Genomic DNA, 144,179 nt, shown 5'->3' on the forward strand with positions numbered 1-144,179 from the left:
AGTAACTGCTTGTAAAGTTTCTGGATGTATACATGAAGTACATCACCACCTGAAGGCAGACGGCGATTAGCTAAACGTGTACACTAAACTCTCCGAACTAAACACAGAAATGATGATATAGAAAGATACCCCTAAGAAGCCACAGAGGAGATAAGATGAAACAAAAACAACCAGTCTACCAAGAAAGATACACAAATAGTCAGCCAGCATTTGCAAAGGTGCTCAATGTTATTAGTTATCATGGAAATACCTAACAAACAAACCTCCAGTGAGGTACAGCTTGATACCCAACAGAATGGCTGCCGGCGAAAAGACAGATACTAACAGATGTTGAGACAATGTTGAGAAGTAAGAATAATCAGACATTGCTGGAGGGAACATACAAATCAGGCGGCCACTTTGCAATAACTTGGCTACTATCCATATGATCCAGCAATTCCATCTTAGGTTCATTATCAGGAGAAAATTTAATGTGGCTACATGATATCTTACACATCAGTGTTATAGTAGCATCATTTGAAGTTACCAGAAAGTATAAGCCAACCCAAGAGTCTGCCAACTAATGAATGGGTAAATAAATATGGTGTGTGGTAGAATTTTTGTCTTAAAAAGGAATGAGGGAGGTGTTGATGCATGTTATAACATAAGTGAGACTTGAAAAATCTTCGGCTAAGTGACAGAAGCCATTCACCAAAGACTGTGCTATAGGATTCCACTTATACGAAATGTCTAGAATAGGGAAATTTACAGAAACAGAAAATAAATTAGTATGTGCTTAGGTAAAGTTGTGTGTGGGGGAGGGTGGGGGTTGAGAATGGGTGACCCGGGGGCAACAGTTGAAGAATATAGGTTCTTTAGGAAGTAATAAAAATGCTTTATGATTGATGACGTTAACTCCACAATTTTATACACCTTAAAATGAAGTGAGCATTTTGTGTAGGTGAAGTTCATAGCATTTGAACTATGAACAAAAACTGCTGTAAAAAAAAAAAAAAGAAGTCCGTCCAAATGTAAGCAGGGAAAGGAGAAAAAGAAGAGAAATGCAAACTCAATCTACACTTCACAGCACCAGTCATCACATTACATGTAACGCATCTGTGCTTCAGTCTGAAGATATAAATTGAGATATGGGATGACCAACAACAACAGAAAAAGAAGCTTTTCTTAGTCTGTTTCCTGCTGCTATAACAGAATACTCGAGACTTAGTAAGTGATTATGGACAAAAATATATTCAGCGTATGGTTCTGAAGGCTGGGAAGTCCGGGAATGCAGCACTGGCAGCTGATAGGGACCTGGCCAGCATTACCTCATGGTAATGCAATGGCACAGGGAAGAAGCTAAAAGGACCAGAAAACATCAGAGGAGAGAGGAAAAGGAAGGGCCGTATTAAAACAACAGCATGACACATTCTCTCCATGACAAATTCACTTTAAATAAAATAAAAGGCATAAAACGCATTAGAAGTGAAATGAGAGACAAGGATTGTAGGCGGATTTTTCCTGTCCTGACTGCCTACTCCCAAATAACCGGCAGCAGCTTCCCAAATAGCTGACTCAGAGACTTACTATAAATCATAAATGATCGGTCAATAGCTCAGGCTTGTTACTAGCTAACTCTTACATTTAAATTAACCCATATTTCTTATCTATGCTCCACCACATGGCTTGGTACCTTTTCTCACTACAGCATGTCCATCTTGCTTCTCCCTGGGTCTCCTTGCGACTCCTTTGACTTCGCCCTTCCTCATCCCAGCATTCTCAGTTTATCCTGTTCAGATATTGGCCAGTCAGCTTGTTTATTAAACCAATCATAGCGACACACATTCACACAGTGTACAGAAGGATTATTCCACAGCAAAGGATGTCTCTAATATTACTTTTTATTATTTTTATTTTATTTTATGTTTTATTGAGCTATACATTTTCCTCACTCTCCTTCGTGCCTCCCCCTAACCCCATGCTCCGAATTTACTCAGGAGATCTTGTCTTTTTCCCATTCCTAGGCAGATCCATGTATGTGTGTCTCTCTTAGGGTCCTCTTTGTTACCTAGTTTCTCTGGGGTTTTGGCCTGTAGGCTATTTGTCCTTTGCTTTCTGTCTAATATCCACTTATAGGTGAGTACATATTATATTTGTCTTTCTGGGCCTGGGTTACCTTGCTCAGGATGGTGTTCTCTAGTTCTGTCCATTTGCTAGTAAATTTCAAGATGTCATTGTTTTTTTTTCCCACTGAATAGTACTCCATTGTGTAAATGTATCACATTTTCTTTATACATTCTTCAGTTGAGGGGCATCTAGGTTGTTTCTAGATACTGGCTATTACAAATAATGCTGCTATAAACATAACTGAGCAAATATCCTTGTGGTATGAGTGTGTATCCTTTGGGTACAAGCCCAAGAGTGGTATTGCTGGGTCTTGAATGGATTAATTCCCAACTTTCTGGGAAACTATCATACTGATTTCCAGAGTGACTGCATAAGTTTTCACTCCTACCAGCAATGGAGGAGTGTTCCCCTTTCTTCATATCATTTCCAGTATAAGCTGACACAGGAGCTTCTTGGCCACTCTGACAAGTGTAAGATGATATCTTGGAGTTATTTGATTTGCAATTCTCTGATGACTAAGGATGTTGAACATCTCCTTGAGTGTCTTTTGGCCATTTGAGATTCCTCTGTTGAGAGTTCTCTGTTTAGATCTGTATCCCATTTTTATTGGATTATTTGGCCTTTTGATGTCTAGTTTTTCTGAGTTCTTTGGGTTTTTTTTTTTTTTTGGACATCAGTCCTGTCAGATGTGTGGTTGGTAAAGATCTTTTCCCATTCTCTAGGCTGATGTTTTGTCTTGTTGACTGTGTCTTTTGCTTTACAGAAGCTTCTTAGTTTCATGTGGTCCCATTTGTTAATTGTTGATTTCAGTGTCTATGTTACTGGTATTACATTTAGGAAGTGGACTCCTGTGCCAATGTGTTCAAAGCTATTTCCTACTTTCTCTTCTATGAGGTTCAGTGTGGTTAGTTTTATGTTGAGGTCTCTGATCCATTTGAACTTGAGTTTTGTGCATGGTGATAGATATGGATCTATTTACATTATTGCATTACATATTGACCTCTAGTTATGCCAGCACCATTTGTTGAAGATGCTTTCTTTTTTTCATTTTAAAGTTTTAGCTTATGTGTAAAAAATCAGGTGTTCATGGGTGTGGGGATTTGTATCAGGGTCTTTGATTATATTCCATTGATATACTTGTCTGTTTTTATGTCAATACCAAGCTGTTTTCATTACTGTGGCTCTATATTAGAGTTTGAAGTCAGGTATGGTGATTCCTCCAGAAGTTCCTTTATTGTACAGGACTGTTTTGGCTATGCTTGTTTTTTTGGCTTTTCATGTGAAGTTGAGTATTGTACTTTCGAGGTCTGTGAAGAATTTTTCTGGGATTTTGATGGGTATTGCATTGAATCTGTAGATTGTTTTTGGCAAGACTGTCATTTTTACTATGTTAATCCTACCTATCCAAGAGCTTGGGAGATCTTTCCATTTTCTGAAGTCTTCTTCAATTTCTTTCAAAGATTTAAAATCCTTGTCATACAGGTCTTACACTTGTTTGGTTAGAGTTACCCCAAGGTATTTTATGTTATTTGTGGCTGTTGTAAATGGTGATGTTTCCCTGATGTCTTTCTCAATCTATTCATCATCTGTATACAGGAAACTAACATTACTTTTAAAAATATGGAGTGGATATATTATTATCAGACAGTGTAAATGCCAGAGAGGAAAATACTACTAAGGACAAACAAGGTAATTTCAGAATGATAAAAAAATGTAAGTTTCATCGAGAGGCTAGAACAATCTTAAGTACCAATAGGCTGAATACCAGAGCTCACAACCACACAAAGAAAAACCTCACAAAATTCCATGAGAGAAATAAAGATGGTCTTGATTATACCAGATGTTTTAATTCAACCCCTTGTCCTATAAAAACTAATGGCAGTTGAAGGTTCTCTAATCCAGTCGCATGTGAGGAAAATGGGACTTGGCAAAGTCAACTGACTTGTCCAAGGTATCAGAGCTAATTAATACCAGAGCTTAGCTGTCAGTCTGTGCTACTTGATTTCCTCCGGTGTGGCGACCCCTCATAAAGCTCTGCTGAGAGTTTTGCGATCATAAGTAGGAGTCCCAGTAAGTAAGTGCTGGTGTTTTCAGGAGACTATCCCTTCCAGAGCTTTCCACAAAGAAAGGGCTAAGCACTGCTGGAGGTGCTGGGGATACAACTGTGACATTCAGTGTCCTCCCTCCAGGCATTTATGCTTTAGTGAAGAGAAGACAATATATGATGTATAAGAGGCAAACGCTATTAAGAGAAATAAGGTGAAGGGAATGAGAGAGTCACCATGTGTAGAGATTGTGACCTGCTATAGTTTGGATCTGAATCCCTCTCCCCCATGCCACCTACACCCCACACTCACCACATACTCATACACAAGACTCTGTGTTAAAAGTTTAGTTGCTTGCTTATGGCATAAGTGAGAGGTGGAATTATTAGAACCATTAGAAGGAAACCTGGAGAGAAGAAGTTAGGTGGTTGTGGGGGTGCCCAATGTGACAGTATTTTGTTTATGACCTAACACATAAAGCTTGCCTGAAGATCAGAGTGCAAAGCTAGCCACACTAGTCAGAGAGGCCAGGTAGCAGTGTTACATGCCTTTAATCCCAGCACTCAGGGAACAGAGGCAGACAGATCTCTGTTAATTCAAGGCTACCCTGAGCTACACAAAAGTCTAAAAGAGAAACAGAGCTCACACAAAGGTGATCTCAGCACTTGGGATTCTACGCCTTTAATCCCAGCATTAGAGATGAATATAAGGCGGGAGGAGACAAGGAGCTCAGTGCAGTCTGAGGTTTGGTGGAGACAGATGCAGTCTGGAGATACAGTCCTAGACCAGGCTCGCTCCTTCAGTTCAGACTGAATTGGTAGAGGTGAGAACTCTCTAGTGGCTGGCCATTTTGATTCTCTGATCTTCAGATTTAAACCCAATATCTGTCTCTGAGTTTTTATTATTAAGAACAATTAGAATTAGTGCTACATCCTGCCCCTTCCTTTGTCTTTCTGTGTGCCCTAAGGTAAACAGAACTCACTATGAAGTGCTGTCATGTCACAGGCTCAAAAGCAGCAGACCAAAACAGCCAGGAATTGAAATCTTTGAAACCATGATCCCAAATAAACCTTGTACTTGTAGTTGACTGTCTCAGGCATTTCTATTACGGTAACGGGATTTGACTCTTGCAAGGGACGCCCACCAGAGAGCACACATAGACACACTAAAAGCTGAAATGGAAGTCTACCACTGGCCAGCAGCTGCATGAGGAACCTTCCCAAATAACACTGCCCCGTCCTCACAATTCTTGTCTCTAATGCCCCCAAGCCCCATCCTCAGTTATCAAAGACCGTTAGCAAGAAGCCAAACTACCGAAGTCAGAGAGCAGCATTCGCACAGTCAGGGACTTTCCTGGATCTTGGAACTATGGACCAGGTCTTTGACAGCTTGGGTCTTCTTTCGTGCTTTGGCAGGTGTTTGAACTCACATGCTGTGTTTTTTTGTTTGTTTGTTTGTTTTATGAGACAGGGTTTCTCTGTATTGTTTTGGAGGCTGTCGGTTCAGCCTGGCCTCGAACTCACAGAGATCCGCCTGCCTCTGTGTCCCGAGTGCTGGGATTAAAGGCGTGCGCCACCACCGCCCGGCCACATGCTGTGTTTTAAGGTCAGGATGCTGTCAGTTGTGCTAAGGTCTGGGGGCCTGCTAATGATGGCACACGCTTCATGATATTTCCCTAAGAGGTAGTAGTCATATGAAATGTTCAGGTAACAGCAAATAAATGCTGTCTGGATGTCTTCCTTTTGGAGACTCTCTGTGCACTCGAGTAAGTGAAAGGCCATGGGAAGTTGTGCAGCCATACATTGAATAATGCCCATGGTGCCTAGTTATCATTCTATTGCTGTGATAAACACCATGACCTTTGGGTTGGAGAGTTGGCTTACACATCCAGATCTCACTGGCTCATTGAAGGAAGTCAGGGCAGGAGCCATGGAGGAATGCTGCTCAATGGCTTGCTCTCTGTGGCTTTCTCAGCCTGCTTTCTTATACAGTCTTAGACAACTTGCCCAGGGTTGTCACTACCCACACTGGGCTGTACCCTCCCTCATCAATCATTAATGAAGAAAATGCCATGTACTTTCCTACAGGACAGTCTCATGGAGGTAATTCTTTATTGAGGTTCCCTCTTCCCAGAAGACATTAGTATATGTCAGTTGACAAAAACTGACCAACACAGGCTCTGTGCAACTTTCTTTGTGCTTTATTTGTGGATTAAATTCTTTCTGAATCTTTAACTTATTCTTCAAAAAGATCATGGTTCCCCCTCAGAATCGCTTTGTATGTGAGGTGATTAAGTCTATCAGATGTGATAGATGGAAGGGTCAGTCCTGGGCCTTAATAAGTGATTCCAAGACAGCAATGACTGACTGCCTTCCAAGGCTCCAGTGTTCTTGTGAAGGAAGAGAGGACTGTTCTGGGCTTTCAGACCCCTAATGTCCTATATTTTGTTGAGTGAGAGTGTTAGCTTTGGCTCATTCCACCATTCAGGCTCAAGGAAGCATTAGAGTCCTGATCTTCTAGTTTGGCATCTGAAGCTTTAGCAAACAATCCCCCACACACATACATACTTAGATCCCACTGTTTTTCTCATGGAATTCACCCAGGAAAGGGCCTGGGGGGCATGTTTAATCTGGTTGCCGTATACTGATTGCAAATTTCTTGAGTGTGAACTTTGTAGAAAACAACATCATGTTGCAATTTCAAAAGGCTGCATGTGCCAGGATGGGATTGTGACAATTGTCCTGGGGGTTCTTATGTTCTGCCAGGATTGAGAATCATGCTGTTGAGACTGTCTTCCTCCTGTAACTTTCCTTGTATACCTTCATGGCTCAGGATTTTATTGAGTTCCATCTGTATATGGTAATGCATTCCTGCATGTGAGATTGCAGACAGCAGGTTTTGTTGTAAATAGAGGCTATTCAAACAAAATAACCCAACAGAGAAAACAATAGGATACAATTCAGGCTAATACTGCTGTTTGCCTAGAGTCTGAGTCTGAGGTCAGCATTTTCTCCCGGGAGACATTAACAGATGTGAGAGCATATTATGGTCACAGAGACCTCAACTGAGAGCTTCTCCTGGAAGCTCTAGAGTAGCAGGCAGAGAAATTAAAAGGGAGGGACTTCCCACAGAGAAACTTAATGGTGTTTAATGCCATCTCTGGAACCTTCTAAACCCCCCTTTCTCTTAGACATCAGGCTACACTCTAGGGGTGCTCTGTAAGACTTAGGGGAGCCAGTCACTCATTCTTAAGGGAGGTGAAGTTGTGGGGTAAGGGATATTTGGGAGGACACGGCTACAAAAGGATGTTGACGGTGATGTTGAAGGAAAAAGAAGGGAGAAACAGAAAATAGCATCACGAGATTGACCAGGTGCTAGTGTTGACAGTGGTGACCAGGCTGTGGCTTCTGCCAGGTGAATTTGAGGTAGGAGGTAGGCCAGAGGAGGTCACCTGCTGTGTCTATGTACATACCAGCCTTCCTCTCTATTCCCCAGGTCTAGGACAGGCCACTTTTTTTTTCTTCTGATCCATGGCTGAGCCTCCCCTTCCCACCCCAGCAGCATAGGTCCTAAAGCATTGCTTCAGTTGATCATAAGGTATGAACAGTTGTCTTGCTTCCTTTTCGGTTTCTAGGTTGTTCTGTGGTGAGAGAGATTCTTCATTAGGCATGCAGAAATCAAATAACAGACTCCACCAAGAAGAACATTTTGTAAAAGCATTCAAGAAACAGAATAAACTGTTCTATGGAAAGTGCAGAAATCCGAAACTAACTGAAATTTCAACTTTTAGGGGAAGCAAACAGAACAAATGGAAGCTTAATTTCCTAAGGGTTGTGGCAGGAACCCTAACACTTTTAAAGATTAATAGACCTTATATTCTATAATAATGGTAATTCTGAAGGGGGACACAGGCCTCTGATGGTAAATGCTCTCCATTGGGGTATGCAAATGAAGTTCTTTTTCTGTTAGGGCTTTACCACAATGATCACCAACCAAATGCCCCGTAAGTAATAAAAGACCAATCGGAAGTCATTTAGAATGTCAGGGGAGTGATAAAGGAGTTCGATTATCAGCCATGGACTGGAACAGTCTATAAGTCAACAGACTGAGCTTTAATGGGGCTCCTGAGTTCTCTGGAAGCTATGGGTGGTTGTTCTGGTTTCTAGTTGGTAGCAGCCTCAATTTGAGAGTCTGGTATTAAGCTACTTTTAAAAACTGAAATGGATGCAATTCTGTACCCTTATCTATGATAGGCCTGAACTAGACATAGGACCACAGTGATGAGCAATGCAGGCAGGGCCTTACTCTCTTGGCTCTTCTTGTGCACATGGGAGTAAGGCCCGCAGGAAGGAATGGAACTTGCTACTGCCAGCTGAGAGCACCTGTGAAGTTCCTGAAAGGCCTGTTGCTATGGATATGGGATGCTAGGAGAAGCCTAACAAAGACTCAAACTTGTCTACTCAGAGGCATCTGGATTCTGAACCTTGTCTTCTTGGCCCAGGTGTTTAGAGGACCTCTTCTTGTTCTCACCAATGCCAATAGCTCACAGACCAGTTCTGGAATATTGAAGAGTTTCAGGACCTCTGACCACAGTTGACCCTGGTCACTGATGGTGGACCAGCTGGGGCTAGCTAGAACCCTCAGTGCCACCGTAGCTCTGCTGTGATAACTTTCCTGTCTGAAAAATTTGGCATTATCTGTCCAGACTGTGCCCTAGAATATACCACAGTCATCCTCCAACAGGCACGTCGCTGCCCCTATCAATGGCCCCTGCTAATGGAACCCAGGAGGAAGGACAACCCAGGAGTAGGGCTGGATACCCTGTGTTTACTCACTGCTGATTGGGGAGACCGCATTTGCAGGGGCAGAGAGAGGTCTTTAAGCCACATTACTACCTTGACTCTTTAAGCAATGTAACTTTCTGAATACCATAGACCTAAATCTGTTGGTGTAGCCTTGTACTAGAGGGGGAAGTTTGCATTTATTCTGTAGGTAGTTTCATATATCAGTCAGGAAGTTTGCAGAGGTTAAGAATATCCTATGATGGATTGATTGTGATGAATCTTTTCTCTCCCTCCTTTCTCTCTCCCTCTCTCTTGCAAAGTAATCTAAAGCCAGGCATGGTGACTATGGTGGTATGCATGGGATGTTTCTAAATCCTGGCATTTGAATACTTGACCTTAGTTAGTAGCTGTTTGGGAAGGCTTAGGAGGAATGGCCTTAGTGGAGGAAATGTGTTCTGGGGGCGAGCTTTGAGGTTTCAAAGAAACCTGCCATTTTGAATTCTCTTGCTCTGCTTCATGTTTGTGATTCAGGGTGGGATCTCCCAGCTCTCAACTTCCAGATCCAGTTGTCATGGCAGCCTGCCGACCCACTTCTTTCCTATGATGGTGACTGATTCTTATCCCTCTGGAGCCATAAGCCCCAAATAAACCCTTTCTTATATAAATTGCCTTGATCATGGTGTTTTATCACAGCAATAGAGACTCTGAGGCAGTGTGGCATGTGACTGTAATCCCAGCACCTCAAGTGCTGTGACAGGAGTATTTCTGAGCATTTAAAGCCAGCCTGAACTAAATAGCAAGGGACAGGCCAGACAGGGTTACATGGCAGAAAATGAAAAGCTCAAATAAACACACAAAAAGGAAACATAATTTAATAGGTTTAGAATCTAATAGGTCAAGATCCTCTTCTCTCCAGTGAGTGGTGGCATTTAAGTAATTTAAGTACTATAAGTACTGGCCCATTGTCAAAGTCTCAGGGACCAACAGCAAATATTTGGAGTTGTGAAGCTGGAACCAGGCTAGGAAAAAGATTGTAGAGCCATGGGCCACTTTCCGCTGAACCAGAGACGAGGCATTTTGTTCCAATGGTGGGGAAATATTTTGTGAGTAGGGACACAAATTAAACAGTACTGAAAATTAAATCTCTTCTATCATTTATAGGAAGTGATTTTTTTTGCTTATACATAAAATAAAGTTTATATATGTATCTTCTTTATTCCACTCCAGTGTTTATGAAACAGTTTTTGTCTTTTTTTAGACATGTATACCAAGCATCATATATAATTACTTTTGGCACTTTCTTTATTATTAAGAAAATGATGCTGTTTTTTAGAAAAGCAGAGTGTTTGGACTGTCTTTCTCTTTCACTATGCATGCATCTGATGGGGAGGAGCAGCTTCTCTATTCTATTAGCATATGTGATCACCTGGTGAGTAGGATGGCACATCTGCAAATAAGCCAGGAGACTCTAAGTAGGGATTACTTTCACAGTCAGTTTTTTTTTTTTTTTTTGAGGCAGGGTTTCTCTGTGTAGCCCAGGCTTTCCTGGAACTGTCTCTGTAGACCAGGCTGGCCTAGAACTCACAGAGATCTGTCTGCCTCTGCCTTCCAAGTGCTGGGATTAGAGGCGTGCACCACCAACGCCTGATTGTTTTCACAATCTTTTCAATTTAGTGGCTCAGTATGGAAATGTATTGGATAATTTTGCCTTAAAACCTCCATTTCTTTAATGTCAAAGCCAGATAAAGACATTATAAAAGAGAAAACTACAAATCAATTATCACCCAAGAGCACAGATACAAAAATCCTCACTGGAATATTAATAAACATGATATAGCAATGGATAGAAAGAATTGTATATGACAACCTTGTGGGACTTCTCCCAGGTATACAAAGTAGTTCAACATTTGAAAATCAATGAATGTCCTTTGTCACATAAACAAGCTAAAGTAGAAAAAAAAATCACACAATTATATCAATAAGTAGAGTTAAAAATATTAGTAAAAATTCAATATCTTTTCATGATATAAGCTTATTAAACTAGGAACACAGGGGAGCTTCTTCAAATTGTCAAAGACTTCTACATAAAGTCTACAGGTAATATCACACTTAATGTTAAGAAGCCAGAAGTTTCCTGCTAAGATAAGAAGCAAGGCAAAGAAAATCCTTGCCACATCATGCTGGGTATCCAGCCAGCCAATGCAGCATGACAAGGAAAAGAGATAAAGGCTATATATAAACTGTGAAGAAAGAAGACTTTTTTGTTGTTGTTCATAGGAAGCATGAGTACATATGCTAATCTAAGATACATATGCTAATCTAAGATAATTGACACATACTATACTACAGCTTATACACAATTATAATAGGGTTTCCAGGTAAAAGGCTAATGCACAAAACTCAGCTGTGTTCCTTTGAGTCACCAATGCATACATGGAAATTAAAATAGAAACTATACTGTTTATATTAGTATCCTCAAAAATGAAATATTTAGGTAGAGATCTAACAAAACATGTGTAAGAATCCCTATGAGACAATGCATAAAATACTGATAAAAATACAGAAGACCTGGGCTGTAAGGTGGCTCAGGAGGTTAAGGCACTTTCCTTCAAGCCTGACACCTGTGTTTGATCCTTGGGACCCACAGGGTGGAAAGAGAGAACTGACTCCCACAAGTTGTCCTCTGACCGCCACACAGGTGCCATGGCATGCTCACTACCCCACCCCCACCCTAAGAAAACAAATGCTTAACAAATGAATTAAAAGAACTAAGCAAATGGAAAGAATCCCATGTTCACTGAGAGGCAGACTTAACACCGTCAAGTTCTTTCAAATCTGACCTACAAATTCGACACAATCACAGTCAAAATGCCAGCATATTGTCTTTAGATGGTAAAAACAAACAATGCAAAATCCCAAGAAACCACCCCCCCAAACCAGAACAGGACAACAACCAAAACAGATTCTACACAGTTGCCAACTTAAACCCGAGGAGAAAATCACGAATTTAATTGACACTAACTGAATTTGAGACTTGGTAAAATGCCAAAGTAATCAAGGCAGTGTAGACAGAATGTAGGGTACCTGCCTACCACTTGCTTGTATGAGGCAAAGGTTCAATTCCCAGCACCAACAAATGTACCTACCAATAATATCTCAGAGAACCCAGGCATAGACTCACATAAATACAGTCAACATATTTTTTTTTTTTTACTCTAGGTCTTGTTATGTATTTTAAGTCACAATCCTCCAACCTTCGTCTCACCACAAAATTCAAAATATATCAGAGACATGGATATAAAACTATAGAATCTCTATAATATAATACTGAAGGAAACACCTAAAGGATTTAGGGACTGATGGTGACATTTTAGGTACAATTTCTGAAGGAAACAATAAGCTGGACTTGTTTAAGATTAAAAACCCTCCAAAAAGCACTTACAAGAGAATGAGAAGACAAGACACAGACTGGAAAAATCTATTTGCAAAAGGCATGTCTGATAAAGGACTATTATGTAAAATGCACAAAGAGCTCCTACAACTTGACAAAGGGAAATGGAAAAGTTGATTAATTTTTTTAAGGGCCTGAGGAGCTTGTTCAGTCAGCAAAGAGCCTGCTGCACAAGCATGATGATCCTCGTTTCACCCCCAGCACCTACTAGAGAAGCTGTGACATGAGCTTGTAATCCCCAAGATGAAGAGGCGGGGGCAGGCCCATCCTGGGTACTTGCTGATCAGACGGCCTAGGTGAATCAACAAGCCTCTGGTCCTGGTGAGAAGTGATGTTAGAAAAAAAAAAAGCAGGGTGGATGGCTCTGAAGAATGACCTTGGGACTGACCCATGGCTTCCATATGTGCCAGACTTTTAAAAAAGCTTTCGAAGGTCAACCAAAGAAGAGATTCAATGGCAGCAATAAGACAAGCTACAGATTAAAATGACACTGAGATGCCCTGCATACTTACTAGAGCAGCCAAACTCCAGGTCCTTGATGCTGCCGTCAAACAACAGGCACTCTCACACACTGCTGGTGGAAATATAAAGCTGTATAGACATTCTGGAAAGCAGTTTGGTAGTTTTCATAAAACTGAAGATGTGCTTAACATGAGATTTAGCAATTACACCAGTTTTTTTTTTATTCTTTGTCCAGGGAATGTTCAGTCATCCTAAAAACTGTCTCATCCTTAGCCATCAGGAGTGGATTTTTGGAGGAAGGCAAGAGGGATCTGTGGATGACATGACCTGGAGGAGGAAGTACACATATATAGTCACTCCATATAGTCACAGTAAAGAAACTGGTAAGACAGCCAGTGGTGTCCATGGTTTATACAGAAGAGAGCATTCAGGACTTACAAGTGGGAGAGGTGCCGCCCACTCATCTGCTCTTGGACTCCAAGAGATCTGTGTTGGAAATCAGGCTGTTCTCACCTTGAGTCACCTACCTGACACTAATTCCACTGTTATCTGTGCTCCTCCCCCACATTGCAAGGAAGCACAGGGCATTCCCTGGAAACCCCAAGCAGCTGAGTTCAGTGTGTCTGCCATTCTCACCTCAGTTCTTCTTGAGAGGTGTTACAACAACAACAACAATAACAAAGCAACACATAACACCAGAGCTTGAGCCAAAACTCAGAGCAGAAGGCAAACAGGACATCTGAAACATCTGCTAGCTCTCCACTGAGTCTAGACACAAACATGGTCCATCATGGGCCCCAGCCAGGCTTTACGGCCTCCCCACAACCACACAACACCACCCATGGTAGAAACACCACCTAAAGATGGATTATCTTCCCTGCATTCTGGGTAGCTGGGATCAGAAGAATATGCTACTCGTGGTGACCCCAGGCTATTCCTCTGACCATAGTCAGGGGCCACTAGGAGTTTGGTCACCTTCCCCTGAGAAGAGTTGCATTTCAGCTTAGCTATGAAGGAGGAATAAAGACAGAAGCAGAATGGGGATGGGAAGCCTCAGGTGTTGAACAGTGAGGTCATGGTGAACACAAAAGCTGGTGGGAAGGCCAAGAAACCCCCTCTGTATCCTGTGCAGGGCAAAAAGATGTGGACAAAACTCAACGGAAGATGGTGTAAACACAATGTGGATTATACGCAGAAGCTGGTGTGAGAGAGCAGGAAGGTCATACTATGGCATATTCCTCACCCACACAGCTGCCAGTGCTAATCACAGTGGCGCTGGGAAGTGTACAAATAGCCAGGACTTAGCCCACTCAGGTCTGGCTGACAGGATGCCTAGCTGCTCTGTGGCCCTCAGAAGTATTGCCTCAAGGTACATGTTCAGCTGCAAGGAGCCTGACAGGAACAGAGGCTGCCTGGCCTGGGGCCTTCAGAGACTGAGCTGCCTCTGCTTCTCCCCCTGCCCTCACACCCTCTCTGCATTCTGTTCCATGTCTGTGTCCTGTAGAACACACAATACACACAGTGCTGAGCAAATTCATGGTTCTCATCTCAGAGTTGACACTTTATTCTGACAGATACAGTTGTCACCTAACCATCATCTGCAACTTCTTCTGAGCTCTTGAACCGCATCCTGTGGTCAAACTGAAAACAAACAAAAACATCCCCAAGGGAAACCAATGCCTGGAGAGAAGGGGATGGATGTTAATGGGTGTGAACAGGGCTGAACTGGGAGCTGTGCTACTCTCTTCTTGCTGGGAAACAAGCCCTGGACACAGACTGTATGTTGAGCCTGCTGTGAGGGGCCACTGTGATATGCACTGACCTCTCATAATCTATGGGTACCCTGGGTACTGCTGGGTAGCTTCTGTGTCCTTGAGTCTCTCCTAGGCTCCCCCTATGGGCACATCTGCTGTGCTTGTACTGGGCAAAGTTTCCAGACACCTGCCTTGCAGAGCTGGGCCTGGGAGGTGCATAGGCTGGGCTCCTGTGATTCTCCTCCATGTGGCTTCTCTTTGCAGGTGAGCTAGATGCTTACAGTACAGCAGCTAGGCTCCACAATATGGGGAGAGGTATGTGGTGAGGAGGACTCTGGGGCCTGGCTTCCTGGGACAATAGGCACAGTCTCCCCAGGTTGGGCTGTGGCAGAGCACTAGACACTCAGAGAAGTGGGGGCATATTTTTATTAAGATTTCCATTGCTGCGATGAAGCACCATGGTCAAAGAACAAGTTGGGGAGGAAAGGGTTTATTCAGTTTGCACTTCCACACTGCTGTTCATCACCAAAGGAAGCCAGGACAGAAACTCTAGCATGGCAGGATCATGGGGGCAGGAGCTGATTCAGAGGCCATGCAGGGATAATGTTTACTGGCTTGCTTCCCCATATCTTGCTCAGCCTGCTTTGTTATAGAACCCAGGACCACCACTGCAGGGATGGCACCACCCACAATGGGCTATGCCTTCCCCCACTGATTACTAATTGAGAAAATGCCTTGCAGCTGGATCTCTCATGGAGGCATTTCTTTAGCCGAGGCTCCTTCCTCTCTGATGATTCTAGCTTGTGTCAAGTTGATACACAAAACCAGCCAGTACAGGGTCCTTGCTGCTAGGTGGAGTTCATGCTGAATGTCCACATGCAGATTCCACAGCTGGGTGTGAAGGCCACAGGCGCTTCTGTTGGCACTGTCCAGGTATCTATCAGTGGTCATTCTCTGCCATCCTTTGCCATGACTTGCAGTGGAGCTGGCCTGATACAGAATGTTCCAGAGCCCTGATGATGCCTGGACTTTCATCAGTTCCAAACACAGGGAGCACTTTAGTACACAGGGACACATCTACTGTCCAGGTCACACAAATAGTCGGTGCTTTGACACACTGCTCTTCAGAACAACATCCGTCTTGGCCAATGCGTAAGGTTGGTGCCAAGGTCCCTGTTAGCACTCTGCTTGGACATTATTGATTTGGGAAGTGGGGATTGGCTTTGCTTTGAAAGAACTGGGAGTTTATGGGTTGAGACATCATTTTCTCATTACTTTTAAGTCTTACATTAAGCCTTGCTTCCCTGGGATGTCCTCTAGAGTAAGTTATTACTATTTTATATCCATGTCCCATTTTTTCTCATCTTTATTTTAACATATAGTACTCTCCTAATTTCTCATCTACATCCCTGATGCCGAAAGGCTCTGGGAATAGAAGAAATCAGAATCTGACTCATTACTGTCTCATGGTGCCTGCCCCATGGTATTAAACTGGAGACCAACAAGTGCTTTACCTCCTAACTTCTACTACTTCTCCCTAGTCACTCTTTATCGTCGCAACTCCTAACTAAAAAGTGAAAGGCCACTGACCTGGTCCTCTCTGACTAGGCCTTAAATGAGAACTGTGTTATAAGGGGCAAAGGGCACTACATGTGGCATTTGGCTGGACCCATACAACCTCTGCCATCTTCATGTTACTCAATAGTCAGCTAGAATTCTAATATCCTTGGAGAATCAAGAAAATTCATTTAAACTTTCGTTCCTTCTATAGTAAGCCCTTAACCAACTTTTCCACGTTAGTGTTGATTCTGGGAAGTCCAATATGTTGCTGGGTTATCTCACAAGCTGGTTTCCTGTTTCTTGGACCTCTCTGAGTAGTTTATACTACCCTTCTGCTAGCTGCTGACTTAACTTCTTGTCCCCTCTTACCCTTTACGACTGCCAGCCTTCTCTCAACTCTGGCTTACCTTGCCCTACCCCATTTTCATCTCTTCTTTTAAGTTAAATTGTTTTTTTGAAGGCTTGCCTAAGTTTATCGACATGTAGCTTAGCTACACTAAACTGTACACTTAAGACATACCATTTTGTTGCTTTTGACATATGCAACCAGTACATCTCAAGCAAAATTTTCAACCACCCACCTTGAAAGTGGGTGTCTTTTTTTAGCTTGCTCTTCTCCCTTCCATCCCCACACACTCATTGGTACACTGCACACAGACAATTTCTATTTTCTAGCCTATATATGAATCATGCAGCATGTTCATTTTTGCCTGGCTCCTTTCAGGCATGAACCGATTTTGAGTCTCTTTTCTGTTGTTGCTTCTGTTAAATAGTTTGCCTTTATTGCTCAACAACATTCCAGAAATGGTTTTTTGATTGCCACTGCTTGTTTTCTGTTGCTATAATAAAATACCTGGAGAGGGGCACTTATGAGAAAGAGGTCTATCTGGCACACAGTTTGGGAGTCATCAAGGAATAGTGCTGGCATGACTGTCCTCTCCTCAAGACCTCATGGCACATGGTGTCACAGGAGCAGGAGAAAGGTGTCACGAGAGACATGGAGCCACAGCAAGGGAACGAGCTAGAATGGATTTTATTGCAATAACCCTTTCCAACGACTGACTCAGGGTTCTTTAAACACCCCCTTACTTCCCTCAGCAGGTGGCACCTCAGTGACCTCCCAAGAAGTGATGACTAAAATTTAAAGTCCACCACCTTCTAATATCACTACTGTTGAGGGCTGAGCTCCCAACACTTGAACTACTGGGGGACAGACTCAGACCGGATCCGAACTGATGGACTTGAAGTTGTCAGTCTTTGACTCCAACAAACCTACAAGTATCCATGTAGAGGATTTGGGGCTTTGTGCTTTTTTTTCTCTTAGTAAATACCTGTCGGTGGAATGGCTACATTGTACGGCAAGCACACTTCTAACTTTCAAGGAACTGTCAAGCTGGTCTGCAGAGTGGCTATATCCACTTCGGCTCCCACTAGGAATAGGTGGACATTTCATTTGTTTTGTGTTTTCACCAGTTTGATCATCAGTCATCGGAGACTGCCACCTGGGGCTGTGTGCACTTACTTGTCCAGGTATACCCAGTGCACTGGTGTCTACCTACCTGCTGTCTTTATTGCTTTCTTCCTCTCTACCTTCTGATTTTTCTCTGGGCACTCTTGTCAAGTGAGATCAGCGTGCCCGAGAATAAAGCAGATGGAGAGAAGGTTGGTAGCAGATTGGAGCTAGCCAGGTCAGTCATGCCATCCGTGGTGAGAATGCAGGCCTGCTTGAGGCAAGAGAGGAATATAACTATTCCCCAGGGGCCAGGACACCCCCGCCCCCACTCCGCCTCTTTTGTTTAAGTCCCTCTGACTGGGGTGTCCTTCTGTTGTGGTAGTGAGGGTCCTAACATCCCCAGCATTTCACTTCTGATCGCCTTCTGCAGACTTTCAAGACATTCAAATCAGGAGCCTTGGCCAGATGGTTGGGTGAAGATCTATTCTTTCAGGGGTCACTAACAGTCCTGGGTCAAAGTATCCAACATATTGTATGGCATCACCTCATTACGGCCACCCTGCCGGGTTTGTTTGACCAAATACTCTGCTCCAGGTATCCGCTTGTAACACATCAGGCCCTTTAATCTTTAACTAAATTATCGTTTCACAATGTCATCCAAAAACCGTTTTGGAAAGCAGCCTGCACTTCCCAGTATCATTTCCTTCCGTTTTAGTGAGTAGATTTAATACTTAACAGAAACACGTCCTTTATTTTCTCAGAGAGCTAAATTTGCAAATGACAGCATATGCACAACCTTTGTGAACACACAGGAGACGAGCCCTCCTACAGTGACACGTGGTTTGCAGGCATTCCTGGATGAATGGGGTCTCTGAGTCCAGGAAAGGCCTGAAAGCTGCGAGAGAATTGAGGTAGATCCCCTTTGATCCCCTCTGAGACTTTCAGGAGCCCTGGACTTGCTGGGCAAGCAAGCCTACCTCACCTGAAAGACTCCCGCTTGCCCCAGGCGGCCTTAAACAGCTCCACCCAACAAAAATAGAGCTCGGCTGGAGCCTAGGTTCCAGAAAAGCAGACAGGCTCACAAGTTCCAGTGAGCCATCCTTACTGCGCAACCAGTCTCTAAGCCCCGCCCTCGACTCCACCCCTCCAAGCCTACCAATGTCCCGCCCCCTGGCGCTCGCGCCCCGCCCCTACGTGCCGCGGGGAGGCGGGAGGAGGAGTTGGCGCGGAGGAGGCGTGGCTGTGCCGGCGGAGGCGCGGGCGGGCGGGCAGCGCGACCCGACTCTAGCTGTGACACCCAAGGCGAGCACCAGCGGGAGCGCGGTGCTGGGCTCAGGACGCGCTCCGCGGAATCTCGTGCCCGAGTTGGGCGCCGAACTTTGCCTGGATCAACGCAGAAGCGACGCCGCAAGTCCTGGTGCAGCTTCGGGGGCGGTATTTCGCCTCCGCTCCTGCCGCTCCTGAGCAGCCTTGCCTGCTCCGGGAGAGCAGCACTGAGTTTCCCCAGCAGAAAGAGCCGGGACGCGCGCGGCGAGCCACAGGGAACCAGGGGCCGACCCCAGCAGAGCGACGGAGAGGTGGGACGGGGATCGGATGGCTGGGGTGGGTCCATGAGCCCGTGCTCAGTGTCTGTCCCCGCACACTCAGCTCTGAGTTCCCAAGTTACAGTGCCTTGCGCGCAATAGGGGCTTCTTGTCTGTCTGCAGGAGCTCCGGTGGGGGTGTCCGAAGTGAGGAGGTGGCCCCAGCGCTGCCAGAGCAGAGAGGGGATAGCCCTCTTCCCTTTTTGGACCCTGTGTGATAAATAATCCGAGCAAAACCCACAAGGGGCAGTCTCACTGCGTCTGCATTTTCAGAAGTTGACTGTCCCCCACCACATATGGATTTCCAATACTACAGGAGTGCTAAGGGTTGATTGATTAACTTCAGTCAACTTCCATGTCAATTTCTAGGTGGTCCAGCAAAATTTTGAACACTAGCCATGGAAGATTTGATGTTTCTCTGTAGCAACTTCCTCGACCCGTAAGTCCTGCAACCTTCCATCCTTTTGTGCTTATAAAGGCTCCTGGGCTTCTCTATCCAGAGTTGTTCTGCGTTGGCTGGCTGGCCATGGGGAGCACTCTGGGCTGCCATCGCTCCATCCCCAGAGACCCCTCAGACCTGTCACATAACCGTAAATTCAGTGCAGCCTGCAACTTCAGCAACATTCTGGTGAATCAGGAGCGGCTGAACATCAACACTGCCACTGAGGAGGAGCTGATGACCCTGCCTGGGGTGACACGGGCAGTGGCCAGAAGCATCGTGGAGTACCGGGAGTATATCGGCGGCTTCAAGAAGGTGGAAGATCTAGCACTGGTCAGCGGTGTTGGGGCCACCAAACTGGAACAGGTCAAGTTTGAGATCTGTGTGAGCAGCAAGGGTAACTCTGCCCAGCACTCCCCCAGTTCCCTGAGGCGGGACCTGCTGGCTGAGCAGCAGCCTCATCACCTGGCCACCTCTGTGCCTCTCACTCCACGGGTCAATATCAACACAGCCACCCTAGCTCAGCTCATGAGTGTCCGGGGCCTCACCGAGAAGATGGCTGTCAGCATCGTGGACTACCGCCGGGAGCACGGTCCTTTTCGCAGCGTTGAGGACCTGGTGAGGATGGATGGGATCAACGCAGCCTTCCTGGACAGAATAAGACACCAGGTGTTCGCAGAGCGGTCCAGGCCCCCATCTACCCACACTAACGGAGGCCTTACCTTCACTGCCAAGCCTCATCCCAGCCCCACCTCTCTGAGCCTGCAGAGCGAAGACTTGGACCTGCCACCAGGGGGGCCCACACAGATTATCTCCATGCGGCCCTCTGTGGAGGCCTTTGGAGGTATGCGGGATGGGCGGCCTGTGTTTAGGTTGGCCACTTGGAACTTGCAGGGCTGCTCTGTGGAGAAGGCCAACAACCCAGGGGTCCGAGAGGTGGTCTGCATGACTCTTCTGGAAAACAGGTGAGGACAGGAGCCACCAAGGGTTCTGGAAGTGAAGGTAGCTGGCACGGCCTCATCCGAGGCTACAGATGAGTGGATCCTTTGGGGGCAAAGGCGGGGAGAGAGCATTTAATCCATGCTTCTGAGGTCCTGGCTAGTATTCTCAACTAGAGCTGTTTGCTGTGCAGTGGGCGCCTCCTAAGCGGAGGCTGTGTGGGTCTGGGTTCTACTTTGGAAGGTCTTGGACTCACAGGGCTACTCAGAGTTTAAACTGAATCAGGGATTCAGCTTGGGAACTGAGGTGTAGTCTTGCACGTAAGAAGAAACTGAGTCTTTAAAAGTCATATTACTGGGAGGGAAAGTCACGTTTTCCCATCAAAACACACCTATTTGCATGCAGAGGATCATCATGTTTGCAAACACATATGCCGTATTTGCCAGGGTGCCGTGAACAAAGCGCTTAGCACTTCCCTTTCCTTGTTGAACCTGAACTTGGCTTTTGGCATACTCCTTCTCCTGTCCTGTAGCCAGAAAAGGGCAGTTCGGGCGTGGATACTGGGCAGATTGTTCCTTCCGAACTAAAGGAGAAAAAGCTGGCAGATCGGGCCAATGGGAGAGATTGCTTCTGGTAGTCACACAATCGCTGCCTGTTAGGAACATCTGCTAGCTCCCCACACAGCGGAACAATACATCACGGCAGGAACTCCTGCTACTGCTAAAATAATGTGCAGTGTGATACCATTAGCTCCTTTCTGGGTCAGAAGTCCTCAGGTCACGCTCTTCAGGGACCTGGGGTGTAGTGTCGGTGCTTCCTTGCTGCCTTCCTTTGGGGAGGTTGACGATCTGCTTGGCAAGGTGGTAGCTTGGTGTCTGGAAACGAGATGTGCACTCTTGGAGGGAAATCAGTGTATTGTGGCAGGTCATCCGGGCAAATTAGCTAGGAGAAAAGCAGGTCACCACATTTTCTTGGCACCATTCCGTGGCACAGTCTTGTCAGGAGAGAGAGGTCCTCAGGATCCCAGGAGACCGCTGAGTGCTCCTCTCCTGGCGTGTTGTCCGTCTGTCACCCCAACTCATTCATTCTGCAAACTCATCTTGTTCACAGCCCCACCAGGATGGGACTGATACTAGTGCTCTTTCACAGCTGCTTGGGGGTGTGTGTGTGGTGTGGGAGACAGTGCTTAATTCCCATCAGGGGCTTCATAAGGCCCAGTGTGAAGTAGAGAGAGGGGTGATCAGGATCTGAAGTCTCCGTAGGGACAGCAGCCTGGGCAGTCCCTGTCCACTTAGTGCGTCAGGGTTCTCTGGAATGTGACCCCTGAACCACTGCCTAGGAAGCGCTGGGTGCCAGGTACCTCGCCCCCCACCTCCAAGTGCTTCTGGTGCATTCTAGAGCCTGAGAAACATAGTGCTGTGTATTGGGCCATCTCTGTCCTTCTGAGTTTCTTTTTAAGGACCCTCCTCATGCGCTGGCATGTGTCTGTGCATTTCCGTTACTTTGCCCCGGCCTTTGACTCTGGTTGTCCCTGAAGTCTGGTCAGGATTTCAGGACCTTATCAGTTTCTAGGACCTGTGAATGTGGAGAGTGGAAGATGGAGGGGGGAACTGAACTCGGACTCAGGAGTCACTCAGAAGCTGGCCTGGCTCTGTTTCAAGCATGGAGCCAGGAGCTGCTTAGAGAGGGGTAGTAACAGTTCTTGTCCCGCATGGAGTCCTTGGGGTTTTTGTCCTGTTTTTTTTTTTTTTGTTGTTTGTTTGTTTGTTTGTTTGTTCTTAGAATACTGAAGACATTTAGCTGCTGACTTCAGGAAAGTTCACCCAAACCCAAGGTATTGAAGGGAGTACTTATAATAAGCAATGAGAAGGTGACCTCCACCCCCCATTGTGGAGGCTGCTTGAGTGTCCTATGAGTTAGTGACTCCCTTGGCTTGGTCACAGTGCAGTCAGTATTCTGAGGAATCATAGCACATAGTTAGTGTCCGGTAAAACCTAAGTAATAGGCTTAGAGCCTGATCCGTGCAAAGCTGGGGTGGGGGCATTTGTGGTTGTCCTAGGGCACCAGAAGCTGTCACAGAGTCCTTAAGGATAGGTGGCAGTGCCTGTTCTCCAAGAGCTGTGTGCTCATCCTGATTCACAGCAGTTTCTCAACATCCCAGGAACTCCCTTCGTTCATAACAGGAAGCATATTTAGTATGAGCAAAGAGTGGTGCAGGGAGTTCTCCAGGTGGCTCTTAATTTCATATATATGTGTAGTACAAGAGTGCCTGAGTTAGGGGGTGTCTTTGTATTTTCTGATGGCTTCTACATCCATTCGATCACCCCAGTAACTGTAGAAAGTAGAGAATATTTATTTGGTTTTGTTAGATCACCTCCGTCTTTGGGTTAGGAAACAGGAGACAGGAGTTAAAACACTTGTCTCAGAAACAGAGACATTTGTGACTAACTTGGGACAGGGACCAAGACCAGCTGACTTTATACCATGTCTTTGCAAGTGTGATGTTTGGTTAGGCATAGTGCCTGCATACAACATCTTGGTTGGGTACCCCACACTGTCAGCCACAGACGTTAAATCCATTATAAAGGCATTATAAAGCAAGCCTCGGGCATTTTTGCAGCAGGAATGGCTACCTCTTAGCTTCCGTTCTGAGCGTTTGCTCAAGTATGTGCATTTTCTTAGGGGAAAGGTACCTATCTGGGATTTGAGATCTTTACTGCCCTGATATTCTTCCAGTTCGACAGATGGACATGTTTATGCCACAAGAAACTGTGTTTTGCATGTGAACCCCAAGGTAGGACCTCTCAGGGCTTGATAATTATAGTCACTGGGAGCCTTCAGGGACACCATGCTGTGGCATGTGTCCATGCACTGACGGTTTCATCAGATTGGTTTACCAAACTTTGGTCTTAGGCAATGTTCTTCCTCCCTTGGTATTTATGGAGCAAGACTGAGACGGATGCTTCTGCTTAAATATCCTCGCAAAGTTTGGTGACAGTCAGGGTGAGGAATGATCCTTCAGTGTTTGTTTGTTTATTGCTGAGTAATCATTCTATCTTAAAGAGTTCCTCTGGTTTCTGAGACAAACGCAAGGAAGAGCTGACAGATAATCTCCAAAAGAAATAAGGAGGTTTAACATCCCAGTTGCCCATTTCCCTCCACATTCTATATCAGCAGAAAACTCTAGTGTTGAAGTAGTTAGATTTTTAATGGTTTCAATATTTTTTCTTGCCCAGTCTTCACAGGTAAAGCACAGGTAGATTATTGCCCCACAACATGTTCAGTGATGAAAACAAATCCCACCACCAACAGATTTTAGTCTGTCTGACTTGATTAGTGGGATCAGCATAGATAGAATTCGTCTCGACATTTGATTCATTCATTGAATATTGACTGTTCACTTGCTCTGTACATGTTTAAAGATGACTCAGGGATCAGCTTGGATCACCTCCATGGCAGAACTAAGTAAATGTCAGTCAGTTTGCATGGTTCAGTGTCAAAACAGTTTGGTAAACCCAGTTTGTCTGTTTTCTGCTAACTCACAAAGACTGATTTGGCACCTGATTGTATTTTTTCCATATGAATAATCGGCTCATGTTGGGGAATTAGAGAGTAGGTAGATTAACCAAATATAATATCTAGGGACAAAACTGCTCAGCAATCCTCTTAAAATAGACACTGTGGCATCTCTTTTGATAGCTGTAGAAACAGAGGCTCAGAGGGTTGAGGTACCATCCCAGTGGCTTTCAGAAATGTAGATGCCGGAGCCTGGATTTGAAGCTAGGCTTTTGTCTGATTTCAAAGCTGGGACTAGGTGTGTATTTTGCCAAATTCAGTATGTCCTTCCATGTCCTGTTTCTGGCTCTATCTTTCCTACAATTAGGTGTTTCCTCCCTATTGTGGGTCAGACATCAGGGGTTTGGGAGAAGGATAGCTTCACCCAAATCCCTGAAACTTTCTCAGCCTCAGGAGGCCTCCGTGCCTTTCCTGTTTTTGTTCCTCCAAAGGATAGGGTGGTAGCCAGATGTGTGGAGCAAATTCAGAGGACGTCAAGGCCTCTCTGCTTGGCCCTAAGTGTGAGTTTGAGGCCTTGGGCTCCACTCCAAAGTGGAGTTCCGGTTTGCAGAGCCAAGGAATTCTGGGTCATTTCCAGACAGATTGGTGGTCGGCACGAAGACTGTCGGATTTGTAAGAAGGTGGGGCGAGGAAGGGAGGTCTCAAGGTGCGGGCATCAATCACTCAGGGCTATGGCACAGAAAGGAAAGGGGTTATGTTTGTTTTTCAGATAGGTTGAGTTTCTTTGGGGTCTAATGTCAAGGTCCTGGTACTGTTGATTTTTCCAGGTGATTAAACATTCATTCAAGCATTTTTTTTCTTTTTGTTAAGCTTTCTCTGGGGACCAGGCTCTTGCAGGCAAAGCTGGTCTTTCCTGGAACTTCCCTTCTGGATAGGGAGAGGTGCATGTCAGCGCACAGGTACCTAACTGCAGTTAGGCGCAGAGGCCTAGGCTGTTGGAGACGAGGCAAAGGGAAGCTTATTTAGATAAGTGGGGGAGGGGGGAGAGGAGGGGACCTTGTCCAGATGCTGGAGGATGGCAGGGAGCCAGGCCTGGAAAATCTGGGGGTAGAAGAAGAGGCAGCCTCAGTCTGAATGGATTGAGTTCTGGGAGCTGTAAAGCACGAGCCTTTTGTTGCTTCAGGTGTAGTGACCGGGGAGATGAAGTAGGTGGAAATAAAGGACCTACTAGAGGTAAAACCTGAAGGGATTTGTCTGTGTCTGGGATGGTGTGAGGATTAGATGGTGACTGACAGTCTTGAAAGGAGATTGGAATCTGACGTGGACATCAAGGCCGTGTGCAACATGAGAGAGGAAGTAAGTATTGCCGGGAGGCCAGAGAGCACAGGGGACCAGTCTGCTTGGTTCCCCAGCGTTTGTGGAAACCTCAGCCTTAGTGGACAGTGAGTACCAATTGGGAACAAGCTCAGTGGGAGGGAGGTTAGCATTTGGCAGGTAAAGATGTGGCAACAATTGGGGCTACTAGTTAGCAGCCCCTTCATGCCCTCAAAGGGTTGAAGGGGCCAAGCTGGGCTGTCTACTCAGGCCTATGTATGTAATACTTACAAACACAGAAGGTTTCTACCAGAATAGCATACAATAATTAACATAAGGAGCAAATGCCTTTATTACAGTTCTTTGAACCTTTCGTGGTGGCACATGCCTTTAGTCCCCGCACTGGGGAGCAGAGGCAGGCAGATCTCTGTGAGTTCAATGACAGCCTGCTCTACAGAGTGAGTTCCAGGACAGCCAGGCCTACATAGAGAGACTCCCCACCCCCTTTGCAAACACAAAACAAACAATAACAAGCAACAACTACAAAGTGTCTTACACCTGGTGGCTAGGAGCCTATGGATGGTATCCTAAAATAAACGTCATGTAAAAGAAGTCTGCAGGCCTTCAAAGTCCCATAGAAAGAAACCCTGCTTTTTTGTTTGTTTGTTTGCTTTTCCTGGCTCTAGTTCTCTAACTAGCATTGGTTTGTACTTATTCCCAACCAGTCCTTGTTTCCTGAGGGTTCTATTTTGGTCCAGCCATTACCTGATTAAACTGTTAGGCTGGGCCTTTGATTGCCAGGCTGCTGTGAAGTTCTGAGACAGAGTGCTTCACCAGGGGAATGCTGCGCTGCTCGTCCATGTACCCTAAGTCCTGCTGTTCTCAGATCTATGCTGAGGGTCACATTGGTACTTTGTCTTTCTCAATGGAGAAAAGCATGGAGTCTACGAGGGTGGTTTAAGGTAGATTGTATTGCTCCAATAACTGGTTAAATGAAACCTCTCTTGAGGCTGTTTAAGTAAATTCAGTCTGACTTACATAAAAAAAACATTTAAAGAAATTGATGGTTATTTCTGTAAAACAACCAGTCTCACCACGATGCTTTCGTGCATGCGCACTGTGTGTGTTAGTGTTCACCACCCACCATCATTCCCTTGTCCCCCCACTTCTGTTTCCATGGCTCTTCCCAATCCCTTTCCACAAACTCACAAGTCTTTAAAAAACTAGCTAAGTTCCACATTTGAGAGGAAACATGACATGTTTGTCTTTGTGAGTTGGCTTGTTTCTTTTGACACAACGATTTCCAGTTCCATCTATTTTTCTGCAAATGGCACGATTTTGTTTTCTGTTATTTTAAGTAGAAGAAAAAGTAAAACAACTGTGGTCTGGAACAATGATTGACTTTCTTAACCTTGCTGTCGACTCCGTTTCCTCTCTTCCTTTCTTGGTAGGAGTCCTTGCAGCTGCAGATGTGGGTGTTATTTTGCCATTTGTTCTTGTTAACAAAGTGATCTCCAATCTTAAACCTTCACTTCTCATTTTAAACAGTAAAATACTCCATGCCTGACTCCCAGCCCGATGGGGCTGGGGCTTTGGTCTGCTTGGTAGCAGTACATATGCCAAGAACAAAATCAGGTAATTAACACTGGACTTTCTGAGGCTAAGACCTGAGCCCAGCCAGTGTCACCTGTGGCCATCAACTTTGTCCCTGTCTGATGGACATAAAAGGGGTTGCTAAGGGAAGCTGAGATCTCTGTTAGGGTCACATGACTGTTAATAGTGGACTGAATGATGGTCTCAGCAGTTAGTGTCTAAGTTTGGCAGTTAGAAAATGCCTGTAAGCTCAGTCCTCCTCATGCAGCCTGTGTCTGGACTAGCAGGTCGGCTACCCACTCTGTTCTGAGTTCTCTCAGTGTGTGGATACTTGGTAATGCTATCATGTGTGTGAGTGCATGCGTTTGCTCTGGCCTTGGCTTCTTCAAAGTGGAGCAAGGATATTTGCAAAGCAAACTGGGTGTAGGATATTGTGGGTTATTTCTTTAATGGCTTTTGAGTCATTTATAGTTATCTTGCTCACACCTTTTTTGACATCAGTTTCTTATATAATTTGCTTTTATAGAAGCCTTCCAAATATTCATCTTCATTTTCTTAGGAACAACTTCTCTTTCTGTTCACACTTCTTGTTCATGAGTTGATGTCACATTTTAGGAGGTGGTAGTAATGTGTACAACCGGCGTTAACAGTCTAGGGACAGATATAGTTGGCTCCTGGTAAGCACAGGATTCCTATAGAGGTGATGGGTCCAGTCAGGAATGTTCAGTGTGTGATGGCTCTCCCGAATCTGCATTGACAGAGAACAGGGACAGTCTGGTGGGTCTTTTGAGATGAAGTTGCTGAGAAAAACAAACAAACCACATCTGCTGTGTATGTAAAATTACAGATGAACTCAAAACACATTAGCCAGGCATGGTGGCACATTGCTCTCATCTCAGTGTTTGGGAAGCAGAGGCAAGAGAATTGTGAATTTGAGGTCAATGTGAGCTCCATGGGTCCTGTCTCAAACAAAGCAAAGCAAAACAAAACAAAACAAAACAAAACAAAATCCCAGTCAAACACTGGTACCTGTGCCCAAGTTATTTAGTTTAGAGTGTGACAGGGTATGGAGATTGCAGACTCCTGGTAGTAACTGAAGCTTTTTGCTCAGTATCATTTTCCCTTAAAGGCTGGCTCAAAAGTTGTGGCTAGTTCTAAACTCATAAATTGATTGTTCCACTGTACCAATTATCCATAAATGTATTATTTCAGCTTTCAGAAAGGGAAATAACAATGAACTTTTATTTATTTCTATTATTTGACTTAGAACTTGTATTGGTCAACAGATCTAAAAAAACATGTTCTCAACCTATGGGTCATGACCCCCTTTGGAGGGGGTCAAATGATCCTTTCACAGTGGTCACATATCAGATATTTTCATTATGATTCATAATAGTAGCAAAATTATAGTTATGAAGTAGCAATAGTATAATTTTATGGTTTGGGGTCAGCACAACACGAGGAACTGCATTAAAGGGTTAGGATTAGGAGGGTTGAGAACCACCATTTAAAAATTCACTGCTTAGTAAACCTCAATTACTCTGAGCTGGGATGGATTTTTAAGAAGGAAGGCTGGACTTGATGCCTTATAAAATATTTTTCCAAGTTTTAAAGTTCACACAGTCTTTTTAAATTGTTCTGAATTGAACTTTAAAGTTTAACCTTTTAAACTGTAGACTATGTGTGATCTCTCAGTGACCAAGGGGAGCATTTCAGTGTACATGAACCGAACATAGTCAAATAGCAGGTAATTACTTGTGATCTTGTATTATGGTGGTTTTTGTTTGTTTTGATTTTGTTTTTCGAGGCAGGGTTTCTCTGTGTAGCTTTGGAGGCTGTCCTGGAACTCATGCTGTAGACCAGGCTGGCCTTGAACTCACAGAGATCTGCCCACTTCTGCTTCCCAAGTGCTGGGATCAAAGACTTGCGCCACCATCACCTGACTTGTATTATGGTAATTTTGATGATTCCACATTTATAATAATAGCCATTGTTAGATATTGCTGGTTTTGTAGTAAAAGATTTTATCTTTCTAATTCTGGAATAAACTTAATTGAAGGGTATCTAAGATGATGGTTTGAATGTCTTCATATGTAACCACTTATCTAAGAAAAGCAAGACTCTTTTGATTACCCAAACAAATTAAGACTAGGAAATAACCTGGAGGATGAATGAGAGGCAAGACTGCAATGTTATCCATAATAGTTCCTGAAAATATGCTATCTACAGAAATATATATATATATATATATATATATATATATATATATATATGGTCTAGAAGTCTGAGTAGACATGGCTGACCTCAAATTCTGTCTACTTCTATCTTCTGAATGCTGGGTTTGAAAGTGTGTGCCACCACACCCGGATCAGATACAATATTTGAGTTCATCAAAACTATTGTGTTAGGCCAGGAGGGTAGAGCACTTAGTTCTAGCACTATGGAGTCATAAGCAGGATTGGGTCCAGGGATCTCGGGCTCTGTAGTGAGACCACATCTTATCTTAAGGCCTGCCTCTCTCCCACAATAAAAATAAAAAAGGAAGGAAAAGGAAGGAAAGGAGGAGGACTGAAGGATATCTGTATGATATTTTGACTGGTCAATTTTGTTGGTAAGCCTTATATACTTAGATGTATACATTTCTTCTAAATTGCAGAAGTCCCTTCTATTCTGCAGGTTTTCCATTAGGAAGAAAAGTAGTCTCCATTTTCTGCCAAGTACCTAGAATTCTGGGGAGGGGAAAACAATGTTTCTGTAGATAGGGTATGCACTAGTCAAGAGAGTTGCTCTGATAAAATACTGTGAAAACTAAATTCATTGTCTCAATGCTGGTGTCAAGAAACCACACCGGGTGATTTAGTTTTGTCTTTATTTTATGTTTTATCCATGGCTGGGACCCTGCCTTGTAGCTGGCCTTCATCTCTCTGTGTTTTCACATGGCGCTTCTACCTATCCAAACTGAAATTTCCTCTCCTTGTGAGGACACCAGCCATAGCTGATGATGGTTCCTTTTGCTTTCAATTCTTTACAGACTTTTAACTTCAAGTCATATTCCAAGGTCCTATGGGTTAGGACCTAACTTGTGAAGTTTAAGGGGACACCAGGGTATACGAAAATAATTTAGGAAGAACTGACCAATGTGTCCCTTCTTGCCCATTTGTGAGGGACACACATCTCTGAGCTTTTCTGGTGAAAAATTTCAAGGTATTTAATGTGCAGATTGAAGCTGGCATCCAGTTTCTGGGGTGACACTGTCCTCTAATACGAGGTCAGTTTTCTTTTTTTGAAATTTACTTTTCATTTTACATATCAACCACACTTCCCTCTCTCTCTCCCCCCCCCCACCCTTCCCATCCTTCCTACTCCTCATCCACTCCTCAGAGGGGTAAGACCTTCCTTGGCGAGTCAGCAAAGTCTGGCATACCAAGTTGAGGCAGGACCAAGCTCCTGGGTAGGTCCTGGTGCCACTGCCAGCCCCACCCCCACAACAGATCAAGTCTCACAACTGTCACCCACATTCAGAGGGTCTAGTTTGGGAGGAAAGATTTCTAATGAGCCATAGTAAGTCTGGCCTAGCTTTTGGGAGCTGGGGTTAGTTTTCTCAGCACTGTCCTTTGGAGGTGCCAGCCTGGACATTTCCCTGGAAATACATCAGTGCTCTGAAGCCTGGTGGTCTACCTCCACTCCTTGGTAGTGGCCTTCAGTCTGCCAACTTTGTTGCTTGCCGTTAGCCCTAGGTAATTTTGGCCAATGAGCTTGCTAGGGCCTACACCATCACTTCAGGTAGGATTTAGTATCTGTTGTTTAGACCTTCATGTCCTTTAGACCAGTGAGAAGGAGAGACCCAGAGTGCCTGTCATAGACCCAGCGCAAGCTGAACTTTCTCTGACTTTTGTTATGAAGCTCCCATTCAGAGCTCCCCCACCATAGCAGGCCCTGTAGCACAACTGCATGTAGAAGCCATCCACCCTCCTAGACTGACAGTTTCACAAAGGTAGGAGCTATGTTCAGTAGCATGGTTTTGGCACAGCAGCACCAAGAAATTCATGGCAGGAATATATGCTTGGTCACATTTAAGAGCCACTGTATAAACATTTTATATTCAGTGACTAACTTTACTCTCACACAAACACGTGGGTGCAGTATGTCTATCACATACACAAGGACTTCTTTGCAGAGTTTAAGGAGTCACTTGGTTGGTCAGCAGGGAACAGGCCCAGTCTCCTTTATCTAGAGAGGTAGAGAGTCTGTGGATGTGGAGAGGACCATGGGGGGGGGGGTCACTAAGGGGGCAGTTCTGTACCTAGAGAGGCTGGAGAGGCAGCATGAGTTGTGGGATGGGACCCTGTGTCTTTGAGGGAGCTCAAGGTGGTTGCCAGTCAGTGTGCAGGAAGTTACCCTATCTGTCACAGTGAGGCTATCGATGTTGTGCTGTGCGGTGGCTGGGTTTTTGCTGTTGTAATTGAAATGTGAGTTCCATGCCATGCAGCTCGCCACAGTAAAGTGACGATTCAGTGGTTTTCATTGTATTCACAATGTACAGCTCTCACCTGTCTACTAATTCCAGAACGTGTTCATGGGTTCATAACAAAGTTCCATATGTACTGGCCGTCACTTCCTATTGTCGCTACTTTCTTCCTGTGGTCACTTGGCCCTTCGTGTTAGACCCCTTGCAATTTGCGCCTTTCAGGCTTGAGCTGTGTTGTAACGTGCGTCAGCATTCCAGTTTTTTTTCTTGTGAGCTGAGTAATATTTTACCATATTGGTGGATGTTAGGTTTTTTTTTCTACCTTTTGGCTATTACGAACATACATGAAGGCAGTTTTAAATGGAAGTTATTTCTTAGCCTCTTGACTATACACAGAGTCAGGTTTGCTGGGTTAGAGTTAATTTTAAGTTTGACATTTTTGAAGAACTGCTGGGTCCTTTGCTAGAGCAGCCAGATCATTTTACATTCCTGTCAGCAGGGTGGGGCGGCTCATGTTTCCCAGATTCCTGCCAGCACTTGTTATTGTGTTGTGCGTTTTGACCATAGCCGTTCTATTGTGTGTGGAATAGTGTTATCAATGTTAGGATTCCAGTTCCCTAATAATCAGTGCTGCTTAGCATCTTCTCATGTGCTTATTGGCCATTTACTTCTCTTCTTTGGAGAAACATCTATATTTGGATCTTGGGTTAGGTTATTTTCAAATTTATTGCTAACCTGAAGAAAAGATACTGCACTGACAACATGTCTTCTTCTCTTTCTTGCAACTCAGTCATGGAGTCATTGCATCAGGACATAATCTGGAATAATTTCTGTGTAATAGGAGAAAGTCCTAAACAGCCTACAAAAACAGACCTCCACCTGAGAAGATCTTGGCAGATCCCGGTTGGAGTGCTCCATGATTCTGGCTGGAGTAGTGTGTCTGAGCTGGACTTGTAGCAGAGTCCTTCAGGGGTTCTGAATGTCCTCCAACTTCACATTAAAGTTATGTGCTTTGGATGGGAGTTTAACGCATTTATGTGAAGCCAGAACGTAAAGCACAGTATGCCAGGGACTGTGGTCAGAAGCGAACTTCTGGACTCTCACTATAGGACCTGCAGTGCCCAGGCCCCCAGCCCAGACAAGTGCCTTGAGGGAACACTTGCTACAGGATACTGGCAAAGCCATCTTGCACAGATGAAATTACATCCAATGTGTTTATTTCCCGGTCCCTCTGAAATCCAGCTGTGGCAAGCTGAGTCATACCCTTCACTTCATGGGACCTTGTCACCAGCAGGGCTCTACTTCTCTTTGCTTTTGTGTTTAGAGTGCCATTTCTTCCTCATGCTGCTCTAAACTTTAGATTTTCCAGGTGTATTTTGGTATGAACAGATGCACAGATACGAATGGACCTGGTAGAAAAGCCAAGGTATATGCTGCTGGCTTAAAACCAAAGACCCAAAACAATTACAATCACTTAAATTTGAACCAATTTTATTTGGGCAAAATGAATATAGCAGTGAACCAGACTTGAGATCAGCAACCTTGAAATGATTTTGTATGGTTCAAACAGGATCAATTAATGGAGTCTTACTTTTATAAACCTGTTTTGTGTTTCATGTGTCCCTAGGTTTGTATGTGTCTGATCATAGACATATGTTTGTATGTCTCCACCTACAGTGTCTGGCTGTGTGAGAGCTATAAATATACCCATCTTTAAAAATAGATCTTTATCTTTAGTGCTAATTACATCTCTGCTTCCTTCACTTTCTCAGTGAGTAAGTGTAGTTGGGAGAACCTGTGTGCAGTTGGCAGGATCCTGCCTCCTGACTAATTGTTTACAGGCCCTCTTCTCCAGCTCTTTTTAGACAAGCGCAGTGGCACCTGGCATCCAATTTACTATTGATGTAACCCAGGTGGAAACAGGGACTGTCTCTCCCTGTCTAGTGGCCTGGTGGCTGCTGGAGCCAGGAACCTTGACTTCGGCTCTTTGTGTAGTTCAAGGCCAGACTGTGCAGCGCAGTTTTCTTCTTTTTGTCTTTGTAGAGCACTTGAATTTTTGTGTGGAACTTTCAAAACAGAAAACCATGTAAACAGTGCTCAGGCTCCCTCTCTTGAGGTCATGGTGCATTCTATCTCGGTGCTGTTCTTTTGAATTCCTTCAGAGCTTGAGAAATCCCCTCCTAATGAGACTTGGTGAACAGCAGACAGCAGTGCTCACCACCCACTGAGGTTAACTCCTTTGCCCAGCACTGTGAGTGTGTCCCTGCTGATCTTGGATTGAGGGACAGTAGCGCCTATCCAAAAGCATAGGGGATATGAAGAGTTCCATTTGGCTGTGGAGACAGTTGACATAGCACGGAGATCTTTGGTAGACAGAGACTGTGTCTGGTGACAGGGAGTGGTGGTGTTAAGGACTGCTGCCTCTAGAAATGCCCTTGAAGTGTTCTGTGCAGTGCCTCTTGGAACCAGCCAGAAATGTTTTCTATTTCTTGCAGCTGAAATTCTTGGTGGATGTACCCTGATCCACTGGTCTTGGACAATGCATCTATTTATTTATGGCATTAGAGACTGAACCTAGGGTCTTCTGTGTGCCAGGCAAGGACTCCATCCCTGAGCTGTAGCTCCAGATCCTAGACAGTGCTTTTTTTTGTTTTTGTTTTTTTACGAGACAGGGTTTCTCTGTATTGTTTTGGAGGCTGTCGGACCAGCCTGGCCTCGAACTCATAGAGGTCCGCCTGCCTCTGCCTCCTGAGTGCTGGGATTAAAGGCATGTGCCACCACCATCCAGCTCCTAGACAGTGCTTTTAAAACTCTCTTTAGTCAAGGATACCTTTCCTTAAATGAAATCTTATGGCAATGGTTCTCAACCTGTAGGCCTTAACCCCTTTGGGGGTCAAGTGACCCTTTCACAGGGGTCACACATCAGATATCCTGCATATCAGATATTTACATTATGATTCACAACAGTAGAAAAATTACAGTTATGAAGTAGCAACGAAAATAATTTTATGGTTGGGAGTCACCACAACTTGAGAAACAGTATTAAAGGGTCGCAGCATTCAGAAGGTTGAGAACCACTGTTTTATTGGGAGGCACCACACACCACAGTGGTAAAAGATGCGATGCTTCAGGCTAGAACTCAGAGAGTATGTGGGGGCAGGGGAGGCTCACCATGAAACGAAACATAAGCAAAATCCTGCGTGGACATTTTTTATCATCCGGCTCAATGTCAACCTGCTTCCCTGCTCCCATTACTAGGCTCTGTTCACTGCCAACAACCCATGAATGGTCATGGGGCTGCTGGTTCATCAGTTTGTTTTCAGGGCCTTCTAAGCGCTATTTATGTCTTCCATGTTGGCCTTCTCTTTATCGGGTGATCGCTTTCACAAGCATAAATGCCTGTATTGCATTCCCAAGTGCCTGCGCAGGTGGGGCCACTCGTGCCGGAGGTCAAAATACAAACACATTCTTAACATTTGGATAAAAAAACACAAAACAAATACTAATACTGAACTAATTGGTAGGGGCAACATTGATCCTTGCAGGTGGAGAAAGCTGGGCATTTATGGCAGGCTTTCTTGGCCTCCATTCTATCAGCTTTGTTTTGTTTTTTTTTTTTTAATTTTACCTTTTCATATTGAAATGATTATAATTCACATTCTATTAATATTTGGGGCAGCTCATCCTTTGTGGTAGGACTGGCCCATGTTTTATAAGATATTTAATGCAACCTTGGCTTCTATTCACTAGATACCACAAGGACCCACATAGGATACCCAAAGATTTCTAGAGAGAAATCTCCAGTGTCCCCTGGGGGAAGCACCGGTCTATGCCAGTGCTTTAGAACCATTTTAACTGCACAAGCAGTGGTATGGGAACTTTAACATTACCTAAGTGATGGTTCCCTGGCTGAAGGAGAGGGAAGGCAATCACCAGGGAAAGAGAAACCCAGTGTCGAGGTTATAGACCTGGGACCTCAACTGGACAGGGGAGGAGGAGTCAGGGGAGAGATTCTGGGGGAGTGCCTGTTATGTCTCTGTGACATTGACCAGTACACGTGGGCAGCCTCTTACAGGCCTATAAAGGAGGCAATAGCAGTGGGCTCTTGTGTTTTGGGGACATATGCATGTGACAAGAATGGAGATTGGAATGGTGCCAGAGACATAGGCAGAGTGGAAGGCAGGAATGAGGAGGCGAGGTCCAGGTTGCCTCAGCTGTCTCAGCCAATCCCTGGTACTTACTCTGTAGAGGAGGAACTGGGAACTACTGGTCTACCTTGCAGATGCTGAGTCTGGGTGGGGGTAGGAATGCGAGGAGGCAGAGAAACTAAGCAAAGGCCTGAAAGAAGAAAGCATCCTAGGAAAAGTAATGCACAACTTGCCAGATTTTGTGGGACGAAGTGTTGAAACACTGGGAAGACAGTATTTGAGAGGAGAAACCTGAAGATAATCTTTTCCCTTTGAGGAAGGGCAGGAGTTTGGAGGGACTTTTTTTTTTAACCTCTGTGCTACCTTTTTAGGTAGGAAACATTAACTTATGGAGGCCCAGAGGATGTCTGAGAAAAATGACCTCAATTGAAATGCTCAGAGCCAAAGTAAAAGATACTCTATTTGACTTTGGATCATATTAATTTGATATGTGTTTGACTATTATTATAAATATGATCCAAACTGAATTCCTAATGCCATGACACCAAATGAATCATTCATTGTCAGTGAGGAAAAAGGGTGGGAGATGGCATATGGTATGAAGTTGTACATGCTAAAATTATCGCTGCCTAGTCCGAAGTAGCTCTTAGGTACTTTGGACGTCTTTGATGGGAGAGAAAAAGCAAGTCTAAGCATGATTTAATGTGCTTTGACTTAAACTGTTATTGCATGTTTTTATCCACAGAGGATGGGTCAGAGATTGGGGCTGGGATTGAGAACAGGGATCAACTGCACATGGGCACAAGGAAGGTTTGGGAATGATGGTAAATGTCACACTGCTATCACTTATGCACTGCAGTGGGTGGTTTCTATGCTATGTAAAGTTATTGTCTGCTTCGATGGTATCTACTACAAGTTAGCCACTTTTATATCTCCTTGTTTGATTAGTCTTTTGAACAGGTGATGTATGCAAAATATGTAATTTTAGCTCCCAGGGATCATCTTTAGGAAAACAAGATGATGTTGTATCAACTCATGGAATTAACTGTAAAGCAGTTGGGACACTCCTGGTTCATGGTCATCATCCATTGCCATTGTGACTTTCCTCTCTGTCCCTGTCACAGGCCTGGTTTCCTAGTTCCGGCGTACTATGGAGCCTTATGTATCCACACACTGCCATCGGAGTGAGACTTCCAAAATGAAAACCCCAATGTAGCTGAAAGCATTGCTTTAGGAAGGTCCCTGTTCTGTCAGTCAGACTTCTCCCAGTTCCTTAATTGCCTTTCTCCTGCCACCCCCAGTTTTTCCTTATGGTCTGGACCAATGTTAGGCCCTCCCAGTTTTGTACCCTTGTCCCCAGGTCCTTGGGTATTGTCATTACCATAATGACCCACATTCTGTGCAAGAGTCACAACACTAGTAGTACTTGGCATAGTATTCAGCAACCAGGAAAGTAAACCATCTCTGAAGGAATGGACCTTTTTCAGTTGCCCTCAAAGAGAAGACTTGGTCCTGGATGTGATTTGTTCATTTAGAATGAATTTATTTATACCTCTCCCTGTGTCTCCCTCAATTATCTACTCACATAAGAATATCCTTATGAAACTCAGTACCATGTACAATGAACACATGCAAATCCAAAGCAGAAGACAAAGCCAAGGTCTAGAGCCCTTCTCTCTATGGCTGTTTATTCAAGAGAAAACTCCTTTCTGACTTCTGGTGTTTGACTGTGCCTGGGAAAAGGCTCTTGGTCATTGCTTGAAGTAGACAGTGCTTGTCAAGGGGAAACACCTTTACCCCTCTGATCTTGGCATCTCCTGGTCCCACGGTAGAAATGCTTTCATTGCATGGGGCTAAGAGAGAGCACTCAGGCGTCAGTTGTAAATCTGCAAAGCATTGCTTGGCTGTATCCAGGGTACCCCCATTCTTGCAGGGAACCATCCCCATAGGTTGAGGATGATGTAAGCTCATGAGGCTATGACTGTCTAAAAGACACACATGGCAACGGAGTTAGGACATTAAATGGGGTTTCAGGCTTTCTTCATTATGGAATTGCTAAGCGCATTTATTGTTGTGTCTTGTGTTCGCTGGTCCTTTTTTCCACTTTTCATCAGTAGGAGAAACTGCAGACGGGCAGCACAGCCTTGCCTCATCTGTTCTTCCTTTTCTAATATTGCTAACAGCAGCAGCAAAAAATAAGGGTTCCTGGGGCTTTTGTTGACTTCGCTTCCTATCTCCTCTGTTTCTCACCATGAACCAAGGCATTGCACAAAAATGGAGATGATTTATAGACTTGTAGTGTGAGGGGAAATTAAAATCTGTGTTGTTGCTGCTGGGAATTTCTCCTACAAACCAGTGTGGAGAGTTACACATTGCAGTGGACTTTGTGTGACAGTCTGTGTGTCATCTGAAACACACTGCTCTAGCCAGTTAGACAATATTGTAGCTGTGACAAAAGATGGCAGAGGAGTTACCACTGCTGACGCAGAGCAGCACACAGACTCTCCTATTCTACGTTGTTCAGAGGGTAGAGCACAGAACAGTATAGATCAGCGGTTCTCACCCTTCCTAATGCTGTGACCCTTTAAATACTTCCTCATGTTGTGCTGACCCCCGACCATAAAATTATTTTCATTGCTGTCATTTTTTTCCTGTTATGAATCATAATGTAAGTATCTGTGTTTTTCCATGGTCTTAGTGTAAAAGGGTTGTTTGACCCCCAAAGGGATCATGACCCACAAGTTGAGACCCACTGGCATATACCTTCCTTTCATGTAAGAAAGGGAGGAGTGAGATTACCTATTTAGTCATATTTATTGCTACATTAAGAGATCCTGGTTAGACAGTAGTCAATAAAATGACAGTCAAGAGCCCAACCTCTCACTGTGTCTCTTTTCATAGCATTGTGTTTATTGAACTCTGTGACATAAATAAGAACAAAACTTAGAATACAAGTTTTCAATTTAAAGGTATATAAATAGACTGATTTTTTTTGTAACTAAAATCCAACTATCTACCGATGGCATTTGCCCACTTGAATGCCCACAGCAGTCACAGACCTTTCACTCTGTCTTTGGGGGAAGGCTGTGGACTTTCCTTGTCCCCTGAGGCTGGGTCAGTGTGGAACTCCTGATCCCTGTCAAGCTCCATCAAGGCCTCTGTACAATGACAGCGGCGCAGAGTTACCACTGCTGATGCAGAGCAGCACACAGACTCAGGCACTAACGCAGCGATGCGAACTTAAATTCCTCGCCTGTGTTTTCACCTTTTCAATTTTGCCTCCTGCCCTCCTAGTCTGTGGCGTGTCATATTCACCTAGAACCTTGTTGTCTATGTCTTTTGTCCATGGGCCCTTTCTTCTTCCTTCCTTTATGAAAAGCAGGAGCCACACATCGGCAGAAGGGGCCTCCAGGTGGCTGGTGTGAGGCAGGCCTCAGAGAGGAGGCCAGGGCGACGGCAGTCTGTCCCTAAGCTAACTCAGGGCTCACTCATTTGTTCTGTTTATTCACCTACAAAGAGCAGTGGCCCTGGGCTATCCCTGAGTATCTTGTGATGTGTAGATAGCACACGCATTGTCACGTTCTCCACTGGGACTCAGAAACCTGTTTCACTTGGCACAAGGTCAGTAGTTGGCTAATGGAACCCTATGCTCCTCAGAAACCATAGAGCATGCAGTGGCCCAGAGCATGGGTTCTGTGTGGGCACACTGGCCTTTGCGTCTAGCCTGATAGATGTTCCCAGAACAGCTTTGCTTCAATAATAGCTCAGAACTGTATCCTCAGCTTCTCAGGAAGCCCAGAACCTGCTACTGCTTTGGCACTGGGGATGCTGTCAAAACATAGCCCGTTAGCAAGCCTGCTTTCATACCTGAAGAGCGGCCTTGCTTTGAGCAGCTATTGTGGTCTTGTTTGCTTTCTTCAGTCTGAAAAACTTCCACATTTGTGTGCCTTCCCACTTTAGCTGCTCAGAATGGGCGTGTGTTCCGGGAGTGGTAATTGTGTTCTCCATGGTCCTGATGAGCCTCCCTGGACCCATCTTCTTGCTGTCCTGGTGGGCCTTCCTTGGACCCATCTTCTTGCTCTTTCTAGATGATTCCCGGCCCTAAGGCCTTAAGAGTTTTGCTTTCCTTGGTTTTCATGGTCCTGGGGATTGAACACAGGGTCTTGTGTGTGCAAAGCAAGTACTCTTCCACTGAGTTACATCCTTGGCTCTGGACTTCAGTTTTTTTTTTAAGTGTATTTTATAGACTGTATATACTCTTATAAGCAGTTTAAGCAAAGAAGTAAGCTGTATCATTTTGTTCTTTTATACCTGATCTGATTGTTTTAAGAACTTTTCTCTTTCTAGTGTAGAGGTCAGCTAGCCCTTTCAGTCAAGGGTAGGTGTAAAGTAAATATTTCAGGCTTTTTTTTTTCTTTATGTCTTCTTTTTGGCAGTCTATCCTGTCTCCTGCAGTTCCTTAGACAGGGCATACACAAATAGGACTGTTTGCCAGCAGAACTTTGTTAGCACTAACGTTTGAATTTCATATAATTTCTATGCTATGAAATGTGTATTTTCATTTTGATATTTTTAAACTATTGAAAAACTAAAGCAGAGGTGAGGGGGAGAGAAGATGGAGAGAGGAGTAAATAGAATGTATGATATACATGTATGAAATTGTCAAAGGACAAATTTTAAAAATGCCAAAACCAATCTTGAGAGATAGTTCTGTGGTTAAAGCCATGCAAATGTGAGGCTTGGGGGAAGATCTCCTGAGCCAATAGACGTGCTGGCTGTGTTGTAAGTCCAGTACTTGTGCGTTGGAGGTGGGGGAAACCTCTAGCAAGCTGGCTAGCTACACTGTCATTATTGGTGAGACCTGGATTCTGCTGAGAGATCGTGCCTTCATAAATAAGGCGGAGAGTGACTGAGGCTGCCAGCCTTGGGCCTACACACATATGTGCACACATGTTTGCATGCACATTTGTCCACATAAATGAAAACACACACACACACACACACACACACACACACACACACACACCACACGGGAAAATGCCCAAACCATTCTTACAAGCTGTAAACAGAAAAGCGGTATACTGGATGTAGCCCGTGGCCATAGTTTGTGGACTCTTACCTGGAGCACTGAGTTTTGGACACTTCCCGAAGAAGGCGGTGTTTTGATAGCAGCCGTAGACAGCTTAACCAGAACCCATCTTAACCAAGTGACAGAGTAAAAAAATACATGTAGCCTGGGAATATAGGACCTAGGATCATGGAGTGTAGGACAGAGGTTTGAAACAGCAAATTTCCTTTTGTTCCTTCCCCTGAAGATTGGTAGCATCTTCAGTTTGGGCCTGAAAGAGTCCACCCAATTATCTCAGAACCAGTAGCCTATTACTGACTCTTTGTCTTGGAGAAATAGCTTCATTAAAAATGGTACCTGTTGTTATATATCTGTAGTTCCTTCTCTCAGAAGGTGGAGATACGGGAATCCTGCAGCATGCCAGTTAGCTGGGCTAGCCTTAATGCTGAGCTCTGCGCTTCAAATGAGAGACCCTGTTTCCATACATACGACAGAGAACAGTTGATGGAAGTCCCCAGTGTCAGCCTTGGGCCTCCACGCATACACAGAAGCCAATCGCAGTGGCCTATACCTGTGTTCCAGCTACATGGGGTCTGAAGTTGGAGGATCATTAGAGCCCAAGATTTCAAAACCAGCCTGGGCAACATAAGACTGTGTCTCAAAACAGCAAAACAAAACAAAACAAAAAAACATTCCAAGCACCTATGTAAGACAGAACTAATGCAGTGAGTAATCCACGGGCCACACATGCAGCTCCAGCAAGAGGACCTCGTTGCGTTGACCTTCCTTTTGGTGCTCTTCTTATGCAGCTGTACCTAGTGCAGGATGTGCATGCCCATTGTCCCAGCGCTTTCCTGTGGTTTTACACAGTTCTTGTCCCTAAACAGATGCGTTGTGCTGCACTCCCCTGCAGCCTGCTTTTGTTTCATTGCTGAATGGACCTGTTCCCGAGGTTCCTCCTGACTGTAATTAATTCAGTTTTACCACAGTACTGTATTCCATTGGGTGGCTGTACCAATGTTGGGGAAGTCCTGTTATTTGCCTGTGCATTTGTCAATAAAGTACTGTCTGGCCAATAGAAAACCTAGATAGGAGGGACTAGGAGTCGAGGAGGATTCTGGGAAGGGTGTGGATCTGGAACCAGGCGGACGAGAAGGCTCTTCTCAAGGAAAAGCTTCCCTTAACAGAATGGTTGTCAGGAGTGGGATTGAATTTCCACGCAAAACAACAAAAGCTTTCTAGCAAAAGAAAAAGCTTCTCTTAACAACCATGATGTACTTATCTATTCTGCTGTAGAGCATTTACTTTGTTTTCAGGATTTGTTGTTGTTGTTGCTGTTATTACAAGCTGTACTGCTGGGAACATTCTTGCACATATGTGCTCTTGTATGTGAGCACACATTTCTCTTGGAATGAGATAAAAAGGAGAATGGCTAGCATTTGACATTTTATTTTATTGACCACACCAAGCACAAAGTATTCATGTTCCAAGCTTGTGGATCCCCAGATCCCTTGCCCTAATTCCCGTTACTGTGTCTGTCACCACAAGCTGTCACTGTGGTCTGTTGCATTGGAAAGGTGCGCTTTCTACCCTATGCGTCTGTAGTTGGGGATGACTCTTTTTAAGGAGAATCCTACCCATTCTTTGAATAGTTTCAAAGCAACTCTGGTTGTTTCTTCTGTGCCGTTTGCGTGTGGCGTGTTGTTAGGAGGATCCTGGGACTGCTTATGACATCTCTTGTAAGCCCTGTTTCTTTTTCAGCGTGACAGCAGTGGGATGGCTGAAGTCTACAGCCTGGGAGTCCTCAGATCCACAGGCAACCACGTGTCTTTCTTGAGGTTGTGTCCTAGGGCTGGTTAGTGCAAGATTTGTAGACACCACAACCGGAATGCCCCAACTTCCTCATTCTGGTCTTTTACTGTCTGTCTTCCCTCAAGTCACTGCCGGCCACTGACCTCTTCCCCAGAAAAATACTTAGGAGGCCACTGAACTGAAATAACTTCTACATTTGCATTTACTCTGGAACTTTAGAGTTACTGTTAGGCTGAGTGGTAGAAAACTGAACTGTCCTTGGAAGTTATATTGGTACCAGGTGATATAGTGACTATGGCTTCTGTCAAGGAACAATCTGAGGAGTACTGGTTTGTACCATCATCTTGGCTATTTCTGTCAGTGTTTCTAATACTGAGCATGTGCTCGGAATTCAAGAGGGAGTTTGTGGGAAAGGAGACACGGCCCTAGGTTAGCTCAAGCCATCCCCAAAGTCAGGGATGACTTTTAGTTATAACCTAAAATCAATAGTTCAGCTCCCAGAAGAACATGGGAGAGAGGTATGCTTCATGCTGCAGGCCCGGAGACAGACGTAAGAGGGGAGCAAATGCTGGCGTCATTGTGATGCAGCTTTCACGTGACTGATATCCAATCTCTTTGTCTGACCCCATTATGGGTAAGGCCAGAGAGCTATGGCTGGCTGGAGAGAAATATCCTTTGTTTTCTGCTGTCAGATTTTCACCTTGTACTGAAAGAGAGAGGACTGTGGTGTCCAAGGGATGCATTCATTGCCTGGTCCAGGCTGAGCCACCTGCATTGGCACAAGTCTTCAAACACTTTGGGTGGCCACCAAATGTAGGCTTGTGCCTGTCTACTGCAACCCCAGGTGTCAGATGGAATACATTTTATTTTAGGAAGTTGCTCTTTTGTTTTGAGGGTGCTCACCATAAGGACAGTTTGTGACCAGCCAGAGATAGTGATCTTCTGATTTGGAAGTCTAGGAGAATGAGATTATTTACTGACTCTCGTCACATGCCCTTGAGTTTGAAGACACAGGCCTGGAGAGGTCAAGGTTAATAACATTGTGACTCTTTCCAGGATGGCAGAATCTCACAGATCAACCTGTTCATCTTTCTCCGCTCTACCCTGGCATACGGAGGCCCAAATTGAATTTGAAAGAATGCACGGGGCACCAAAGCCTTTCACCCTGCTCTAAAAGGGGAGCATGTGAGCTTTGCATTGCAGATGTGATTTTTATTTTTAAACGCTCTGAGTGATGGCGTGTGAGCAGTGACGCATCCACAGCCAGCTAATCTGTATTGTGCAAAAACACACAAACCACAAATTATTTTTAAAAGAGTGGAAGGCAGAGGAACAGATGCAGCAGCTCCCCAAGTCACGTGAATGGAGGGAAAAGCCTGCCAGAGGCATTGCTGAGCAGTGGCAGAGGTCAGGCCATCCTGGAAGAACAGGCAGGAAATGGACGGCCCGCTTCTTGGAGTTTCTGACCATGCTGTCCATCTCTGTGTGCACTTCTTTCTTCTTTCTCTTTGAGAACAAATTCTTCACAGATTTCTTTGTATATACTGAGAAGAATGGTGACCAGGAGCACGCAGTAGCTTAAGCAGTGTGGTCTTATTTGTCCCTTATTAATATGGAAACTAAACATATGATTATATCATGTTGTCATATTTGTATCTCAGGTCTTTGTGTTGTTTCAAATCAATTAATATCTCCATAGAAGGAGTGGAGATGCAGCCCAGTGGTTACAGCCTCGCATGCTCATCAAGACTCCAGTATTGTGATCTGTATATCTACTGGAGGTTTATCTCAACACTAACAGTAGGCATAGTTGTGGATTATAGAAGCCATAACTTATTCCATAACTCAGCTCCTCTTACATTTTAGAGTCAGATCAGAATGGAAACAGGAATAGAAATGGCACTCACACAGGACCACCGCACAGAATTGTGTTTTCATGGATGAGACCCAGAAACACACATTGTAAAAGCAGCAGCATTCCACTGTCTTCCCTGTCCCCAGTCCAGGTTGGGCTACCTGTTTCTTGTGAAGAGGAATAATGCCCAGTTGTCTCTTGGCCAGAAGGCAAGGCTGGCAGTGTTCCTTCTTTCCATAGCCATTGGATGGAGGTGAGCTGGGAGGGCATCCTAAGTCTGGACTGGTAACTGGAGGGCATCCTAAGTCTGGACTGGTAACTGGAGGGCATCCTAAGTCTGGACTGGTAACTGGAGGGCATCCTAAGTCTGGACTGGTGTCTGTTCTCTTCAGGGTCTCATCTGCATCTTCAGGGTCCTGCTCTGAGTCTACACAGAAAGAATGACTCTCCAACAAGGGAAGCAAGAAGGGCACAGAGTGGGTGCTGTGGTGGGGCGTGGGATCCCGTAGATGTTTATAGCTGGGATATAAAATCAGTCTTGAGTGGGTGGGGTTTCAGAAGAATCCCAGAGGAACAGATGGTGAATGGTAAGACTGGAAATGCTGTCCAGAAGTTAGATAAGCCAGCCCAGAGAACAGAGGTCTGGGCAGAGAGAATGGACGAAGACTTGAAGTCAGGAGACAGAGGGTTGTGTTAGAATGGTGAAATAGGGAAACAGTGTGACTGGAGAAGAGAGAGACACTTTGAGTTACGACAAGGGTGTGGTGCAAGGGTCAGGAGGAGAGGGCCACTATAGGTAGGCCTCAGCATGACCCAGGGGAGTGGAGTTACTCTGACGAGAGAGGGAGATTCTTGAAGGAGCAGCAGAGCCTCGGATGTTTCGCTGATTTATAGTGATTTTTATCATTCACGGAGGGGGAATCCCACCTTCTCAGCTGCACAAAAAGTTACGTTCCTGGTGCATATCACATCAAAAAATATCCTGAATGCCTTTCTATGGCGCACTGGCCCACTCCCATTAGAAGTGCTTTTCCTTAATAATCTGTATCTATTTCTAGAAAAAAGGGGATCGCGAATGTTTCTGATCATGTGTCTTTTTATTTATCACGTGACGAAGTACTTATAGCCCAAGAGCTTGTGGACTGGGCCTGTGTTCAGTGGTGGAGCATGGATCCCATACATACACAAAACAAGCTAGAGTATTTTTCAGTTCAGTGCCTTCAAGAGAGTAAAGGAATGATGACAAGAAGAATGACAGGTTGGCAGTGAAGACACCTGGCCTTGGTAGATGCCACTTTACCAGGTGACCAGAGTTAATATCATTTGTCTGTATCCTTAATCACCAGTATGCCCTGACTAACTGCATCCTTCTGAAGGGTTCAGTCTCACCCCTGGGATGTTTTTTTTTTTTTTGCCAAAAATTCATAATCAGAACATAAGCACAAAGAAACAACCAAGAAAAACCCAAATGGGGAGGGGAGGGATCGCCTAATCACCGACCTGCAAGTACTCTTTGTATGTATCAAGTCTTGGAAGATAGGGACTGGAGGGCAATTAGAGGAGGCCCAGTAACTAAGTGTACTCTGGTGTTCTGGGTTGGTCTTGGACCAGGAAAAGAACTTCCAGTGGTAGCTTGTGGAATGCCAGTGTAGGAGACAGAGTATTTAACCATGCCACCGACATCACCAATCCACGTGCTTTGTTTAACAAGTGTTACAGTTTTTGGGGTGCTGGGTAAAAGGTTAACACATTTTTCCTCATACTGGGATGTGTATAAGACGTGCTCTTTTTTTTGAAGCCAGGAAGACCTTGATTGGTTTCAAGTCTTATTTCCAGTGACTGCTAGCTAATTACAGTGGACAGATCCTATGACCTATTTGAGTTTGACCTTTCCTCCTCTGAAGATGCGATTATGAAACATGTGGTGCACTCTAAGTCACCTGTAGTGTGTGGCCTTGACCCCTGTTGACCCCTGCGCTTCTCCTTCTTCAGCTGCCAACTGTCACTTTGCTGTTTTCCCCACTTGGGCTCTTCCCTCGGATTTGCTCCTCTCCGGAGCTCTTGCCACTCTGTACCCAACCCTGTGATATTTCTAGAAACTGCACTGGTCCATAACAACCATTTTTCTAGCCCTTCTTCCTTTAGAACCCTTACTTAAAGAGTTCCAGTCCCCATGCTGCGGTGCCCTGGACCAGCAATATTAGCACTGTGTGAGAGCTTGTTAGAGCCGCAGACGCAAGTGCTCAGAGTTGGCAGTTTCCCAGCGTTCTCAGGTGATGAGCCATTCAGCTGTCCTCTACTTGACAACTTGATACAGGAGTTGGTTCCAAAGCTGAGAGGACAGTTTGCCTTCTATTGTGTGCCTCCACAGAGGAGAGCTGGAGCAGAGTCTGTGAGAGCTGGGAAACAGGACTGTGGGTAAGAAAGAACTTAGGGCATAGATCATTCCAGCCAGGCCTTTGTGTGGAATTCTCTCCCTGGAGACAGCCTGGGATTTCCTGTCAGGGCCTTTGCATAGGGGTTGCCTGGCTAGGGTTTTGTCAGGGTTCGGGGTACTCTTTATTTTCTGGCCTGGATTTGTGTTTCCTGCCCCATTTATCGCCTGTGCCAAGTATGCTGGTGGCTGCCGGCAGGAAATGTTTGTTATCAGGACCACCTTATAACTGGGACTGTCACCTGGTTCTCAGGGTGACAGGGCTGGTGTCCAGGCCTGAAACGGTATCTGTGGAAAATGAACAGCACAGATTGCCTGTCAGTGGCGAGTCCTAAGAACTCTCAGCTTGGTTCAGGTGCTGAACAGGCTGTTCTTAAACTGAGCCAATGTTTCTTGGATGACTCAGTGTGTCTGAGGACTGAGTCGTTTGCTTTTTGTGATACAGAGTGGAACTGCCACTAAATAACCTTGAGCCTGGCTTTAGGAAGGCCAATGGGTCCCAAGGTCGTGCAGCCTGCATATGGAACTGGGGTTTGAACCTGCGGCTCCCCAGTCTAAAGCCTGGCTCTTGAGCCCCATGCTGCAGTGAACTCAGCTTTTCTTTCATGTCTGAAGCAGGCTGGTCAAGCTGTTGTTTTTTAAAGGCAAGGTCAGAGGCTATTCTGTCCTCTCGTTCCCGAATTCTTATGCTTGTTCTGGCCACATACCTGCAGGCAGGGCTTTCTGAAGGGGCTGCCTGCGGATGCTGGGGATATTGTCTGGATTTGCCATCTTGGGTTTGAGTCCCTAGGTCCAAAGAGGGAAGAGTTTTGGAGTGCCTCATGCAGACCTCCCCTTTATTGTTGGTTAACAGTGTTCACCAGGGCTTAGCTCCTCAGGGCAGCCTGGGGTCCATGTGTTGGTTTCACTCAGTAATTTTGAAGTATGGCTCATTGTGGTCACAGAGTAGGCTGCATATGGGGGAAGTCGCTCGGGAGAGCACTGTCGTTTGTCTCAAGCACTTTCAGTAGCATTTCTTGTCTGTGGCCAGTTTCTGTCCTTTCCCCCCTCTGACAGGTGAACAGAGGGAAGTGGAAAACCACTGGAAAGTAAATTCACTCCTGCAAGTTTGAGAGATTCTTACCCTGACTCTCCAGCCCAGAAGGTGTCTTCAAAGTTGTTCAGACATGACTAGCTGTTGAAGAAAGACTGTAGCAACAATTTACAAAGCTGCCTCGAGGAGTACTCATTAGCTGTGCTTGGATAGGAACATGGCCCAAAACAAACAGCAGACCCCAGCCCTCATCTTAGGGGCTGAAGGACACCGGCCAAGTGGAGTAATAGAGATCAGGCAGTGAGCCCAGAGTTATTGTGTGCTCCCTTCTTAATTAGGAGAAAGCTATATCTGACTGTGAAAATTTAGTGTTCAGAAAAGCAAAGCTAATGAAGAAAGATCACTGCAATACTCACACAGAACAGCTGCTTTCGGGCCCCAGCAAATGTTCCTGTAGTCTCCTTTTTGTGTTCACAGTTAAATGTTATCTGAGTGCTTTTATAGAACAGCATTTAATTCAGCAGTGTAGTCCTTCCTGAAGTCGTTAGATCTCCCTTTTAGCGGTATCGAAAATGTTCGCACTAGGTTTGCTGGCATTATAGTTGATCTATGAACAGTAGCCTCAGTGATGGTGATGGATAAGTAACTCGTGTTTAGAAACAGAAGCTAGTCTGACCCTTAATCTACTATGTATCCTGGGCCGGCCTCAAGTTCAGGGGGCTCGCCTTCCCCCAGCCTCCCCAGTTCTGAGATGGTTGGCATTTGCTTCTGTGCCTGGCTTGATGAGTAATTTGGTCTGTGTCAGGTCCTGTTCTAAGTTTTACTTGATTTAGTGTCACATGACTTTATGAGATAAGTATTGCTATTCCCATTTAATGCCTCCCCCATGTCTCTCTGTCTGTCTCTGTCTCTGTCTCTGTCTCTCTCTCTCTCTCTCTCTCTCTCTCTCTCTCTCTCTCTCTCTCTCTGTGTGTGTGTGTGTGTGTGTGTACATACACTAGAGTCAAATCTATGCTCAGGTCTCCAACATGCTAGACAAATGCTCTCCCACTAAGACACACTCCAGCCAGCTGGGTATGGATTAATACTCAATTGTGAAATGTTGAGCTGTGGTTATGGACAGAGTTGCTGTCCCTGATGCTCTGTGCCTTGGTTTACTCTGTGTGACCCAGGAATCTAGGAGGAGCTGGTCTTTAGTTCCTGGATTGTTCTGCAGGACCAGCTGTACCAGGTTTACTCTCTTGGTCTTTATCTCCTCATCTGGTTGGTTAATCCAGTTTCTTGATTTAGTGTCTCTTGGAGTGAAAATTCCCTGTGGGCGGTAACCACTTCTCATGTGCCCTCTCGTAGCTGAGTAGCTGAGCGTGGCACACTGGCCACACTGGGCACACGTTCTGTTTTTATTGACGTAGCAGAAAGGGGAGAAACTGTTTTAGTAAACCAAGGTGGGGTTTGCAAGTGACTGAAACACATTTCAGAGAGGGTAGAAACTGAACCATCTTGCCTCCCCCCCAGAAGGCCCGTTTGTTGTGTGGATGAGGGTCACCTACATCCCTAATGGCAGCTCTAGGTTCCTGAGAGCCACAGCTGAGTGGGCCTCTGACATCTTTGCTTTGTCTAGAGCAGACTGGGAACCACGGGAGTGTGTGTCTGCAGGTGTCAGGAGCCCGGAAGGTAGATGGCCCTCACCTGGGCTGTCACTTCCCTGGTGTGTGCCTCCTTGCCCTCTCTGGTATCTTGTGGGTGAGCTCTCTGGAGTATCTGAATGAGACAGACTTTACAGTGTGTCAGTGGATTTTAAAAACTCCTCGGGACAGTGTTGCTGGACAGTGCAGGCTTCTTAGGTACAGGATCCATGCTTGACATTGCGGTGTGTGGATGAATTCAGTCGTGGGGGGTTGGTGAGGGAGACCCCGTCTTTAAATCGTGAGAGGTTAGATAAACACAGAGCCATGGCCTCCGTCTTACTTCTCTTCTCCACCCTGGCCTAAATGTAAGGTCATTCCAGTCCCCCAACCGTGCTGACTTTCAGTGGGGAGGGCAGGTGGATGTGCTTGAACCCCTGGTCCACAGGCAGACCGAGGTAGACAGGGTGAGGGAAGTGGAGGCTAGTGACATACTTGTCACTTTTCAGCCAGAGCAAAAGCAGGGATTGCCACCTGGAGGTGGCAGTGGTGCAAGCTTGTCACTCACTCCTTTCCATGCTGTACGGAGTTTCTTCCAAAGCAGATCATGGCTAGGGATTATTCATGTAAATAAAACAATAAAAAAGATACACAGCAGAAGAAATAGTCTTTTCACCAAAGACTAACCTTTTAAAGCTGCATCATGTCTAAATCATTACAATTTGATTGCTTGGTGACAAGGAAAACATCTTGTAATTTAGGATGTTATAGTGGTATGTAAGGTATCTCTCTCTCTCTCTGTCTCTCTCTCTCTCTCTCTCTCTCTCTCTCTCTCTCTCTCTCTCTCTCTCTCTCTCTCTCTCTCTCTCTCACTGTTATTGGAGATGAACCTAGGGCTTCACCCATGACAGGAGAGTGGCCTGTCAAAGTGACCTTTTCTCCAAAGGGACATGGGTTGCCGACAAAACTCCTCAAATTCACCCTGGACTCTGGGGCAATGGGGCCACAGAACTAAATAAGGGCAGGAGTTCAGCTGGTCCCAGCTGCCAGCATGGCTGAATCAGGCTTGAAATGAGGCTGCTCTGCCTTCCATTGACGTGCTGGCCCTGTGTGTAGTCAGGTCCTGAGTGACATGGAGGCCCTCGTCTCTCACCAGTTGGACTATGCTAGTTCTGCTGTCAGAAGGCTGGGTGATAACAGTGACCGTATACAGCAGCCAAGAAATACATTCTATCCTAAGAATCTAAGACTCCAGGGCCCTGCCTTGGTCAGAGACTACTGCTGGTTAGGACTCTTGCACTTTCATTGCCAGCCAAATTCAATAAGAGCCGTGGGTGCTTTTTAAAACAGCCTGCTAGCACATTTTTAAAAGTTCAGAAGAAGCAGGCAATGTTCACTTTAGTAGTTTTTATTTTATCATCTACTATATCCCATATATATATATATATAGTCAATATAAAATTATTGCAGAAATGTCTTCTATTCTCTTGTGACCCTTTGAAATCTTGTGTGTGTTTTACTTGAATAGCCCAAGAGAAAGGTCTTGGTCTGCTCAGGACACAAGGGCAAGGTCTGAGTAGAAGGTATAGATGAGAGATCTGTGGTAGTAAGAGGGAAGGGGTGGGCAGTGAGTCCCGAACACTGTTCAGTGAAGACTCAGCTGGGCATGTCTTCTTGACAGCCTAAACAGGTTAGGGTCCTTGCTTGAAACCCTACTAGGTGTTCACAGGAAAGGTCAAGTGCCCAGGAGTGTGGACTGGCCATTGTTTAGTAGCTCTTCATATGGAAATGGCTTCTTGGGCATGGTCTTCACAAGGGTACAGGTGTAGGAGGTGGTCAGTGCTGGAAATTGCCAAGTGGGTGACCTCGATTCTAAGTTGGATTTTGTTTTTGTTTTTGTTTTTGTTTTTTGCCTGTAGCTCCCATAGTTTTTGTCTGAGATCTGGAATTAGGATATTGTCCCTGCAGTTCTGTGCAGTTATCACGTAGACCCAGTGAAGATGTATGTCTGCATGAAGCGCTTTGTCTTCACGCTTACTCTGAGTCACGGCCCTGGGGGAGCGGGGGTTGTTGCCCTGGCTTTGAATGCTGTGTGTCTTAGCTAGGGTTTCTGTTGCTGTGACAAAACACAGTGACTCATAAAGCAAGTTGGGGGGGGCAAAGGGTTTATTTAGCTTGTAATTCTGTATTGTTCATCACTGAAAGAAGTCAGGACAGAAATTCAAGCAGGGCAGGATCCTGGAGACAGGCGCTGATGCAGAGGCCATGGAGGGGTGCTGCTGCTTACTGGATTGCTTCCCATGGCTTGCTCAGCCCACCTTCTTATAGAACCCAGGACCAACAGTCAGTGACGGCGCCACCCACCATGGGCCCTCCCCCATTGATCACTAATTGAGAAAATGTCTTACAGCTGGATCTCATGGAGGCATTTCCTCAGTGAGCTCCTTCCTCTCTGATGGCTCTAGCTTGTGTCAAGCTGACAGACAAAACCAGCCAGTGCACTGTGGAACCAATGTGAAGGGGCTTCTCTTCTTCAGTCTCACTGCAGGCCTTTAAAACCTCGACAAAGAGCTGGGTTCTCGCCTTGGGTCTGCTCTTGGTCCTTGCTCACCCCTACGACAGAGCAGAGCGAGCGCCAGCCTCGAGCCTGCTGCCCTCCAGGAACAGTGCACCCCCTCTGTCTCAGCAGTTTTATTTTTATCTCATCAGCTTGTTCCTGCTTTTGGAGTGTGAATCCCAGTGACCCGACTGAGCAGTCTGCCTGGGCCTGGGCCAGTGGGACCAAGTTATTAGAGTTCAGAGGTGCCCCATGGGTCTTAGAAGCCAGGTGCTGGCTCCTATATGGTTGGGCAGGGGTCTTGCAGGGCAGCCTTGTTGTGGCTAAAAACAGGTGGCTTCCAGGCCTTATTCTCCTCCCACATCCCTTTCATAGCACTTTGTTAGCAAGAGCAGGCACAGTTTGATGCAAGTTAGATGTTACTTTTTCGATTGCAGAGTCAAGTATGTGTACCTGCCAGTGTCTGACAGGGCAGCATGTAGTCCCTTGCACTTTCACGTTTGCCTGTGGGAAGCTGTGTCCTGGTGCTCCAGAACAGGACGGGGAGAGGGGTGTGCACAGTTAATGCCTGTGTTAGGGCCTGGGAGCGCGTTCCCATTCTGGGACTGTGAGGTCAGTAGTAACTGACTGCCTGGTGCTCAGGAGGAGTGGGGGGGGGGTTGGTACAGGGTGTGACAATACAGGGGAAGAGATAGGGCATAGAATGTTAGATACAGAAAGCCCCTAAACACCTAATTCAGAATCAGTTAAAAGAGTGTTTGTGAAATCCCTCTACCTTAACAGGAACTGGGTTAAGTGCTTTTCATGTGTAACCCCAACAGGTCTTTACAACCATCTGTACACTCATCCTCTGAGTGAATGACAACTCTCCGTAAGGCTGAAGTCCCCTAGACTAGTGTGGTCATGAGCTGGATGGGAACGTCTTAGGAAGACATATTTTCAGGCACCACCCAAGTCAAGGGAATGGGACTCTGGGATGTTTTAATGAATGCTCCAACCCTTCCCCAGGTGAGCTTGATGTCTGGGAAGCCTGAGGACTCAAGTTAGCAAGAAGAGAGCAGGCTAGGCTCCTCCCTCAGTCATATGCCTTTGGATGATTGGAGCAAGCATCCTGTGACTTGTGCTCCCACCTGTAGATGCAGGTTGGTAAACAGCACCTGTCTTTTAGGGTGACATGGGCTTCTGGGTCATGTAGCAACAGCGTTGGGCATGTGATAGGCATATGGTGAACACTATCCATACTCAAATTTAGCCAGCTGTGACCTTGAGTGTGTTTGACTTCAAGGCTGTTTGCTCACTGCATTGTACTGATTGTCTCTTAGAAACCTAATTCACTTAGCTGTTAAGGCATTTCATTTTCCAACAGTAATGAGGGGTATCTATAGACCAAGGCTGGTTTTCTCTTAGTGCCAGCCCTGGTTTGTGTTTGCATTGCCCCCAGAGAAGGATTTTTCTGGCCCAAGGTTACCGTGTTGGACTCTTATTGCTATTACATCTGTCATAGATATATGTGGGTTGTTGTATATTCTCCCTTTCTATTGTGAACTTGGTGTGGGTTTCTGATCTGTTTCTATGACTGGGCTAATGGGAAGAGCTTTAACATCTCTCCTGAATACTTTAGCCTGGAGGGATCACATGGAATACATGTTTGGGGCAAATCTCCTGGGCATCCCATGTGGTTTTGGGCAGCCCCTGAGCTAGTAATTAATGTGCTTTCTGGACCCATGTCATCTCCTGCAGGACATGTAGTTGTCTGTGGATGTAGTAAAGTGCTGAATGCGAATACAGAGGTTGAGAAGCCTAGCCACGCATCCGTCCATCTCATGACCATCAGGAACTTTGAGACCCATTTTGCTAATAGGGAAAATAAGACTCAGAAAAGCCATGTGTTCTTTTCCAGGGCTTAGCCATGGCCACAGGGGGAAGAAGCTCTCAGTATGATAGAACTTGTGTCTGTCTGTATCTGGAAGTTTGGGTAGGGGTGGGGCTGGACCTGTCCACCTGGAACCCACTCATGTGGCAGAGTAATAATACTTAAGCCAACCTTCTCTGTCTTTTTCCAGAAGGCACCGGTTCTAATGTTCTCATGACCCCAAATGAGCAGCCAAAGCCTCCCTTGGCACCAGGCTCTAGTGTGGATGTTCCTTCTCCCATCGGCATTAGCCCCTTCTGTCACGGCAGCTGTGACCTTGTGTTTACTGGAGGAAGTGGTCAGTTCTGAGTGGGTACTCCAGTTCAGGCTTCAGGAGAACGAACAGAGAAGGCTATGCTGGTCCAAGGTCATTGAGAGCTATTAGTTTTCTTAGGACTACAACTCTTCCCAAGACCTACTTCCATTCACTAGTGTCTGTCTGTTGGGCTGGGACTGGACCCTGCACTCATAACACAAGGTCCCTTTCTTCCGTTACCCTGTTTCAGCCCTCCTAGCCTGGAGGAGTATGGTGTCCCATCAGAAGTTCATCTGGGTACACTGGTAACAGCTTTGGTTCCCTCCCATTCTCATCCTCACCTACTGTGACAACATTCATGTCTCCTTCCTTCCCTTTTTTGTCTCTGTGATCATATCTGACCTTCATTGATTCAACAACCAACACATTCGTGGGCCTCTGTGTATCACCATTTTGCCCCTTCTTTTCTTTCAGTTAGAGGACAGCTTTTGTGGAAACACAGACCAGCAGTTACCGCTTCTTCACCCAGGCAACTTCTTGCTTTGCTTCCTGCGGCTCTTGAGGCTTCCCTTATCCAACTGACGCACAATTCCTAGTCAGAGGGCTTCCTGGTAGAAGGAACTCAAGCTGTTTACTCTTTTTTTTTTTTTTTTTTTTTTTTTTTTACGAGACAGGGTTTCTCTGTATTGTTTCGGAGGCTATCGGTCCAGCCTGGCCTCGAACTCACAGAGATCCGCCTGCCTCTGCCTCCCGAGTGCTGGGATTAAAGGCGTGCGCCACCACCGCCCAGCAGCTGTTTACTCTTACTTGGCAGGCAAGACAGGTGTCTCTGTACCTGAAGAGGCATCACTTCTAGTATGGAATTGTTCTGCTTTTCTGGAGGTGGTTTGGGAAGTGTTAGCTCATCATACTGTATCTGGCATACCTCCTATGAGAACACCTTAGGAGAGTCTCTTTGGAGCCTCCTGGGGACCCTGCTTCACTTGTGGATACAAGTTCCCTTGTAGACAGCATCAGAGGTGCTCCGGAGCTGCGGTTTCTTTCCTCCACAGCTTCATGTGAACTGGATTCTGAGAGCCTTCAGAGACTAACCTCTCATAGCTTGGCACAATTCATCTCATGACATCTGACCTAAGGTTAGCTGCTTTGCCATGACTGACACTTGAGGTGGTGGTTCTCTCGGTTCCAGGGGAGGACAAGACCCGTTAAGGGTTCTGGGAGAGCTTGGAGGAGGATGAAGGGTGTTGAGCCGCTTTGTAGGTCCCATGGATGGTGAGGATGGATGGAACAGAGGGAGCTGAGAGTGAGGAGGTAGGGATGGGGGAGTGCTGGGAAGACAGACTTAGGGCTGCTGCAGAGATTAAAATGACACAGAAGGTGCCTAGCAGGGCCTGGCACATCGAGTGGGCAGACAATGAATGTTGCTTTTTCAGTACTCGGTCTCCTTCACCACCCACTAGAAAGGAGAACAGAGAGAAGCGTTTCTCCCAATTTAGTGTGGTGTACCCCATGCCTACACTTGTGCATGCACATATTGTGTCTCCGTTAATGTTTGTTGAGTGAATATAAAAAAGCATGCGAACAGAACATACAGTAAGTGAACAACAATTCAAATAGAAGCCAGAGTACAAGTAGAGACAGATTACAGAGCAGAATACATCTCAGAAGCAGCCAAGCCTTTCTGAGATCTTAGCACGCGGAACCAGGGCATCGCAGATCAGCAGGGTGGCTAAGTGTGTAAGTGATCAATGAAGAAGAATTCCACCCTTCCCTCGCAGTGCACATTAAAGAATTATAACTGCATCTTTCAAATCAACCAGATGTTCAAAGGAAGACTGGCTTTTAAAGCACAGAACGCTAGAGAAAATATGAGGAAAGACAAAGAGTAGTGGATTGAATGACCTTTAAAAGTCAACTTTTGTATATCACAAGCATTAAAAGGAAAATTTGATGTCAGTGTTGAAAACCTGACTTAAGTATAAAACAGTGTATTTTTATATAATATTTAATTATATAAATCAAGAGGGAAATCATTGCTGTCTTTAAAATGATTATGTGGATGGAGGTTTGTCTGCATGTATTTCTGTGCACCATGTGCCTTGTGCCCAGGGAGGCCAGAGGAGGGTGTTGAATCCCCGGGAACTGCAGTTACAGATGGTTGTGAGCCACCGGGTGGTGGGAATCTGTTTATTCTGGAAGAGCAGCCAGTGCTCTTAGCCACTGAACCTTTTCTCTAGGGCCACCATTTCTACCCTAATAGAAAAATCAGCCCAAGGATACACAGAGATCGTGCGTGGAAGAATTATAAGCAGCCAGGCCATGTAGGAGAAGTGTTCAGTGTGTTGACAACTGGAGAAATTCGAAGAAAAAGGAGAGAACATTTTTTGCTTATCAGCTATTGCAGAGGGCTTGCCTTAAGACACTTCCCAAATTGCTGGTGGGAGAAAGGCTAGAAATTGCTTTTCTGGCACAGGCTGTAAAGAGGCTTAACTACATACACTTTTTTTTTTCTTTCTTAAAGGCAGTAAGTCCAACTCCCTAAATTCAGATTAGGGAAATATCCAAAATATCTACAATTTGTGCATATATATTTATTAGAAATCATGGAAATGTTAAAAGAATCAAGTGCCCAGCAACAGAGAATACTAAATTGCACATACACATATGGATTATTACATGACCTTTAAAATAACTTTAAAGAGTATTTTAATGGAGTCATTCTTAACCTCTGTTGAGTCCTGCTTGCCGATACTTCATTGCCTAAATCAAGTCAGATGCAGCAGCAGCAGCAGCACAGCAATCGCCTAGTACAGCCCTCTGTTATAAGTGTCCATAGTGTGATTGTAGTTTATAAGCTTGAGATACAGACGCATGTGGAGATGATCAAGTATTTTATCAGTCGCTGTTCTTTAATTTATTATTCTGAGTATTATAATAATAAGCAAAATGTTTTCCTTGAAATAAGAAGGCTCTATGTTTGGGACGTTTAATATGATAATGGAGGCATTTGGGAGGTGGATGGGTAGATAGAATTAACCAGTGTGGGGATTTTTTTAGATATGGTGCATGAGGTGGAAACTAGGTTGGTTCAAGAATAACGTAGCTTCGATTGAATGGTCTCTGAGAAGGGGAAAAGGGCTGTGGGTAACTTTGCTTGGAGAAATCTAATATGTCGAGTTTGAGGTTCCTCTGAAGCCCTGTAATTGGAGATATTGGAGACATTGGAAATAATAAAGCCAAAATATAGGAGTAGGGTAGGGAGGGAGGGAGAGTTAGTTCTTGAATATTGGTGACCACTATGAGAGAGACAATGCCCTGCAATGGGACTGGGAGGGACGCAAAGCTGGGAGGAGACAGGCCCTGTATTCACGGAAGCTCAAAGCCCCGGCAGAGGAGTCAGGAAAATGTCTGCTCTAGATTGCTGCTGTACTCGCAGTGCTGTTGCTACCCCAAGCCCCAGTTTGTCTCACCTTGTACAGCCTTGACATCCTGCACCTCCATTTGGACCACTTGACCCATTTGCGATTCCTTTAATACTTGTGTCAGTAGCTGATTGGTGGGCATGTTGTCTACCAGACTGTCAGTTCCATGGGAGCTGCTAGTCTGTCTTATTCTCTGCTGTCAATCACCGGTGCCCAGCACGCTGCTTGGCATGGGTTCTCTGCTAAGACGTGTGATGTTATGAAGATTGAGGAAGAAGACTAGAGATGTCGGGATCCACGGAAGTATCAGCAGAGTCTCAAGGATAAAGCAGGCACTGGTATAGACCTCAGTAGAGTTTCAAGGATAAAGCAGGCACCGGTATAGATGAGAAAGATGCGCGCTAGGTGACCAAGAGTGCAAATGCTGTCATAGAGTAAGAATTCAAGCAGGGCTGAGGAAATGAATGTGGCGGATGAGTCAAGAACACAAGTGGGCTGACGAGAGAAAAGCTGCAGAAAGCTTCTGCGTGGAGTGGACCTCGAACGGTGATGGGTGGCGTAAGAAGGTGGTCGTGTAACAAGTTGGGTACCCTGCTTCACTAGCCTCTGGGCTGACCCTCTCACACTGTGGCAACTGATTATTCGCATCGTCCATAGGAGATGGACATCCTGCTTAGGAAACGAAGTAGAGCTGTCTCGTCTTGCCCCATATCTGTCCTCCGAGCCACTGTGTGTCCCCAGGAGAGGCTGTCACTGTCCGCCTCCCCCACTCCAGTTGCTGGTGTTGAGTCCTCATGAGAGCCTACTGTGAGTCTGGTGTTACACCCTCATGAGGTTCTCAACTGATAAGTCCTTCAAGGTATGACAGTCTGGAGCACACACCCAACCCTTCAGTTTTTATTTCGAATGGGAGTTCCAAAGCCTCACCTGGGACCTACTTAAGAAGTTGGTCTCCATATTTGGAGAACCACTGTCATGTTCTGAAAGCACAGGGCAGCCGATGCCATGAACTAATTCAGTCCTGGCTGACCTTTGTGCAGGAGCCCCAACTGGGCTGAGTGCCTTCCCCAGCCCTCCCCTTCCCTCCCCCACCTTCTTGAAAGTCCTTTTGAAGTTGTCCACTTGAAACCTGCTTCTGAATTCCCTAAGCTAGGGGAACTGGGCTGATAAAATTAGAGGCCCCTGTCATGTGACTGTTCTATTTTACAGGGTCTGCAGCTTCTGCTGGATCCCAGGCAGTGTTCCAGGCCTGGCTGTGATTCACAAATAAGTTTCTGAGCCAGAGAGGGGGGGCTCATGGGCCCCCTGAATTTGGTATTTTAAATTGCAGACTGAAGGACCAAAGGGAACTGAATTACAGGCTGGAGGATAAGGTTTCATACAAGGCAGCTGGAATTCATAGCCCTGGTGTCTGGTTCTCATGCCTTTGAAGACTGGTGAGAGGCTGTTGCCTAACAGAAACCAGACCCAGGCCCCTGGCTCCAGTCCTCACCGTGACTCTACCCACAGCGGGTCATGGAGCCCCTGACTGCACTCTGCCCCCCACCCCCAACTCTCAGATAAAACCTGGCTTAGCAGGGCATTTGCAGTTGCTTTTAAGGGGCCAGACCTCCCAGCTGCAGCTCTCAGCATGGAGACGCAGCACATGCTAACTGTAGGAGAGGTGGATGCCGTGTTTCCCGTTTCGTCATGTTGAGAGAGATTCGCAGAGCTAGAGACCAGGCAGGGTCCTATATTTAAAGATGACTCAGAATCCAGGGTGTGCACTTTCACAGCCCAGGCTCTGGACACGCAGCAGGTGTTCCTTGGTCCCTGCGTAGATGCTCACTCACATTCAGAAGGCCTATTCCTGCAGTGTTTGGGGCCTCCCTGGATGCCTGGGGGTTTGGTCCAAGTTCTTCACAGTTGACTACAGTGTTGTGGGTAGATCTTGGGAGCAAGCGCCTATCTTCTCTTCCTGATGGTGGGTGGATCTGCTCCTAGAAGGCAAGTACTAACAGGTTAGTGCTTGCCGTATCCCCTGAGGTGTACCCCTTCTCTTCTGAAAAATCTCTAGGCTTCCATACAGACCCCAACATTTGTCCACTACAACTACATTCTTCCATGGCTCTCCTGTAGGTGAGTGAGTCTTTGCTATTTCCAAAGCCACAGGGAGGGTCCAGTGAGCCCAGCTGCAGGATCTCTTCTACAAAATGATTTTGAGCCAATAAACAAATCTTTCTAAACACTCCCGTCCAGTGAGTAGACTTCAGTCCTACTTATTTTAACAGATAGGCCCCATGTAAAACTTTTGGAGCAAAATATCAGAAGCTTCTCATAGGAGTGTTTGGAAATTTATAAAGCTCCTAATAGCATTTTGATTTATCCAAGGAAATAAGATCCCAGTGAGAGGCACAGAGACTCCCAATGAAGTGCAGAGGCCCTGGTGTCTGTTGGGTATTCTGCACAGAGGAGCTGGGCTCACTGGACCCTCCAGCATAGCTTACAGGGTGAAGGCAGATCCCTGGGGCTGCTCTCTTGTGCCCCATCTCTCTCTGTTTCTGATGAAAGAAGAATCAAGACAGGCCAATGATCAAATAAATATGACTTTTCCACTGAAGTTTTTAATCACCCCGTGCAGGAGAGTAGATTGTGAAACAAGGAGTGGAATCCTAGCAAACTCTAGTAGACTCAGAAGAGCAGTTTTGCAGAAGTTATTAAAACCACAGACATTTACATAGCCCTTGACCTTGTACTCCTAGGAATCTACTGTTAGAAGCAGTGGGAGTCTTGAAGAAAGCATGATGTTCAAAGTGCTTCATCCAAATGCTATGAGAACTGTGAAACATTAAAAGCCCCGTTATCCACTAAGGCTTAGTAAGTCATGGTATACACTTGTGTATTTGTGAATAGTCCCAAGAATATCAGTTAATGACATAGCATGCCAATTATTATTTACATTACTCTGATAATTGCAAGTGATAGAAAACAGTATAGATTATATTCCAATTTTATAAAGTGCACCTGGAGCTCATTGATTTTGTGAGGCTGGTTAGCCAGTCAATGAGCTCAAAGATCTACCTGTCTGCCCTCTTCTCTCCCAACCCCCAAACCAGCACTGGGGTTAGAGACTCACACAGCCACATCAAGCCTTGAAAATATTTATTTATATTTATTTTACCTTTTGTTTCTTTTTATTTTAAAAAATTCTATTTTTTGAGATTATTATAATTACATCATTTCTCCCCTTTCCTTTCATCCCTTGAGACCTCCTAAAGACCACTCCTTGCTCTCTTTCAAATTCATGGTCTCTTCTTTCATTGATTGTTGTTACATGTGTCTACACACACACACACTCATAAATACATAGTATAACCTGCTTAGTTTGTGTACTATTACTTGTTCAGAAGTTTTCAGGGCTCACCAGTTGGTATTGGATAACCAATTGGTGTACTCTTCTCTGGGGAAGACTGTTTGTCCTGCTCTTAACATTCCTTAGTTGCCTGTAGTTCTCTGTGTAGGTTTCAGGCCTCATTGGCTTTCCCTGTTCATGTTAGCATGGTTGTCGTTCTTGTTCCTCTCACGTTTAGACGATCATATTGATGAGATGTTGTGGGTGCAGCTTCTGAGATTCCTGGGAGATACAGTCTCACAGCAAATTCTGTATTTAGTACAGATGAAAGGTTTATAGAAGCCCTTTACTGAACAAATCTATTGACAACCCTGGGTAGTCACTTTGCATCTCTGTCACATTCTTGGGGTGTTCTGCATTATTATTGTATATGTGACCAGTAATCTATGATGCTGCTATTGTAATTGTTTGGGATGCCATACAAGTACTATATAACACAGGAAGCACAATGAGTAAATGTCCTCCCCCATTGGAAAATGTGGCTCTTGCAGTCTTTCTGGCCCCCTTTTTCTGTAATGTTCCCAGAGCCTTAGCAGTGCTTTATAGATTATTAAGGCTGGGTTCTACAATTCTACATTTTGATTGGTTGTGGCTTCCTGTAATGGCCTCTGTCTGTTGCAAAGGGAAGTTTCCTGGATGAGGGCTGAAGACTACACTTATCTCTGGATATAAGGACAGATACTTAGGATGTAGTTAGAGCTTATTCTGGTTTAGTAAAGTGGTCGATATAGGATCCCCTCCAAAACCTATGACTTCACTAGCCCTGGGTAGTTGACTAAGTTCCCAGTACCAAGGCATGATTTTCCTTTTGGGGAAGCCTTATGTTCAATTAGAGAGCTGTTGGTTACTGCCAATATATTAGTGCCACTATTATACCCTTAGTGGTATCCTGCTATGCTGGTCATTGTTTTGGTTCATAGATGTCACAGCTGGGTAGAACTGTTGGTTGCTTCCCTTGTTTGGAAGCTTACATGATGCTTTCTGGCTCTGTGAAAGCTGGCCCTCAGGTGGGTTCCAGCTCAGGGTCCTCTGAGCCCTGTGTCTGAAGGGCATGGTGTCCTCAGAAGTAGGGAAACGACTTATTGTCTACATCTGGTGGGCCACTAAGGGAAATAACAATAGGCTGTGTGTTTTGGGAGTCGTTTGGACAGTCCTGAATGACAACTTGAAGCAGGCTTCTTGTACCTGTTATTGAGGTTCTTGAGGGAGCATTTTCAGACTAGATGAGAAAATTTCATATATTTACATATGTAAACTGTATGTGTGCATTTATTCACAGACTTACCTGTATTGTACTTTCCTTAGGTAGATAGTTAATAGTATGACTCCTTATGACTTTTCAGACACCCTTATGGCTATTTTGCGATCTTCTCCCTTATGTAATCTTCTTCTCCCTCCCTAATTAGAGCCCACCTATTTTTCCCATCTCCCCATTAGCTCACTTGTACCCTGCTTCCCCCCAGTGCTCCCCCACCACCCCACCCCAACCAAAGTGGTCCCTTTGTGCTTTCCTGGTTTCTGCAGTTACATCTGAAGATTTGGAGTTAGGAAATGCCGATGAGAGAGAACTATGTGATATTTGTCTTTCAGGGTCTGGGTTATCTCACCTAACATTATCTTTTCTAGTCCCATCCATTTTTTTCCAGGAAAGAGTTCATGATTCCACACTCCCATCATGCTCTTCCTTCTCCTCTTCTCTTTTTTCACAGCTGCATAGTATTCCGCGCACTCCATTTATGTCCTACATTTCATTGTCTGTTAGTTTTTTGAAGGACATTTAGGTTGTTTCCATTTCCCAGCTATGGCAAATAGCACAGCAGTGATGATTGCATGGTTGTCGAGTTGGATGTCAAGTCCTTTGGGCAATATATTCACTTGTCAAAGGTATAGAATGTATAGTTAAGACCCTAATGGTAATTCCCAGGTAGTAGGATTATGATTCATGGTTTCTTTACTTTCTCTATATTTCCTAAGTATTCCAAAAAAGAAGAGCTTTGTAGAAAACTTATTCCTAAAACCTAACAAAAAGACTTCTTTGAAATGTGACCCCATAAGCCACTGCTTTACACAGCTCTCTGAACAGAAAATCCAACTAGCTGGTTTGCATTACAGGGAGGGGGAAGGTTTGCTTTTTGTTGATGAAGGAAGGCCAGGGTGGATTTCTTTGGGTACTGAAGGATGAACAATGTTGTGAAGAGGTGGATTCTGGCAGGAGCATTAATTTGGAACCACCTTGCCTGTGCTGTGTTAGATAACTTGCTAATTCCTAGTGTGCTCTGGAAGCAGAAAGTTCCTCTTTACTTGCATGCCCTGCTAAGTCCTCTCACATTTTCTTAGAAAAATAAAATGAGGAACAGTGTTCTTAAGATGTTGGCAATGTACTGAAAACAGCAGTGGTGAGCCTAGCTGGGGATAGAGGGTATCCTGGTTGCTCGGAAGCACTGCGTGATGGCTTGTTTTGTTTTAAAGTGTCGCAGAGGTGATTGTTCAGTTGGTTCCTATGTGGAAAACACAGTGCCCACGTTTCCTGTCGGTCAGCAGGTGTAAGGGTGGACTTCAGAAGTCATTCCAGCATGGATGGATTGTTCACATTCGTTTCCATGGAGAAAGCATGGTACTCCTTCCTGTCTGAAAACATGGCAATGCTCCTGCGACCACTGGTGCACTGTCTCTGTCTCTCTGTCTATATCTCTCTGTCTCTCTGTCACACACACACACACACAATGCATATATTTATGTATGTCTTTCAGGCCTTAAGCATTAAGATAAAGAATAGTCCATCTGAATATGTTTGCCTATTATCTGCATACTTTTTCTCTTAAATTTTAGCAAATAAGAGGAAAACTGTGTTGTCTAGTCAGCTTTAGAGAACTTAGAGTAGTCATGTGCTGCTCTGAGGGGACATGGATCAGGATGGGGGTGCCCGCGGTTAAGTGATTCAGTAGCGACAGCAGGCACGCTGCGGTCCCTGATGTCACTATTGAAAGTTCTGGTACTGAGAAATGCCAGCTTAGCAACTCCACCTTCACAGGTCGTTTTCCATTTGCTGGCGGTCATTTGCAGCATTTTTCTTTTTTTTAAGTTGTAAAATGCCGGTTTTATTTTAGTCAGTGACAGTTCTCTGTGTACTCTCCAGTTCTAAAGAAGGTAAGAAATTGTGTTCACTTCAATGCACAAAAATATCATTAGGTGCAATCTATTGAGCACCTACTATTTGCTGTAAGCATATGACATTTCATTGAATTTTCACAATGACCCTATTAAATTACATTTTTTAAATCCTGATTTTTACAGAAGAGAAACTGCAGTCTTAACCAAATGCCTTCCATAGGACCGCCTTCACCAACTTCCCCATGTCCCACTGACCACATGCTTCCATGTACTCTGTCATTCTACCTACTGTGAGACATTGTAGTGGTATAATTCATCACACCTTCTGTTTGTTATAGAAATGCTAAGTATTTTTAATTCTAGGTCATTGCAGATCTGGTCTGTCTTGGTCTGTTCAGGGTACTGAGACAAAACGTAGAGCGAATGACCTATAAACAACAGCTATTATGTCCTCTCACTTCAGAGTCTGGGAAGTCCAAGAGAAAGATGCCAATCAAGTTGATACCCTGTGAGGACCTGTCTCCTAATTTGTACCTGGCTATCTGAGGCCTCACTGGCATGCATGTACCAGGATGGTTCCTTGCAGAAAGAAGACTTGCTGTATAGGGATAGCATATTACTTTTGGTTTCCTAAGTATAAGTAAAGCTCACTCTTCACTAGAACATGGTCTACTGAGTGTGCATACTTGTACTTAAAATACGTTAGTGCTGAAAATAGCATATGTCATTTGAGCCTGCAGTGAGTTGTAGTCATTGCTGGTGTAGTGGGAAGTCTTCCCTGGATGATTCTGCATATTGATCAAGGAGGTGGATGCCCCAGGTTATGGTTATTTTTTAAATAACAATGCTCTCTATGGTTTCCCTCACTTCTGTAGTTACTTCCTGCTCTTTATAGCATCCCTTGCCTCTACAGTTACTTCCTCCACTCAAGCCTTGAACCCCTTAATCATTTTTATTGGATAGGAAATAGAATTTGCTAGTGGATGTGAAGCACAGTGGGAGCCTTCACATGTGTGGGTCTCACTGCTTGTCCCATGGAACCGTAATTGTGGATTCTCCAGTCCTTCAGGATGAGCAGTTCTTGCCTGCTATGTCTTTGTATTTTTCTACACTAAACTTGATAAAGCCCTACTTGCTTGAGGTGTGGAACTTCCAGCAGCCAGAGAACTTGACTTTGAAGATAAAGACTTACTCTGAATCCTGGCTATCTTGCCCTGATTCCTCTCAAAGTTCTCATATATACCCACCTAGAACCTAAATAAGGAACAACAAAAGGTGATTGACATTTGTAGTCATTGGAAAGGCCTATCTCCATATAAATAACAAGCTGCCCATAGCACTTACAAGCCTGCTGTTTGCAGCCATTCTTCTTTGGACAATATATTTTTAAAGTGAAAAATGTACAGGGTGCATCCTGTACAGTGCATTAGAATTATAAAAAGACACCCTACAAACCCAACTATAGACATGCATCACTTAGCAACGTGGAAACATTTGGAGAAGTGAGTCATTAGGTGATTTCATTATTGAACATGCATCATAGAATGCACTCATACAGACTAAGAAGGCTCCAAAAGTACTGAAAATAAAATCTTAATGGAAACACGACTGCATGTTCAGGTCATTCTTGACCAAAGTGGGCCGACAAGACTAAGAGCTCTGAGATTATGTTTTTTTTAGATGTGATGGGGATGCTGCACCTATGAAATCTCAAGGATATGGTTGCCTAAAGATAGTCCTACATAATGATAATACCAGTCAATCAATGTACCAATTTGCATAGGGGAAACTCACAAGGCCACACCCCTAGATGAAGAGCTGTAGGTAGAGACTGTTGAGAGAGGGAGAATCAGTTTTCTTCAGAGTCAAGTCCCTTTACAGAACGTCTAGTCCCACGTGGTCAGCCTTAAACACTTGTACGTATGAGTGACACATAATGATCTCCATAGCTTTTATATGTGCACTCATATGTAAAAATAGTAACTAAAGAAGAGGTCATAAATTTGAGAGGGAGTGGGGGGAACATGGGGGAGTTGAAGGGGGAGAGAAGAAGGGATGGAGGTGGACAGCACTCATGAAATTCCCCCCAAATTAAAAACGTTAAATTATGTGAATGGTAAAACACACACACACACACACACACACACACACACACACACACACACACACCACAGCAGCCGCAAACAAAAACAAACCGAAAATCCCATAACCAACCCTACCACAGAGGACTGAGATGAATAGAGGCTGTGTGAATAGAGAAACCTGTGGCTGCATCTGTAAGACGTCATGTAAATAAATGGTTATCTAACTTAAGAAGGTAGTCAGAAAAAATGCAAAGGTGGAGAAAGGAATCACCTTAATAACTTGGGAAAGGGTGGTAGAGTTGATCCTTTTTCAGAAGGCTGACCAAGTAGACTGCATCCTCATGCACTTAGTTCTTTTGAAAAACTCTTATTTATTATTCATGTGTGTGCGTGGGTAGGGCTCTGCCTTAAGTACAGTATGTGTGTAGCAGTCGGAAGACAACTCTATGGAGTCAGTTCTTTTCTAACACCCCTGCATGGGTTCTGGCATTCAAACTCAAATTGATTCACTTCTACAGCAAGCCCCTTTACTCACTAAGCCATAGTGCTAGCCCTAAGCCCAGTTCTTAAGAAGAAAAGAAAATACTTTCAGAAATGAAAGAGTGAAGAAGGGGGCGCAGATTTGAATGAAGAAGTTGTTTTAGGAGGGCTGTTTACTCGAAATATGGAAGTACGAGTAAACCGAATACATTTCTAAGGAAATGGAAATTCTAAGTGGTGGAAAACTTGAAGATGAAGCAAAACCTCTAGGGACCCTCCTTAAAGAAGGTCCTTTTCCAGACTGTAATGTGGACTCCCCAAGGGCAGTGACTGCAGGCTGTGTCACATGCAGAATGTTCTCGAGTTGACATATGCAGTAGCACTCACGTTTGGTGGGGATGAGATGCCCGTGCGTTTGTTGGCAGTGACAACATACGTGTCTCTCAGAGTAGTCTACCGTCCAGCAGAGGCTGACATCCCTGTTTGTCGGTGGAGGGAGAAAGTTAAACATTGGGGAAAACAAGTCTGTCTGTGACATTCAGGACCTCTCCTGAAGCTTGGAGACCACAGGGAGGTTTCTCCATGACCTTGTTCATGTGGAGCCTCCTCCCAAGGGGAGGGAGGTGAGCTTGGGCAGCTGGGTTGGCAGCATTTCCGACCTTGACTTTTCCAACTTCCTAAGCACTGTACAGGGACATGGAATAGAGTGGCCCTGGCCTGCACCACCAGGCCTGGCTGTGGTTGCGCCTTCACCTTCCTTGTCTCGCCCTTGCTGGGAGCTTCTGGTCAGGTTCCTGCTGTAGATTCCCTCTGCTAAGGCGTGGGCTCTCCTCCCCTGGGTCCCAAGGTTAACTCAACAGACATACTGAGACTATAGTTTGCCTTCCCAGGATCTCCGTAGGGTTTGGCAAAGGTTCTAACACTGGAGAGTCCTTGTAGAGGAGACTGTGGGAATCTTGTATTATGATGCAAAACTGCCCTTGGTACTTTTTCGAACTCTCTGGAATCTTTGTATTCTGCCTTCATATGCAAATGCTGATCTCATATTCTAAGAAAAACTGGATCCTTAGAGTTTTATCAAGGAAGGGGCTGAGCATGGTGGCTTACTCTTGTCATGCCAGCACTTGGGAGGCTGAGGCAGGATGATTGCTAAAAACAAGTGTGAGACTAATAACATAGTATAGCCTAGGCTCTCAAGTGAAATACTGTCTAAAAAGAAATCAAACAATAGCAGCAACAAAACAAACAAGAAACTTTAAAATAAGCAAAAAGGATTTTGGTAGGACAGAGACAAAAAAGAGTGTGCAGAGGCCTGAGCTCTGCTCTTGGACAGGCCAGCTGTATTATGAGAAGACAGAACGTATAATTTCCCTAGACTTTAACCTGCTTCTTCTTAACTCCTGTCTCCTTCGGATCCACTGTATTATAGCATCCATCACTCTCTGGAGTCTCTCTCACTCTGGGCATCAGCCTTTGTTCTTCAAATTGTGACCTGGTGTTGGGCTCCGGGCTTTCCTTCCACTTTCCTGGAAGTACTCTCTGCTCCAAAAAAAGAAGTTTTAGTGTCGCTGTCATTTTTTTGTTTTTTATTTTTGTTTTGGCGAGTTCTCACTTTGTAGCTCAGCCTGGCCTAGAACTCAATATCTTACTGTGTAGCACTGGCTAGCCCAGAGACAACGTTCCTCCTGCCTCGTCCTCTCAAGTGCCGGGATTATATCAACAGTGTGTATTACCATTCTGTGTTTCTTTCCGTCTCTTAAATGGCTATGGCTTAGGGGCCTTGGGAGATGCTTAGCAGTTATGGGGGCTTATCCCAGCACCCACATGGTACCTCACAACTGTAATTTTAGTTCCAGGGCATATGGCACCTCTTCAGACCTCCTTGGGCTCCCACATGCATGTATGATACACACAGACACACTCAGGCACACATACACATATAAATAAATGAATATAAAAAGTGGTTATTGGTTGGGGCATCTGTTCTGTTTATCCTCCTGAGGACGCTAACTCCTTTGGCACCATCTTCCTACCCCATTGTCCAATTCTGGAGCCCAGGACTTGCTAAATTATAGCCAGGTACTCTCTCATACTGCACCCCAAGTCCCCAAGACCCAAGTGTCAGAGTATTGCAGATATGTCACCATTCTCCATCTCCACTTTCCTCCCTAACTACATATTCCATCCAGTTCCCAGTCTTAATCTAGAAATTGAGGTGAGGTTTCTCTTCGCTTTCTTATATCCATTCTTTTCTCATATTCATCCAAAAAACCATGCTGAGATGGTTCATACTCAGGAGGCTGAGGCAGGAGGATCATGAGTTCATGCCAGCCCAAGTTATATAGTGAGACCCTGTCTCAAACAAAACAAAAAAGGGTCCTCTTGGCTTTGGTGTCCTTCTAGTGAGCTGTATAGCACATTCGACCTGGAGAGTGCTTGCCATGTGACTGGTGTGATTATCTGGTTCTTTTATCCGACTCAGGTGCTTTAAGACAAAGACTGCCCTTGCTTCTCAGTGTCTCCTAGGAGTGCCTGGTATGTAAAACAAGGGATGAATAGTGTGTTATCATATAATACTCACGAATTTATCATAATGCCATCCTATCCCAGACACTGTGTTTCTTGACTCTAGTCTTCCACTTCCTAGGGTATAATCGCCTTGAACATATGTCTATCTCTAGAGTTGGGAATTTTGAGTTTAAATGTGTTGTAGCCCCATACAAGCTTTATACTGGAGGCTCAGGGATCATTGTAGAAAAGGAGGCAGAAAGACTGTAAGGTCCAGAGGACCAGAGTGTCTGTCTTTTACATATGACAGGAAGCTATGTCCATGGAATCCCAACATTATGGCTGCTTATACAAGAGCTGCTTATACAAGTGATAGTACCAATTGAGACTGCAATACTTGTGGGGGACATCTCACAATACACCACCTCTAGATGAGATTAGTGCCTGCTGAGAGAGCCTGTTCCCTGATAGATTATCCATTCTCAAGAGGTCTGTCCTACACACATATACATCTGACCAGCACTCAATGGGCTCATTATGTATTTATATGTACATATGTGTATGTGCCCATATAAAACAATAATAACTAAAGAAGATGTCATGAATCTGAGATAGTTGGGAAGAGTTGGATGGGGAGGAGGGAGGGTTAGAAATGATGTAAATATACTACTCATGTTTGGAATTCTCAGAACAGTTGAATAAACAAATTGTTATAGGCTCTATCTAGTGTTCTTGTCTGTGCCCTTGGGCAACTGAGGTCTGCTCAGTCTGTGGTTCCAAGCACCCAGATTGCAGCTGCCCTTTGGCTTATCTCTGACACGGTGGTCCTTTTTTTTTTCTTCCGGGGAGAGCAGTCTGCACTCTTCCCCACTGCAGATGTTCAGTGGGTTTGAACCTGCTATATTATCTTTAATAGATTGTCTGTGGCTTGCTAGGGTGTTGAGAAGGACTCTGAACTCCAGTGGCATTCAATGGAGGGAAGCTCCATGGAATGAGGTAGCAAGGTGCAGGGATGGTTGGAGAGGAGCCATGTGGATGCCACCCTGTTCTAAGGAGCGGGGCGTGGTAGCCTAGAGTGGGTAGAGGTTATTTTAACTTCATTCTCCCCCCGCCCCCAGAGATGTCCCTTGGTGCTCTTCAGGAGGTTGACTATGGTATCTTGTTGAATGTGGTGTCTTTGTGGATGGGGAGAGAGAGTGTGTTGAATGGCTTCTACCTCTAGCCTGTTGACATCTGATATTTGGCACTAGATCAGACCCTCTGATCACAAACAAGCAGGAACAGGAGGCTGCTTACCACACCCCTCCACAGTAGATATTTTCCAGTAGTTACTTCAGAGGCAATGCAAACTTCTGTAGCACGAGCTGTGGTTGGATACTCCTAACTTAACATATAAGGTGCTGCCCTCATTGTTGACCTAGAATCTTAGCTTTGGGAGTTGAAGGTGCTGCAGTGGGACCAATGGCTGTGAGCTGCCACTGGGTCTGTTTCATAGCGACAGCCAGTTATACAATCATGTTTAGTAGCTTTTGCCCGTGGGTGAATTTGTCCAGTCAACACCTTTAAGGTATTGTTTTTTCATATGGAGAAACCGAGGCATGGCTTGGTTCTTGATTCATCTACTGGAATGTAGGAGTTTTCAAAGTAATTTGGCCCTCGGGCCTCTTGGCCCATGAAGTTGGCAAATACTCCTTGAATGTTTTACATGTCGGTTGTAGACATTACAAATGTAGCTATGGGCAAGAACATCTAAGCTCGTGGCCTCAAAATGCTTCAGGAGTTGGGAGAAGATAAATGGAAACCAGAGGAAAACAATATATAAGTAGAAACCCTCCACCATAGTTGACCAGATAATCTGCTTGGGGACAGTCACACAGTGTCCCCTCAGTCTTAGGAACAACTGAAGCAAATCTGTCCTGTGGATGGAAGAGAAGTAAGTGGCTAGTGGAGAGTATGCCCTGAGGCAGTCTGTTAGCACCCACCTTGGCCAAATTGTGTGTGGAACTAGTGTTAGGCTTCTTATAGGCCTTGAAGGCACCAGTTGCCTTTCCTGGGCCTGCTGGTAAGATAGTCCATTGCATTTGGTAGGTTGTACTTGCTTAGTTGTATCAAGATTGTGAAGAAGTTTATAAGGACTGGCGAGCCTTCAATGGCATTATCCGTGTAGGTAGCTGTGTGTGACAAGCGGGGTTCCCTCTGTTATGCGCAGCCTGTGACCAGTGACCACAAGTGTGTACACCAGCCTTGGGGATGGAGTGTTATCACCCAGCTTACAGCTGACCCTTTTCCAAACCATGTCTGAATTCTCATGCTTCCGCCCCTGTTTCACCCAGCCCAGGCCTTGCCTGTATCCTTGACTGTATCTGCTCACATTCCACAAATGCTTTAGAAGCAATTAAGTCTATTAAATAAAACATTGTCCTATAATCTACACCTGTTGCTGGATTCTGTCACCTCAGTCACTGGTTGTAGTCAAGGCTCCAGGCCCTAACCTGGAAACTGGGATATTGCCCACTTCTCTTGATGCCTTTAGGTAACCCTCTATAGCAGTGGTTCTCAACCTTCCTAATGCTGCGACCTTTTAATATAGTTCCTCATGTTGTGGTGACCCCAACCACAAAATTATGTTTTTTTACTTCATGACTGTAATTTTGATACTGTTATGAATTGTAAATATTTTTGGCCGTAGAAGTTACGAGCCTCTGCTCAACAAACAGCCTTCATCCTAACTTTCACCTAGCAAGGCTATTTTGGTCCCTTCAGAAAACCCTCTATGCTGTCTGTGGAGTCATAGCTCCTTTAGTATCTCTGTACATCCATTTGGCACACTTCACTTTATGTCCTAATCTGACCTTGGCTTCCAAGCGTCCCTGAACTCCTCACAGGCAGGCAACATGTCCTAAAAGTCATGCACATTTCCAACCTCATGCACACAGTGAGGTACCATCAGTGCCTGACGAGCAATAGATGGTGTTTGCTATTTGCCTGTCATCACAAAAAGGATTGTGAGTGAAGATAAATATTGAATGTGAGTAACTGTTTAACTGTTGGAAGTTTTACTCAGAGCTTACTCAAGTTCTTTGCATGAAGCAGTTATCGGTCACTTTAAGGATGCTTTGTGGTAAAATGTATTTGCCATTTTAACCATCATTGAGTACACGTCTTGGTGGCACCAGCACATTTGCACTTTTGTTTTTCATCCTACACTTAAATGCCATACCACTTGAGCAAGTTCCTCCCTCCTCCCTCCCCAGCCCTAGGAAAGAACCACTCCTCTTTCTGTCTTTATCAGTGTGGCTGCTCTTGGTACCTCATGTAATTGAAATCACGCTGTTATCTTTCTGTCACTGACTTATGTCACTTAGCATGTCTTCAAGGTACATCTGTGACTTATGCTGTATACATTAGAATGTCCTTCCCTTTAAGGATAAGTAACACACACGCACACACACACTCACAAGCACACACACATACACACACACACACACACATGAACACATACCCAAATACACACGCGTGCACATACACGCACGCACACACACACACGGCTTTGCATTTTTTCACTTAATCTGCTGATGTATATTTCTATCTTTGGGTCATGAGGAATAGTGTGAACATTGGTGTGCAAATTCCTTTTCAAGTACAGATGATGTTAACTTCTACTGAAAATAGCAGTGCTTAAGCTTGTGGTGAAGTTACTTTTAAAGTTTAGAAACATTTTAAATATATTTGAAAGAGTCATTTTGAATCAAGCGGACAAAACGTCACCTGAGGTAGACTATGGCATAGGAAGATAGGATGAGAGTTCACGTTCTTATTCTTGTGACCTGTGAGAAGATGCCTGGTGACATGAAATGTCTTGTTTCAAGTCCTGTTTTAATTTTTGTCTTACAGCATCAAACTTCTGGCTGTGCAAGAACTGCTTGACAAAGAGGCCCTGGAAAAGGTAAATATTTTGTTCTTCCTACCACACAGGAAGAGCTCTGCTCCTCGACTAGAGGCAGCACTTTCGGCAGAAGTGGTCGGCTGCCTTGTACCCTCCGTGGGCGATGAGCCTTGCAGACTTTCAAAGCTCCTACTCTGTTCACGCTTGTAGACACAAATCGCGCTGTTCCTTCCAAGCTTTGTGAAAGCAGAGGCTTGCCACAAGCCAGGCCACTCTCTAAAGAAGGCTTCCTGTGCTTTTCTAAGCATCAGGAGCAAGAAAGAGCCTTCCCACATGCTAGCCTTCAAGCTTACTGTCCCCTCATATCTATTCCATGTTTGATTATTTAAGTGGGTGGATAAAGGGATTGAGGTCCAGCCACACTCGGGAACTGGTCCAAGGCAAGTGAACTCAGTGGAAGAGTGAGGATTTGAACCCTCCATTTCCAAAACAATGACTTCACTGTTTAAAAGACATGATTATGGTAGTGCATCCTTTTTAGGCTGTTACTGAAGACTGGGAAATTACCACCTCACCTGGAAGGTGATATTGGTTCATTTTTGCCTTCCCTGTTCGAGTCAACCCTGGAACTGATGATTCAGCCTTTTGCTTGTGGGTTCGAGTCTAGATGTGAGGAAGAATGGGCTCAACAATGCAGTTTAGGCAGGGGCTGAGGAAGCCAGACCCCAGACCCTGAATGCCATTGTGGGAACTATTGTACTCATGCAGTACACTCCCTGGGCTAGCTCAGGACTTTTCCTACAAATGTAACTGTGGGTGTTGATTGTAATCTGTAGGTTGACATAAAGTAAGTGGCTAGAGAGATAAACATCCAAATGGTATTTATTTTATGAATTTAAAATGTTTGGATTAGTGCTCAGTCTCTTAGTACTAAAATGAAGAGAGTCTTTAAAGTCAGCACCAAGCAGCACTATGAAGGGTAGGGAGTGGCCTGAGCTCTGAGGCTCCACTCGGCCTCTTTCCCATGAAGCTAGGGCAGTGATTCCACCAGACCTCAGAAAGGCAAGATGCAAGGCAAATGAGCTAATGTAGCCAAATGACTCTCTGGATGCCTAAGCACTCTGCTCACATTAATTCTTAATTATTCATATCAATTCTTCATATACATCCAGCTATTAAAACATCCTATGATGACTGACTCCAAAAGCTATCAGTGGGTGAAATGGCAGCCTTGGTTGTAGATGGTAGATTAGATAAAGGGAATAAATTGACAATGACTTTTCCTGAAGCTGATGATTTGTTTGTGATCATGTAAGAGAATGGCCTGGTCCTTAGGAACCACAGGAAGGAATATAGTAACAGATCTTTCCAATCATCTGGAAAGATGATAGATACAGTGGAGAGAAAGAAGGGAAGGGAGAGAGAGGGGAAGGGATAGCTGTACATATCTATGTGTGTCTATTATCTGTCTGTCTGTCACCTGTCTGTCTGTCTGTCATCTTTCTATCTATAGTGAGGAGATGCAGATGGGGTAGGAAAGGAACCATTGAACCTTCTGTGTAAACAGGTATAGGAGGTTCTTTGTGTGTTCTTGAAACTATTTAAAGGACCCACATCATTTTTTCTGTGTAGTAGTATTCACTGCAGTTGTTTGCATTACTTCCTCATTTTGAAAAGTTAGGAAATAATATCTTGCCACACATAGAGCTTCCACATGCAATGTATCAGTATAGTAAAAATACAGGCACCAAAAATACCAGTTGTATCTTTAATGTGGTTACTGCCAAATTTAGAGAGGCCACATAGCCAGACCAATTCAGGGACCAAAGCTGCAAAATGGATCAGAGAGGTGGTGTCAGGCTTGCTGTGACTGGCTGCCAGCCAGTGAGCCATTGTGCCACCCTGAGAACCAAGCTTCTATGGCTCTGTTCCAAAGCCTGCCCTCTCCTTCCTTCCTGAATTATCTCGGGTTACTTATCCTCTGTGCCTCAGGCTCCCAGCTGCAAGGTGACAATCATAATCCCTAATTCACAAAGGTTTGGAAGAGTTAAGTGGGCAGTCTAGATAAAGGTGCTTGGTAGGACATCTGTGTCTGGGAGACCTCCAGAAGTTAGTTAGCTTCTGTATGTACTGCTTCCCCGGGCCCACCTCCAGCTGTCCTCCTTGTCTTCCCTTCCTCCGGAAACAGCCAGTAGTTATGCACTCAGTATCCAGTTATATTTTGAGTGATACACGATATAGTGCTTGGATAAGTCCTTTTGTATTTTGTGGTAAGATTGGTTCAAGGATTTGTTGAGATAAGATGTGTTCCTTGAAGAGCCTCACGACTAGTAGATTTCTTTCTACTAGGTCAAATCTAGAGAACCATGGAGAAAAGTGCCTGGTAAACCATGCAGCTTTGCTATTCAAAAGTATTGTCCCTGCACCAGGAGCTCTGGAAGATCATTAGAAACGTGGGACTTGGACCCTTAGCTCAGACCCATTGTAGCAGAGTCACATCCTGCAGAGACCCCCAGGTGGAAGGTATGCATCAGAATCCCTGAACTTTTCAGGAGAGCATCATTTACTATCTCCACAGTGATTACTGACTAGCCTGTGATAGTGAGAAACCTATTAGGGAACAAAAATTTTGCTTTTATATCCAATGAAGCTCCTTTGGGAGGTGTGTGGGGGGAGGGGCAAGTAAAAAGAAGCAGGCCCATCTGTTTGTAAACCCCCCATTGTGTGTGGCATACACATGAGTATGCTTGCACGAATACTTGTTTAGAAGCCAGAGCAGGATGGGGGAGGGATCGCTCTCTATTGCTGTCTGCCTTACTGCCTTGGGACAGGCTCTCACTGAAGCAGAAGCTCACTGTTTCTGCAGGCTGGCCAGTCGGCCAACAAGCTCCTGGGATCTGCCTGTCTTTGCTACAGAGCCGGGGGTTACAGACATGTGCAACCATGCCTGGCTTTTCTATGTGGGTACTGGGATTTGAACTTAGGTCTTCAGACTGGCAAAGCAAGCAGTCTTACTTCACTGAGTCATCTCCCCAGCCTCTTCAAACGTCATTTATAACTTCTTACTTGGCCTGCTAGTAATAGTCAGAGCCAGCAAGAGAGGTCCCGGAAGTGCAGATTGTAAGCCTTGAAACCTCTTCTAATATTGTCCTGCCGGCTTCAAATGGAAACCTGCCTTTAGAGTTTATAATCACTGAATTTCTGAGACTTCACCACGTCGGAACTCATGACTTCAGTCCTAATAATAGGGGCTTGTGCAAGCCTCCATCTTGGAGGGTGGTAGCGATTCCGAGGTGTTTTCTCCCACAGGCACTGGTAGGCTTGAACTGAACAGTAAAGGCTTGAGTTGTGTAAGACGTAACAGGAAAGATTAGCGGTATTTGGAGGTCTCAGAAAATGAGGTTTCCAACTGTCTTTCCCTTGCTGCCAGCCATTGTTGTCACAATCTTAGTCTTTTAGCTGAGGTTTCCCACTGTCTGTAGAACTCAGAGCTGGGAAAGCTTTAGGCACACTGTGGCTCCCTGTGGCTCCAGAAGCTGTCAGAAGAACCCTCCTGGAGGCCTGGGTCCCCTCCTCATCTGATTTAGCTCCCCATGCTGCCTTCCATTCACACTCTAGAGCCGTGCTTGTCAGACTGTACTAAGGAGACCTTTTGGTTTTTTACCCTCTCATCCATTTTCTCCGCTTTCCCCAGTGTTCCTTACTGGGTTGGAGGCTCTTGTGACTTTCCTGTTCTCTTCAGCATCAAAACTGGCACGCTGATAGAGCAGTGGTTCTCAACCTGTAGGTTGTGACCCTTTGGGGTTGCATATCAGATATCCTACATATCAGGTATTTACATTACGAGTCACAACAGTAGCAAAATTATGGTTATGAAGTAGTAATGAAATAATTTTATAGTTGGAGGAACTGTATCAAAGGGTCACAGCATTAGAAAGTTGAGAACCACTGTGATAGAGGAATTTTGAACACCAGTGACCTCAATGGATATCCTTCAAGAGTTCCTGTTTTGGTTTCTTGACCCCCCACACCCTTTTTGGATTTGGTTTGGTTTTCTGGAGTTAAGGTTTTGCTGTGTAGCATTAGCTGGCCTGGAACTACTGCGTAGACCAAGCTGTCCCTAGATGCACAGTGACGATCCTGGTTCCACCATCCCAGGGCTGGGATTACAGGCTTGTGACACAGCCTCCAGTTAGGGCTGTGGATTGGGGAGAAACTCAAGGACATCTGGCAAGTCATGGTCCTGAATTTTTCTTTTTTATCAACACTAGTGTCCAGATTAGCCACAGCAATTTGTCAGTTATTTGAAAAATAATTTAGAAACTCTAAAATTAACAATCTAAGTTTACTTGTCAAGTTTTTATTTTAAAAAATTATTAGAACCAAAGCTTAGGTCCCAAGAGCAGTAAGAAGGATGCTTGTCAGCTGCCTGACTGTGTCCTTTGCTCTTTGAGAGTGGGACCTTTTGTTTTCCCGAACTCAAGTTACTGGGAGTTGTTTTCCAGTATTTAAAAACAGACTCATCAAATGTGTTTAAATATGGTGTTACATGAAAGGAAATAAAAATACTGGTACAGCTTTAGAAAGATCGTTTTTCAATGACCCTTTCAAACTGCTTCCTGAAAGGCTGCAGACAATAGTTTGGCTAATCATTGTGGCTATAGATAACCTTCACCCTGGCAGTATGGAGGGTGGCCACCAGCTGACCCAACTTGGGCTCAGCCTCCAGGGTCACAGACAGGTCTTCTAGCTCACAACTGCTAGGCAGTTGTGCTCTGCTTTGAGTCCTCCAGGCCATCACTCAGTCATCCGTCCTAGATCAGCTGATGTCATACACTATCTTCTTGAGCCGAGCTCTGAGAGTGTAGACAGCTTTTGTCCATGTCAGTTATTTACCAGTGAGAGGCCTTACTGGTTAGATTACCCACAAACATCAGATTTTCCCCTACCAGTGTGCAAAGTTATAGTTGTGACTACATCATTGGAATTTTGTGAGAACTAACTGGAGTAACTCTGCAGCAGAAGAGACCATATATTAGTAAACACCAATGTGTGAGCATCTAATTACCTACCACTGCCAGTGAGCTGCTGTTCATTATCCCCTCATCATCCCAAAACCGGTGCTTGGGAAGCTTCAGCTGAGCTTTACTGTTGCCATTAGAAGATGTTAAAGAAAAACCCATACCCGGCCCCCGCCACCCTGCCGCCATTTGCCTAACGTAGACAGCAAGGTGCCCTCTCTGCTACTGTTGCCTGCCATGAGGTGTCTCTCTCAAGACACTGGCTTTGAAATGCAGCTCTTTGTTTGGTTTTCTGGTAGGTGGAACAAATGATCTCTATGACCCTCTTTGGTGTTATCTATGTGTGACAAGTGTATATTCATTTCACCAGCCAGCCTGGAGTTAGAAAAATTAAACTTTAGGCAGCACTCACTCTTCCAGCCAGAGCCTAGTGCTGAGCAACATTGGAATTAGAAGTTAATAGCTCCCTGGAGATCTTCAGAAGGAAAAGGAGGCAAACTGTTTTCATATAGATGTACATGACTAAGCTAAAGATGCTTGCTAGACTCCTGGCAGGAATTGGTGTTTCAAACTCACTGAAATGTACTCGATAAAGCCTTGTCTTCGTTGCATGCCTTCATGGTGACTTCTGTTGTGATTTGGATTTCCAGTTAATTTAGCTTGTGTGACAGTGCAATGGCTGTTCTGTCCCCTGTTGTACTTTATACCAAAGAGGGTAAAGTTATAAAACTTTACACTTGAATGGTCTGTATAGAATCAAAAAAGGTTTCAACTTAGGGAGACTTTGTAAAACCATGTAAACCCACCCTATACATTTTTAAGAAAAATACCCTGAGACCAAGGTTATTGAGGTGTCCCTCTCTTTGGGGCCATAATTGGTTTGTTGGTCAGTCAAGGACCCTTCCACCTATGGCCCAGCTTCCTTATCCAGATGGTCACATAACCGTTGAGGATTGTATACAATGATCTTGGGATAGACACACCTGCATTTGGGCTAAAATACTTTCTGGAAATATGTCCTTTAAAGATACCAGCATGAGCTCCTTGAGCTCCTCAGTGTTATCTTCCCCCCTCTCTCTTGGATCCTCATTAGCTGGAGCTTAATGTGAAGGTCATGTTGAGTGGTTGGTATTCACACATCTATGAAGGTTGTTTGTTTTCTCACTGCGTTGAGGGGAGCTGTGTGTGGTCATAATTAATCTCATTGCCATCACAGCCTGGAAGGAAGCTGGCCAGTTCTCTTTAAAAGGGCTAGTGAGCAGAAATGGGGCTCCCTGGGGAGGTTACAGTCTCCAGAGTTGAGTCTGACTCTCAAGGAGGCCTGCTGCAGCTTCCAGCACCAGGAGCTCCACTTTCCAGACAGTATCCAGGAATTTCACTGCTGGGCCTTGGAGCATCTTGGTGAATTGTGGGCCAGGCTTTGTCTGTTTAAAGGAGGTGGGGCTGGGGGTGCAGTTCAGTGACAGAGTGCTTACCTATAGCATACATAGTCAAGGTCTGGCTTTAAACCCTAGTGGCAGAAAAGAGTGGGGGCAAATAATTTGACATCCGTGTGTGTGTGTGTGTGTGTGTGTGTGTGTGTGTGTGTGTGTGTGTGTGTGTTTATGTATGTATGTATATACTCAGGGGCTTACAAGTCTTTCTATTTCCCAAAATGAAACTTTTGTATCTCTTTGGCTTTATCAAAATGTACATAGTGAGAGGTGGTTTTAAATTCATCATATTAGCAAAGTGTAAAGTTGCAGTTGCTACATGCAGTATCCTGGTCATTTCTGTGGAGGTCAGGTGGCAGGAGGCTGACCCTCACATTAGCAGTGTACTCCATTAGCCTCAGAGATGATTTTAACCAGGGTGTGTGTGTGTGTGTGTGTGTGTGTGTGTGTGTGTGTGTGTGTGTGTGTGTGTGTCCTGGGCAAGTCTCTTAAGAAAACAGTCCTTGAAGACAGATGGACAGTGAGCTCATGACCACACACTTTTCCATTGTGAACAATTGGAAGGTCAGTGGTGTAGAGGAAGGCTTGCTGTTGAAAAGGACTATGGTAGATAGGCTCCAAGGATGGTTGGTTATGTGACTACCACAAGCGGGAAAACATTTAGCTTGGCTGTATACTTTTTTACAAAGGAGACTAAGCTTCTTCTTGCTTTCATAACAGCCATGTGTAAATGTGCATTTATTCCTTCAGCCAATATTTATTGAGCCCCACCTTCCATTAGATATTGTGCAAGTGGGTGTCCACACCTGTGAACAAGACACTCCGCCCATCGTAGCTGATAAGGAGACCACCATTAGCTGTTACACAGCTACTTAATTACACTAGTGAAACTAAAAAAAAAAAACTCAGAACAAAACAGAAAAAGCTGGTTGCCAGGGAAGGGGCCCAAATCTAATGTTCTCATTGCATCCAGGAAATACGAAAAACACATAATTGGGTAGGTTGTTATTTTTCTTTGTCACAGAGGTAATATTCCTGGATTGCACATTGTAAGGTCCCTTTGGGAGATGCAGTGGGAGGAGCAGGAGGAAGGGACATTAAGGAAGGAGGCCCATGGTCTCTGAGGGCTGGGGTGGTATACAGAGATGGAGCCGCCCATGTGAACAGCCTGGCATCCTGCACGGTGGATCCTGATAGACCATAGCAGCTGGCTTGTCTTCATGAAATATCACTGAAATACAGGCATACCCACCCGTTTAACTTAGTGTCTGTGGCTGTTCTCAAACTGCAGGACACAGTCCAGGAGTTGTAACAGAGATAGTCCACAGACCTCAAGTTATCTATCCGTTGTCCCTTTTCCTTTACAATTTGCTGATTCCTCTTCTAGATGAATGGTACCCTTTAAGAGTCACATGGAAACTGCATGCTCTTACTCCAGAGAAAAATGCATGTATGAACTTTTACACATGGTTGACTTCCCTTATTTCAAGAGCCTATAGGCCTCCTCAGAGTTGTACTACTGATTAATGTAGGTTTCATTTCTTCACACTAGGTCTATTGAGTCGTTTCCTCTTGCTCACATGGATGTGTCTTGTAGATGCTTTAATCATGGGATGATTTTGCCCAAGGCTATGGGGCACTGTGTCTAAGGTCAAGCAGAGAGATTTTTGTGGTCATATTTGGTCAGATTTTGCACACTGTATCCTACTGGTGCTGGAAGAGCATCTCCTTCAGTTCCTTTCTGTGGCTTTTGGGCACTCTCACAGTGGGGACCCTAAGGGGTGTTGTCTGGTTTTCAGAACATCTGTGCTCCCATTCTTAGCCCCACCAGACATATTTAGGTCTCCCGAAACCTGAAGTGAGTTGACACGTGAACTGCTGTCTCCTTTGCCACTGTCCTGTTTCTCTTTGTTGGTGCTTACTCAAATAAAAGTCTTATTGCTCCGAGCCAGGCTTCATCTCCCTTCAGCTCTCCTTTGTATGTAGCAATCTAGTAAGTCATAGCTTGCCTTAACCAAATTCTTACCTAATTCAAAGCACTTTTAGTTGTAGATGCTTCTGCTTTGGGGCCACAGAGATGGCTCAGCAGGTAAAGAGGCTTATTGCCAAGTCTAATGACCTGAGTTCAATCCTTGGAACTCACTAGTGGAGATAACTGACTCCTGGAAGTTGTCCTCTGACCTCCATAAGTGAGGATGTACACAGAGCACACACACACACACACACACACACACACACACAGAGAGAGAGGGGGGGGGAGGGAGAATGCAATAAATTTTACTTTCTATTATCAAAGGTTATTGTTAAATTATTGTCTTAAAATTTTTGTATGTACTATCTTTGGTGATTTCTCTGTATTGTTTTCAAGGCTGTCGGTCCAGCCCAGCCTCGAACTCACAGAGATCCACCTGCCTCTGCCTCCTGAGTGCTAGGAGATTGAAGGTGTGTGCCACTACACCTGGCTACAGTCCATTTTTCTGACCTTAATATAGTTCCCCTTTGTACATAATTTATACACTTTTTATACACTTTTTCCCTATCACTTTCAACTTGTGCCTTTGAGTAACTCTTATATGCTGCATATAGTTGAGTCTTGATTTTTGTATAGCACTATTAGGTCCACTTTTAATCCATTCTCATTTAATATTAATTAATGCCATGGTTGAATGTGTGGCCACCATTTTACCCTTGGTTTTCTTGTCTTTATTCTTTTTGTTTTGTTCCTCACTACTTCACTCTTAAATATTAAGCAAATAATTTGCCTTTATTTCTTTTTTTTTCCTTACTGATGTTTCGAGACAAGGTCTCATTATGTAGCCCAGACTAGCCTTGAACTTGTGGCTATCCTTCTGTTCCAGCCTCCTGAACAAAAGGATTATAGACATAAACTACCACACCTAGCTTCAGTAAATATTTATAGTGTAACATTTAACTTCTTTATTCCCCTTTTCACATATATTCTGGCATTCTTTTCTTAGTGGTTGTTTCAGGATTTACCATATTACCTTAATTTACAAGGTTAAAATAACTGCTTTCACGTGTCTTTTTTCTTAAGTTTTCCAATAAGTGTGAGGTCACTTGCTTTTAATCTAAGTGACTTATTTATTTTTAAATTATTAAAATATAATTATATCATTACCTCCTTTCCCTTTCTCCCTCTAACCCCACCCATCCCCTTTTTCTTAAATTCATGGCTTCTTTTTCTTTGATTATTATTGTTTTATATATATATATACATTATAGCTTCTTATATATACATATTATATATAATTGCATAAATAAATTCAACATGGTCATTTTGTTCAGTGTTGCTTATATGTGTATGATTTTAGGGCTGATCACTTGGTATTGGATAACCAATTAGAGGGCTCACCCCTGGAGAAGACTAATTCTCCTTCTCTCAATAGTCATTAGTTTCCAGTAGTTCTTTGTCTGGCGCTGGGTTCCAAGATATTTCCCTCTTCTGTGATAGCACGTTTATTGGTCTTGTCATTGTTCTGGGTTGTTTAAGTAGCCATATTGTTGAGGTGCCATGTGTGTGGTTTACTGTCATTTCTAGGAGTCATGATCTCACAACGACTTTCTGGTCCTTTGCCTCCTGCAGTCCTCCTGAGCCTTAGGTACAGGAGTTGGGTGGTAGATATATCCGCTGGGGCTGGCATCCCACAATCGGTAGATCTCTGCATTTTGACCAATTGTGGTTTTCTGTAATGGCGACCATCTGTTACAAAGAGAAGCTTCTTTGATAAGGGCTAACAGCTACACTTATATGTAGATACAAGGACACATTTTAGAATGGAATTAGGAATTATGATGGTCGAATAAGGTGGCCCGAGTAGGTTCTCCTCTAAGATCCATGCTTCACTAGCTGCAAGTAGTTGGCTAGGTTTCCAGTACCAGGCCTGATTTTCCTCCTGTTGAGCCTTTGGTACAGTTAGAGAGCAGTTGGTTACTGCCGAGATATGAGTGCCACTATTACTCCTTTGAGGAGTAATATGTTGCTATACTGGTTATAACTTTAAAGTATTTCTTATTAGGTAAGTCTCTTATCAAAAACTGACTTGGTTTTTGTTTGTCTACAATTTTATTCTATCCTAGCTTTTGAAGAACAGTTTTCCTGATTGTAAAATTGGTTGGCAGTCATTTTCTTTCAGTACTTTGAACACATCATTTCTTCCCTCCACTCCATCCCTTCCTTTCTTCCTTTCTCTTTTTCTTCTATGCAGGGTCTCATGTAGCCCAGGCTAGCCTTGAACTGAATGTATAGCCAAGGATGATCTTTAAATTCTCATCCACCTGCCTTCATCATTCAAATATTGGGATTATAGATGTTTACCACTCTTCCTGGCTTTAATATGTGGTTTTACTGCCTTTGGCCTCCATTGTTTTTGTACAAGTTTAGTAGACAGTCTCACTGGGAACAAGTGACTTTTGACAGCTGGATACATTCCTGGGATGGACACTGCTATGTTAACCAAACGAAGTACTATTTTATCTATTAGGCCACTTAAGAGTGACTCACACATATTTCCTTAGTGCTCTGAAGCTGGTTCTGCCTGTGATACACTTTCTTGTGTTTGAGATGAGCTTTAAGGCATTGTATACAAAAAGTACATCAAAAGTTTCACAAAGTTTGGGCAAAGGGAAAACAAAAAACGACAAAATATTAAGGTATTCTAGAAACACCAAGGATGTTATAATGAGCAGACACTGAGTTTGACTCAAATACTAGGTTTTGAAATCAGTTTAGTATGTCTCTCCTAACATTTGTTTCAGTATATGTGCACATGGGGACATGAATGTATACATGGATAGGTAGGTGAGTAGGTATAGGGATGAGTAGCTGAATGACAGGAAGACAAAAGAAATAAAATATATCAGACTGCTACATAAAATTCTATCTGTATAGAACTGCTGTGTTAGTCACTTTGTGGGCTTGAAAGAGGGATGCTATGGGGTTTTTAGTATTGGAAGGCTTCTGCTTGTCTTTTCTTCCCTTTTTATCAAAAAGAAAATCGTATTCAGGTAAGCGCTGGCCCTCACAATGACTGTACATAGCCACCGCCTTCTGTAAATGCTGAGACAGTATATGGCAGGTATTCTACAGTTTCCTGACTTTTTAGTCCATTCTCTGTGCGTATCTTATGAGGAAATACAAACAATGGGTTAGTCCTGGAAAGAACTTTCAATTCATCTTTTTAGAAAATTCTTAGGCTTTTCATGAATTATTCATTCATTGGTTTCTGAAGAATGACTTTGTATTTGGCAAAGTTTGGGATAGTCCGTCATTGAAAAGAAACAAAGGGCATACAAGTGAAACTGGTTTTGCTGAGTTGTTAGACACACTACTGCAGACGTTCTCAGCAGTAAAATATCCTGAGTGAGCTGGTCCTTGAAGTTTGCTTTGCCAAAAATAATTCACAGGAGCATCCTAACGACTTAGGATGAGTAATTCCTACAGCTGATATTTTTTTAACCTCTAAGGACATTGAAATGGTGAGTTTGGGCCTTAAGATTCTACACAGCCTGGGCAGGAGTGGGATGCAGAAGTGTGCACTGATACCAGGATGGAAGACTTGAGTCCTGGTCCTAGACTTGTCTTTGCCATCACACACAACTACTGCCACTCACTCCTGCCCACCCCTAAGCCTTCTCCACCTATACATTTATCATACAGAATTAACTAGGATGGAAGCAAAGAGCCAAAGTCGCCCAACAGCTCTTTGACTATGAGTTGCTCAGAAGTTCCCTGCCCTAGTGGTTTTATTTGCCAGTGGCTCTCTATATAGATGGCCACTCAGAGATCTTAAGTGGCCCTGCAGAACTCCAGGGACCAGAAGTCCCCAGGACTAATGCAGATCCCCAGCATTTATGATACAAAGCACCAAAACTGAGCAAGTTCAGGGCTTTGCCTAAATGCTGATATTTGCACAAATTGCTGGGGGAGACGGTCAACTCCCAGGGCTTCTGGCCTATAAGACTGCAGTCTCTCCTTTCTCTTCTTCACCCGGTAGAGAATCAGCTCTCTTTTGAGTGCCAGTTTGCTTTCTGTCTCCTTTTATCACTTAGTTTGTATGAATATCTTTGGGAATAACAGATGCAACACATTTATGCTTCATTTCAGGATGAGGCAGGAGCATTTTTGAAGTTTTGGGAATAGCAGTTAATGAGATTATTTTTTTTTCTGGAAAAGAAGGGGATGGGAGTGGAAAAGGGAAAGCCTGTCTGTGTCCTTTATATGGGTGAAGTTTAAGGCAATTTAGTGATAATTTTTACCATGGGTAGATGAAATTTCTAGAATTTAAAAAGCTGGGAGAGAATTTAAATAAAAGATTATAATTTGGTTCCTCTAATGTTGTTTCGGTCTCTCCTTTGTATTGTTATCAGAGTAAATCTTCTATCCTAGTATTTGTACATAAGTCCCTTGGCAACTGCAGGTCATTGTTGCAGAACCCCTCTACACCAGTTCCCCAAATAGCAAAGTATGTGCATGTATCCTATATGCATCCTCTCTTCCTGTGTAGTCATATTTAGTTTATAGTACTCAATACAGTGCAAACACAGTGCAAATAGTCGTCGTCTGTGTTGTTTAGGGAATGATGCTAAAGAGGGTCTGCACATGTTTAGTATGCACAAAGGTACTTCTTTGTGAATAGTTTTCATCTGCAGTTGGTTGAGTCCACAAATACAAACACGGGTCTCATGGGTATTGAAGACTAACTGTGCTTGCTTCAGAGAGGAGCCGAGAGGCATGCAGACTTGGACAGACATGCTGGTGGTCTGACACATTAATGTGATGTGGCGTCCCCATCCCGTAGCACAATTCAAACCTTGTCCACTGCTTGGCTTGGCTTCAGCACCCTTTTTCTGAACCTCTCTGCCCAGGTTACACTTAGCCCACCTTCTGCCTATATCCTGGAAGGATCCAGAAAAGCCCGTGAAACTAATGTCACATAGTTTGGTGTTGCACCTGGCCAGAAATTTAATGAGAAAACAACTTGACTGAAAGATACCATGGGGATTTGGCTTTCTTCTTCCCCATTAGCCTAGAAAAATTAAGAACTAATGGATCTCAGACATTTTCCACTTCTTGCTGCCACCAAGCCTCTGGGAGTGAAAAATTGTAGGTCTCTCTATCTTTTGCTGCCCACACAGGAAAGAACTCAAAGCGATTGAGTCTACCGGGAAGAAAATAGAAAACGTAAAGGCTTTAGAGAGTGGGATTTGGCATAATGCAAATCTAAGTAGAAAACACCGTGAACTGGAAATGTGCTCACCCACAGTGCTGATGTCTTTGTGGTATGATTATTGCTGAAGGAAGCAGGTTGTATAAATACATTTCAGAAAAGTCGGAGATTGGCATTTCATAACGAAAATGGCAGCCGGAGCCATTTCCATGAGGCTTTGTAAGTGCTAATTCAGTTTAATGTGACAGTTCCTAAATAGCTCTGGGTCCCTCACAGAAGAATGTGTAGGTAGTATTGAGTGAGGCTCTGCAGTCTAGAGAGAGTCACAAAAGAAGCTAGACATCAGCATGTACAGACCAAGAAAATGTCCCCGGGGGACTTAATAAAGGTCTGGTTGTTCGCATAAGAGGCCTGGGAGCTAGTGTGAACAGCAGCTTTGTTCGGCTCCAAAGGGATTGTCTTTGGACTGAAGCACCTGGGCATTTGGTCCGTCCTCCTGTTTACTGCCTTCTTCTTGCTTCTCATCTTCTCCTTCTCTATCCTTACCCTTTCTCTTGCCATCTCTGACCTTTGAAACCTCTGGGGTAAAAATGCCCCAGTAGTTATTTCTACATTTCTCTGAAAGGAATTCTAGACCTACAACTTTTAAGGCGGGACTTACTTTGACTCATGGGTCCTGGGGTTTGAGCCCATAGCCCTTGGCTCCATTCATTGTGGTGGCAGGGGCCTCTTCACCTTGTGGCAGTCAGAAAGTAGACGGAGAAGTTGGTGGTGAACCTGGATCTCGTTTTCCCATTTTACTCCGGTAGCTCCAGCCTCTGGGAGTCCCATCTTCCCTTCTTAGCTAATGAGTTTTTTAGAAATGTGTTCAGATAACACCCCAAGGCTCACTTTGCTAATTTCCCAGACACTTGTCAGCGTAGTCAAGTGAATGATGAAGATTAGCCACCTAGGCTGGAGAGATGGCTCCGTGGGTCAGAGCACTTTCTACTGACCTAGAGGAGTTTGGATCCCAGGCCCTAAGTCAGGTGGTTCACAACTACCCATAACTGTGGCTGTAGGGGAGCTGATCTCTTTCTGGCCTCCATGGGTGTCCACACACATGGCAGATGTTCACAAGGACACATATACATAAGGGAAAAAACCCTTAAGAAGTGATTTACCAACACAGTCTTGTTAATCACTTGGTTGTAGGGTGGTTTGGGGGAAGGCAGGGGACAGTCTCTTCCTTCTGTCTGTTACTCATTCTTTCAGTCTGTTCCTCTGACATCAAAGAGGAAAGAAGACTCTAGAAAGGGCAGGGTGTGGAGGCCTGTCTTAGGAAATGCATTGCTGTGTTCACTGCAAGTGCATTTGATCCCCGTTCTGTGTTGTAACAGACAACCTGACGGATCTTGCTGAATTGGGGGTTCAGCATTAGAGTAGGAACTCTCTAATGCTCTGCTTCTTCAACCTTGATTATCAGTGTGTTTCTCTGGCCACTTAAACTTTAGATTCTATGGGCAAGCATGTTCGATGTAAACCATGCTGTGACCGTCCCAATATTGCTGCGACGTGGGACGTGCTTCAGTCTGCCTGAAACTTCCCCACGCTCTCTCAAAATAGCTACAAAATCCTTCAAAACGCATTGCTATTTTCAGACTTGCTTCCACTTAGAATAATTAGTTTCAATCATTACTCACAAGTTCAGTGCCTAATTGGGAAAGAAGAGCTTATTTTATTTGCCCTAAAACGGATGTATCCCACCTCCCACTCGATTAAAAGAGCCAGTTTTCGAAGAATTACTGGGCCATGCAGTCCTCTGCTAAGTGCGTGGAGAGAAGTCTTCAGTTACTTCCCTACAGCAGGCCCTGACCTCTCTGTTCTCATTGGATCAGCCTGCATTCTCCACTGCAGCTGAGCAGCCTTTGAGATTGCAGAGGGCCCCTCTTCACAGCCTTTGGTGATGGGGGTGCTCTGGGCAAGGGACTGATGCCTTTCCTTGCCTGGCTAGGACTCTGCAAGCTCATACTGCCCCTGCAGCTAAATAGCTATGTTCTATTAACTGTCCATGCTTTCCCTCCTATAGTCTTCTACATGCTTTCTTTGCTTCTGAAATGCTCTCCCCGCTTCTTTCTGTAGTCAACTCCTCTTGACTAGGAATTCAGATATTGCCTCCATAGAAACCTCCTCTAACGGAGGCAGATTCCCCACCAGCAGCATCTCTGCATGCTCACAGGTTTCTTAGTCATCTCTTCATAGCATGAGTCACAGGTCCAGTTTTGCTTTAGGCTGTTATGTGATTAACTTCTGTTTCCCAGCCTTTGTCCCTAGCCACCTTAGGCTGGGTAAGCAGCATGCTCTTTCCTGACTTCTGGAGGTCCTGAACTGCTGCAGAGCAAATGCTTGTCTCCTCCAGCCTTTGTGCACTGCAGCTTTAATCCCCACAGGGAGGTGGGGCTTTGAGATAGAATGAAGGGGAGGAGATTACAGACCTGGGGCTAAATAATGAACATGGCCCGGAAGGGCACATCCGGGAAGAGCACCGTAGTGATGGCAGTGGTGTGATCTGGTGGATTTGTGCAATGCACCCGAGTTGACCACAGACATTTCCACAAAGTTCTAGTCAGGTGACCAAATGACACGTTCAAACTCAAAAAACAACCTATAGGGCCTCTGTTAGGGGATCAGTGTTTATCCCCAGTACACAAATGGACTTCAGGAGCCCATCCCACATAGAGCGATACTCTCTCAGCCTAGACACATGGGGGAGGGTCTAGGCCCTGCTCCAAATGACATGACAGACTTTGAAGATCCCCCATGGAAGGCTTCACCCTCCCTGGGGAGCTGAAAGGGAATGGGATAAGGGGCTGGTGAGGGGCAGGGGAGGAGGGGAGGAAGAGGGAACTGGAATTGACATGTAAAACAAGCTTATTTCTAATTTAAATAAAAAAATCACAAAAAGACTGAGACAGATTAAAACAAACAAACAAACAAACAAAAACAACCAAACTACTTAGCTGATTTAGGGCCTTACACTCACCTGAGGGTCCTAGCAAATACAGAAATACAGGTTGGCATCAGGAGAAATTTGCCACAGACGTGTTTTATTTTAAGTAAAACTAGAGAGGAGTGTGGGGGGAGTATTGTCTATCTCCAGGTGAAAGGAAAGTTTGTGAAGAGTCTCCTTTTTATGCCCATCTGACATTTAAAAAAGAGGAAATGTCACATTCTTCATGGTCACAGGTTCTGGGAGGCAGAGTACTCTTTGGCCATGTACTCGACAGGCCCTCATGTTGTCATCTACCACAGGTGCATGTTAAAATAAGACTCTTGATTTACTCTCAGAAACAAAGACAGTATGATTTTAAATTCTTAAGATATTTTAAGCATTGTGTAACAAGCACTTTGAGTGTGTGAGGGTGGAGTAGTTGAGGGTCTCCTGCCAGGCTGTGAGGTGACTTTAGTTATGTTTATAGTGAAATAAGCCTGCAAAGGGCAGATATGCCCTCCAGGCAATGAAACTTTTGGGGAGGAGGATGCAGTGTAGATGATAGTGGCTTGAAGAGCCCGTTAAGTGGTTTCTGGGTAGTTTCTATAAGTGTGGCACATAAAATCTAGGCAGGGGGTGGTTACCATAATCCTCCTGGGGAGGTAAGACAGGAAGATCATATGTTTGAGACTAGCCTGCTGGGCTACATGCTGAAATGCTGTCTCAGAAAAGGGATGAGGGACCATAGATATAGGAGAAGCAGAACGTGTGTGTGTGTGTGTGTGTCTGTGTGTGTGTGTGTGAGTGTGTGTGAGAGAGACAGAGACAGAGAGAGAGACAGAGACACAAACACACACACACAGAGACAGAGAGAAACAGAAAGAGATAAAGAGAGACACACACAGAGACAGAGAGAAACAGAAAGAGATAAAGAGAGAGACACATACACACACACAGACACAGAGAGAGAGAGAGAGAGAGAGAGAGAGAGAGAGAGAGAGAGAGAGAGAGAGAGAGATTGGATATCTGTTGATGAAATTCACAATTCACAGGAAACAGGAAACAGCCTAGAAAGAATTTACTAGAAATGTTAGCATTGGTGGTCTTTGTACAGTAGTATTGCACTTAGTTTTTCTGTCCTTGATTTATAAGTACCTAAGCTTATATTATTTATGCCAGCCATTAGCCTCAATTTAATGAAAATCAAACAAAGCAAAAGAACACAAGATTACCATCAGATCTTAGCTACCATGTAAGATGGAGTCTTAGCTCCCAAGGACGTTGGAAGGAGAAAGGAAGTTTTGGAACTTGTTTCTGAAAGGTAGAAATAAATGATGGCAGTGACACCATGACAAGCTAGCAGTTTGAAACATAACATCCATAAAGAGTGCTCTTACTACATTCCTCTGTGAAATCTCTTGCTTTAGAAAAACTGTCCTTAAAAGGCATGTGTGTGTGTGTGTGTGTGTGTGTGTGTGTGTGTGTGTGTGTGTTGGGGGTGGGGATCCTTTCTCAGTACATATTATTGTCTCGAGTCTGGTGTCTTTGGGGGACACAGAGAGATTTCCAGCTAACTGCCACTGGAAGCAAGTTGTGTGCAATCAGGTAATACTGAAATGGTTGTGTGGCTGCTTGTTTGTTGTCTTCCTCTGTAGAGTAAGGATGTGTAGACAAGGATGGGCATCCATCTAGAACTTCCTTTGGGTCCCTATGGAAAGGGGCTGAGGAGCCGCCCTCATAGTGGCATATGATAATGCAGGATCTGACAGCCATGATTTCTCTGGACAAAGGAGGGCAGGCCAGAACCTTTAGAACAGGGCCCCTTACTATGCTGTGAACCCTTGGCCAGGTGACACAGAGTGGTTATAGTTCCCACCAGAGGGAATGCTGACCTGTGGCATGGCATTCGTGTGAGTTGGCTATCATTGGAAAGCTGACTTCAGCAGGGTGGTTTTTTTTTTTCAGACTACAGTTCCAGATAACTAACAAATTGCAGTCTGAATGGGCACTGCACTGTCACTTGGGTAATTGGCTGATATTTTCTGAGTACTTTGGAACAATGGAGTTGGCCAATCCTGGCTTTCCATCTTGGCCCTCTTGTTGGCAGTAATTGACCCAGCCATGTCAACCCTCTGAGCCAAATGGGAGTATCATTGTCTACCTAGAGGGACTGCTTCTGTGACACGTTGTAAAGAAGGTGTCACTGTGTGTCAAGTGCCTGACTCTTAGGAAACGTTTCCTTTCCCTCTTCCTGCTGGCTCTCTCCCTTTTTTTAAACGGAAGCATACCTGGTTGTAGGTGATTAGGTGTTTGAATGTTCTTATTATTGAATTTACTTGGATTTAGCCTACAAGGATCACTACCCATTATTAAAAGTAAGTTTTTATTTTAAGCACTTTTAGTAAGGGGACTTGATGGGGTTTAGTTGGCATTGAGGAAAACTGGTATAGACCCTTTTTCGGGGGGAACCAAGCCACTGGAAAGTTGGCCCCAGTGTTCGGACAGTGCTGTCACCTTCTTCCTAGGGACATTCGTTGCTATTGGAAAAAGCCAGTTGCTTACTGGGCCTCTGAGTAGCAGGGACTGAAATGGATCCCCCTGCCATCTCCACAGGTCTCAGGGTCTCTGGGCACAGATCCTAGAGGCCGTGCTACAGGAGTATAGTGTGTGGATTTCAGAGAGGCTTGGAGCCCAGCACCTCTGTTTGTGGTTGAGCTGAGGTAGCTGCAGTTTGACTGTGTAGGAGCACAGTACTTATCCTTAAACAACATGGGCCAGGGAGTCTTTTCCTTCTATCAAGGTTTTGGGAAAAAGGTGGCTGATTGTCGATATTCTTTGCTTTGTTCTCTAACAGTGTTGCTTGCATTCTGCCTGAGCCCTGTCTCTTCCTAGAGATGTACCAGGGCTGTTAGGGTGCAAATCACCACCAAAGACATAGCTCCCAGAAGAACTGAGTAAAGGAAGAGTATTTCTGTCTCCCAGGCAATATGGTCTATTAAAGTCTTGATAATTGAGAGGAAGTTTACAATAGGCTTGTTGTATTTAGAAGGCCAAACATGGTTACTATTTAGTTTATACTTAATGCAATTTGCTTAGTTTTCTTCTGTAGCAGGCCGAGGCTTTTTGTGCAGCTTGGCCATTCATTCCTTTTGCCCACAGTTGAGGGCTACTGGTTTCTAATCATCTGTCATGTCCTGTACTCAAAACGTGTTGATAAGGATAAGCCCTTACTCCCCACTGACATTTCTACAAGCTATGTCTCTGTCTCTTGCCATGTTGTATCATATTCAGATGACAATTGAGCCCCTTGCCTTGCGTGACCTGAGACTGGATTTCTTCTCTTTGTGGCGGCAATACATCTTTACAAGGAGAAAACACCCCACCTACCGTATCCACCGAAGTAGATTGGATTTTCAGTGGCCACACTGAAAACACAGAGGAAATAACTCTAATCATATGGGAAACTCATTGTCAAAGGGAAGTCACGTCCAAAATGAGGAAAGCAAATGAAATACTAACCTAGGGAAACGACCTCATCTGGAAATCTGACCCTGAGATTTTTATCCTGGAGCCGACCCTCCCTATCCTTCCAGGAAGCAGGACAAAGTGGCCATGTGGTGTTGGCTTTCAAATACCTACGATACTCTAGATCTGCCTTCAATTAACTGTGCAGTTGCCATTAGCAATACGTCTTTATAAACTGACCACAGAGCCAGGGCTTTTTTCACCTTGACTAGAAGAAGAAGCTTGAACCCTCGGAGAGGGTTGGAAGACAGCCGTCATTTCTGTGTCTCGGTCATGGCCAGTTGAATGAAGAAATATTCTTTTTAGAAAGGGGAAGAGGTCAAAGTGAAGAAAAGGTGCAAAGGTCCATGAGCAAAAGTAGTTGCTTCAAGTTTTAGGGCCCTTTGGTCACTGTGGAGATCAGCAGTGAGCTGGTTCTGGGCAGACCTAGCATGCAGCGAGCCCTGAGGTAGAAGCCACATTAGCCTTTTATCTTGGCATTTCCCAGCCTCAGAGTCCTGGGCATCTTGTAGATTGCCATTAAGATGATTGACTTGGAGTCCTAGGGTGGGGTGGTGATCAAGCAATTCCTATCATTTCTTCTTTATTGGTTATATTAGTCAGTTTTCTGTGACTGTGACAAGTATTTTGAGTCATGGTTTTAGACACTTCATTCAGTGATCTGTTGGCTATGTTGCTTTTGGGCCTCTGCAAGGCGGAACCTGATGAAGGAAGAAGCTACTCACACCTCCTGGAAGCCAGGAAGCAACTACAAGAAGAAGGGACCACAGTTCCAATAGTCTTTTCAGAAACATGACCTCGGGAGCCCAATATCCTCCTGTTAGCCCCCACAATTTGAAGATTCTACCATCTCCCCATAGAGCCACCTGGGGTGGTTAGAACAAGGCTTTTGATACACAGGCTTTGGGGTACATTTTGTATCCACACTACAACGTTGATCATCTTTCTGATCACTGGCTGTGGAACAAGTGTTAAAAATGATTTTCCCCTTTAGGGCTGGTGCTAGAGAAACAAGTTCTGTCCCTAGTCATCCTTGTAACTCATGCTGGGAGAGAGTAGAGGGCGGAGCCTCGCTGACTTACTCACAGCAAGCTCGGCTGCAGCCTGCTGTGTGCCTTGCTGGCTTCCTTTGGATGGATATGCTGCTGTGATCTCATGGGTCAGCTGCAGAGAGGACCACCCAGCAGATGCTGTCAAGGTGGTGGGGGCGGGGTTGGAAAGCTAAAGTGGTTTTTGTTTTCAGTAGTGGAAGCCATCTCCCCAGTCAGCGAGTAATGGAAGTAGGAAGGCTGAGCCCTACAGGAGCTGCCCAGCTTGTCTGAGCGCAGGGAGATTAGTCACAACTCTCAACCTCCGGCTTAACCTCAGAGATTCAGTCAGTTAGGAGCAGGGTTTACTAGTTAACTATATTAAGGGCAAGAAGGGCAAGTGATGGTGTAAGCCTGGAGAGAGACAGCTAACTCAGAAAAGAGCAGGAGCCAGCTCAATTCTGAGATGGGTTGGTGGCCAGTTAGTCATAAGAGTTCGGGGAATATGAAGTAGGGTAGTGCATTGTTATTAGTGCTGAACAAATCAGAATTACGGGGACACTTCTGCCATTCCTGCCATTTTGTCCTGTCCTTTCTGCTTTGGCGACCCAGTTGTAGCTCATGAGGCTGTTATTTCTTCTTTTTGGTTGGGTGGGTAAAACAGAATATTTAAGAATCAGCTGTCTTAAATAAAACAGTTTTAGGCACAGGCCAGGTTGAGAGTACTTACAAGATAGATGCTTCTTAGTCCGATGGTGTATGTTCATTATACATGTCCCTGGGTTACATAAAGACATTTTCATATGAATATATAATGTACTTTCAGCATATTCTTGTATCATACCCAAGCCTTTCATTTCCCATTAGGCCCCTTACTCCCCTAGATAGTTCTGACTCTGCCTTAATATCATATGTACATTCTTGATTTTACATCTCTAAAATTTGGGAGCCACAAATGAGAAAACAAAAACAAACAAACATGTGTCAGGTGTCTTCCTGAGACTGACTTAATTCGCTTAATGTGGTTAGGTCCAGTTGTGTTCATTTTCCTGCAAATTACAGGATTTTGTTCTTTGTAACTGAAAAGAATTCCATTCTGCCTCTTTAGAACACTTTCTGAAGATGTTTTGCCTCCTGTTACATTGCTGGGATTCAAGGACTCTGTGGACAGAGGGCCTGGCCTCAGCTCGCTCTGACCTTGACATACTCTGACACACCTCCCCTGATCAGGCAAGAGATGCAGCAGAGGAGACATTCTTCCAGACCCTCCCTCCCACACTTGCCAGCGGTGTAACTGTGAACTTACACCCCAGCGTCCCCTATCTGTGGGCGCTTTGCTCGTGAACAGCTGTGGGCTGTGTGGAGACAGCAGGGATGCTTTGTACTGTCAGAGTGAGGCCGACAGGAAGGCAGGCTCCTTGATTTCTTACAGCTTTCCCAGCTCACAACGCATCCTGGGAACCTGTGGACTTGGATGAAGCCTGCCTCGGGAGCCTGCTGAGGGTCGTGCTGCTGGTCTATGGGCCTCACTTTGATCAGCAAGGACCTAAGAGGTGTCCCACTGTGTAGGTTAGCTGTGAATGCTGCGTTGTACAGTCATCTCTCTTTATAAACAGGTAGTTCTTTTATCCAGTCTAAGAAACAGAAGAGACTCCTACCTATTACTTAACTCTGGTCCTGAAAATCAGGTAGGCATCAACATATCCCTCAGGTTCTTAGGTTATTATTTGTCTTCAGTAGCATAAGGAATGCGGAAGACAGCAGACCAAGGAACAATGTGGGCTGAAAGAGGATGACAAGGGCCAGGCTGCAGCTGCTTTAAATTAAGGTGGCCCACAGCGATCACGCTTCCTTTAGGGCTCCTAGAGTTTCCCAATGAATCAAAGAGTATTAATTATGAACTAACAAAAATGTAGTATCTTTCCATAGATCGCAGTCACATTTTTAGGAGTGTTTCGCTTCCAGGCTGAATTAGTTACTTGTCTCATTACTGTGATATTGCCTGACAGAAGCAACTTAAAGAAGGAGGGATTGTGTTTGGCTCGTGGTTTGAGGATAAACAATTGCTATGTAGCGTACATTGGCCTTCTGCCCCTGAGTGCAGGGATTTCAGGTATGTGCTACCATACCGTGCCTTGCCTGAGCCTTGAGTCATAGTGATGAGTCCATCTTTAATATGGTCATGTAAGGTTATCTGGTCCCGTGTAATGATCTATTCTATTGCTCCAGAGGAGTCCCTTCCTCCCCTCCCCAGCCCATACCTCACTGTGTTCTTTGCGCACATTGTAAACTGTAGTTTTCCCCACCATTTGCCTGGCCCTGCCGAGCTGTCTGAACCCCCAAATAACACACAGGACACTATATTAATTATAAGCTGTTGGCCCAAAGTTCCTCTGTAACGTTGGGGCATCCATCTTCAGCCTATAGGCCACAGTGTGTCTGAAAGACTTCTCAGCAAAGCAGGAAATTTCAAACTGTCCATTTGCATTGGCGGTCCGTCAGTCATTTTTCTGTGTCCTACAGAAAGTCTGGTAGACTCTTCCATGAAGCAAGAACCCTGAAGGATTGTTTGAGTTCAGCAGTCACTTTCCTGTGGGTCCTGCATGTCCAGTTTATACATCAAAAGTCAAGCAGTCCAGGCAAGAGCAGTTTCTTTCCCAAATGGCTAATCTTGCCATGTTGAAAGCAAACTCCATAACAAGTTTCTTTGATGCCCATCTTCCCCTCAGAAGTAATTGGTGCTGCCAGGAGAAGACATTTCCCATTATCAAGAAAAACCCTAAACCATTTTAAATACCATGTTCCGAAGGTCTTTGAAAGGTTTGAAGACTGTCTATCTATCTCAAATATATCTCTATATCTAGAAAACCTAACTAACCTAACTCTAAATTCTGACTATTATAAGTAACTGTCTATAATCTGTATTTAACTATGCATTACATTTTAAAAGATCAGTATAAACTCAATACTTAAACAAGAGGAGAAATACGTATCACAAAATTGACCTCGAATTTGTATCAATAAATGAAAAACCATACCAATACAAAGTATTAATTTCCATACCGTAATTCCCTTTTACCTTTAAAAAGAGATTGGTTGTGATCATCAACCAATTATAAACAACCCCATTCAAATGAAAACAAAGATTTATAAACAATATTTGGGAATTTGGATGTTGCTCATTCCAAACTGTTTCCTGCTGATAGGGGGCTCTGTCCATACCATGGGCATCATGACAAAACACAGGAACCTGTATAAGTCCTTGTTTTTGTGGTCTGCAAGGCTGCATCATCTCAGCTGTCTTAGATATTGGAACACCTGGCCCACTGCTTCCAGGGGTCTTGGTTCATCAAACCACAGAAGCCTGGAAGGAATCCTCAGCTTTCCATTTTCTGTGGAAACAGAAATAAAATATCTTTTCCAAAGTAACGTATCCTTATACTTAAATTTTGAAGTCGAGGCATTTTCAAAAGATATAAGTTGAATTAATTCAGCAGCATTTATAATCAAGTGTACTCTAGCAGTTGTTCCTTCCTGAGCAATCAAAAAACTGAAAAACACAATAGCATGCAGTATCCAGACTCTCTCTGTATTTTCCAACTTTACGTGGCTTATTTATCTATTATTATTACTGTATTTCTTTTACTTTTATTTATTTATTTATTTATTTATTTATTTCTCTGAGACAGGGTTTCTTTGGAAATCTGCCTGCCTCTGCCTCTGGAGCAAACCACAACTGGCTTCTCTATTTCTTTTACCACTATCCTGTTTCTTTTTCTCTCTCAAGCCTACGCAATTTTTAAACACACTATAAACCTTTAGAGGTTTTTCTTCATCTGAATCTGGCTTTACTGTAAATCTTTATGTTTTTCTGGCCATGTGTCTTACCTGCTAAAACCATGGCTGTTTAAACTGCAGTTTTTCCAAGATGGTGTGTGTAAGTTTACAGCACTGGCCATGGAAGTCTCCGCTTGTCTCTAGCGAAACAGAGCCCACTTGAGAAAAATGCTGCTAACAAGAAGCCGTGCTTCTCTCTGTTCTTTTGTTTCTGAAATCCCTTTTAAGCTTTTGTCATTCTCCGTGGAAATTCATGATCCCATTCCTGACAACCATATGTAAACTGTAGTTTTCCCCCACCCCCTGCCATCCACCTGGGCCCTGCCGAGCTGTCTGAACCCTGAAATGTTACACAGGACACTATATTAATTATAAGCTGTTGACCGTTTGCTATTGTCTCTCATTGTCTACCTCTGACTTAATTATTGACCCGTAATCATCAATATATTTATTTATAAGGACGTATCTTTTTGAGAACACCAGACTTGCATTCTCTTCTCTGGGGATCATATGCCAACAGCTCAGTTCACTACATTTCCCAGAATCCTCCTAGACTCCTAGCCCCACCTATCTTGCTTCTCTATTGACCAACAACACATCTTGGCAGGGAAGGCCTGGTGGCAGCTGGACACTTTGTATCTCCAGTTAGGAATCAGAGTGATGAATGCCTATGCTCAGCTTGTGTTCCTCTTTTGAATTCAGTCTAGGACCCCAGCCAGGCAGACTAATGATGCCACTGACATTTAGGGTGGATCTTCCTGTAGGCATTTTATTGGTGAACTTGTAATGGTAGCCATACCACCTTGGGCATGGATAGTCTCAGGCAGACGGAAGTGGAAAGAGAGGAGCTTGAGGTGGGAACTTGTAATGGTGGCCACATCTTGCTCTTGAAGCTCCAACACATATGCCCAGGAGTTTATCTCTCAGGTGATTGGAGAACCTGTCAAGTTTACAATTATAGCACACCCACAGAGAATGGGTTTTAGCCAAGGGGATTCACCCCATCTCTCCTCCCCACTAGCCAAGAATAGCACTGTCCTTCACTGCTTTGAAGGCAGTGTTGACAATAAAATCATTGAAAGTTGCTGTTGACAAAACTCCTGGGTGAGAACTTCCCGGACACCCTGCAGTACAGAACACACCTGTGTGCCAAATACCCAGTTACAATTGAGGCAGCTACCGAGGCAGGAACTTGCTGGAAGAATCCTGTTTGTCTGGCATGGATTTGAAGATTAGTGTCCACTTACATTTTCCACTCACTAGCAAACTGGCTTCTGTGCCAGGGGAGGGTTTATAAAGGCACAGACCCTGTCCTGACAGAGTCCACTGCTGGGGAAACACAGACATTTAGATGGCTGGAAAAACAACTCCTTTCTAGGTCGACTTCTGGGTTATTGCCCTTTACATCATTTTCCCTGCAGCACTTCCTGTGAAGTGTTTGACCAAGTCCTTGCTTGTGCCTCATTGTCTCTGTTACATTGTAAGCAGCATCCAGAGTCTGCCTCTTGGCCATCGGTTGTGTGGTTGTGTGCTGCCCAGAGTTTGTGAAAGGAGCTGTCCCCAGCCGAGGCATTCTGTAGGGTTGTTTGCAGCAATGCAGAGTCTAGGGTCGATGCTTAGGCCAACTGAGGTATCCATAGCTGTTTTCAAACCTAATTACCCAATGAACTTGTTACAAGGTGGGCAACCTACAATGTAATCAGAGAATTTCTAGTAATTCCAGGGCATGGAATTACTCAGAAGAACCATAGGGTGGGGCCTGGATGTGCTCCACTGCGAGTATCTGGTAGATGGTTTGAGATGGTGAGGACAGGCTCAGAAGCTCCTTAGAAGCCACACAGAATTCCCATAAGGGAGATTGGGAATCTGAAAGGGGCCCCAACAGTGGCACTGGAAAGCAAAAGAGACTTCACACCCAGGTGACAGCAGAAGCACTGGGCTTGGGGAGGGATGGGACAAGGGAGGGTATGGAGGAATTGCAAAGAACCCAGTGAGACACAGACTAGAGCAGAGAAGAAGGTGGCCCTTTGGGACAAGAGAAAGTAGATGCTTAAGCAAGACTGGAGGATTCTGCATGAATGTTAAAGAGGCTAAAGTTAGCGGTACGACTCAGAGCTCAGGCAAGACCTGAGAGAAGCCACTCACCTGTAATCCCAGCACTGAGGGGCAGATGCAGAAGGGTGATAAGTTTCAGGCCAGGAGATAGAGCAAGTTTCAGGACAGCCTTGGCTATACCGTAAGACCATGTCTCAAAATGAAGATTTATCAACAATAGCAGAAAACCATAGGAGATAATTTTGAACCAGAGCTACAGATTTTGGTGCCTTCCAGACAGTGGTTTAAGCTGACACTATGGGGCTGGACAGGCCTGAGGCAGAGCAGTTCAGTAGAGCAGAGGTGTATGATACTCAGAAGAAGCCAGGGACTGGGCTGGAGACATGACTCGGTGGGTAGAAGTACTTGCTGTGCAAGCATGAAGAACTGAATTCAGATCAGCATTCACACTAAAAGGTGACCATGACCAAGTGTGTGCCTGTAACCCAGCACTGTGCAGGACAGAGGCAGGAGGATCGCCAAGGCTTGCTGGTTGCCAGCCTATCTTGGAGCTCAATGAGAGACCCGTCTCAGAGGAATATGACCAGATGCCCAGATGCTCTCCTTTGGACTCCTCATAAATATGAGTATGCACGGATGTGTGCACTCCTATACACCCATGCATACAACACACACACATACACGCACGCACGCACGCACGCACGCACCACACACATGGAGAAAAGCCAGCCAGGATAACTTTTTTGCAGTGGGAGCAGTTGAGCTGAGAGAAGTGAGTGGCTTGCTGCACGATGTGTCATCAGGGAGGGATAGTACCAAATGATGGAGCATCTTGAAAACTGGCCCCAAACCTGACAAATACTGGGGATTCCTTGAAAGAACCACCCCCAGAAGAGTATGTTAGAGTTGCTGGTCTTCGTAGTATTCAATTAGTAACTTTTCAACTCATTTGTGAGGTTTTGTTTTGCTTCAGTGATAAGACATGCTGTTCCCCTCTGAGCCAGATGCTGTGGTGGACACTTTTAATTTATAGCACTGAGGAGGCTGTGGCAGGAGTACTGTGAATTTGAAGCTGGACTAGGCCATGTGGTGAGATTTTATCTCAAAAGAAGAAGAGAGAAGAAATAAAAGTAGCCATGCATACCATTGCCATGTGCACAGGCTGTGGTAGCAACCCGGGACAGAGGGGAAACAGACGGAATAATTTGTTGGTTCAGAATTAAGCTGGGGTCATTTTTGGCCCCTCTAAGCTAAGCAAGCACTGGGGAGCAAAGGCACTCCTTTGGGTTTGATCTGCATCCAGGTGCTCCTGGGAACCTTGAATCTACTGGTGTCACAGTGTGTAGAGGGACCTTTCTGAAATGCTAAAGACTAGAACAATACAGAGAATCCATTTCTCCTCAGGTGATAATGGCTTGTCAGATGATAAATACTTGCTTTCTAGTTTGCGATGGTAGTTTAGATGTGTGGATCTTTGCAGAGCCTCTTTTTTGCTTTGTTAAAATTTTTATGTATCTATTTTATAGTAGACAGACTGTACATTGCAACCCCTGGTCTTTGAGAACACAGGGATGAAGGTCAGGATCTTTTATCTGTTGTGTGGTGACTCGGAATCATCTGTGTCTAGTTTCTAAGGATGCCGTGTACGAGGACTAGACACACTGACCTGTGTTCTGTCTTTGCAGTTCTGTACAGAGCTAAACCAGCCAATCCTGCCCAACATTCGAAAGTGGAAGGGGTCCCGAGGATGCTGGAGGTCCGTTATTGCTGAGAAGCCTTCGAGCCAGCTCCAGAAGGTACCCCTGCACAACAGCCCTGCATGTTTTTGTATTTAAACACAATATTTTCCCCAAATAAAGGACAATTTATATTTTCCCTTTTCAATATCCTTGGTCCAGTTTCACATATCTGCCCTAACTTTTAGTTGTTTCTAATGCCCTAGGCCTCACTTTGTATTTTGATCAGGTTTATTTCTGCCCAGATAGAAATGGGAGCTTAGCATCTTGGGAGTAGAAAACCTGTCTGGAACCAACGCATCTCTGCATTTGTCTATATATCTGTCCTTTGTTCTTGTATTCCCTGGGTCATAGTTCTGCCCTCTGCTAAGTCTGCAGAAGCTCATCATTCACTGGCTGAGAATTCATGCCCACTGTAGTTCACACATGAAGCATTGCTTTCAGTGGTGGAACTTAGGTATCAGGAGGTGCTCTGTTGAAATTTCCTTCTCTATAGTCCTTGAAGATGTGGATTAATCTGCATATGAGCATTTTCATTCCCATGTATATTCACACCCAAACTTACCCACCTTGGAATGTTTAGATCACCAGGCTCTTAGGGTTTGGGCTTTTTTTGTTTTTTTGTTTTTTTTTTTTTAGGGGTAGGAGGTTGAGGTTACCATCAAGTGTCTTCCTCCTTTGTTCTCCACCTTTTCTTTTTTTATTTCTTTCTTTTTTAAAAAAATTTAAGTTAGAAACAAGCTTGTTTCACATGTCAATCCCAGCTCCCTCTAACTCCCCTCCTCCCCACCCCTTCCTACCAGACCCCCCCAGTCCCCCACCCAATTTCCACTCCAATCCCCAGGGAGGGCGAGGCCCTCCATGGTGGATCTCCAGAGTCTGTCATGTCATACAGGGTAGGGTCTAGGCCTTCCTTCACGAGTCCAGGTTGAGAGAGCATCCCTCATTGTGGCATGGGCACTCAATGCCTATTTGTATGCCAGGGATAAATAACTACCCAAGGTCTCATAGATTACCTAGGCCTCCTCACTGACACCTACCTTCAGGGGGTCTGGGTCAGTCCCATGCTTTCCACACAGCTATCAATCTGGGGTTCAAGAGCTCCCCCTTGTTCAGGTCAACTGTTTCTGTGGGTTAAACCAGCCCAGTCTTAACTCCTTTGCCCATCAGTTCTCCATTTCTGACACTGGATTCCAGGAGTTCAGTTCAGTGTTTGTCTGTGGGTATCTGCCTCTGCTTTCATCAGTCACTGGATGAAGGTTCTGTTTCCCAGATTCTCTGGCAGTGGGATTATATGCTGGCACTCCCCTTGAGACAAGGTCTCTCAATGAACTAGGACCTCACAGATTCAGACTGGTAGTCGGTGAGCTTCAGGGATCCACTCTCTCTACCTTCTCTCCCAAGTGCTGGGGTTGCAGGCACAGGCCATGGCATTCAGTTTTTTAGGTGAGCTCTGGGCTCTGAACTCAGGTCCCTATGCCTGTATGACAGGTATTCTACTAACTGAGTGTCTCCCTAGCCTGGGTTCTTTATTTTCAAGAATATTTCTTATAATCACTTGAGTTGAAAAAGCATCTTTATATTTTTTGCACAAATGCATATTTTTAAAGGTTCTAATATGCCTCATCTGCTCACAACATTATGAATTATATGTTGTATTTACATGATGGATACTTGTAATTTGGGCTCTTAAATTATCAATGTAGTCTAGATTAAAATTATCTATTTGTTAATTAGTATTGACCAAAACCCCCTCTTTTCACTGACTACTGAAAACTGTGCATGTAACTCCCTTCTCTGGGTTTGCTGTTTTGGGGTGGAAACAGCCTTGTAGTGGACAGTGAGTTCTCAGTGGGCTGAAAGGAGCTCGTGTGGGATGCATCTGGTTTTCCAAATTTAGTCCAGGGCCTTTTACTCCACGCAAACAATAATGCCACTTTGCTCCATTTTTTTAATTTAAGCATTTTACATGGATATCAGCATGTGAAAATTCATGTGACTCTTAGAGTCTATTCATCCTTATTCATTCACTCATTTATTCAACAGATCATTCATGAGAGGTTATTCATGTATATGTGAGAAAAACAGACCAGCCACCCAGCCCTATCTGTGACTATTTTTTATAAGAACTACTGGGTATCCCCGTTCCTGTCATTAAGTTTACAGCCATTTAGTGGAACATGTCAGCTCAGATTCCTTTAGGAGGGGAGTCAAGGCCATCAGAGTATAGTCAATGAGGGCACTCTGCCTTAGTTACGTCATCTGCACCATGGGAACAGTAGCCTCTGTCTTCATTTCATAGACCATCCCTAGTATCAGAGGAGATAGTTGAGTGTTAGGGTGCTTCAGTAATGGAGCACAGACTAGGGCTTGGTGGGATGTCCCTCAGGTGATGGTGGCTTTGAACTGGGATCCCTGCCTAGCCACTTGCTATCATGACATCACTTTCTTAAATTTTATTTTTTATTTGAATTAGAAACAAGCTTGCTTGACATGTCAGTCTCAGCTCCCTCGCCCTCCCCTCCTCTGTTTCTTAAGTTTTAAAGATGCACAGATCCAAAAATTATTTTTAAATACAATGGAAGTCAAACATCATATACCCATAGCTATGAACCTACAGCCCATATGCTGAACAGCTGTTGTGTCTCTGAACCCTGGAGTCATATCCAGGTACCAACTGGAGGGGCAGTTCACAATGAGAAAGCAGAGAGATGTAGGAAGAGATGATTTTCCCCAAAGCAGGCCCCTGTGGTTGGAAGTGGAAATTCACCCTGAGTCCAGTGAACTATCTCTGGCATGAGTGCTTTTCAATGGCTGTGGCTGTCCTGGCCACCCAAGTCATGTCTGAGAAGAGTGCCTGGGAGAGGATCAGAGAAAGGTCTAGAGAAGCTGGGTGTGGGTTAGACAGGTCTGAGGAGCAGCACTGGAAAGCAGTCCTCCTTGGAGGCCACCTGCTACCATATCCTGGAGGATTATGGGGCTGGGCTGGATTTCAGACAGATGATGTGATGCCTGAGGAAGCTTGCTCTGGAACTTCTTCTTGGGGAACAATAACAAAATAACAGCCTCAACTCCACAGCTCACTGTAGTGACTTCATTCTTTCTGTCTTCACGAGTCTTAGACACCCTGAGGGGATTGCCTGGGTCCCACGGTTCCCAGACACAGCTGGACTGAGACCCAGGTGTGACCGTGCTTAAACTGGTGTGAGCTTTAGTGGTGGGCAAGAAGGTCGCACAACATAAAAGGCTCACATTCATGTCCCTGATACTTCTGTCCTAAACACGCCTGTTCAAGGGAGGAAGGTGTGCCTGTCAAATGTCCATCTGCGATGTGAGCTGAGGTTGTAAGTGTGGCAGCAGCTGCTCAGAGGTAGCCAGCCAGCAGCTGCTCAACAAAGAGGAGCCATGACAAGTGCTGCTGGCCTGCTTCGTGACCTGTTGATCTGTCTCTGGTATCAGACACTTGGCGAATGCCCTGGTAGCCAGCAGTGCTTAACTGGAATAGGTGGACCAACGTTTTTCTTGTTCTGCAAGGCCCCCGAGGCAGTGGCAGAAGCAGACAGCATGGGAGCTACTCCTCTGATTCCTAGAGTCAGAAGGGGGCCCAGAACTGTGCCCACTACACCCCAAGTTTGTCTGCACCTCCACATCAGGGTCTGCAACCCAGGCTTCAGACCTGCGTGCATCCCTGTCCATCTGCAGAGGGCCTTTGTTCAGTTCCGAGTCACTAGAACCCTAAGCACTGACTTCCGTACATCTGGCAGATACTGACTGGGAAGTGACTAGGGGCTAGGCAGCATTTGTGTAAGCAGTGACTTATCAACACACAATACCTGCCTCCAGAACCTAATCTTTGAACCCTCACATCAGCACTTACACTGTGGGGTTTTAGGGAAGTTACCCAACCTCTCTTAGCAGCAATGGCCTCCTCTTGTCAAATGGAGATGTGACCTGTTGCCTCATGGAATATAATGGTTTAAAAAGTGCTTCTGGGCCTGGTCTATGCTTCCCTTACCTCCTGCCATAAAGGGAAGAGGCAGGCAACCTTGGCCATGAGTAAAACTCTGCAGTGGGCATGGTGCTGGGTGCACTGTGACTTGGAGGTATGGTCTTCATCAGAGTGACCTTGTGCGAGTGACCTTGAGAAGCAGAGCCCGCTGCCGTGTGTCTGGCCCCTCTGCCCTTCCCTATGCTGTGTGGTTCTTGGAATTAGGAACCTCATACCAAGACCCTGTTTCTGTCTGCACTGCAGGGCCCCTGCTACTCTGGATTCCTGTGGGACACAGCAGCCAGTGTGGAGCTGAGGGACATCCTGGGACAAGAGAGCTCACCCAGCAACGGTCATGGGAAGGCTGTGGGTCCGAATCCGTTCCTCGCCAGGTTCAAGGTACTTGCTTCTGTCATTTTAGAAATCCAGTTCCTTCCAAAGGGGAAGTCCTTGTCACACTGTGACCCAAGAAGTCATATCTTTCTCTCAATTGATTTTTTTTTTTCTCTTAGAGTATGATCAGTACCCATTCTGGAGGCTTCCCTGGTAGGTAACCTTCTGCAGGACATGAGTGGAGGAATTTCTGAGGGAATCATAGCCCCAGAAAAATCTAACTCATGGAAAGAATGGGAGGAATGGTACACCCTTGTTTCAGCAGAAGTATTGCTTGAGTCCAGGAGTTCAAGACCATCTAGGAAACATAGCAAAACTCGTCCTCATAAACAGGTAGATAGACTGATAGATAGATGGACAGATAGACAGATAGAAGAGAAGGGAGAAAAATGGAAAACAAATTCATATGGCTGTTCCCATACATGATATACAGAAAAATCACCTTTCTTTTCCTCCCTCCCTCCCTCCCCTTCTTCTTCCCTCCCCCTTTCTTCCTTTTTTTCTTCAAGATAGGGTTTCTCTGTGTAGCGTTGGAGCTTATTCTTGAACTAGCTTTGCAGACCAGTCTAGCCTCAAACTCATAAAGATCTACCTGCTTCTGCCTCCCAGGTTCTGGGATTAAAGGTGCATTCCGCCACCACCTGGCCAAGAATTACCTTTCTTAAATTCATTCATTCCCCAAGCCTTGCCCTTCTGGGATATGGACCAGTCTGCTTTCAAAAGTGTGTGCAGTGGTCCTACATGCCAGGTACTAGTTAGTGTGTGTGTGTGTGTGTGTGTGTATGTGTAGTGGTCTTACCTGCCTGGTACTAGTTAGTGGGGGGTTTCAGCATGGCCACATTTGGCAGAGCTGCTCTAAGGAGCAGCTTTCAACTGCCCATTGGGCCTATTGTTTAGAAGTCAGGAAGAAGGGGCCCACTGAGGACTTGTTGAATTGGAGGTGGAATCTAGAAGGAGCTCTGGGCTGAAGGGACCTCTGTCCCTGGCATCTCCATATATATCGGTGCCCGTGAAGAAGCCATGTCAGCCATGCCTGGGAGCAGCTAGGCAGGTGGATCTGAGTGCCATCCTGCTGTGACCTACATGGCTCTGGGGAGTGTTCTGAGATGCTGAACAAGACAAGAGAAAGGCAGCCAGAATGTCACTACAGAGGCAATGGAATTCATCTCTGCTTAACTGTGAATCCTAGGTCTTGATCCCTTACAAGGGCCCGGAAAGCCCATTCTCTATTGGGCTTTGAGACCCGTTCTTTCCATGTGCCCCGCAGCAACTCTGGAGCTTACCCATAAGCCCCGCGTCATTTATCTCTAGCAGGAGATGGGGCTTGGGGACAGCCTGTGGCAGGAGATGTATAAGCCTGTACGTCACTTCTCATATTTTTAGCTTTAGAGGTGATGGGATTGGTGTATGCTCACACACAGATGTGTCTGTTGTGGCACTCAGTGACTCCTTCTATCCCTCTTCCTGATGAGGTTCTGTCTGGACACATGGTGGCACCTGTGGTTCTGATATTTGAGTTGACCAGGATTGTCTTTAAACCTACCACTGTTTAACTTTTTTTTTTTTTTTTTTGGTTTTACGAGACTGGGTTTCTCTGTATTGTTTTGGAGGCTGTCGGTCCAGCCTAGCCTCGAACTCACAGAGATCCGACTGCCTCTGCCTCCCGAGTGCTGGGATTAAAGGTGTGTGCCACCACCGCCCGGCACACTGTTTAACTTTTGATCGTAAGTGAGTTGTTCTGGCCCTGGCTTACTGAAACAGTAGCCATAACCATCTCATGTAGCTAAAAAGCAAGTTGTTATTTTTTTTTTGGTACTATTGTCATTTTTTGAAAAAGAATCTCTATGTGGACTACATAGTGAATCTCCCATTCCTAGACTCTCAGCTTCCCTAGTGCTGGCATTACAGAGTGAGCTACCATACCTAGAACCTTGCAAAAACAACTTGTAAAGCACCATTTTTAGTTAACATGAAAAGGCAAACTATTTTTAATAGGCTAATAAAAATATACTAGCTGTGGCATCAGGAGGGACGGCTTCACCCAGCTCAGCCCTTGACTTTCTTGTTCTTCAAGTTCAAGGCAAGGACGATGATCTGGGACACAGAGAGTTTATCCTTACAGGCAGTATGTCCCAGTCCAAGTCTCAAGCTGTTTTTCTGGCAGTGACAGTAACAGTCAGTCCTGGGTGTGATGATGGTGACCTGGGGACACACCTACAAGACGAGACTGGCACTTTGCACTTCCTGGGGCCCCTACACTCATCCTTTCTCAGAAGTGTTTGTTGCCATAGCAATTGAAAAGGCAGAACTGCTAAACTCGGGCAGCTGAGCAGTGTTATGATCACCTAGAAGATAAACTGCCCTTATATGCACACACTTTAAGACCATGAGAGCCATCTTGGGGCCCAGGATCTGGGTGTATCTTCTGCCAAGTGTTGGTGAACTCTGGTTTTTACAGAGGAAACCAGGTTAAAGTGGATTTTAGCACACAGTTGGTTCTAAAGGAACAAAGAGGACTGGGTGGGGAACTTTATGCTAGCCTTGTGGATAAGAGCCTTGGGTTTGTAACATCTAGACACTAGAGACACCTTCTCTTGTGTACGATTGCTCTAAAGATTTACAAAAATCCTAACACTTCCAGATATGCGAAGGTTTTTAGATCTGAAGGAGTAGGTAGGAGGCTGGAAGAGTATTAGTGGTGGACCTTAGAGTACAGGAATCTGAACTAAAATACCTCATGTTGCCTCCAGTGCATGTGAGCAAGCTTTGCTTCCGTTTACCATTGCCAGCTGTATGCACAGAGCTATTTATGAATCAGTTGTAAAAGATAAAAGAACCATGAGTATCTAAGGTTTTTTTCTTTTGCTTCATTTCCTGCTACTTAGGTGGGAAGTAATGACTTGACCCTGGTTAACCTTCATCTGACAGCCCTGGCCCTCCCAGGAGCTGAGAATCCTAGCAAGAATCACAGCGATGGCCACCGGGTGTTGAACTTTGCACTAACTCTACAGGAAACTCTGAAAGGTAGGGATTCTCTTTTCTCTGTGGCTGAGCAGCACTTCTTCAGGGCAGACAGTGGTACCTCTTTCCAGACATCTCTCTGACCTCTTAGGCCAGCCATTGGCCAACAGTCATGGACCCGGAGGCAGCCACAGTCTCTGCTCTCATAGAGCCTGGCTGACCTTTCTGTGTAACCCACTTTTGTGTCTGAGGGCCTCTGCGCTGGATGCCAAGGTGTCGGCAATGTGGTCTGTCAGCCTCTTGGATAGGGAGAACTAGAGCAAACGTGAGTGGTGGTATTCCCCACCTGTGACAACCCATCCTGGGCCTACTTCTCTGGTGGCACCACCCGCAAATCTGAACACGTTCTTGTGGAAGAGGGACAGGAGTTGACAAGGTGAAAGGATTGCGTCTGAAGACCTTGAAATTCCTCCCATATTCTTGAGTCTTGACTGCTCTCCAATCTTCCTCGACTTTTTGTTATCAACTTATGCCATCACGGTGGAGAGTCAGTGAATGACTGGCTGCAGAAATGTTTCTGTCTAGTTATAACTCTGTGTTTTCAAAGCTTTTTTATTGTAGTAAAATAGACATGAAATTTGTCATTATGATGGTCTGCAGTTCATGGCATTCAGTACATTCACACTGTTGTGTTTCTGTCACCACCTTCCATCTCCAGAACACTGTCATTTTCATTCTTAAACTCTGTACTTACTGAATCTTGATCCTCTGTTCCTTCGGTGTCCAGCAACTGCCGTTCTATCTTTTTGTATGTGTGAATTTGACAACATGCTTCATATAAGGAGAATCACATGGTGTTTCCTTTCCCTCTGTATCTGGCTTTTCTCACTTAGCTTAGTATTTTCCAGATTAGTGTGTAGTGTCATGTGTTAGATGTCCCATTCTTTTGTGGCTGAATAATATTCTATTGTTTGTGTGTGCCACATTTTATTGTGTACCCACACATCTGTTGGTAGGGTTGCTTCCACTTTTGTGCGAATGTACAGGTTTATGTTTTAAGTCAGGACCTGCTCTGACCAGCATTCTTCTTAAATGATGAATCTTCAGGCTGAAAAACCATTGAGCAAACGGTTGGAAAACAGTTCAAACTGAGAAACCCCATCCAACAAGTAGTCATGTGGGAAACTCTTCACCCACAGCTAGTCTCTCACCTATTAAAAGGATGACATGGGACCTTTTCATATTGGTGGACATTTCTATTCGTCTCTATGTCATAGATGCAGAAAGGAAAGATGCTGGTTCATAATTTTTCTGATAGCCTGGAGCAGATACCATTTGCCCCTTGGTCTCCAGGGTGAGCTCAAGATTTTGTCCGAAAACTTCAGACAGGTTCTACATTTCCAAGGGACTACTGATTGACCCACAGTATGACTCAGCCTTGACACATTCAGGTAGGGACAGTGACTCATACCCCCCATGTTGCTGCTTGTAACTAATACTCAGTTAAATGTTAACTGGTGACCCAGGGAATTCAGGAAGTGCTTCAGCCTGTGACAAAGGAAAATCGATGAGTGCAGGGTTCTGCTCAAAGGAAGATAAAGCTGCCTTTCCACACAGAGACAGACATGTCATTTGCAGACTCCAGGCCTTTCTGCCTTTGTCTACAAGGCGAATCCCAGTTGGCACCAGACATCCTATGCTTGTCCTTTCACAGAACGCTCCTCCAACCTAACAGGGCTTGAGGACAGGGTCTCCTTCTGTGAGCCCCGTAAGTATAGATTGCACTGCTCACAGCCTCCGGTAGGAAGGTCCTCAGGTAGGAGTGCACCTCAGTGGAGACCCATTTCAGTTGTCACTGGCCCTTTCTTTTTTTATTATCATTTTTTTTAATTTTAAAAACAATCTTTTCTCGTTTTACATACCGATCCCAGTTCCCACTCCCTCCTCTCCTCCTGCTACCCCCTCACTCCCCCCACCCCACCCCATCCACTCCTCAGAGAGGGTAAGGCTTCCCACTGGGGAGTCAAGGAACCCTGGCACCTTACTTTGAGGCAGAAACCAATGCACCTCCCTCCCCCACGTCTAAGCTGAGCAAGGTATCCCTCTAAAGAGAACGTGCTCCAAAAAAGCCAATTCAAGCACTAGGGGTCAATCCTGGTCCCACTGCCGGTGTCCCCACAGACTTCCCAAGCCACACTACTGTCACCCACATTCAGAGGGGTTACTGGTCCTTTCTAAATCAAGGGAATCTCTGGGGAAATTGACCCAGAACATTCTTCCCTCCTAGGAACTCAGGGAGCAGTGAGTAGGTAGCCAAGGCAGGCATGGGACTAAAGAGGAGAATCTTGGGGCATCTGTGGCTGCATGCTCTCAGGGGTACAGTTTCTGCCGTGTGACATCTGACACACGCTTAGCTGGAAGAATAAGTTGTGAGAAATATGGATGTGCCCATTAAGAAAGAGCCTTTGTGTTCATTTGCAAAGCGACGCAGAACTGGCTGATTGACCCCTGACACCAGCTTCCCTCCTGCTCGCCAAGCTGCCCTTTCCCAGCAAAGCTCAGGTCTGCACCCCACTGAAAGCCGTCTCCACTTGTGTGGGAATTGTCTGCCTCCATCTCCCAGAACCTCAGGGTTTCCTACCCAACATTTGCCTTCAAGCAGAGGTCTTCTTTCTACCACACTGGTTCATTCAGCACAGGCTCATTGTCTGCTGTGCAGCAGGCCCTGATCTGAGTTCTTGATGGGTTGGGGCAAACAGCAGCCCTGAGCCGTTTCCTCCCTAGCTCCTCGTGAAAAACTCTGGGTTCGAGGGCCACCTCTGCGACTGTGGGCAAACTATTCAGTTTTCAGAGTCTGAGATCTGGCTGACGTCATCTGCCTCGTGGGAGCAGTGGCAGTTAAGTGACACGCTGTCCAGTAAGTGGTCAGTGTAGGGCCTAAGGCATCGGAAGGGCTTGGTGACTGGTCATTGACCCTGGTCAGGTGTGGCTTGTGATCAGCAACACTCTCAAGTTGGTTTTCCTGTTAGAGACTGGCATCGATTTCCCCAGAGAGCCTGGGCTCACCCTGAATTGTATGGTGGATCTATATGCGAGGAAGCAGAGCAGCACAAGAGGCTTCTGTTGGGTCCTCCTGGAGGAGGGCATCATTTGCAGCACACAAGTGCCCCCTGCTGGCCTCATGTGTCATTTCCCTTTCTTTCCTTTTAGCTATTATTAATACTGCATATGCATACTGAAGAAAAGGAATTTTCTCAGATATGCTATTTTGTTTATGAACTGCTTTCTCTAAAGTGCCTCTCACAGAGTGCAACAGAAACCTCATTACCTAGGGCCCATGGCTCCCCTGCAGTGAATTCCCCACAAGGGTCAGCCCTGTCCTTGGGAATCTAGCAGAGCCTGGCTGGGGGCCATTGTTCTTTTCAAATTCCTATTCACATTACTTGGGAAATACTTCATAACCATTCCATTTCCTGCAGGCTGTGAGGGAAAAATCTAAAATACTTCAAAGAGACACCCTTCCACTTGGCTCCCACCCTCACTTTGTAGCCCTCTCTTACACACAAGTGTATTTCTGCTCCTGTTTCTCTGTGGGACTCTTGTTAGCATGGCTCAGGAGAGGAGGGAGGAGGCTTGTGCTGCGTGGGAGGTCCTGTGCCAGGCGCTCATGGGAACTTGGGTCTTCCACGTTTGACAACAGCTAACAGGAAATGGATTATTCTCTGCCTAAGGCCACCAAGCTGAGAGGCGGCAATGCCCAGAGTCGCCAAGCTGCCTCTCCTAGGACAGGGACAGGAAGCAGTGTTCATAGAAATGCTACTCTGTCGCGTTAATCTGTACAACCATTCTTGTAGCTCTTGTGGGAAGCCTAGACAGGGCAGTGCATAGTCAAGGCCGGCTGGGGTTGCAGGGTGAAAAAGGCCATCCCGGGCAACTTAGGAACATCTTGTCTCAAAGTAATTGTGTTTTCTTCATCCGTGACTCCCGCACGGGCAGGTTGTGAGGAGCTTAAAGGTTTGCTAAGTTTCTGTTAGCTATCTAAGCAGGGCCTTTTTTCCTTTTCTCACTGTAAGTGTAGGGCCCAGAGAGACTGAATGGGGTGCTCCTGTCTCATACTGCCCCTCATTTTCAAATTATCCTATGCTTATTGCCAGTGGCTGCATAAAAAATACCAGGAGAATGAGAGCTAGACCCGTGGCCCCAACCCTGAGTGGGCAAGCCAGGCAATGCCTGTCCCCTCTGGTTGGTGGGGTCAGGGGTGGGTTTTGCTTCACATCTGTTCTTTACTTCCTGAGTTTCTTTCTTCCATTTCCAGGAGAAAAAGATGTTGTTATTTTAGGGGATTTTGGCCAAGGGCCAGATAGCAGTGACTATGACATCCTAAGGAGAGAAAAATTCCATCACCTGATCCCAGCTCACACCTTCACCAACATCAGCACCAGGAATCCCCAGGGCTCCAAGTCTGTGGACAACATCTGGATCAGCAAAAGCTTAAAGAAAGTGTTCACAGGTAGGGGAACGGCCCCCACCCCTGTGCCCTGAGCTGTCGGTGTTCACTCACAGGCCATGGCCCCGTACAAGCATCTGAGGTGACTGATATTATCTTCCCTCTTCCGCAGATACTGACAGGTTTATGATAAAAAGGAAAGACTGTCATTGGTCAGAGGCACATCTAAGAGGGAAGGGCTTGTGCCAAGTAATTTAAAGGTAACCATTAAATCCACGTAGACGTTTTACATGCAAACCCAGCTGTCGATACCTCTGAAGGTCACAGGGTCATGATTCAGAGATGAACTGATAAACTGCCTGAACTTTAAGGACACTTAGTCATCCAGTGAGCATTCGTCAAGTGTTCAAATGCTGTGGATGAGGTATACTACACACTTTGAGAGGCAAGGAGACACGTCACTGTTAGTGTTTCTATCACTGTGACAAATGGGCCCAAGATAACCAGCCTATAAGGAAGAAAGGTTTACTTTGACTCATACTTTCAAATGCTTCAGACCGTGGTCGCCTGGCCTGTTGCTTTTAGACCTCTAGTGAGATAGTACATGGTGGAGATGTGTGGCACCCCTGGAAGGCACCTGTGTCAGGAATCGTGAATGCGAACCATTCTTTCCTCTGTCCCTCCCCTCACATACGTCTGAAAGCAGCCAGAAAGGAGAGGGAAGGATCCTAGGAGGGGCTGGAGTCCAGTGTCCCTGAAAGGGCTTGTATCCAGTGATGTAATTTCCCCCACCTCCTCAACCTCTGTCACCTCCCGCTAGTACCATCATCTGGGAACCACGCCTACAACACACGAGCTTGTTGGGGACATTTAGGGACCAAGTTGTAACACATAATCACAGCACGGTGAGAGGAGTGCTCAGAGCTGCACAAGGAACACAGCGTGATGGAGATGCCTGTGACCCACAGCTGGCAGTGTGGAAGAACAGTAGGCTCTTCAGTACTGCAGACTGAGGGAACCGCAGGGCCTTTAGATGCTCAGGAGGCCAAGCACCGTCCCCTGACCTGCAGCGGGGTCTTTGATGAAAGACGAGCATGACATTGTCAGCCTCTCCTGCCACTTTGCAGAACCCCAGTGGATGCGTCATGTCGCTCAGTGAGGGACTTAGACAGGAAAAGAAGCAGTTCCTGGGCCCCGCTGCAAGATGCCACCGCACAGTCAGGGCCCAGGTCCTTGGGATTTGGAGTTCCCAGTGTGGACTGTGTTCCAGCACTTTCTTCTCTCTGCACACTGGTCTCCTACTGGGCTCAAGTGAGCACTGGCTGTCTCATCTGAGGCAAGATGTAATTTGCAAAAGTGCTTTGGAGGCCAGGGCCTGCTAGGTTCCCTGGTGGACATTTGTGGGAGGCACGTGTGTCAAGAATAGGGAATCTGAGCCATACTTTCTTCTGCCGCACCCCCACCCCAAGCTGAGGTATAGGGACAAGTTCCCTTGCCACAGCTGTCAGCTACAGTGCCCAGGACAAACCCAGAGTCCAGGCCCTTCAGATCTTACATTAGCCCTGACGTCACGTATCACAGAGGACTGCAACAGTGCCCTGTAATTGTTTTGTCATCATTTGTTGTTTCCATATGTAATTCTAGTTCATGTATTTAAATTAAAATATTGATTCGACTCAGTTTATCATAAAAAAGAGGGCATGAAGTTGGGAGGGAGATATATTTGAGGGATCAGGGGGGAGTTTGAGAGATTGGGGTGGATAGGAACAAGACACATTGTATATATGTGTAAAGATTTTAAGAATAAACTAAACATTAACAAAAAAGAATAGTTTAAAAAAGATTTAGTTTGCACTCAGCTAAGCACTGAGCTGAACTCAAGAAAGCCAGTAACAGAAGGGAGGACTGATGACCAAAGGGATTAAGACTGGTCTGGTTTAACCCCCAGAAACAGCTGACCTGACAAAGGTTAACTCTTGAATCCCAGGCATCAGCCTGGGAATCCAGCATGGGACTGATCAAGACCCCCTGAATGTGGGTGTCAGTGAGGAGGCCTAGTTAATCTATTGAGCCTTGGGCAGTAGATCAGTATTTATCCCGGGTATACAAATGGACTTTGGACTCCCATTCAACAATGTGAGATGCACTCTCACCCTGAACTCTTGGGGGAGGGTCTAGGCCCTGCCCTGGATGAAATGACAGACTATGGACACCCCCATGGAGGGTGAGGGACCTGGAACTGACTTGTGAAGCAACCTTGTTTCTAATCTAAATTTAAACTTAAAAATAAATAATAAAAAAAGCAAAAAAAAAAAAGATTTAGTTTTGTTGGCCATATTAGTATCCTTGCACAAACAAGGAGTAGATCCTCCTGCACACTGTTTAACTGGACAAGGGCCTGGTCTCTGGGTGCTTCCAATGCCTGTGTTAAATAAACCTCCATCTTTACATTATATAAAAAAATGAAATGATAAAATGTCCCTGAGCTCCTGGTTGTGTGGTCCAGCTTACCAAGGGAGGCCACCAGGGCACCTGGACTTACAGGTGGGCAGTGCTGATCACCCCTTGTCCTAATTCTCGGTCTCCTCTCTTTCCAGGTCACTGGGCTGTTGTGAGAGAAGGTCTCACTAACCCTTGGATCCCAGATAACTGGTCCTGGGGTGGAGTCGCTTCTGAACACTGCCCCGTGCTTGCTGAGTTGTACATGGAAAAGGACTGGGGCAAGAAGGAAGTCCCCAGGAATGGCAATGGAGTCACCCTAGAGCGAAGTGAGGCCAACAGTAAGCACGAGCGGTGATGGCCTCACTGTTTCCACCCTCTGACTCAGGAGGGCAAAGGAAGGAGCTGGCACTACAGGCTGAGAAGACCCCGGGCCTTTGAATCAGCCTCCTGAGGACCTCAGTCTGGGTCCCTGGACTGCTGCCTGCTTTGTGAACATTTTAGAACCTCTCCCCAGGGGAGCCTGTCAGGCACCGGCTATGCTGGGCACCACGGCCAAGCTGGCCGGGGCTGCAACGCCTTGATGCTGGACGGCTGAGTTCAGGCATGGGGCTGACTGCGTCGTCCCATGGCAGCAAGAGAAGCGGCGACAGAGGCAAAGCAGAGATGCGGAGGTGGCTTGGGCTGACAAGCAATGCCACAGCTCTCACTTCTGCCTCGCCAGACCTGATGTCCTGCAGACAAGTTCCGGGAAGCTTTTAACTGTGATGAATGCACTTCTCAAAGATTTTTAGTTTTGTTTTTAAAAAGTAATAATAAACAGATTAATCTGACTGGCTGCAGTAAGGGTGTGGGACGGGCTTCCTTGCTCTATGTCACCTTTGTCTGGCCACTCACTCCCAAATGCCTATTTCTACCCTGTTCCTTTTGTGTCCCTACCCGAGACCCTACAAAGGTACCTTTCGCATGCCTGTTGTCCCCATTATCCCCTCCCCTCCCAGCTTCTCCTTCATCTATGCTTCCTCAGTCATCTCCTTGGACGCCCATTTAGCTTCTGGGCTTCTAGTGTAGGACATGAATCCTAGCAGAAACACTCGTCCCCTCCCACTTGCCCACACATTTGCTTAATTGGAGCCTTCCTCTGCTGATTCTGAGGCGTACAAGGTCTCTGTGCCAGCAGACTCTGCACTCACAGATCCAGTCAACCATAGATTGAAAACACAGCTTTTAAATTGGGTCTGTGCTGAGCAAACATAGTTCCTTGTTATCATCCCCTAAACGATACAGCGTAACTGTTTTATAGGATTTACATGGTCTTGGCTGTCTCCATATTGTCTGGATGGTTTAACGTGTGAGGAGACCTGCAAATGCCGTACCATTTCATGTAAGGGACTTGAGCATCCTTGGGCTTTGTGTTTTAGAGGGACGAGTCTGCGAGCCAGTTCCCTATGACTGCTAAGGAATGATTGCTGATGGAGGGTATGCGGGAGTCTAAACCGGAGTGTATCATCAAGGGACGGGCCTTTGTGGGGGGTATTGGAGGGCAATCAAGAGGAGATGGACTTCTCTGAGGCCCCCTTCTGAAGTGTTCATCTAATTATTATTTATCAATGAAATATCGGGAGTCAGATATTGGGGAAAGAACCTAAATGATCAGAGAGGCAGCAGAGAAGCAACCAATGATCTCCTCCCTTTCTTGTTCCTCATTTCAGAAAGGCCAAGACTCTCTCTAAGCCCTGCCATACTATTTCCTGTGTCTATCTGTCCTCAGTCCTCCAAAACCTCTATGGCTAATTTTGGTAACCTAGCGTCTAGCTTCACCCTCTGATTCAAATCAAACTTCATTGTCAGTCTCTGCAATGTTAGAATGTAATCAAAGTATCCCACAACACCCTTCTCTGAGCTTGAGACAGTTTGGGTTTATCTTTAGGCATATCATCTGCCTATTGCAGTGACTCCAAGGTTATACTCCAGGGTTACACTGCCTGTTTCACAGCTCCTGATAATCCCTCAACCAGGTAGTAAATAAAGGGTCCAAGCCACTCACAATGTCAACTCCACACTTAACAGGTATGTAAAGTAGTAATAAAAATAAAACGTAAAGTTTTAGTCATGCATTCTCTGGGTCATTCTCGTCTCCTGTGGACTAAGAGTATATTATTCTTTCCACACCAAGTACAGCATGACCCAAGACAGAGAACCTGTCCCTGTCACCAAGCAGCTGTGTCTTCATCCATGTTGTGTCAACTTTTTCTGGAGAGTTGTGAACAAATGTGTGCTCACCAACAGCAGACCAAAGAATGAGTCTACCAAGTCTAGCTTGGTGAACCTGTGACTTTAATTTACTTACGGGAGCATGGGAAACTTATAAGCAGCTACACCACCAAAGAAAAGCTTCCTTCCCAGCCACTGTTAACCTTATTCTTTGGGAGTGCTGGAGCCTCCCGTGAGGTTTTATGTGTCGCCTCTGAGCATGTCCCTTTTGTCCTGCCTTGTGTAGCTTGTGAACCCTCATTAGGGAGTGTTAGTGTGTCCAGTTCTGTGAGTAATCACAGTACTGGGATTTCAGAGTAGCACTGGCCATGCTGTGACAGTGTTCTACAACAGGCCTGATGCTATAGGTGCTATCCTGCAGCGGCATCTCTGGTTTCTTTGCTTCTGACATCAGGCTCCCAGGAGCTTGGCCTGCAGGTCATTGTTTTTTCTTTTTACTTAAATTAGAAACAAACTTATTTTATATTTCAATCCAGTTTTCTCTCCCTCCCATCCCCCCATCCCCTCCACCAACCCCCATCCCATCCTTAGTCTTCTCCCCAGGGAGAGTGAGGCCTTCCATGGGGGATCATAAAAGTCTGTCACATAATTTGTGGCAGGGCCTAGGCCCTTCTCCATGTGTCTAGGCTGAGAGAGTATCCCTCTATGGGGAATGGACTCCCAAAGTCCATTTGTGCACTAGGGATAAATATTGTTCCACTACCAGAGGCTCCATAGACTTCCCAGGCCTCTTAACTGACACCCATGTTCAGGAGGCCTGGTTAGGTCCTATGCTGGTTTACAAGCTATCAGTCTGGGGTCCATGAGATCCCACTTGTTCTGGTCAGCTGTTTCTGTGGGTTTTCCCACCCTGGTCTTGACTCCTTTGCTCATCCTGACTCCCTCTCTACAAATGGAGTCCAAGAGTTTGCCTCAGTGTTTAGCTGTGGGTGTCTGCTTCTGCTTCCATCAGCTACTGGATGAAGGCTCTAGGATATCATATAAGGTAGTCATCAATCATTATAGGGGAAGGGCATTTAAGGTAGCCTGCCCACTATTGCTTAGATTGTTAGTTGGGATCATTCTCGTAGATCTTTGGACATTTCCCTAGTGCCAGATTTCTCTTTAAACCTATAATGCTCCCTCTATTATGGTATCTCTTTTCTTGCTCTCCTCTGTTCTTCCCCCGGCTCAATCTTCCTACTCCCTCATGTCCTCCTCTCCCCTCCTCTCCTCCCCTTTTCTTTCTCCTAACTCCATCTCCCCTCTCCCATGCTCCCAATTTGCTCAGAAGATCTTGTCCCTTTCCCCTTCTCTGGGGGACCATGTATGTCTCTCTTAGGGTCCTTCTTGTTTCCTATCTTCTCTGGCAGTGTGGATTTTAGGGTGGTATCTTTGTTTTATATGAGTGAGTACATAACCACATTTGTCTTTTTGTGACTGAGTTACCTCACCCAGGATGATTTCTTCTAGTTACATCCATTTCAGGCCATTACATTTATTCTAGCCCCTTTTGGTTTTGGTTGGCTTTTTTATTCTAATTTTTTAAAAACTAGTATCCTTCAATTTTAAGAGCTATTTTGGGTATATGGGAAAACTGACACAAAGGACAGTTTAATTTCATCCTCAATGTTTTATTAACATGTTTTTATAACAGGCAATTGGTTACAGTTGCTGTGCCAACACTGGCACATTATTATTGACTAAAGCCCACAGTTTACATTTTTACATTTACAAATTTACTCTTTTGTGCAGCCCATGACTTTGACAAGCATACAAATGCACCTCAGTTTGTTGTGAGATTATGTTCCAGTTAAGCTCCAAATGTAACAGAAATAGCTGTCATCTTAGTTATGGTCATAAAACATCATAACCAAAAGACACCTGGAGAAGAAAGGGTTTATTTCAGTTTACAACTTTCAGCTCATACTCCATCACTGAAGGAAGTCAGGACAGGAACTCACACAGGTCAGGAAGCTGGAGGCAGGAACTAATGCAGAGGCCATGGAGGGTGCTGCTTATGGGCTTGCTCCTCAAGGCTTGCTCCCCAAGGCTTGCTCAGCCTGCTTTCTTATAGAACGGAGGACCACCAGCCCAGGGATGGTCCCACCCACAATGGGCTGGGCCCTCCCCCACCCCCATCACTAATTATGAAAATGCTTTACAGTGTGATATTACAGGGGCATTTCTCAACTGAGGTTCCCTCCTTTCAGATAACTCTGGTTTGTGTGACAAGTTGACATAGACTAACCAGCACACACACTTTATAGCTTGTGGAAATCACGCTCTCTGCCTTCACAGTTTTATCTTTCTCAGCAGTTCATAGATTTGGAATCACACACAAATCTTTCAGAGCAACTTTTTCACCCAGCCAAATGCATTTCAGATTTTTTTTGTGTGTGTGTGTGTGTATCTGTGTGTCTGTGTGTCTGTGTGTCTTAGAATTCTCTCTCCCTCCTCCCCACCCTCCTTTTCTCCCCCTCTATTCTCCTCTGCCTATACCCTCTCCCTCACCTTTTCCCTCTCCCTCTGTTGTTAAAATATATCCCTCAGTATGGAACTGATCTGCTTTTCCTTGAGTTTTGACTCCTTCTAAGCCTTGCCCTCTCCAGTGTCCTTCTGCCTCAGCCTCAACTTCATCTATAATTATACCATTTGGTGTCCTCCTCTCCTTTTGGTTATTTCCTTCTCATGCCTTCCACCGCTGTTTTAGATAGTCAGAGAAGGAGCCTAACTGTCAAGGATTTCATGGGAGAAGCCAATGGGAATCTTTGGATACTAACCCAAGGGGAGCTCTTAAAGCCCCCGAGCTCTGAGTGGAAGCCTCCCAAGTTTCTTAACCCTCCCCACTGTAGGTGCACCTAGGTGGCCTGTGACCCTCCCTGCCCACTGTCAGGTGAGTCAGACCAGCATCACTTGTGTTAGGTGCTTTGTAACCCACAACCACAGCAATGCTACTGGTTGTGGGCAGTATCTATCCTGTCAAGAAACAGCAAGAATGATTCTGAGGACAACCAGACGCCCTCCTGGCCCATGAGATGGTTCCCTCATTGCTGCTCTAGGGATACAAAAGAAAGCAAAAGCAACCCAAGTTCTTCAGATACACTTTTTTGAGTTCACTTGATTTGGGTCCGTTTCTCCTCTTGTGCTTTGGCAGTAAGGAAAGGAGCATCTCACTCTGGAATCTCATTGAAGCATCTTCCTGGCTGAGAAATCAAGGATTCTTGCACAATTAACAATTGCTATGAAGGTTACCAACATAGAAGAAGTACTTTCTAATGAAAATATTAACATAGTAATAAGTCAGTTTTAAGACATGAATGTGTATGATATTGAGTAGGGCTCTTAACTCTCCTAAATATGTTCTGGGAAGCTCAACAAAACTATTAACTTTTGTTTCTTAAACAATGAAAATATCCTAACTGCCCATGTTTCTCACGTACGCATTCTACCAGGAATGAAGACAATCTAAGATGCCTCCTGTGCCTTTTTGCGGGGGGGAGGGGGAGAAGGAGGGGGCTATTGGACTATTGAAACAATGGACTCCTCAAAATAAAGAATTCCCCGGAATCTCATGCTATGAGGAGGAAAGGGCTGAAGCCTGGTGCCAGCCCACTGGGGAGCATTTCTCCCAGAAGAGATTTACATGGCATGCCAACTTGCAGAGACTGGAGTCAAGACAGTGACAGGACCGTGCCTCAGCTTACTTGTGAATACCCATTCCTACTACATAAACCTCATGTTAGGATCCTGAAAGTGCATTTGGGGTAGGAGAGTTCACTAGACTTCTTTGTTCCTTTTCACAGTGTTGCCACGTTAAATTATCTTCTCTTTTCTTCTTTTTGCTATTACTTTGTCTCTGTAAGAGGCCTATTGAGGGCAGTTGCCAAACCCATGTAGTTAGGACTTCCAGGGCTCAGGTTCTGACCCCAACAACTCCAGTAACAATTTTGGAGAGCCAAACAGGAGTTGAACCTACGTATGCTAACAACTCTGGCAAAGCCTGCATCCTTGGAAGCTAAAGTCTTCCCTATTAATTTAATATTGTTATCTATACTCTAGCAGTCATCCTGTGATCTCATTTGAATTGCTTAGCAACACAATGACCTGTAAAACATACCCACATCATCCTAACAACTCTGGTGAAGGCTGCATCCTTGGAAGCTAAAGTTTCCCTATTAATTTCATATTGTCATATATACCCTAGCAGCCACCCTGTGATCTCATTTGAATTTCTTAGCAACACAATGGCCTGTAAAAACTACCCACATCCTAGGTATGATAAAGAGGACTAAGAACAAATCCCTCTGAGATGCCCACACCCATGCTCTTGGGTGTGTCTTCCTTTTCTTTCAAGTGCAGCTCTTGCAATCAGCTTCTGGTCATAACCCATTAAGAACACAGCCAATAAGCTCCTACATCTACCAGCCTTCTGCTTGCTTGGTTTCAAATGCTTTTCTGTGGTAAATCTAAGGATCTGCTTCTACCTGAGTGGCACTTCCCTAAAAATGACAGGACTTGATTTGTGACCAGAACCCTGAAGGAATGCAGAGACATGAACATCAATCACATGCCTAAGAGTACAGACAAGAGAACCAGACCAGCATCTGTAATCTGATTCTGAAGAAGGAACACTCATCACAGAGCAACTCTCAGGGGTGACACAGAATCCTGAGAGCCAGGGAAGGAAAGCTGAGAGATCTGAGACGGAACCCAGCAGTCAGGCTGGCCTGTCTCATATCCCTGTCCATCTGTCCTTAGCATCCATTTCATCATCATTTGTTTATGCTCAGTGTAAATTTAGCATGATAACTTGGTCCTGCCCTGTTTTTTTCCTCTTTCCTCTTTTCATCTTCTCACCCAAAAGAACATAGACTGGACTGGTGTGCAGGTCCTCTGTTGCTCAGACTCCTTAGATATGGGATACCTTATTATATTTGGTAGCATTTATTTAGCCCTTATTCAGTACACATTTAACTAAAATCCCTCCTCCTTCAGCTCTCCTTCCTACTTAAGTTCCATACCTGCACTTTCTATCAACACAACACTAATCACTAGTGTAACTCTGTTTCCTTTATCGCTTTTTCTTAGAAAAAAACACAGTAACTAATATGTTGGCTACAATCCATGTCCTGTTGCTCCTTAAAGTAATTGATGTCTAAGAGAAAACAATGTTTTAGTTGACTCTTACTGTTTTCACAGTAGGTCTACTCCTTGGTCCTTACTGCTGGAGCAGAAGGCAGTCTACTCTCAGGGGAGTACTGGGAGCTGTCACTCTGAACACAAGTCTAGCAGAAGAAAATGACAGCTCACCTTACAACAACCTTGTTCCTCTGGTACACAGCAAATGCTTCCTGTGGAAAGAAGACAAGTGATTTAAGTTTTAAAAAAAACCAAAGAAACAAAAACTCCACCAGCCAATGGTTTGTGTTCAGATATCCAAGTCCTAGTGCAAAATGCAGATAGCATGGAAAATCAATAGAGATATCCTGCAAAAATGACCACATTCCAGTAATGGTATCAATGAATATCTCTAGAGAAACTCCAGACAAAGAGTTCTAAAGAGTGATAAATGTTAACTGTGTCCATGAAAGTCAAAGAGGATGCAGATAAACTCTTCCGTGACTTCCAAGAGAACACACTGATGAATGAAATAAGGAATTCAGCACAGGACAGAAAAATAGAATTCAATAAAGACATAGAAATGCTAAAGAAAAACAAAAGTGAAAAGCTCAAGGTGAAAAGTCCAGTAAATCCAATAAAATGTTCAGTAGGAAGCTCCATTGTAGAATAGATAAGGAAGTCATCAAGATAGGGACTAAAGGCAAAGTAGAGGAATTGTAACATTCACTCAAGGACAAAGATATGAATAAAAAATGTTCAAACAGTATATAAGACTGTTGGCATACGGTAAAAAGACCAAATGCATGACTTATGGGTCATGTAGTAGTAGCAGGAGGGTGGAGAGAAAGAAGAGGAGGAGAATAATTCTCTACTAAATGCATAGAAACTATTTTCAATAAGAAGTACCAACAAATTCAAACCCAAAGAAAGATATTATTAGAACCCAGATACAAATATATAGAACACCAAATAGGACATAAAAACAAACAAACTCTCCACATCATAGTATGCAGAAGGTATACTGAAGGTTATAATTAACGCCACATAACAGAGGTAGACCCCCCAGAATAACAATAACTGGGGACCTTTCAGCAGAAACTTTAGAACCAGAAGTGTTCTGGTGGTTGCCTTTAATCCCAGCTCAGAAGACAGAGGAAAGTGGATCCCGTGAGTTCTAGGCCAGCCTAATCTACATATTGAGTTCCAGACCAGACAGGGATACATAATGAGACTTTGTCTTATAGATTACTATATCCAGTAAAATAGTCATAATCAAAGGAAAAAAACACAATTAGAGATATATAAGGGGATCTGTAATCCCTACAGTAGCTTTAAAGAAGATACTGGAAGGAATTATTCATACTAAAGAAAAAGATAAACATACTGAAGAGGCTGCCAGATAGAATAAATCAGTAGAATAGTAGTTAATCCAATGAAAACAAAGAAAATAGAAACCATAAAATTAGAATTAAACATGCCATTTAATAATAACTGATTACCAGTGGTTTCAATTTCCCCAATGAAAAGATACCTGTAAGCAGATTGGATTAAAACCAGGCTCCATCTACTAGCTGCCTCCATGATACACATTTCACCATCAAGGACAGACACTGTCTTAGGGTGAAAGGATGGAAAAAGTAGTTCTAAACAAATGGAATAAGGAAACAAGCAGACATTGATGATCTAAAAGGGACTTCAAACCGATATTAGAAGATATGAAGAAAGTCACTTCATGCCAATCGAGGGAATAACCCATCAGGAGGACATTATGATTCTAAACAAGTACATGCCAAACAGGAATTCATCTAAAATAAATGTAAATATATAAATATAATATAAAGTCACAGATAACCCCAGCACAATAATGGTGGGTGACTTCAATAGCCTACTCTCATCAATTGACAGGTCATCTCATGCGGAAAATTAACAGAGAAACATATGTATTAAATGACATCATAGAGCAAATGGACTTAAAAGAGCATTCTGTTCAAACACTGAATAATATACATTGGTATTTATTCTTTTCAGCAGCTCAAAAATACTAATAAAATACATCATATATTAGGGCACAAAAAGGTCTCAGCAAATATAAGAAAATTGAAATAACATCTTGTATTCTACCTCACCAGAGTGGAGAGATTGAAAACAACAACAAAAAAGACTACAAGAAATACATGAGCTCATGGAGATTACAAACAACACACTACTGAATGATGAACATGTCATTGACGACATCAAGAAAGAAATTAAAAAATTATTAGAATCAAGTGAAAACATACAAAATCATGGTATACAATGAAAGCAAACCTAAACAGGAAATTCATATATAGATATACCTCTATAAAATATAATAATCTTAAATAAATAAATAAATATCTTAGTGATGCAATGTAGGGCCTTGGGTAAACAACAAGCAAAACCAAAAATACAATAGGTGGAAAGAAACAAATAAGATCAGTGCAGATAATGAAACAGAAATGGAAAAAAATAAGGATTCAATAAAATGAAGAACCCACAAAAAACTACAAGTTCAATTTGTGTTGCTCATATACTTACTGGATTATGGTCAAACTCCCAATGGCCAGCCCCTTAAAGAAGACTAAATCATTTCCACCCACCCCCACTAGAGTCCATCAGCTGTGGGGAGCTATATTCAGCATCCCCATTACAATTTTTTTTTCGAGACAGGGTTTCTCTGTATTGTTTTGGAGACTGTCCTGGCACTTGCTCTGTAGACCAAGCTGGTCTTGAACTCACAGAGATCTGCCTGCCTCTGCCTCCCAAGTGCTGGGGTTAAAGGCATGTGCTACCAACACTCGGCTCCCATCGCAATTTTTATGAGTTCTGTTTGGTGTTTTCCTGTCTAGGCTGTTACTTTTTGGAGGTGACGGGGGGGGGGGTTGTCACAGAAGGCTTCTATGACTCTCTTTCTCAACTGAGAGTCTGCAGTCATCCATACCACTGCAAAAACAACTTGCTTGTTCTTTAGAGTCAGTGGGGGCATGGATCATGACTTCCACACAGTTTCTGGTGACAGCATGGACCACAGACATCTACATGACCTTCAGCATGAGCACGGGCCATGGTCATTGTCTTAGGGTTTTTATTGCTGCAACGAAACACCATGACCAAAAAGCAAGTTGGGGAGAAAAACATTTATTTGACTTACACTTCAGCATTGCTGACAGGCACTCCAAAAGGGCAGAATCCTGGAGGCAGGAGCTGATGCAGAATTCATGGAGGGGTGCTGCTTACTGGGCTTGCTTCACATGGCTTTCTCAACTTGCTTTCTTATAGAACCTAGCACTACCAGCCCAGTGATGTTACCACTGACCATGAGCTTGGGAATTCCCCCAGAAATCACTAATTAAGAAGATGTCTTACAGCTGGATCTCATGGAGGCTCTTCCTTAACTGGGGTTCCTTCTTCTCTGATGACTCCAGCTTGTGTCAAGTTGACACAAAATCATCCAGTACAGACACCATCATGGCGCTTTGTGGCAGCACAGGCCCCAGACATCAACATAGCCTTCACAGCATGGGCCACATACACAGACAGTCCCTGGCAGCAGTCTGGCCCATGGACATCTACATGGCTCGGGTGGCAGCACAGACCATGGACATCCACATGGCCTTCGGTGGTATCGTGCTGCAGACATCAACACAACCCCTGGCTGTAACAGCACTATGGACCTTCAGCGTGGACCATGGAAATCAACACGGCCTCAGTAGCAGTACAGGACACTCGCATCAACATGGTCTCTTGTGGCAACCCAGACCATGAGCACTAGCATAGCCTCCTGCCATTGCACAGGCTATGGGTGTCCACCTTGCCTCTGGTGGCAGCATGGGCCTCATATATTGACACGGCTTCCAGCGGCCTGAGGCAGCAGCAGGTACCACAGATGCTAACATGGCCTCCGAGCATCGTTGACCATGGAAGTCTTTTCAAGAGGTCCGATCCAGAAAAATGAGCTTTTCTTTATCTCAGACTTCCTGTCATTGCTCAGAGTCAGGGTGATGGTGTGGCTGGGCAGCATCTTTGTGGGCTGAGTCTGTATAAGGCCGGGCTGTTACACACCACCCTGTCCAGCAGCAACACACTCTCCGTCTGCTGCAGTCTTCTTTAACACTTGTCACCACAGTTGCGTCTCTAGTTCTGCCTCTCTCTACTACCCACTCACCACTCCCCCGTGTTCCCCACTTTCCCATCACATGTTCACTCACTGCAGTGTCACTGGAAACTACCGTGTGTCACGCAGCATTTTATTTATTTATTTATTTATTTATTTATTTATTTATTTATTTATTTATTTATTTGCCCAGGCAGCTTTACATGGTCTGGTTTAACGTTTCTGGTTGCAGACACACCATAAATACTGGACTGTCGCAGAGACTCCTCTCAGATATCCTGCTGTTTCCCAGAGTCATGGTGATCTTGTGGCTAGGCAGGGTGTCTGGAGACAGGTTCTGTGGTAGACACGGCACAGGCTGCAGATGCAGCGGCTCCGTGTTGGGGTGAAGGTTGGCAGGACTAGGACTAACCCTACTCGGTAATGACACCCAGTCCTGCAGGGCCTGCTGCTTCACATGCTCCAGCAGCTCATAGGTGGAGTAGACAGACGCTGGGGTGTACTGACTCAAAGTGCTGGGTCTGGGCACAGATAGAGACCGAGTTAGTTGGTCCAGCCCCAGGCCAGGCCAGCATGCACTTGCATGACTCTTCCAGTCCAGCATCTGACTCCATAGATCATTTTTAACTTTAATTTTTATTTAAATTAAAAACAGTCTTACTTTATATACCAATCCTAGTCCCCTCTCTCTCCCATCCTCCCCACCAGCTGCCCATCCCACCCCACCCCCCATTCATTCCTCAAGGAGGGTAAGGCTTCCCATGGGAGATCATCAAAGTGTGTTACATCATTTGGGCAGGACTTAGACCCTCCCCTTGTGTATCTAGGTTGAGAGAGTATCCCTCCATAGGGAAAGAGCTCCCAAAGTCAATTTGTGCACTCGTGATAAATACTGGTTCCACTGCCAGAGGCTCTATAGACTGCCCAACCCCCCACGTTCTGGGCAGGTCCAATGTTGGTTCTCAGGTGTTAGACTGGGGTTTGTGAACTCCCACTTGCTCAGGTCAGCTTTTTCTGTGGGTTTCTCCAGCATGGTCTTAACCCCTTTGCTCATCACTCCTCTCTCTCTCCAGTTGGACTCCAGGAGTTTGGCTCAGTGCTTAGCTGTGAATCTCTGCTTCTGCTTCCATCATATTTGTCACAGGACAGATCACTTTTTTTAAGACACAAAAAAGTGTATTTTTACAAAGTGAATAGCATGAGTACTAAGGAGTGTGTCTATGTTTATAAAACCCATGTGTTGATGGTACAAGATGCGCCATGCACTAAGGGATCTCAGAAGGGAAGAAGAAAACACATGGTCAAGAATCTGAAAACCTTCACTGTTCAAAGACCCAAGCATGCTGCCTGTCAGCAGTGAATACAATATTTAGACGACCCGAGGAATACGTCCTTATAAAATAGTCCATGCATGTTGATGCCCCATGAAAGATGCATTGGACGCTAAACGATCTCATGCAAAAGAACAGAACTATGTTTCTAGCAGCATCCTGTCAGAAACACATGTGAGCCTATGTTCACATAGTGAATGTGATGCTAAGCGAACAAAGGAATAGGAATTTGTGCTCATAAACAGCTGTGTGGATGCAGAAGGCAGACAAACAGCACTTGAAGTTGTTACTTGGATGTAAGCAGAAAACAGTGTTAGGTTGCTGGCAGGTTTCCTTATTCCAATGGCTCAAACAAACGTCATTTCAAATACCGACTGTAGCCACTATGAGCTCTCAGGAACAGGCGCTTAGTCTGTGTGGATGCTGGGGGAAAGATGCAGCAGATTTCTGCCATGTAAGGGGCAAACATACTTCTGACTGTCCACCTTTTCCAAAGATACAAAACTTTGCTTCTCACAAGGTGAGACAGCAGAACAAACTGTTTGTGAGCATTATGGAAGGTGTGCTTGTAACACGGCTTTTGCTTTTATGTGGCATGAAAGGAACATCTCACACATTTAAGATATCCAGTATTCTCTTTTCCCTTTTCCAGATATAGCCAAGGTGTTTTTATATAGCAAGCAGAATGCTTATGAGTGCTACACAGTGTGTGCTTATAAAACCGTCTCATCGATGCTGTTTGAAAGATACATCACACATAACCTCAGGCTACAGAGAGGCTGTCTTTTCTAGAGGTCCAAGGAGGCTTCCTTTTATACAATGAAGCATCTATGAGAACTAATGACCATGTGGGCATAGCATTTCTGTTGGTGCTGCACGGACAATGCCTGATGCACTAAGGACTCCCGTGGAAGGGAAGAAGCTAGTACACACTTAGGACTTGGACCTTCCCTGCTTCAAAGGCTCAAACAAGCTTCTTGTCATAGAGTGGAGGTGGAATTTGTGAGCACCCAGGAGTGTGTGCTTACAAAACAGAATGTGTTGATACTGGAAGAAAGATGCAGCATAAACCAAGTGTTCTGAAGGAAGAAAAGATGAAAACACATTTTTAGATTTCATATAATACCATTTTATCAAAGACAAAACAGGCTTCTTTTCAGGCAGTGAATACATAGTCAATGAGTACTACAAAATGTGCCCTAAAACAACTTCTGATGGTGCTGGATAAAAGATTCACCACAGCCCAAGTGTTCTGAAGGAATAGAAGAAGACACAGTCCCTGGCTTCAGAAAATATCAGTTTTCCAGACACACAGACACACAGACACACAGACAGGCTTCTTTTCACATAACAAACACAGCACTAGTTGATAGAAAGAGAAAGTGCTTGTAAAACCTCGTGTTGTTGCTGCTTGAACTGGTCTCAGAGAATAGAAATAGAAAATACATTATTGGGCCATGGGAAGACTTATTTATAAGTACACATATGCGTGTGATTTATATGTTGTATCATAATGAAGATGTATTTGCTTTCATTTGACACAAGAACCAAAAACACTGACAGCAAGGTAACTCAGTGAATAAGGTCATTTGCTGCCTGATGACCCGAGTTTGATCCCCAGCACATACCTAATAGAGGAAGAGCCCTGACTCTTGAAAGTTGTCCTCTGTGCTCAACATGTGTGCCCTGGCATGTGTACACACATGCATGCCGAGAAATAAATGTGACCAACTTTATAATGAAGACTTGGGTGCTGGAGAGATGACCTAGTGGTTAACAGCACTGTCTGCTCTTGCAGAGGATCTAGGTTCAGTTCCCAGCACTCCTGTGGTGGCTCACAGCCATCTGTAACTCAAGTTTCAGGGAACCTGGGACACTCTTCTGGCTTCCAGAACATCAGGCACGTACACAGTACACAGACATATATTTAGTCAAAACACCCATGCACATGAAATAAAACTGAAATTAAAAATAACCCAAATTGCCTGAAACTGTCTTCTGTGTGTTAAATCTTTTTCTTGTCCTCCTTCAGTACTTTTTCACTTTCTTTTGTTTCTTCTCGTTTTGGAAAAACTGAGTCAAAGGGGAAACCATTAACTACCAGTTCCCCACTATAAATTAGCAACAAACTTTTCAGTCTGGTACCTTCCATTTAGGAGAAATTTATTTTCCTTCATGGAAAACAATTATATCTCTATACTTCTGCTGAAGTATAAAGTAGTTTTAGAGTCTAAATTGGTGGTATTTTAAAACTGTGACTAGCTTCTGCTTTTTCTTTTTTAATTTATGCATTGTTTTGTTGAGAAGATTTTATAAAGAGAACTAGTGAAAGATGAAAGGCTTCAAAACAAAAATGAAACCAAGTGGTAACAGCAGAACATGTGGAAATGTGTCAAAACACAATACTACAACATTTCACCAACATTGCCAATCAGAAAAGAAAATATGTCTGCAAGTGAGTTAGATGAGCAATTAGAACAGAACAAAATAAAACATTTAAAGTAGCTCAAAGTGGCTAAACACCAATCCAATAGATCCTCTCATTTTGTGGTGTGTGTGTGTGTGTGTGTGTGTGTGTGTGTGTGTGTGTGTGGCGTGGGCTCCATTCTTTTCATTGGTCTAAGAGTTGACTTTTGTGCCTATACTATGATGTTTTTATTATCATGCTTCTACAGTATAACTTGACATTAGAGATTGTGATACCTCCAATATTATTACTTTTGCTCAAGATTGCTTCGGCTATCCTAAGTCTTTTGTGCTTTTAAGGGACTTTGGAGATAATTTCCTTTGGTAAAGAATGGTATTGGTATTTTGAAGAGGATTGGGTTGAGTGTGTTTATTGTGTTTGGTAAGACAGTTGTTTTTTTCAGTATAAAATCTCTCTCCTCTCTCTCTTTTCTTTCCTTTTGAGACAGGAGTTCTCTGTGTAGCCCTTGCTGTCTTAGAACTTTCTCTGTAGACCAAAGGCCTCAAAATCGCAGAGATCTGCTTGCCTCTGCCACGCGAATTTTGAGATTAAAGGCATGAGATACCACCCTCCAATCATATAAATTCTTCTAATCCATGAACATGGTATGTATTTCCTTTTTTAGTGTCACCTTCAATTTCTCTTTTGAACATTTTAAACTTTTCATTATCGAGATTGTTCAGGCTTGTTTCAAGGGTTTCATTTATTTATTTATTATTTATTTATTTTGAGGGAATTGTTTCTCAGCACAGTTGTACTGGTATATAAGGAGGCTCCAGATTTTGTATGTTAAGTTTGTATGTTTCTATTTTGATGAAAGTATCTGTCAGCTCTAAAAGTTTTCTGGTAGAGTCTTCAAGGCCTGTTATGATAGAATTGTGTCTTCGACAAATAAAGATACCTTGCATTTTCCTCTCTTGTTTACACCTTGTAATTTGCTTCTTGTGTCTTAATGCTTTGGCTAAGATTTCTGGCACTGTATTGAAGAAGACCAGAGTAAGAGAATACCTTTGTCATGTGCCTGATTATAGTGGAAATGCTGCAATGTTTCCCCATTTAGTTTAATGTTGGGTTAATACAACAAACTTAACTTTATTATTCCAGAATGAGTGTTTACACTCTTTCTGAAATACTAGGTTGCTATCACCTGAAGGATGTGGTTGGCTATTCAGTGGACATGCTGACCTCACCCCAGTGAAAGGTGGAGCTACATCCTCTTGAGCACGCTGCTAACACAAGCACAATGGATGTAGCTTATGCCTTATGAATATGATGGCATCCTCAGGGTGATTAGCAGACCTGGGCCTCCTCAGAACACTGAGTGACAAGGATAGATTTAAGTCTCATCGATGTACTGGCCTCACTGGAGTAATAGGCAGTGGATGAAATTTACTGGTACACCGTATTTTCTGGAGTGATGGAATAATGACTTAAGCCATACGGATTTATTGATCTCATTGGGGAATTGGGAAGGACTCAAACGCCCTGGACATTCTATGCTTGCTAGAGTGATGACTGGGGTTGGAGACTCTTAGGCATTCGTTCCTTACTGAGACAATGGAGGGGCTGGGACCACTGGGCCCATTGTACACACTGGGAGGTCAGAGATGGTAAAGTCTCCTGGGCATCAGGACAATGTGTGTGTCTGAAGCTTCCCAGATTCATAGATCTCCCCTGAAGATGGAGGTTTCTGTCTCACTAGGTCCCACTGCCCTTTAGCCCCAAATAAACACACAAAAACTTATATTAATTTAAAAACTGTTGGCCGATGGAATAGGCTTATTATTGGCTAGGTCTGTCTTAATTATTAACCCATTTCTATTAATCTATGTATTGCCATGAGGCTGTGCTTCACCCATAATCTGGTACGTAGCTCCTTCTGCAGCATAGCGTCTCTTCACTGCACCTCTCTCCCTTCCTCTACCCAGCCTTCTCCTGGACTGGTTTCCCTGCCTATCCCTCCTGCGTGGCTACTGACCAAATAGTGTTTTATTCATTAACTAATAAGAGAAATATATATACAGAAGGACATCCCCCATCTCTTCCCTGGACAATGGACATGGCTGAATCTTCCTGAGAAAGCAGTGTTAACTATTGTGACAGGCCTGGCTGGTCTTGCCTTGGGCTATGAGTGTGACTGGCATCTCCTGACCACATAGTTTCTACTAAAGTGACAGTCAAGGCTGGAGCCTCCTCATTAGGCTGTGCTCACCATGGCAACCAGAGGGACTGGAGACTCCTGGGAGCCATGTGATTACTGGGGCAATTTGTAGAGCTAGGATCTCCCCAGAGTGCAGTTCTGACTTGGATGATTGGGCCTAGGGCATCCCTGGCTTGTGGTCCTCCCCTGGGCAATGGGCAGTGCTGGAGTCTCCCAGGCAGGCTGTGCTTCCCAGGGAAGTATGTGAGCCTGGAGCTTCAAGAGCACGCTGTGCTCACCAGGGGAGAGGAAAATTCTGTTTTCAAAGGCTCGGTAAAGCTTTTCAAAACGCAAATGTAGTGCTTATAAACACTAGGAAATGTGTGCTTATGAATCAGTTTTTATTGATGTTGGATGAAAGAGGCGTGCATGCTAAGTGCACTAAAATAATGGAAGAAGAGAATCTTACCAGGTGTCTGGCATTCATTTTTAAAAAGTCACACCCAGAGTGCTTTTACCTTATAAACAGAATGCTTATGAACATGTATACAGAATATAGAATATGTCCTTATGGACAGTTTTGCTTTGATATAGGATGAATGATTCACCACACACTAAATTTACAATACATGGAAAAAGTCACATTTTCACTTACCTATCTCCCTTTTTATAAAAAAGAAAATTGTGTGTGTGTGTGTGTGCATGTGTGTACATGAATGCCCACAGAATCCAGAAGAAAGTGTCAGATCCCTTGGAGTTGGAGTTACAAGACTTTTTGAGCAACCCAACATGGATGCTGGCATCTGAACTCTGGACCTCTTGGCAGAGGAGCAAGCACTCTTAACCATCTCTCCGGCCTGCAAATCTTCTTTATTTTGTAGACAGATACAAGATGTTTCTCACACACTAAATAAGCCATGAGCAAGAAATATTGTGGGCCTAGAAAATATTTCATGGCGATGCGCCATCAGATTATGCACCGCACATTGAGTTAGATCATGGGAAGGAAGAAAGAGCGGCCACCCTTTCTCACCACGAGAAACCTCACTGACTCAAAGGCACAGGTTAGCTTCCTTCATAGAGATGAGCAGTCATTCCTTTCAGAGGCAAAGACAAGTTGCTTTTCATGTGCTATTCTGCCTTGCTTATGCGCAGGAAGGGGTATGTCTTTATGACAGTTCCCGCCGACTTTTGAGGTTTCACGCACTGCGTGCTCCCATGGAAACAAAGAAAACATCTCATTAACAGGTACCCGACACTGCTTCCTCAAAGGCACAAACAAGTTGCTTTTCATGTACCTAATGTGATATTCATGTCTTCATAAAACAGTTTTTGTTGGTTTTGAGGAAAAAAGACCTCACATTTTCCTCATTGAACAGAAGCAGGGCTTTTTTTTTCAGGCTTCAAACTGACTTGCTTTATAAGGCTCCAATGAGATTCTTTTGAGATAGGGAATGCAGAATTCATGAACACCAAGGAAGGTGCACTTTTAAAACAGTGTTGCTTCTAGATGAGGGCAGCACTGTACCCTGGGTGCTGTCCTGGTGGGAGGTAGAACGTGCATTGTCAGGCATCTGGCTGTCTTCCTGCTCACACACAGCAATCAGGTGCTTTGACAGAGTGAACGTAGCATTTGGGAGCACTAGGAAATGTGTTCTAGATAGATTACATTGATAATGAAGTATGCACTGTACAGCCATCAGTGTTGGCAATGGAGGAGAAAGCACAGGGTCAGACACCACGCATTCCTCCTTTTAAGATCTAAAGCAAGGGGCTTCTCATGCTCTAAGCCAAAGTTTAGCCCACAGTAAGGGATGTGTTCTTACCAAAAGGTTTGTGGGAATGTTTGAGAAAGATGCTTTGCAGTAAGTAGTCTCAGGGAATGGAAGTAAAAAACACATTCTTATATTTCGGGCAGTCTTGCTTTTCCCCAAGGCTCAAGCAAATATCTTTCAGAGTAAATACAGCAATTATGAGCACCGAAGAGTGTATTTTGCAAAAACAGTTTGGCTTGATTGTGCATGAATGATGAATAACAAACTAAATGAGCTCACAAAGGGAAGAAGAGCACATCGTTGGGCATCTGATGGCCTTATCTCAAAGATGCAAACAAGAAGCTTTGCCCACAGTTAGCATAGCATCTATGAGCACTAATGAGAGTGCGTTTATTAACCAGTTTGTTTTGGAGCTGGATGAAACTAAAAAGTCCTCTCATTAAAGGGAAGAAAAAGTCATATTGCCAGGTGCAGGGCAGTCTCTTTTTTCCAAAGGCTCAGAGGATGCAATGTTTCTAAGCATGAAATAATGCGGGTTTATTAAGCTTTTTGGTCTGGAATTAAACAAGCACAAAACAGTAAATTATCTCCCAGTCAAGGTCCAGGAAATAAGAGTCTGCAGAAAGCTCAGCCTTAAATGACACATTTCTATCACACCTCCTTCTTGCAGAAAAGTAGGCAGAAAGATGGTAAGAGGCGGAGCTAGTGGAAGACTACAAGGAGACAGTGTTTTCTGGACACATCAGGACAGTTGCATGTATGAACTCAGTAGGTGTGGCAGCATGCAAGCTCAAGCCAGAGAAACAAAGTCACAGCATAGAGAGGGGAGGTGGGCAGGAAGTCCCATGCCCAGCTCAGGGAACTACTGACAATTGATAGGTGCTAGAAAAAGGGAGAATTGGTTTTCTTTAAGGGGTTATCTATATGTCCTACCACATTCAAGTGGTCGACTACACACTCAAGAACATATGGACAGCACACATTGGACTAGATTGATTTAAAAAACTGAGGACAAAAAGTTGGCTGGGAATGGGATGGGGGTGGTGGATCTGGGGGAGGAGTAGGGCTAGGGAAGTGAGTCTGATCAAAATACATTTTATGAAATTCTTAAAGAACAAATTCTCCAATAATTAAAAATACTCCCAGCCCTTGAAAATGCTTGATTAAAAAATTTCTCAAAGAAGTCCCCTTCCCATGCAGAGCATTTATAACCATTAATAAATGTATAGTTACAAAACAGTTGATGCTCAGTGAAAAACATCTCATACTAGGTGTCTCCTGGGAGGGAAGAGTAAATCATGTTAGCAATCCAGTAGTCCTTTTTTTTTAAGACAAAAAGTAGCTGTTATTCGCAATGTGGATGATGTATCTTGGTACAGTAAAAATTTGTCAGTCTAAGTCAGTTTTTTGATGTGCAATGAGACATACATTTCTGTAAACAGAAGCTTTTTCTTTGAGAGAAGCCTTCCCACCAGCTGGGTTCTAGAGCCACATCAGTCCCAAATAAACACACAGGAGGCTATATTGATTATGAAGTTGTTGGCCTTGCTTGTCTCTTACTGGCTAGCTCTGCTTTAAGTAATTACACCATAATTGTTAATCTAAGTATGTCTCTTACCGGAGAATAGTTCCGGGCTCCTACCCCATGGCGTTACATGTTGACTCTCTGTGTTTCTCCTACCCAGAGTCCTCCTGGACTCCTAGTCCCTCCTATCTAGATTCCCTATTGGCCAGACAGTGCTTTATTGGCATAAGACTTCCCCAACACATTTCACATCCAATTGTCACACAATAGAAGGAGGAAGTCACATTTGCAGGAGCACCAAGTGCACAGAGGACCATCTCACCACAGAGAATATGGACTTCTGTGAGTATTAAGGAATGTGTGCTTCTAAACACAGCTGGTGTTAATTCTAAGGAGAAGATACACACACACACACACAGTTGTCTCATGGGATAGAAGAAAACACATCTGAAGGCTCAAAGGTTCTGAATAACATCTCTTTGTCAAAAACCCAAGTAAGCTTTTTACATACCATCTGCAGAGTTTTTGAGCATTAAGAAATATATTTTTATTGATCTCACTGTCTGAGCTACTGGTGTTATGTTCAGGAAGCTGTCTCCTGTACCAATTCATTCAAGGGTACCACCCACTTTCTCTTCTAAGAGGTTCAGTGTGGCTGGATTTCTGTTGAGGTTCTTTGATCCATTTGGACTTAAGTTTTGTGCATGGTGATAAACATGGATCGATCCGCATTCTTCTACATGCCAGCCTCCAGTTATGCTAGCACCATTTGAAGATGCTTTCTTTTTTTCCATTGTATATTTTTAGCTTCTTTGTCAAAGATCAGATGTTCATATGTGTGTGGGCTAATATCAGTATGGAGATTCTCAGAAAAATGGGAATAAACCTAACACAAGACCCAGCAACTCCACTCTTAGGCATATATCCAAAAGATGCCCATTCATACAACAAGGATGTCTGTTCCACTATGTTCATAGCAGCATTATTTGTAATATCCAGAACTTGGAAGCAACCTAGTTGCCCCTCAACCGAAGAGTGGATAGAGAAAATGTGGTACATTTACACAATGGAGTAATATTCAGCAGAAAAAAAACAATGGAATCCTGAGATTTGCAGGCAAATGGATGACACTAGAAGAAACCATCCTGAGTGAGGTAACAGTCACAAAAAGAGAAACATGGCATGTACTCTCTCATATATGGATTTTAGACATAGATCTGGGAAGTGCCAGCCTACAATCCCATGGCCAGCGAGTCTGGGAAACAGAACCTTCATTCAGTGGCTGATGGAAACAGAGGCAGACTCCCACGGCTAAGCACTGAGCTGAACTCAGGAAAGCCAGTAACAGAGAGGGAGGACTGATGATCAAAGGAGTTAAGACTGGGCTGGTTTAACCCCCAGAAACAGCTGACCTGACAATGGTTAGCTCTCGAACCCCAGACTGATGGCTGGGAATCCAGCATGGGACTGATCAAGACCCCCTGACTGGGAGTGTCACTGAGGAGGCCTAGGTAATCTATTGAGCCTTGGGCAGTAGATCAGTATTTATCCCAGGTATACAAATGGACTTTGGACTCCCATCCAACAATGTGAGATGCACTTTCACCCTGAACTCTTGGGGTCGGGTCTGGGCCCTGCCCTGGATAAAATGACAGACTGTGGACACCCCCATGGAGGGCCTCACCCTCCCTGGGGAAATGAGGGGATATTGGGGGGCGGTTGGGAGGAGGCACGGGAGGAGGGGAGGGAAACGGAGAGGGACCTGGAACTGACTTGTGAAGCAACCTTGTTTCTAATCTAAATTTAAATTTAAAAATAAATAATAAAAAATAAAAATTTATTTTTAAATTAAAAAAATATATTTTTATAAAACTGTGTTGAGTTTGTATGAAAGGTGGGTCAACTTCTACACAAAAATATAGCACACACTGTCAGGACAAGAATCACTGTGGAAACAGCTCTGAGTGTATCTAAGGAAGTGTTTCCAGAAAGGTTAGATAGAGTCCTGAAGACTGACCCCATAAAAGGCACCATGCGTTGGCAGGGGTCTCAGACTGAATAAACAGGGGAAAGCCTGCACTGGCATGCATCTCCCTCCTTCCTGACTGCAGATGTAAGGTGACCAGGTACCTCACACACTTTCCCCCAGCATAATGGACAATATGCTCAAACTGCAGACCAAGATAAGTCTTTCTTTCCTTGGTGTGTATATCTGTGCATATGTGTTTGTGTTTTGTATGGAAACATGTGTGCTCACATGTTTACAAGTGCATGAGTACATAATGTGTGCATATATGTGAATATGTGTACCTAAATGTTTGTGTATGCATTCATATTAATGCATCTATACATATACATATAGGCATATTTGTGTGTATGTATACTTGTATGTAGCCTGTGTAAGCACAAACATGTTTTTCTGCATGTGTGGGTATTTGTGCACATGTGTGTATGCCAGTATTCACGTGCAAATGTGTGTCTGTATTTGTGTGCATTTATTTTATCATGTGTATGTTCATGAACATACACAAAATGTATTTGTATGCATGCTTGTGTGTATGCATACTTTTGCACACATGTACAAATGATAGAGTATATTTGTGTATTTATGTTCACACATGTGTATTTGCATTTAGGAATAAATCTACATGAACAAATGTGTGGCAAGTGTGTATAGTTTTAGTGTGTCATTAGTATGCACATTCATATTTGCTCATGTCTCAGAATATGTATGTTAGCACATGTGTATGTGTTCCAATATGTGTTCACTGCAATGTTTGTACATATGTACACAGGTGCTTATATTTATATGCATGCATTCAGGTCTGTGCACATGTATATTTCATTTTTGTGCATGCAAAAATGTATTCATCTATGTGTTTCATATGTTCATATGTTTGGTCATATATATATATTCAGTATTTACTTTTGTGTGTACACATAAGTGTCTGCTTGTGCATATATGTGTATATGTGTGTGCAGATAAGTGTACTTGCTTTCATGGATTTGTATACTTATAGTGTATGCACCTATGTACTTTTGTGTTTATTTGTGTTTTTCCTTTTTCATTTGGTTTTTGAGACAGGGTTTCTCTGCATAGCTCTGACTATCCTGGAACTCTCTCTCTATAGACCAGGCTGGCCTTGAACTCACTGACATCCGCCTGCCTCTGCCTCCTGAGTGCTGGGATTAAAGGTGTGAGCCACCATAGCTCATAATTTTATGTCTATTTTGTGTGTGCATACCCATATGTCAATAATCTATGTGTGTGCTTGTGAACATTTTAATGTATGCATTTGTGTGTGTTCACCTGTGTTGTATGTGATATGTACATGTATATGTAAGAACTTACAACTGTCTTGTGGTTTCATTCATATTCACTTGATATTTTGTACATATTCACAACTGATTGCATGCATTTGTGTCTTTGTGTATATATGATAATATATATGAATGTGTCTTTGTCTGTATGTGTGCATATCAATGGCTATATGCATCTATTTTTGTGACTGTTGAGAATGGGTGTTCACATGTGCATATATGTAGAAATAAATACATTCTACTGTATGTGTTCAGACTTGTGAGTGCATTGATGTGCTTGTGTATGTATAAATTCACATGTGTGCACATATCTAATTGTGTGTCCCCATTTTACTGTGCAGACATGAAAAGCAATGAGAGTGTGTATACATGTGTGCTTGTGTGTTTATCTAGTCATAAATACATGGGTGTGCATATTTCTGTGCATACATAGTGTGCAACTTTGTGTTGTGTATCTGAACATATATGTACACAGTTATGCATGCAAGTGTATGAGTGAGTCTTTTGTACATGTATCTATGAGTGCTTATATTTCTGTTTATTTCTGCCTCTTTGTGCATGCTTGTTTGGTTGCCTTGTATAATTGCAAGCATAGATGTGATAATTTGCATGCCTGTGCACATGTGCTTATTTGTGCACAATCTATTCATTTCTTGTCAGATGTTTAAGGATGAATGTTATTCCATATGTAAATCCTTGTGTATATATTGCCTGCATATATATATATATATATATATATATATATATATATATGTAGTTGTGGGAATCTGTGTTTACTCATTTAAGTTCATGTGTGCAGTGCATGTATTTTTGAATGTATTGATTTACTCAGGTGTTGTATGGATGCCTTTATGTGTTTGTGTCTGTATGCATTTGTATGTCTTTGGCATGGTCACATACATTCATGTATACTTCCATAAAATTTAGTGTACGGGTACAAATTATTTTGTATGTGCACATTTATGCATGTGTACATGAGTTACATATGCATATGTGTCTATTGATATACATATGTGCTTATATGATCATGTGTCTCTATGTCCATGAATGTAAATTTTCATTTCTCATGATTATATGGAGATATACCTATTCATATATGTGTCTTTCCATGTGCTTGTATGCAGTTGTGCATACAAATGTTTGTGAGAGGCCTGTGTGTTTGTGTGTGCATCTGTATTTGCAGGCAGGAGAGTACACAGAAACACATTTTTTGCACATGTGTGTGCATATGAGTCTATGCTTATTTGTGCATTGTTGTGTTTGTATGAATGTGATCATGTACAGGTTTTTATGTGTGTATAGTTTTGAATGTGTGTTTGCATACACACATGCACATATTATATCTATGTTCATGCATTATTTGTATATGTTTATACAATTACACTTATGTACATTCTCATGTTTGTGTGATTATCCTTATGAATACATACAAATTTGTACATTAATGATTACATGTGTTTGTATGTGTATGTCCATGAGGCTATGTGTGTGTGTATACATGAATGTTGGAGTCTGTGAGAGTATACAGCAGGTGGCAACTAGTGTTCAGATGTCAACCCATCAGAGGAATGACTTTCTGATGGTGGAGAATCCTGTTCAAGCAAGGCTAAAGGGACCACTGATTCTAGAAACTGTTGCTCCTGTCTGTAATTTCACATGTGCAAAAGCATCTATGGTGTCTCCACAATACCTGCACTGTAGTGTGTAATCTCAGGTGTATATGTATGTACATACTGTATATTTTCATATATGCATATAGGTTCTTCTGAGTTTACGTGCTCCCAAATGTGCATGTATGTACACATATGTGTGGCCAAGCATCATGGAGTTTGTGAAGGTGTGTATGCTTATTTGCAACAGAATATGGGTATGAGTAAATATGTGTGCACACATATATGTTTGCTTGTGCATGATTGTAAATGTGTCCATTTATCTACATACATTTGTGCATACCTTATTTTGCACTCATGTCACTTGTTCTTATAGATGTATGTATGCATATGTATATCCATCCATTGTGCTATTTTATATGTGTATGTGTTTTCATGCATGCTTGTGTATCCATGTGTTAATCCAAATGTATGTGGACATGTGTTTACAAGCATGTTTGTGTTTGTGCACACAAACAGACACTTCTGGGGGATTTTGCACATGTATTTTCAGAAGTTTGTTTATATTTGTATGTGCACCATGTAACACACCAATTCATACGCCATCACACATACATAAACAGATATATACATAAACATACACAGAACACATGAATATATATCTCTATATATGTATGCACACATTCTCATTTACATGTAGATACACATGCTGTGTAAATGCATGCATACAATTGTACAGTGGCTGAATATGCATATAGGCCAGAATAAAACCACACATGTGTATAAAATGCATATATGCGCATACAAGCAAGTCACACATGTATACACATACGTATGACTATGCATAATGCACTTGTTTGTACATACACAAACAGCCACACACATGTGAATGAACACAAAGATACACATATATGCATGTTAAAACATGAATGCATACATGCATTCTCAAAGAAGATAAATGCATGAATATACACACAGATGTACAAAAGATTCACACATGAAAAAAATGCACAAATACACAATTGTACACTTGCACACATAATCACATATGTATATGTAAGCCAACTCATGGACATACATAGACATATAGATATTCACTAACACATGCACACACAGACATGTACATGAACACAGTAGACAAATGCATGACATTCACATGCACAGATGTACACTGTCATGAAAGAACAATCACACACAGACACACAAGCACACACAAAATATTGAACATGTACAGAAGAGGTACAATTGCATAAATGCACACTTAAAGACATAGATCACACAATTCCGTGCATACACATGTATGTAATTATACATATATGGATGCATATATTCAGACAGGCACTCAAAAGCACATTTTCATCTAATGATTATTGTGTTGATCTATCATGTGCCAAGTTTCCTCAAGGAGTGCAAGAAGAAAACACACACCCATAGGCTTCTGACCTTGCTTTCCAAATGTTCCAATGTCTGTTTGAATAAAGTGTTTATAAGCACTAAGGAACATGTACTGAAAGCAGGAATGTGTTGGTGCATGTAGCAAGATTCACCACATTCTTCTTACACTGTGTAGAAGAAATAAACATGACCTTAGGCTTCTGAGAGTCTTCCCCATTGGGAACTTAAAACACCTGTTTTCATGTGGTAAATACAGAGACACTAAGGATTGTGTAAGAAGTAATTGTTGACAGTAAGAAGAAACAAACTGTCATTTTTTCTCAATGAATTGGCTTTAACCATTTCCAGTTGCATATGTTTTCTTGCAAATGACATAACTTCATTCTTTTAAAAACATTTTAATTAATTTATTTTTTACATTTCAATGCCAGTTCCCCCTCCCTCCTTTCTTCCCACTCCCTCCACCCCCCCATCTGCTCCACGGAGAGTGTAAGGCCTCCCATAGGAAGTCTACTAAGTCTGTCCCATCATCTCGTTGAGGCAGGGCCAAGGCACCTCCATTCTTTATGACTGAAAAACCATTGTGTGTACATAAGATGTGATCTTTGCACATTTCATTGTTATTGGACACTGAGGTTGGTTCTATAACCTTGCTATTGTGAAGAGTGCTGCAATAAACATTAACATGGGTATCTCCATGATATCTTGGAAGAGGAAACCTTAATTGAGAAAAACAGTCCTCCAATCAGATTTCCTAGAGGCAAGAATATAGGGCATTTTCTTGATCAATGATTAATGTGGAAGGGCTCAGCCATCTGGTGGTGGTGCCACTGCTGGTCAGATGGTCCTGGTCCTGGAAGGTAAAAGAAGAGGGTTGAACAAGCTGTTAGGTAAGCCAGTGAGTAACTAGTATCGATAGTCTCTGCTATAATTCATGTCTCTTTCTCCCTATCATAAAAAATCCAAGAGGACACAGAGTTGAATTGTTTTAGAGCTGTTGCATATTATATCTTACTTTTGGAACAAAGTTGAGTAAG

General features: G+C 44.3%; 1 protein-coding gene across 3 annotated transcripts; it reads left to right on the forward strand.

Moving 5' to 3' along the window:
• Positions 1–18,906: 18,906 nt before the first annotated feature.
• Eepd1 (endonuclease/exonuclease/phosphatase family domain containing 1) lies at positions 18,907–116,902 on the forward strand. 3 transcript variants are annotated; one of them, XM_040729862.1, is made up of 8 exons: positions 18,911–19,192; positions 19,567–20,601; positions 73,057–73,108; positions 101,791–101,901; positions 106,094–106,228; positions 109,108–109,246; positions 113,499–113,693; positions 116,228–116,902. In XM_040729862.1, the coding sequence occupies exons 2-8, from the start codon at positions 19,724–19,726 to the stop codon at positions 116,425–116,427; spliced, it is 1,710 nt and encodes a 569-aa protein (XP_040585796.1). In that variant the 5' UTR covers positions 18,911–19,192; positions 19,567–19,723; the 3' UTR covers positions 116,428–116,902. The 3 variants fall into 3 exon arrangements, with proteins under 3 accessions (XP_040585797.1, XP_040585796.1, XP_012974902.2); XM_040729863.1 differs by lacking the exon at positions 116,228–116,902 and adding an exon at positions 113,803–115,530 and having other exon boundaries at positions 18,907–20,601; XM_013119448.3 differs by having other exon boundaries at positions 18,911–20,601.
• The last annotated feature ends 27,277 nt before the right edge of the window (positions 116,903–144,179 follow it).

Source organism: Mesocricetus auratus, unplaced genomic scaffold (genome assembly GCF_017639785.1).
Source record: "Mesocricetus auratus isolate SY011 unplaced genomic scaffold, BCM_Maur_2.0 Super-Scaffold_100022, whole genome shotgun sequence".
Classification (NCBI taxonomy): Eukaryota; Metazoa; Chordata; class Mammalia; order Rodentia; family Cricetidae; genus Mesocricetus; species Mesocricetus auratus.

Excerpts from the sequence above, each read along its gene's own strand:
- Eepd1 (XM_013119448.3), top strand. The coding sequence starts at position 19,724 with ATGGGGAGCACTCTGGGCTGCCATCGCTCCATCCCCAGAGACCCCTCA. Across the intron at positions 73,109-101,790 it reads ACAAAGAGGCCCTGGAAAAG|TTCTGTACAGAGCTAAACCA; the intron begins GTAAATATTTTG and ends CTGTCTTTGCAG. Across the intron at positions 106,229-109,107 it reads CGTTCCTCGCCAGGTTCAAG|GTGGGAAGTAATGACTTGAC; the intron begins GTACTTGCTTCT and ends CCTGCTACTTAG.